Raw genomic sequence first — 121,896 nt, 5'->3', positions numbered from 1 at the left:
CTGATATTATATCATAACTAAAGCATATTATATCTGGGAGCTTGCATTTGAATCATTTGACTACCCGTATCGCCCTTTTCGCGTTCGATTCAGTTTACGTAACTAGTTTGCGTAAATTGACCGAAACGGGTCAAACGTTATCATTTTTATTTCAAAATCCAGAATGTATTTAGTATACCCATATTATACAAGTATTCAAACTTGTCGGGTCTAAATCACATTCTATCCGGTCTTTCGCTTAATCGTGCGTAAACCGTATCATTCTTAAAACTAACCGGTCAAAGCTTAGGCTTAAATAAAAGACCCGTTAGGAATCTAATAGGTTAATTATAAACCTTTGTTCCAGATTAGGAGGCCCAGTAAAAGCTACCACACTTACCGTTTGTGTTACATACTTGCTCAGGTAAATACATTTTGACTTATTTTCCCTATACGGGCTTGGGGTACGGTATTTAAAATACCGCTTGATCGGGCGCACAAGTCCTGCTCCTTATGGGTGTACAGTCTTGAATAGCTTGTGCGACTTCGTTTAAACAGTCTTGTCTTACTTTAGGCTTTGGGGGGTTATTGACCGTGTCCCGGATATCCTTGGCATTATCTTACGAGATGGCCACGACCAGAGCACGGGGTGTAGGCGTACACTCGGCGTGTATAACTCTTTAATGTGGTGTGTCATTTAATTCTTAGCCCGGACAGCAGATCCCGGGCCACCAAAGATACGAGTGCATGTAAATCGTTCACAAGTTTATATTATTTAATTATCCCAAGTTAATAAAAATATTTATGCCTTGTGCAATTAAATCAATTTTCAATCATTTTCAAAATGAGTCAGTTGATTTGTATTTACCAGTGTAAACTGACGTATTTTTCCCAAAAGGTTAAGTGCAGGTACTATACGAAAATAGGCTGGCTGTTTCCTAAGAGCGTCCACTATAGTCTCGCAAGCTTGGACGACAAATATCTGTTGAACTATTTTTATCTTACTTTATTTGATCCGCCTGTGGATCCGTTTCAACTACTGTGATATTTATTATTGCAATTTATTTAAAAGTTGAAATGTATCTATTCTGCTTCCGCTGTGCATTATTATATTGTGTTGATTGTCTATGACGATGTCAACTACGTCACTGTACCCCACACCGGGCCCACCGGTGACACGTGGAAATCGGGGTGTGACAGGCATGGACATGCATCGTGAATAAGTATCGTATAATTATGAATTACAAATAAGGATTCGATGTACAATGAATTCGAACGTATGAACATGTATGAATATGTAGATGGTGAATTTAAAGAAATACGAATTTTATTTATGATCCAAGTCTCGGATTTTACAACGAAAAGACGACTACAATAATACAAGATTTCCAAAAGTAGCATTACAATGCGAGCTTTCTAATTATGGAAAGTATGAAAAAGCAGGGCGTTACAGTCTCCCCTCCTTTAGGAAATTTCGTCCCGAAATTTATTCAAGGGGAAGACCTTGGAGATAAAACATTTTGGCTAAAAGAATCGAGACTTGGGAGTTTTGAAACGTTTAGAAAAGTACGAAATTTTGAAGAACGATAGGATAGGAATTTGTTTGACTAAAATGAGTTGAGGCGTTTAAGCATAGGTAAAACGTGTATGCGTGCGCATAGGCAAAGGAGTTTAAATAAGTTTGAATGTCCCAGAATGGAGAGGTATCTTTAAAATATGATATCCAAGAAGTATAACTTTCGTATAATGCGTTTAGTATTTTGATGAAAAGTGTGGTAGTTTGCATGGGGAGTCTAAAGGATAGTATAAAAATCACATTTTCGTAAAAATTGTTTATTGAGAGTAACGAAAAGATTTGGTACTTTGAATAACGCGTTAAAGGTATACTAAGTACATTTACATAAGAATAAAGAATAGGAAGACGGTTTTAAAGGTAATGAGATAAGTTAGGATTTGAATGTTTAAACAAGCTTGATTGCGAACGGGGTTCAAATGAAAGAAAGGATAATGGAGAATAATAGGAGTATGGGGTGAACAATTGACACTAAATGAATGTAAGTATATGAATGATATAAGTATTAGATAGACGAAAGTAGCATGTTAAAGATGAAGTCTCGTCATTGATAATCGCATATAATGCGTTTGTGAGTTATTTAAAGTTTGTATTAGGTCAAAGGGTCTGCAAAACACTGAATTTCTCATGGCACGTTTTACGACGGTTTGGTAACATGGTGAAACACTTATATATAGGAAGTACCAGCGGCGTATCCACCATGTTTTGACCATGTCACGTCTGTCTCGTATTCGGTGTCAGGTTACGTTTCGTGTCTTACCATACACTGTAGTACACTCTATGGTTCTCATACGCCTATTACTATAATCCCGTGTGCACCCGCGATTATTTTGATCATCGCATGATCTGCATAGCTTGTACTAGTTGTGTATGAATCAGGATATACATAAAAAGAATAAGAATGTGTACGGATAAGAATATAGTATGTAAGCAATTCCATGCTTAAGTATGTATGGGACCCACGCAAGCGAATCCCTCGGATTACGCTCGCGTATAGGTAGGAATGTATGAATCATGAGTATAAGCAAAATTATGAGCATAAGTATAAGTTTAAGTATGAATATACACGTAAGTATGGGTATCAAACGTACGAGTAGTATGAGTATACGTGTAAGCATGAAACGTATAAATATAATTATAAGCATAAAACGCATGAGTACAAGTATGAATATGATTATAAGTATAAGCATAAAATGCGTTGTTATGAATATGAGTGAGAGTGTGAGTACAAATACTAATGATTACGTATATAGTATTAATTGAAACATAACAAAGTTAAGTATGTAAGAGTGCTCAAAAGGTTGAGCATTAAATACGAATGATATAAGTGAAATTGTCGCGATGAAGCGACAAAAACGTGTATGATGATATGCATGTATAGTTGTTTAAACGAAACGTTGAGTTTATTGAATCAAATTTAGATTGAGCTTGGTTTAAAAGGTAGAATATAGTTTGCATATGTAAGAGGATATAAAGTACTTATTGGTCATGCATATCGTATTTTGTAATGAATGGAAATGCTACCTTTGTTTTAAAAGAGTTTACGAAATCCGAAGATGGTCGGTCCCCATAAAGTCTTCTTGCCCACGTGTTTTGGAAAATAGGTGTAGGAAAAGGTCTTCGAAAAAGTAAGTTCGTTTCATCAAAACAAGAAATTTTGGAGTTTTTGTGAATACGTTGATCCTTGGAAAAGGGATTTATCAAAGGTCTTAGTGTTCATTTTAAAGGGTTTTGACAAATGGTTCGTTGATGTTGGAAATATTCTTTGGTAAAACGATCTCATAATATCTATAAGATCCTATAAGTAATTGAGAAAGGTTGGTTTGGTTTCAATTAAGAATGGAAGTCTCTAGTATGACGATATAATGTGAGCAAGTTTTAGTAATTAAGTCGAATATGAAGTTCATGGGCAAGAGTTTTGTTGGACCGATTTAATTGATAGGTAGCATTTCGTAAGGTTTTGGAGTTCGAGTAATAAAACGTTTTAAGACATGATTAAGAATCTCGTGTATATGAGTTGAGTGAAAATAGATTGTAGAATAAGAAGTGCGTTTGATAAACAATGTATTTTGAAATCGGTATGAGTGGGTATTTTGAATAATGATAAACAATTTGGGTATAAAATATGATCGAGTTTGCATAATAAGATATTTTGAAGAGGCGTTTTGGTAACGATCACCTAGGTAAGGGAATCACCCCTAACTCGTTGGTGATGTCGTTTTTTTTAAGAAAAGGGGAGTGGAGTTAATCGTCAAGGTAAGGAAATCACTCCAATCTTAATGATATGTCTCCACTCGTCGTTACAAGGAATATGAATTTAAATTATATGAAATCATGCATATATATAAATGTATGGAAAAGGTTCGATATGTTGTGTGTGTGAAAAGAGAAATCGAAAGTAAACTCGAGTTTGAAAGATTGCATCGTATAAATAAATAATAGAAACACATGTTTGATCAAAATTTGGATGGTTCCAAAACGGAACTTTGACTAACCAAAGTGGTCGAACAGTCTTTTGAATTTGAGGAGCATGCTTTGGCCTAATAGGTAAAATACTCTCGCCGACAAGTCGGTTAACGGTATTTACCCTTCCGGTTACTACATGTCCCAAATCAATCGAAATTTCGAGACTTGGCGGGATTAAAAAAAATATCAAGGAGTGGAACTAGTCGCCAAGGTGCGGGTTTCACCCCTAACTTGACGATTTCGTATCCTAAGTGTGGTTGGTACTCGTCGGGTCAAAATTTAGTTTCGGCATGTTGACAAGGGTCCACTAGAATTTGAAATTTGAGATTTACCATTAAGATGTGGATTTCACTCCTAGCTTAATGGCGATATCTCGTGTAAAAAGAAGAATAGATAGATTGAGAGTCGTTCACCAAATTGTGGGTTTCACGCCTATTTTGGTGAATTCGTCTCATTTGTATAATGCGAGTGTTTACGGATTTAGAATAGTCGAGTAAAATGCATGAGGGAAAGAGTATGTTAAAGGAATAAACAAACAAATTTAAACGCACAATGAAGCATATTAAGAATAGCACATAATGAATGGGACAATAAAACATGTATTAGCACATAATAAAGCAAATATAGCATGCCAAGTATTAACACATAAGCGACATATATGCTTAAAAGATCAAAAGGGAATAAATAAGAACAAATAAGGTAGCATGTAAGTAGTTTCAAGCAAAATATATGAATAAAGCTCTAAAACTATAGACTAGGCTAAAGCATTCCTAGTTTCCCTAATTCCCTATAGTTATGGCTCTGATACCAATCTGTCACACCCCAACCAATGGCGGAAACATCGGGATGAGACGAAGTGTGAAGATTGCTAGAGACATCATAACGCTATTTGTGACAATATTTAATATACCGATTTCATTTCATAAAGTAAATTGTCAACATTACAAGAAATTCAAATACAACAAGTTTAAAGAAGTACAAAACAACATAAGCAAAATTGGTACAACATATTAAACCTAAACGTCTATATGTGTATCTAGGCATCAACGCTACTTCTTTTCATAGCACCGTCATCATCAACCTGTAACATGTTTAAAATACAATTCAATGCAAAAGCAAAGGCGAGTATACAAGTTTGATACGTACATAACAAAAGATAAGTTTTAAACAATTCCTCATAGGAAGCATTCGATTCAAGATAAACAATAAATTTGGCATGTGTCTAACATATCAAACCAATAATGAAACGGAAGATGCTCATGACATAACCACAAGTTTACGGGCGGGTCGTTAATCCTATAGCGCTACATATGTCACGGTTAGGCTCGTACGAAGTTAATGATAAGTTCAACACATAAGTATCACCCAAGTTTAAAGTATCAAGTAATCAAATAAGCATGCGTGTAATAGGAATGTTTATGTATTATGATAAAGTTTGTGTCTAAGTTTATAAATAACATGTTACACCCCAAAAAGTGGTAAACGAAAAAGGGGTCAAGTATACTCACAAGGCTTGCATATGCTTTCCGATTATCCAATTGTTGACGAGTAGAGATTTAGAGTCCGAATGTATAAGGGTTAAAGTTCAAGTATGTTTAGAGTCGAGATTCGGTGTTTAAAACCACATAAAAATAAGATATGAGAATAACATGGAAAATAATCATTTAGTACATATGATGCTTGTTCTTGACACTAGGAAACTCGAAGGAGTTTAGATGTTTTCATGGAACAAGGTTCCATTATAATCGTGACAAGTTATCATAGTCTAGGATGATGTAATCTAGTACCCCGACATATGAACACTAGTTCATCATCAAAGATTCGATTATTCGAATAATATGTTTAGGTTATATAATATATGTCCAATAGTTCAAGCATGAGGTAGAAGATTAAAATCTTCATTTTGGTACCTCTAAATGTCATAGAAATCATGTAGGAGGTAGGAAGATCAAGTCTTCCATTTAGGCACCTCTATGTGTTCACCACTACACTTGATGTAAAAAACAACCAAGGAGGGTCATGAACATACAATAAAGAATAAGAAATATACACATTAACTAAGAGAAATCATCAAATCATGTGAGGATTGTATGTTTGGACAACCCAAGTTGTTCCATAATCACTCATGTATCAAAGACAAAGTTTGACATGACTTGTGGGTTAAAAACCCTAAACAAAACACCAAGTTTATGAGGTTTAATCCTCTGATTTTTAAGTGTCTCAACCTTGTTTTTAAGCCTAACCAACCACTAAAGTGGTGTAAGCATTAGGACATAGGTTTGAGATGAGATAGACTCAAGTTTGGTAAGAAATAACAAGGATTTCATGAAAACAAAAACAATCAGTGGACTTTGGAGCCTTTTTGCCGGAGTTCCAGGGACTTATTTACTGTGAAAAACCCATGGAAACGTAGATAAGGTCAATACAAAGTAGTAGGAAAAAGAATCGAGTGAATCGGATAAGAATTGAGTGAGTTATGCTCATTTTCGTGAAGGGGTGTCAATCTGCTCGAACCCTTGCTTTCAGCTACGGTTTGGAGGATGTTTTGAGAGTTTTTAGTGTTGCAAAAGTGGTAGGGAGGCTGGTTATAAGTGGTATTTATAGGGGGAAAGATTAGGGTTTCAATGGATTGGGCTTTGGAAGTGTTTAGAAGGGGTTACACCTTGAAACTAGCCCACAAAACCCAACTATATGAGGCTGAATTTTGCTGAATTGGGGCTGCCATATTTCTTTATTTTTTTTATTTTTTTAAAACATTATAATGAGTAATTTTGTTAATTAAGTTGTGTAATAATATGCAACAATGTTTCCCCTAACTTGTAACAAGGTGAAATATGAAATAAAACATGATTTAACTAGGTAAAAAGTGTAATGTACAAGTATGTAACATGTTTGTAAGTGACAAGTATATGTCACATATTACATGATTAACCGCTGTATAAATTAGCATATTATTAGGGGTTTTTAGGTATCAACAATTTAAGGATAGGCATGGACATGCATCGTGAATAAGTATCGTATAAGTATGAATTACAAATAAGGATTCGATGTACAATGAATTCGAACGTATGAACATGTATGAATATGTAGATGGTGAATTTAAAGAAATACGAATTTTATTTATGATCCAAGTCTTGGCTTTTACAACGAAAAGACGACTACAATAATACAAGATTTCCAAAAATAGCATTACAAGGCGAGCTTTCTAATTATGGAAAGTATGAAAAAGCAGGGCGTTACATTAATGAAGGGCAAAATGGTCTTTTAACGTTTTATTGTAGCAAATTAAAAAAATCTGACCATTTTACCCTTCATTAAAAAGGAGGAAAAAAACAAAAAAAGTTGGATGTTAACTGAAAAATCTGACCAGATTTTGCTTTTGGATGAAAATGGCAACAAAATTGAAACCACAGGGACCAGATTCAAAAGCTTTGAGTTTTGAACTAAAATGACAAAAGTGGCCAAAACTCAGGGACCATTTGGCAGTTTACTATTTTATATATATTATACTAATACACTTAGTTGCGATGCAGGTCAACGATTTCGCTAATCAGGCGGGTTTCATACCCGAATACCATTCGGGTTTCATGTTTTTTTCATCAAGTTCAGAGTTTTATTTTTCCATCCCTGTAATTTTTTTAAACAACAAATGCCTGAATACCCGAGATCAAAAACTGGACAGAGTCCAGTGGTGTTTACCGTTTCCAAAGAAGTGGGTCAATATGGTTTGGTTCAACCAATGTATTCCTCGACATTCCTTCCATTTGTGGCTAGTGATTAAGAACAAACTGAAGACTCAAGATCGCATGGCTGCATGGGAAGCGGGCAGTGCAACAAATTTAAATCTTTTGTGGTGTCCTCTTTGCAGGTATGACAGAGATTCCAGAGATCATCTTTTCTTTCAATGCTCGTTTTCGGCTAAGGTATGGAACATAGTGAAGAAGATGGTGGACATGGGGAGCGTTTCGGATACATGGAAATATGGAATTCCATTACCATGTGGATGGAACAACACTCAAACTCGAAGAAGCTTAACCACATGGTTTGCAAGCTTGTAGTTGCTGCGTCAACTTATTTCATATGGCAAGAACGAAACAACCGCTTATTCTCTCAAACACGTCGGAGTGCAAACATGATATCCCAAGTGATCATCCGTTCGGTGCGGCTGAGATTGATGGGTTTTCAAGTTGGTAGAAGCCCGAAGCACAAGAAACTCTTGGAGAGATGGAAGATCCCTATGAAGAATGATCCGGGTTAATGATTGTTTAGTTCTATAGCGAATAGTGTGTAGGGGTTGGGACTCGTCTAGCTTGGTCGTTTGTGGTTGTGCGTTTTGTGTCGGGTTCTGGTTGTGTAGTCCTAGGCTTGGTATGCCAAGTCTAGTAGTGTGTGTCTTTCGTTTTTGGCAAACCCTAATTTTATTCTTTCATTTATAAAATTTCACCGGGGTAACCCTTTACCAAAAAAAAACACCCGAGATCACCTTAACAAATAAATCACACTTTCCCTAAAAAAACGGAACATGGTGACCCGACCCAATAGGGGTGTTCAAGATCCGGATTATCCGGTTTTCGGATATCCAAAAATTTCGGATAGTGAATATTAATATCCGAAATTTCGGATATCCGAAATATCGGATATCCAAACGGATGTCGAATTCATAAAAAATTCAAAAAAATCGTTTCGTGCATAGATTAAATGTAAACCAATATTCGATTTTCCAAAATTTCAATGTTAAAAACAACAAACTTTTATAAATCCACATCCAAATCCGATTATTTACTATTTTTTACTATATTTCAAACTCAACATAGTGCTCATATACTATATATATTTCAAAAAAATTATTAGTTTTCGGATATCGGATAATCCGATTACCCGAAATTTTTAAAATCCACATCCGAATTCGAAAATTCAGATAATCCGGTTTTCGGATATTTCGAATACGGATTTTCGGATATTTCGGATTTGGTTTTGGATCCAGATTATTTTGAACACCCCTATGACTCACCCTGCCAGGAGGAAACCACAACTAGGAAAAGTCTCTGGTTCAACCCGAAGTAGAATTTGTTCGATGCAGGACTCCAACTCATAACTCTCATTTAAAAAAAATCTTGGGAGTACCACTCAACCTGAAGGCTCGGTGGTTCCATCCTTGTAATTAGATAGTAAAATATTTTCATATGAGCAAAATCTTTTAAATCTTTATTGCGTTAAATCTTTATATTTTGTAAAGTCTATTACTTTACTTTGTACATAAAAATAGAAACATCATGATATGAATATATTAGGAAATGTATTTACTTATGTTTTAGTCATGCGGATCACTTTAAGTCTTTAACAACCTTTTATTTTTAATATGAGTAAGTAAGCAGAACATATATCAAACCCCACACATTTGTTTTCAGTGAGGAAAACACTCAAAGCTTAAACTTAGTGTATCAACTTTAATCATGATAAAAGAAAGTTTTATTGTTTAAAAGTTTATTAGTCAATGGTTAACTAATATTTTCCGATTAAAATCCCCTTCGTCTTCAAACTTTACAAAACCACCACACCTTCTAGCCACCTTTAACCACAACCACTACCGATCTAGAAAACCTACACACTATCGACTCCAAGCTTGAATACCATACACCATCTCCGACCCACCTCACTCACCCTCTGCCAGTCTACCATCACATACTCCCCCATCCCCATATCCATGGACGCAGGCAACGCAGCATAGTGGGAGCGGGAGGGGGCGCCCCCCCTCCCCCCTCTCAACTTTTCGCTTAGCAGTGTAGAGTATGTAGTTTTTATATAGAATTTTTTGGGTATATATGTTTTCGACCCCTGTTTTATAGGAATTTTTTGGTATACATGTTTTCGACTCCCCGGTCGGAAATCTCAAACTTCGCCACTGCCCATATTCATCACCACTTCATCGACCAAAAACAAATTGTTACCAAAATGAACCTGAATGGAACACAAATATGAAAATAAAAAAGGATGAATATCATTAATGGAAACCACAAACATAAATGACAAAATGTCCTTGTTCAAATAACATTCCTAAAAGCCACAATTCAAAACTAAACAAGCTATGCACACAAGAAAGAATCAATACAAAGCCTTTCTAGGTTTCCTTTCACTAATTACCACAATATCAATAGCTTGTCTGTTTAAATTATTATATTAGGGCTTGTTCATAAACCGATAGAAATCAATTGAACCGCTTAAATCAAGACAAGTCAGCCTTTTTGACCAGTTTTGGTATTTAATGGTTAGCCGGTTTAAATGAAGTTCTTCTTTTTTTTTTTTTGAAAGGTGTGAATTATTCGCGAATGTCGGGAGGTCTAGCATACGTTGTCTTAACCGGGTCCGCGCTAGAGAGCCCCCTCGCACAATAGATCCCCAATTTAAACCCCACTATAGATGCCCAGTTTAAATGAAGTTATTGATAGTAGAAAACCAGAGGTTGGTCTTCCAAAATATATGGTTAATACTCGGACACTCTTATTTTATAAAGTTTGTTTTAAATTATTTTATGAAAAATATAGTAGTTGCAAATACAATGTATCATGGCACAATTCAATGGATGAATTTGATTGAAGTTGATTTGATTGAAATCGATTATAGGATATATTGTCATGCATTTAAGCGTGTAACAATCGCATGTCCCTACATACCCGATAGAAAGTGGGCCAAAACACCATTAACTTTTCTATTTAAATTACATAAAGGAATATACCTCATTTTGAATTTCATTTCAATATTCGTACATTTTATGGTTTGGCTCATTTTGTTAATTCAGTACAAAGGTTTCATTTTTTGTCTGTGAGTCCAAAAATGTTTTACTGTTGCCATTTTAATCTACTTGGTTAACTTCATCCATTTTTTTAGTTAACGGGAAGGGCAATTCGGTCATTTTATATGGCCGAATTGCCCTTCTAGTTAACAGCATTACATATAAAATGACTGAATTGCCATTTGCGTTAACAGAAAAAATGGATGATATGTTGTAGTAGTGCATATCACCCAAAATCATGGCCGAATTGCCCTTCTAGTTAACAAACTTACATATAAAATGACCAAGTTGCCCTTCTCGTTAACAGAAAAAGTAGATGAAATTAACACAGTGGACTAAAATGGCAACGATAAAACCTTTTTGGACCCATAGGCAAAAAATGAAATATTTGAACTAAACTGACAAAATGACCCAAATCATAGGGACTAAAATGACATTTAACTCTATAAAATTGAAGTAGTTTGAGATTTTTAGATCATCTACTTACTACTATACGTCTATACATGTATTACCTAAACACAACAAATACAAAGGTCGGCGGGAATAGTGCCTCCCATTGATTGGAGGAAAGGGGCGACAACGGGAATAGTGGCAGGCACCTGCCTGACACTTCCCTATTGGCCCAATTAATTTATGATTTTATCTTCGCTTTAAAATTATGATTTTGCCGTCCGTTCCAAATTACGTTTTTGGCCCCAGTTAAAAATATATTTACTCTTTTGCCCCCAGCTCAAAATTACGATTTTGCCCTCGGTAGCAAAAATACGATTTGACCCTCAGCCAAAATTACTTTTGCCCCAGTTCAAAATAAAAATATATTTTCCCCCTAGCTAAAAATTACGATTTTACACCAGTTTATTATTTTACACCCACTTTAAAATTACGTTTTTTCGCATCCAGTTTAAAATTACGTTTCCCACCCCCTCCCCCCTAAAAATAAACATATGCTTTTGCCCCCGCTCAAAACTACGATTTTACCCTCATTTCAAAAATACGTTTTCGTCCCCAGTTTAAAATCAAAATATGGTTTTCCCCTGGTTCAAAATTACGATTTTAACATCGGTTCAAAATTATGATTTTGCCGCCAATTCAAAATAAAATATAGTACTGTTTTTTTTTAATTGATTGAGAATTATTCGGCCATCGCCCCGCAACGCGGGCGGGGCATCAACTAGTTTTTATTTATTCTGAACAAGTATTCTTTTTCATTTTTACAAATCTTTTATGCTTCAATTATTTAAATTTATATTCTTGTCTGAGTTGCTTCAAATATTATATTTTTATACTACTATTTTTCGAAGTATTGTAGTTTTATGTATTTCATGTAATATCAGAGTTTATGTATTTTATGTAATATCAGAGTACTTATAGATTGCGATATGGTAACTAATAAAATAAGATATTGATGTAAGTGTCTATATAGTTTGTAGACACGAGGATCATAAGCCATAACCTGTTTTCACAAAAATAAATTGATTTAAGAATTAAAAATGGTTTTGTATATCGGTTCTTTTGGTTTGGCTCAAATTATACGATGTCTAAATAGGTTATTATTATAAAACTTGTTGATTCATAATATGTAAAAAATGGGTGAGCACCACCACCTACTAATCGTATCCGATACCACCACCATCGCCGCGCCACCACCCCCACTGTAGAGGATACTCCTAGCTGGGTTGGTCAAACACGTATTGATCAACAAGAGAGCTTAATCCCTATTCCCATGCTTTCCCATCTTCTCTATGACTCTTATATTCACATACATATCGACTATGTTCATTTTATGCTTATTTGAGCGTTAGAGGGTGGTCACTGGGGCTTCAACCTCAGGCCCAGGCCCTTTCTAACGTATTTTCATTGATATCTACAAATTTAATAAAAAAAGAGTCCATCTCCTTACCGTTGCAATGATCTAAATGATATTAATGGAGTAAATTACAAGTTTTGTCCTTTATGTTTACACCAAATTGCAGGCGCTGTCCTTTAGAACAAAAGTTTACGAGTTTTGTCCTTAATGTTTCAAAATCTTGCACGTTATGTCCTTTAGGCCAAACCCAGTTAGATTTTTTGGTTAAATCTGGTCATGTGCCTTGCACATGAGGGTATTGTTGTCATTTCACCTTCTCAAGGGCTATTGTGTAAAGAACTTTTATTGAGGGACTATTTTGTAACAAACTAAAAAATAAAAGGGTTATCCCTCAATCTCTCCACACATCCTCTCTACCACTTGCCACCCTCACCGGCACCATCTGCCACTGCCCAAGAACTTTTATTGAGGGAGGTAAGTAACGAAAACGTTACCACAAACCGAAGAAAACTACACCTGCTCTTGAAGTGTTTATGCTCTTTAGAGCTATACACCCATTTAACAACAGATAAAGCATGCCTCCATTACCTTTATCACCTAGTCCACCAACAATCTTCAACCACTAATCTTCTGTAAAATGCAATTCTGACTGTTTCATCATTCTAGAAAGCTTCCAGTTCTTCATACTTAACTCAGTTCCACACTTCCACTAAGCCTATCCAACAAACAAATATTATTCACAAATGTATAAAATTCATAAAGAGAAATTGAAAAAAAAAGAAGAAGAATTTAACATTTTTATACCTTTGAACAAGAAACTTTATAGCTTCAGCATCACTAACCTTTCTCTTGGGCCTAACCCACTTCCTATTCTTTTCAATTAACCCATCTTCCAACTCAATATCATCTTCCACAACCCACTTGAACTTATCTCTCTCCTTCTCAATAAACTCACTCAACTCATCTAAAACTTCATACTTTAAGCTCTCCCCATCTAAAAATTCATACTAATCAATATTACTGAAATCAACGAATAACCGTAGCCTAGGGATTTGTGCGAGGGTCGATCTCCCCCACCATTGAAACCATCATACCTGCGAGACCTTGAATCGACATGTAGAACCTTGAATCCCTAGGCCTTGTAATCGATCTGTAAAACTCTGAATCCTTCATCACCATACCTTGAATCTCTTGTCGGAATCTGATGTTGGTTCGTATTCCACCACCTCCACTCAAACAATTGTTGTTTTTGTGAACCAACTCACCTCTGTTTACTGCCTTCATCGTCGGAATACGAGAGAGAGAAATGGGGGACAATAGAGATAGAGGATCGCCGGAGGTGGTGGTGGTCTGTGGTAGATGATGGCGACTGAAGAGAGAGGGGGTCGCCGGAGGTGGTGGTGGTGTCTGTGGTGGATGTTTGCTGAGAGAGATAGAGAGAGAAGAGAGATGTAAAGAGACACCGAAGAGAGCAGGGTTTATAATATCCTTATTTAAATGGGTTTTTAATTTAATTAATATATTTTTTTAATTAAATTGGTAAAATTACAAAAATATCCTTATTTGCCTACTAAAATTACAAAATTATCCTGATCTAACCAAAAAAATTTAACTAGGTTTGGCCTAAAGGACATAACGTGCAAGATTTTGAAACGTTAAGGACAAAACTCGTAAACTTTTGCGCTAAAGGACAGCGCCTGCAATTTGGTGTAAACATAAAGGACAAAACTTGTAATTTACTCGATATTAATGCTATTAGTAAACTAAGGACTTACCCATGGCTTTATAGTCTAGTGGCATCTGTGGGTGGGATAAGGCTTTGGGACGAATAGGTCTTGAGTTCGATTCCCATAATGGGGGTTTTCCCCATATTTATTGGGTTTCCCCCTGAATTGGTGTATAGGCATTATGCCTAGCGAAGATGGATATGATCGGGTGGTTTCGCTCGTGGCACGATGATACTCTAGTGTGCCGTCAGTGATCCAAATTTGCCGTTAAAAAAAGTAAAGTATGGACTTTGACCGACACCATATAATCATGAATGGAACCTATTTTCTCTAAGGGCAGGCGGGGTGGTGCGTGATACCACCCTATCACTCGTTAATCTATCACTCTACACCGCCGCCGCCCCTTTCTATCACTCGTTAATCTATCACTCGTTGAGTGTATAACGCGTTGCAAATCAAAAAATGGAACGTGTGTCTTGTACATTGTGCATTAATATTTGTACATTGGAATCCCTATCACTAGTGATACCACCCCCACTACATTTCTATCACTAGTGATAGAATATTGGGTGCTGACATGGCATGATTTGATTGGGTGCTCCCATCACTAGAATCTATCACTAGTGAACCACCCCTCCTCCCCTAATATGCATGGATTTATCTTTGCATTCATTGGGTCAACCACGTTTTTTGTAGGAGAAAAAACTAATTATAATGGGATATGAGCATTTGCATAAACAATGTCTATATATCATTTAAAGTATTGTTGAAAAGAAAAATAAAACAAACTCTAAAAAGTGTTGTTTTGGGCTTACTTGCATCAGCATAAATCCCAATTACGATTCTATCCATGATTTTTAACTTTCTAACTAGTGGCCCATTTGTATTCTTAAGGCCCACGTGATGGTTTAAATCAACCTTCAGTTCAAACCATAGTAATATCTTAATCTGATTTCTAACTTAAACAGGAGAAGTAAATAATTACATATTGGTTAACTTTGATAAAATAAATTAAAAGATTAAATAAATAGACAAAAGATCAAATACTCTTATCGTCAGTGGCAGATCTAGAAATTTTTCCCACCAGATTTCTTTTGGTAGATTTTCACTAATTCTCATTATTTGTTTTAAATCATACAAAATTTCCACTATTTTTTTCATTTTTTTCCAAACTAAGGGGGTTCCCGAGAATCCCCAAAACACCTCTGGATCCGCCACTGCTTATCGTACATAGCATACGAATGGCATGGAAAGTAAAAAAAATGCGGTAGCATTTTCGTAATTATTCTATTAATAGAGTAACTATCAAATGTAGAGTAATTATGATGCACTTATAGAGTAATTTTGAATGACTAGTTGTTTGATGCACTTCTAGAGTAATTTTGAAATTTATGTTGTTTGATGTACTTATAAAGTAATTTTGAATGACTAGTGGGGAACCCGCGCGTTGCAGCGGAGTCGATAATAAGGGGCTAGAATATAATTCAAACCTTAAAACGACAAAAACCATAAGGAAAGCCTGGCGATCGGTTTCTAAGGGGAGCTTCTTACCATTCAAAATAGATAAATAATGATTAAGGTTGCTACGATCGAGGTACCGCCACCTGATAGTGACGCAGGTGACACTATTTTTAAAGGAAAGATCAAAATATCATAAGCAGATAGTGACCTCGCTCAAGCTGATCCAACCCATTACCCGATCTGCTGGCATGACCAGTTTTCCACCTCGACAAATGCATTATATGAACAAATCAAACATTTATTGTTGAAACAAACCTTTGACTGAATTGTTGCGGAATATTTCCCAAATTTTCATAACATATTTCTAAGACCACGAGATATTGGTTCAATATAGCTAAAGCTATACATTCGAATCAAGCAGACAATAAAAATAAAATTATGTATGAAATTGTATGTTTGAATTTTGATACTCAACAAATAAATAAACCAGACATAACTAAAAAAAGGTATGTTTGGCATTAATATGATTATATATGCATCCTTATACATTGAAGTAGACTATTTTATACAACTGAAACTGATGTTTATAAATTTGTGGGGATCGCGAATATCAGCTCAATAGAGCTCTAATCAATTTGTGACGGGGCCCAGACGTTAACGACAGGTTCCTTCAGGCCCAGATTTAAGTCGTGTAAGAACTTCATTCATATTCCGCCCCATGCCAGGCTGAATACCTACGCCAAAGAGGCAACGCCATGTCAACGCCAACCCGGGGTGGAGCAGCTGGCGTTGAACGGCATCCACCGCCCCAGCCAATGCCCCCACTCCCCGCAGACAAACATGAACCACTTTAGGAAAATAGGAAAAAAAGTGGAAGCATGACTTGCAGTAGGCGCTGCTAACGTCTGAGTTGCGGAACCTACAAGATGGGCATACACTTAGAACACGTTATAGAACAAAATGCATAAATTGTTAGTTGATACATAAATCATCAAATATTGACCTTAAATCCAAAATCATTTTGTATACTCAAGCAAAAAGTAATAAAAAATCTGCAGAAATTTTAAAAATAATCAAATACTGACCTCTTTAAAGTCGTAATCAGAGTACATATTTAGACATGACCTCTTTCGTCATTTTGAAATTTGAAATAAATAAAAAACCACATCAAGAACTATATATGGAAAAGAATCCTCATTACGATGCCCGTTTTAATAAAAATCAACATGTTTGGATGTTTCGTTTAATCAAAAAGAAAAAGAAGCAACTTTGATTGTTTCCAGTTTTAACGTTTTGGCATCGAATATTAACCATCAACCTTCAACAGCTGCTACTATAATCTACAGAGATAATATTAGCCTATTAAGTTAAAAAGTTAAAAAAGCATCTTAAACTATAGTCTACAGAGATAATATTTATAGCTAGGAATGAGCATTTGATACCGGTACCGAATTTCCCGTCACCGACTTTTTGGCGTTTTTGTTACTGGTATTTTCGGTTGAGTACCGGTTTAGTACGGTACCCGTGTTCTACGATTTTTACCTCCAAACACCAATATTGTACCGAACCGAACATTTTTGGTACTATAAGCACCTTGGGACTCGCTTCTCATGCTTAAAACCACGATTTTATGTTCGGGGAATGCTAGAAACGGTCCGACCCGTCAAACCTAACTGTGATAAAACACCAACATGCGCATGAACTTGTAAATGTTCATACTGGGTTACATTTATATAGTGTGAGATCAAAATAAAAAATTTTGTAGGGAGAATATAATATCATATGAGAGGGCCCATTACTGCCAAGATGATTATCAGAATTTCATCATGTATGTTTATATTATAATTAAAATATAAGCATGGAATCCCATGAAACATCATATGATTATTGTTGAAGGGCATGTAGGAGCTATGAAGGTCTCTCGGATTGATTAATGCCTGTTATTTGTAAACTTGTTTTAGACATATACCTTTCCGAATTGCGAAACAAATTGCTGGAGCCTTGTTACTTGATCTCCTAGTTTCTCTTTTCGGACCTGAAATACCAATAATGATTCAATCATTAGAGTGTCTATTTACTCATATATTCAGTTGATTTACTCAATGAGCCAAAAAATAATGAAATCTTAGGAAAATAAAAAGTACATTTGAGATTAATATTAAAAAAAAAACATATGCATGCACATCCTAAAACTTCTTAATCAAGGAAGAGATTAGGTTACCCCAGTGTCCTTGTGGACAGCGATAACCTTTTTGCTGTCCATTTACTCGCGCTTGAGATGAAAGAACCGGTGATGACGATGATTCATTCATCTTCTTCAATCTAGATCACGAATTAAGATGAGAATCTTCAAGATATTAAAATTAAATTTAGTAACAGGTGTATTGTATTAGCAAATGGAAATATCACTATACAATTTTAAGGGACTTAAACTTACATGCTTGTTTACTAATTCAAATGCCAAAGTACCAAAATTGTGTATTGTGATCAGGGCCCGTACCAAAACTGAAATCAAGAAAACATGGGTCAAGCATTCTATCAAACAATTGGTATGCATGACAGAAATATTGTTAATTTCACAAATAGTCAAAAGCAAATCAAATTATTCTTTTTCAAAACATTCAACAGACATGATTTATGTGATTTGAATTGCAAATAATCAGTTTCTAATCATGGTTACAACAAAAATGATTGTGGAAGGCAAAAATAAAACTATGTATTTTATCTAGTTAGAAAACCGGAAATCAAATCGTTAATTAGTGACCAATGGTTACCTTAATCGCGAGTGGTACGAATTGGAAGCAAACTGGGTGTAGAACATGATGCCTAACGGGATTCAACACATAACCAAGAGAGATTTCAGCCATCTGTAGTCTAATAAGTCCGATTCATAAATAAAAACCTTCTTTCGGAAATGTGAAATCATACCAAACACATTAAAAAAGTGTGAGAGTTTTATATAAACGACATCTAAACTCGAGCGCCTTCTAACAGTTCGGATGAGCAATTGGATGAGCAATTGAACTGTAATCAGCAACGTTAAACTCTTACAGTAAGTCAATAACAACTAAAACCTGACATTCTAACAACTATATTTTAACAACCATAACCTATCAGTTCAGTATATGCAAATCAATGTGTACTGAATTACAAATAATATTCGGTACCTTTCAAATTGTAATATTGATTTTCAATATCCAAATCTTGCTCTTCAGCCTCAGGTTCCTACTCTGAGTACTCAAAACCATATTCCCCATATCTGCGTCTAAATATGAACATGCATAAGAACAGAAGCAAGGGGTCTGGAAACGACATAGAGATTCAATGGAACCAAAAACGAATCGACAAAAATGAAATTGATTCAACACCTGAAATCGCCCCATCTCTTTGCCAATCATCTTCTTTCGATTCATATACGAGAATGTCGTTGAGGAGTTGTTGCTACAAAACCTTATATGAACAATTTTCGGACCAGATCCAAAATATCGAAAGAGGAACTCACGGGAACCCTAAAAATATGTTATTCTGTAACCTCCTTAATCTATAATTGAAGACGAAGAGAGGCAGAAGGTCTTGTATATGTGTGTGGGAACCGCAAACGATTCATCGGACGCATTCAATCCCAAAAACGATGGAGGATTTTAGGTGGTTTCAAAGAAAGCTGAAAGGGCTTCTCTTCATGTCTGACGTCTCAGTAACCATGGAATTGAATTCAGCTTTAAAAGCTAGGTAAGCCAGAATTCCAATTATACCCTCAAGCGTCTTAAAACTTTGATGGAATGCCCCTCTAAAAAGGCTTCATTCTCTTGTACATATTGTTGTAAAGTTTGTATACCATGTAAAATTACATTTATGTACATCACTTCTCCTTTTTATAGTACTAGTGGGAACGCCCGCACGTTGCTGCGGGTGCGCCTAAACTAAACACCTTTTACACCCGCCAAAGTCAAGAAACAGTGACAAAGAAAAAGATGTGTCACATAACTTTTAGACTTGAGAATATCATCGAATTAAACCCACATTTGAGTACTAAAAGTTGAATGTGCATATCATCGAATTAAACCCCGACAAAAAAAAAATAGTTAAAAAAAATAATTATAAAAATGCCACTAAAAAGGGTGTTAAGAAAATGTTCGCTCGTTGCTGCAAGTAGTTATGTTTTTTTGACGCATGTTTTGTGGTGGGTTTCAAGTTGCTATGCCATCACATTAAGTAAAAAAGTCTCTTATTCACTGTTTTGAGGTGTACAGTCATATTTAATGTAGCAAGAAAAGTAAAAAATGGCTATAGGGAAAAATAGTCAAACATGATCAATGCTACATGATAAAAAGTCCAAACATTATCAATAGCTGGCACATTATTATTTTACTCAACATGTAACCAAGTCAATCTCTATATACTTTGAATCTATGTTTTGCAGTATAAATACGAAAAAACACAACTGTTCCATCATTTTCATTGGCCTGTTTTGGGAGAAATAAGTCGTTCAGTGTTTATAAGTTTAGTGCTTGAGAAAATATAGAGTTCATTCAAGCAAAATGCACAATTAGCAATAAAAATACCATAAAAACATGATACATAAATTTTGAATTCTTCATATTCTCTCTGCCCAAAAAGGAACAAAGTAACAATTTTTACTCGAGAAATAGTAAAGAATTGAAGATTATTTGCGTCAAATGGTTTCTACCTTCATAGCTCGACGGTCTTTGACAAAAGTTGGCTGAAGTTTGTGTTTGAGGTAGTCAATTTTTTGGCAAAAATACCATTCAGGAGCTCGGGGCTCTATGTTATATTTCTTGCAAAAGTAAACCCATTTTTTTGCAAACTCAGACTCGGTCAGAGCTTTGAAAGTCAACATAGCAGCTCCGTCATCAGAAACATAGCATGAAACCTTGTCAACCGGATAGTCAACTGCAAGTATAGATAGAACAGTGTTTGCTGTCACAAGAGGCGGTTCCTTTAAGGGATCCATAATACTAACAAATATGTCAACAGCAGCTAACTGTGACGGTTCTCCTTCCTGGTCATACCTGTTACAATGATTTTGGACAAGTCCCAACTTGACCCGTATAAAAATACCCATTTGACCCGTACCCAGACCACCGTACCCACCCATTTTATCACTTATACAAGATTGGTTCCTTACCAATCAGCAAACTGCACGGTGCATTGGGTTTAGATTGTAGCAACACCAGCATTGACATCTTTGGGAACGACGTTTCCACAGAACATCAAACAACAAGCCATAAGATTTCCATGCCTAGGATCACATTTAGCCATCATGCTTGCAGGCTCTAAAACTGAACTTGTGATTTTAAGAACGGAAAGCTGCTGATGGCAAGCTTTCTCAACTGGGATCACAGGTGCATATGAAGAAAGCATGAAATGGGTACAATGGTATGGCACAAAATAGTCTGGAACTCTGTAATCTCATCGTTAATGGCTCCATTAAAATGCAGGGATGTATTCAAAGATGAAATGACCTGAGAAATCAATCAGTTCAAGTTGGTATAAGTTACCCTTCAATGTCTACATAAAACAACAGTATTGTAGTTATAATACAAATCTTTATACAAATATAGATTTACTACGGATGAACATCACCCTAGTCAATGAGTTGACCTGATTGGCCTAAAACACAACCCAAGTCAAGTAATAAACACGTAAATGAGTAGAAATTGCCACCTGTAAAAACAGATGGTATACGGATAGTCGAATAGGTAATGTATATGTAGCTTGAGAAAACAAATAGTGACACGATGTATATACCTGAGGAGATGATAGCAGGATTATGTTTTTGAAACTTTCCAAAGTCTTTTGCTGAAAATATAATAACACGAAATGGAATTTTTAAGCGAATAAACTAAAAGAAAGAAATTTGAGAACTAAAAAAGAAAAATTAACCAGAAAATGAACTGTTTAGATTCAAAAGTATAATAGAATGAACCTTGGATAGATTGTAGAAGAAGGTATTCTCGAGATCTATGTCATCAGTGAAAGTCGGCTGATGAATGCAACGGGTGTTTTTAAGCTTCTTCAACAGCCATAATCCAGAATTGAAAAGAGAATTGGAACTGTAGAGATAACCTAAATGTGGGCCCGATACAGAAACGTATGTATGCAGGTACCTATGGTATGGCTCCATGATGCTCTCTGCAAGTTTAAATTACAAGATTATAAATAGAACCTTTAGCATTATAGAAGTGCATATTCGACCTCTTTAACGGCTCAAATGCGTAACTTGAAAAACTTGATTATTATTGAAACTTTTGAAACAGGTCAAACGGGTCGAAAGTGACACGAAATATCCTATATATCATTCAAACGGTTGTACTGAATACGCTTGTGAGCGCATCCCTAAGGCGCACTGCTTCTTCTTGTCCTGCTTGGCCACCTTAAGTGTTTGGCCTCTCACTTTTCCAGCATGATCCAATGATCCGTGAACCTTTCCTATTATCAAATTAAACAATAACAGACTTCACTGACCGGTTAATACAACTACATATTAAAAAACAAACGAAGAGATATAACTAACTAAAAATCAAATGCCAACTACAAAATCCCTAAAGAATCAGCTAAGGTTGATAAAACTAACCAAAAATCAAATAATTCTCATTCTTTATAACTTCAATTTTATGTAACATTTACATAGTTCAATCATATTTGACCAATGTATGCACTTACCAGTCTCTTCATCAGACCGTGATTTCCACCCTTCACACCTATGAGCCGATTCCCATTGTATCCTATAACACATATGTTGTTCGATCTTTCCCCATGGCCGGATCCGAGCGATTAATTATGAACGAACCATACCGTTGGTCGCCTTCAACTGGCAGTGAACCATCAATATGCCGTTTGGATGCAATAAACAGAAGTGTCAATAGTTATTAAACCAGGGAAACAAATTAACAAATAACAAACCTAGACATATTTTAGGGTTTTGTAATCAAATCTACAAAAGCCAATAAACACTCCAAACAATCAAAATCAAATTAATAGAGAAAGAAAAAACCAAACAAATCGAAACACCTAGAGTTACAGGTTACCTGTTTCTGAATCTTCATAGGTGGATCTCAAATAAACTTGAATCTTCGTTTTCACCTTGTAGTTCTGACAACGAACCATAGATTTTTTGAACTCAGCAGTTCCCATGTCATGAGATATGGTCGATTGAGGTAAGAATCGAAAAAACAGGTTAGGGAGAAGATGAGATTCATCGTTGTTGATGGAATCTTTAAGAATCAAAAATCAGGTTATAGGGGAGATGGGAACTGTGGAGTACCTAAAGGTCGCATTGAACGATGGCGATTGATGTTCAACAACGGCCGATGAGTTGTAGGGTGAAATCCCAATTTTAACCCTACGGGCGTCTTAAAAATAAAGCAAAATCCTATTATATTGGCTTGCACTTCATTGTAAATGTTGCTTAATAACTTGTACTTGTATTAAAATTACAATTTGGTACATCACTTCTCCTTTTTAATATATTATAGATTATAGATATGTTGTAGTAGTGCATTAATGATAAACTGATAGAGTAATTATGATGCACTTGTAGAGTAATTTTGAATTGTATGTTTTTTGATGAACTTGTAGAATAATTGTGTCTTGTATGTTATTTTGATGATTAGTAGAGTAATCACGATACACTTTTAGAGTAATTTTGATTTTTTGTGTTGTTTGATGCGTTTGTAGACTAATTTTGAATTTTATGTTGTGTGTTGAATTTGTAGAGTAAATGCGTCTGTTATATTTTTTGACGAACTGGTAGAGTAATTATGATACACTTGTAGAGTAATTTTGAATTGTATGTTGTTCGATGAACTTTGTAAAGTAACTATGTATGTTATGTTATTTTGATGAACTAGTAGAGTAATTATGATACACTTGTAGAGTAATTTTGAATTACTAGTTGTTTGATGCACTTGTAGAGTAATTTTGAATAATATATTATAGTAGTGTATTAAAGATGAACTAGTAGAGTAAATATGATGCATTTGTAGAGTAATTTTAAATGACTAGTTGTTTGATGTACTTGTGGAGTAATATTGAGTGACTAGTTGTTTGATGTACTTGTAAAGTAATTTTGAATGACTAGTTGTTTAATGGACTTGTAAAGTAATTTTGAATTTTATATTGTTTGATGCACTTGTAAAGTAATTTTGATAATTATTATACTAATAGAATAATTACGAAAATGTCACCACATTTTTTTACTTTTCCCTTCCATTCGTACGTTTTATACGTTAAGCGTATTTGTACACTCTAAGTAAATAAGGAGTATGGTGTTCTGTAAGTCTACACTTCAAAAACTTTTTACTTTACTAGCTTGACTTTAACTTTCTTAAATCATAGCACTTAATTTACTAAAATGTTCAAACCAGGGTCATAATAACTTTGACTGTTAGGCCATGCGTAATTGGGCATTATAGGGACGTGAAGAAGCTTGATAACGCCCCCAAAACCGCCCCCTAAACATTATACGAGCATGAAGAGGGAGGGGATTTCTAGTATAATGCCCAATGAAGAGAAAACGTAATGAAAAGTAATCATTGAAAGGGCATTAAAGGGCGTTAACTATTACACATATTTTAAAGCGGCATTATGATGCTGATGTGGCAGAAAATGGCTTTTAGAGGGCATTAACCATTACGGACGGTCTTAAAACAAACCTCTAATTGTGCAATACCGTGTAAAAAGATCCGGACAATGTTTTGTAGCTACATTAATAATACATGGTGTAAAAAAGATCCGGACAATGTTTTGTTAAATATGACCCATTCTTTCTCTTCAAATTGTTGCATTTTGTATTTAGTATTCATTTAACTTCATACACCCATAACATAGAAGTATGAACCTGTTTATCTTTGGGAAAAAATAACCGAAGACAAATAATTTGAGAACGGTTTTAAGAGTTAGGTCTTAGATTCGAAATAATCTTCATCACATAGTGTTTCATGTATGGATCTAACGTATTTGTTACTTGTTCTATTCCAGTTCTTCTTATTTGGTTACTGTGTGAATCAGAATGTTGAGAGTTTCCAAAAGACTGTGTCCGAATCCAGGTAACGAATAGGAAAATATACGTGTAAATGTAAATAGAGTAGAGGTACCACATTTCAACCTCAAAGAATAATCATCATTTTAGATGGATCATAATGTGCAAGTAAATTCCCTTTTCAGTATTATGACATTTGTACTAGTTTCTTAATGTAAAAAATATTTAGCTCGTGGGTTTCCTTTTCTGTTAGGTTTGACACTCAACAGAATGGAGCTTAGTGCTCATGGTTATAACAAGTGCGTAAAACAAAAATGCGCACAAAGCATGACCTTTGTTAGGCATCCGGAAACAAGAATTACCTTTGTAGACAAGAAGTGGAAAGACACACACTATGTTGGGCGAGATAAATGAGCTTGAAGTTAACCCTAGTTCATATCGGAGAATGACTCCATGTTTGTTTGAGTTCTTATTTGCTAAAATAATCGTGATAATTTTTCCATATTATTGATAACAATAGATTTTTCGTTCACACCCTTTTCTTTCTTCAATCTTCATAAGATGTGTTATCTTAAAAAAATGAATTTTCATACATATATACAGGAAGAGAAAAGTCAAGTAGATGAAATATTAACATACAATTGCAAGTGTTCATTCCTAGAGATATATAACGAGCAAATTACTGATGATCTCATTGGCCCTTCATCTACAAATTTGAAAGTAAGTTTATCCTTTAATTTACAAGTATTCTAAAATTATTCTACTAATTTTTGTGCTAACTTTATTTTTTTTTTCAGCTATGGGAGATGTTAAGAAGGATGTTTATGTAAAAATTTGCCCCAAATTTAAGTTTACACCATGGAACTAAACCATACCAAATTTCATCATCGCACCGAAACTGCAACGAACTAAACTGATATCGGCTAAATGTCTGTAGCAACGCATGGGTAATTCCACTATATTGTATTAACTCTAACCCACTTGAATAATGTTATTTACCCTTTCGACTTAGTTATTCTTGTATATGTTTAACATTCTTTACTGTTTCGACCTAGTTATTCTTTTTTATTTTTGTAAGTTAACATACATGCATGGTTCAACGTTTTTAACGGTTTCACCGCAACACATGGGTACTAAATACTAGCTCTTATCATAAAACAAACAGACACCGTGATAAACATTAATTATGTTTAATAACTCAATATCTAACACATTTAAGACAATATATTATCCTTCCTAAAGCATAATGTGTGTGTATATATATGTGTGCATAGTTTTCATTGTGGATTCCACTCTCCACTAACATCTTACGAAATGGGAAGATCACAAGTTTATTTTCTCCTATTCCTTGTGGCATCCATGGCAGTCATACAACTCTCGATTGTAAGTACACAACTAGCTATGGTTAAGTCATTTTAGTTGTATAGATTTTAATTTTAGTTTTATAGTTACTAACACTACATATTATTCCCTATATACGTATCTTAGGCCGGAGGTGAAGGTTCAGTGCCCGTCGAAGGTAAATATTTTTATATAAACTGCACACACGCATATATATATATTGGAAATTAACTTCTTCTTCTTTTTTTTTAGAATGTCCATCTGCATGTTCAGTTAGATGTTCCGCAACACATCATCGAGGACAATGTATGGATGTATGCCAAGACTGTTGTCAAAAGTGTTTATGTGTTCCTTCTGGAACTATTGGAAGCAAGGACGAGTGTCCCTGTTATAGAGATTTGAAAACCAAGTATGGAACACCCAAATGTCCGTAATCATAAACTATTTATTTATTTTATTATTCATGGAATAATCATTAATAAAATATATATTTTTATAACGTCCGTAATAAATAAACAAGTAATATCTATTCGCGATGAATTTCATAATTATTTGTTTTTTTCCCCACAATTCAATAAGATATAACCCGGAACACTTTTGAGCTTTTGGCCAGGGTAATTTCATCAGCAAAATAAAGAATATAATGTGTGGAAATTTAATTCTATTCTTACTAAAGCTTTCCCTCTCCTTAATAAAAAAGTAGAGATCTATGTACTAAGAAACAATAATTTTATTAACTTCTCTCATATCTATATTAATAACTCTAAATAATAATTAGTTTTCAGTTAAAAAAATAATGAAAGTACAAATATACCCACCTACATATACGTTTGTTACACAATACCATCATATTAGATTTGATACAACAATATAGAAAGATTAGTTTCGTTACACACAATAATTTTTGTTTGTTAACACCTTTAGAAAAACATTTGTCGGTTAAAAGACAATAAGTAAGATATGTGATTTATAGAAAACATATAATGGTTTATATGGACGATTACGAATTTCCATTACATTCACTTATTCTTCTTCAACAATGGTTTATAATAATTTTTGTTTTTACTATCTTCTCTCTAATAAATAGAAAACACCTCGCATAATCTTCTTCCTAATATACGTAGGATCATAATCATATATATATATATATATATATATATATATATATATATATTTTTCATTATATTATACTATTAAAGGGGAATGAAGCGGGCTAAATAAAACATCAAATGTTGTTCAAAAAAAATATCAAATTATGATTAGATTTTTTTTACATAAATATACATACACTTTCAAAGAATTTATAATTTAAACTATAGGTAAGAATTACCGATTTCCCAAAGATAGTAAACACCAATATGAAGATCACTAAGTTATAGGTCGAACAAATCTCAACACACCTACAACTTTCACAAATGCATGCCTCAAACATCAACTTCCCGTTTCCAAAATAAACCGGATGTAAAAGTCTACAAAAAATAAATAAACCGGATGTAAAAGTCTAAAAAAGTAAAAAAAAAAAAAAAAAGAAAAAAGAAAGAACCGGATCCCCAAAATAGGAAATACAAATCCACTTTAATCTTCGAAGAACCTAACTCCTTTCATATTCCATATCAAACTTAGAGTAAATTGCGGTTTTGGTCCCTATGGTTTAATAGTTATTGCTATATTTTATAAAATTCGAATGTGTTCTAATTTATATACCAAAGTTTCTATTTTATTGCAGTTTTGATCCACCACACTAACTACATTAAACTTATAGTTAAATCATGCTCACATGTGTTAAAACAACAAGTGCATATAGATATATTTTGATGGTTATTTTAAGCAAGATTGTTATTTGATTAATTCATCCACAACACACATGAAAACAAGTCTCCATTTAAAACAAAATAACCAAGCATTCATTATTTCATATTGTTGTAACATTCATATACACACGTGTCGTCTCTCGAACATATCTAATCATGGAAAACTAAAACCAAAATATTTGGAATGTGTAGCTATAATCTTATAATCATAAGATTAATTGATTCTTTATAAGTTTTTGGGTACAAATTTACTATTGTTCATATATTCATCATTATTTATTGTTGAATCTTTCATACATACACACATACACATGAGAATATAATTTTTAGTAATTATTTCAATGCCTTAATCCAAAAAAAAAAAAAAAGATTTATAACACCACATGAACATAAAGATGTAGACTACAAGGAAATGTTAATAGAATTATTTTACATAAAATACAAGATGTTATGACTTACATGATTAAGGGAACTATATAAATAAATGATTAATTGACTTTGTAAAAACTGATTTCACTAAAATATAAATAGGTCAGTTATTATTTCTTCTTTCGTGTAAACGAAAGATTATTTATAAACATGCATACACATATTTATTTCTGTACAAATAATGTCATCATTTTAGCATTATTTATTGTAACTTTTAACGTAAACCCGAAGACTCTTCTACTTACGAATATACGTACGTACATACATGCATGCATGCATACATACATACAAACATACATCATTTGCCTCGCATATGCCTCTCATATGATCAAGATTTAATTATAAGTTGGATGGAGTTAGTGTGATGGACCAAAACCACAATAAAATAGAAACATCGGTATGTAAATTACAAGATATTTGGATTTTGTAAATATAGCAATAACCACCGCAATTTACTTTAAAACTTAGTTAATTGGTAGAGAGGGTGGGATCGAGTACAGTTAGGTTTTATATAATAATAAAACAAATAACTAGAGTAATTGTTATTATTTTACAACTATGAACTAGAATAATTACACGACAAAAAATGAAGTGAAATCATAATTAATCAAGTTCAAACACATATTGACCTACAAGAAAACAACACATCTATCTTATATATAAAGGGAGTTTAGTAGCCATTTCAAGGGGGCTTTTCTCTCTGTCATCTTATCATAACACTTTCTCTTTAAAATCTTTTCCATGATTATCATTACACTCTCATACTCATATTCATATACATATGGATTATGTTCATCTTATGCTGAACTGAACATCGGAGGGTGGTCCTTGCGCCTCGATTTCTTTTAATTGTGTTTTCATACATGTCTACACGTTCTGTAAAAGGATAGGAGAAGACAAAGTGTAATTGGTTCATCTCCTCACTATTGTAATGATCTAAATAACCTCTTGATGGATACTTGCAGCAACCCAATTAGTGTCGCCACCGGCTCTTAGAGATGCTACTAACCATGAATCAAAACTCTTTTCTTTTATATGCACGATTTATCTGTGCATTCATGTGTCAGGCTAAACTGAGATCTGGCATTTTGCATAAACAATATCTATATATCATTTACAGTATAAAACAAATTATAAAAGTGTTTTTGGTTAAATGGAGGTGGAGTTATAGGGCGGATAATCACAATCTATGGTGTAAAGTTGTGGAAGCGTGTCATTGTAAGTATAATCAAAGGAGCTTCATTCTTCTTAACGGAATATCTTGGGGTGTTGAAAAAACGTCGTGAATCTGATTTCCAAAATGAAAATTAATGGGAAAGGTTTAAATCATCTTATCATGGTAAAGTGGGGAATGGGGCTAATATTCGTTTTTGGATAGATACGTGGGTGGGTGACCTTTCCTTCTTGGAAAGGTGGCCCCATTTATTTGGTTTGGAGTTATATAAATCGTGCAGGGTTGCAGAGAGATTGGATACATGTAATGGAAATGGAGCGTACAGTTGGCATTAGTCTAGGCAGCCTGAGTCAGAAGATGAGCTTAAGGAATGGAAGGAATGCTGCGAGGTACTCAGTTTGGTGAGACTTTCCAACGACAAGGATGCTTGGTATTGGAGTGGTGATAGTAAGAACGATTTCTCAGTGAAGGCGGTCAAATCGGCGTTGATTACAGATAGAGGTAATTTTCAACCTCCAAATTTTGTTTGGTGTAAGTGGGTGCCCATTAAATGTAACATTATAAACTGGAGAGGCAATTTGGATAGGCTTCCTACTAAAATAAATTTAAGAAAAAGGAATATGGACATAACTACATCATTGTGCCCTTTATGCGAAGATATCGAGAATCGGTGGAACATATGTTTACTGCTTGCTCGGTGGCTTTGAGGGTGTGGTCGACTTTCAGTGTTTGGTGCAACATACTGCTTTTTCGAATATAAAGACATCCTTGAAATACACAAATTCAGTAATCATAGTAAGAAGGAGGAGAAGATCATTTACGGGTTGGCTTTGATAGTGTGCTGGTGCATATGGAAAGAAAGGAACGAAGTGGTCTTTAAACAGAAAAGATGTAGCCCACAAGATATCATAGGGGAGATAAAATCTAGAGGTTTCACTTGGGTGAAAAATAGATCTTCTTGTAAATGTATTAGATGGACGAAATGGTGTAAATACCCTATGTACAGTTTGTAATTTCTGTGCCCTTTGCCCATTTGGTTGAGGGTGTTTTGTTTGTTTGGCCTTATGCCCGTTTGGTTGTGCCATTTGCCCATTTGGGTCGGGGGTGTTTTGTTTGTTTGACCTTATGTCCGTTTGGGTCGGAGGTTGTTTAATGAAGTTTAATTTAAAAAAAAAAATTAAACTAGATTTGAGAACTAACTATGGTTCCCATTTTAATTAATGTAACACAAAACTAATCAATTAATGTCATTTGAATTTAATGCATAGGTAACAAACATTAAGAAAAAAAAACAACTAAAATTGAAGCAATTAAGAGTAGAACCCAAGATCTGCTTGCTAATAAAATGACATGGGAACCACCAAACCATGTGCCTCATCTTATCAATTATCAATTCAATACTTATATATTCTAAGATCTATAGCGTAACTTTATTAAAAAAAAAATAATTTTTCGGGCCCCCGGAGGGTTTGGGCCCTGAGCCGTCGCCCATCCCGCACCCCTCCGGGCCGGCCCTGCATATATTCGATTGTAGTCCCAACTCCCAAGTCTCCCAAATACGAATCAACTTTGGATAAGTCTGCATGAGTTTTAACTTATAACTTATGGGCCTATGGCCCATTCGTATTCCTAAGGCCCACATTATACTTCAATCAAACTTTAAAATTCAATCTATAGAGGTTGAACACATCATGTTTTATCAATCAAACTTTAAAATTCAATCTATAGAGGTTGAACACATCATGTTTTATAGGTGAGGACTGAGGATAGAATGGTAAAGAGTATTCACATCAGGTTCTTCGTTTAGTTTTTTTTCTCACAGTTACATGAAAAAAAAAGGTTTTCTACTCTTTATTAGAAACTCTAAAATAGAGATAAGGTTTAAAAAAGTTACACTAATTCTCTAAATATTAAGATCCACTATTCATCTTTAAATATAATTTTATAAGTATATAAAACCGAGAAAAACAACAAAATAAGTGTGAGATAGAGAATATGATGCGAGAGGTTTTTGAAAAATCAACAAAACTAAAGAGAATATTTTTTTTTTGTTATTAAATTGTAGTGTTAGAGATAATAGAAAAGCTACAGTTGTAAGATTTAATTTGATTTTTAACTTAAACTGGATAGCTAAATAATTACAAATTAGTTAACTTTTATATAATAATTTGAAAGATTAAATCAATAAGGAGTTAAATTTCAAGTACTTATGACTTTGTTAGCTCAAACATAGCTTTCTAGAATCATAACACTTGATTTACTAATATGTTTAACCCAATGTTTTAATAACCGGATCTATTGTAAAACAAAACTCCTTAATGGTTCAATACTATATTCCTGCACTTTGTGTGATAAAAATAAAACTATTTTAAAAAGTAAATTGTAGTGATTCTACTTCTGTAAAAAAACCCACAAATATATTGATTTTAATGTGATAATGTTATAGGGATTAGGATCAAATACAAAGGCTTCTAATTGTAACAAGGGTACAAAGGCTTTTAAAAAAACCTACTACAAAAAAAAAAACAAAAAATTAAACATCCACCACCTCCCAAAAACCTAAACCCCCACCCCCACCCACCCCAAATTTTTTTTTTCGCCGAGGGGGTGGGGGTTTATGTTTTTTGGTGGTGGTGGGGTGGGGGTTGGTGTTTAGTTTTTTTAGATTTTTTTTAGGTTGGTTAGTTTTTTTTAGGTTTTTTTTTGGGAGGGAGGGGGGGGGGGGGTTAGGTTTTTGGGTGGTGGTGGGGTGGGGGTTTTAGGTTTTTGGGTGGTGATGAGGTGGGGTGGGGTGGGGGTGGGTGTTTAGGTGGGTGGTGATGTAGTGAGTTTAATTTTAGGTCATTGGACACTTGTTACTCTATAAATCTTTCTTATACTTTTTACAATTAAAAGCATTTGTAGAATAATTTGAACCTTATAAATATGACTAATTTTATTACGTATTATTGCCAACAAAAAAAGAAAAGCACATTACTTAAAACGGGGCAACACTTGTCAATTAAATATATCATCCTTAACAAACAAACGCATTATATTGATGCTAGTGGGAATCATTTAATTTAACTAAATATGAACATAAGTTACAATTCAAGCCTCTCTAGTTTGTACAAAGTACAATTAAATCCTAGTATTCTAAACATCTATTTCACAACCCCAAACTTATTTAAAAGTTAAAACCACTCCTTAACACCATACACACAACTTTAGTTTGATGTTACTAAAAAATACGCCATAAAATAGTTCATGAATGATGAATCACTATACTACGTTTTTATTTTTACCTAAATTTTATTTGAGCAATTCAGCTACTTTTACATGCGAAAGACTTGATCCCTAAAAAATGAAGTTTTCGGTTGGAGAGAAGCTTTGAACAAACTTCAAACAAAAGGAGCTTTATCACGAAGAGGCATAATGACGGTACCTTCAGATTGTATTTGGCGTGCAAGATCAGAGGAATCTTTCGATCATCTTCTTGTCTACTGTAAGTTTGCAAAAGCCATTTGGAAGCCAATCAGTGTATGATGTAACATCCCCATATCAACCAAAAACTCGGTTTTAGAGAAGCTTGAACAATCGAAGACCTTAAACGCTCATAAATCAATAACAAATCTTATTAGAGTGATAACACTCAAATAACCGGTGCATGTGGAAGGCTTGAAACAAGAAAATATTCAACATGTGCACGATTTGGTTTGGTTCGGTTATTAGCATTAACCGTAACCGAAGTCATCGGTTAATCGGTTCGGTTAATTTGTTGGTTTTCGGTTTGGTTAATTTCGGTTAATAGCCAAATCAAACAAGGGCTATTTTTTTTTTTGTTAGAAATATATGTAATGAAGGTATAAACACATGAAATAAATGTATAAATACATGAAATAGAAGTATAAATAAATGAAACGAATGTATAAATACATGAAATGGAGGTATAAATAAATGAAATGAAGGTATAAATACATAAAATAGAGGTATCAATAAATGAAACGGGGGTATAGATACATGAAATGGAGATATAAAAGCTATAAATATAGGAAAGTATAAATGGTTCAGTTCAGTTAACTGATTGTACAAAAAACAACTGATAACCGACTTTCAGTTAATTCAGCAATTTCCTCGATTTTCGGTTCAGTTTTGGTTAACAGTTCGGTTATTGCACACCCTAAAAACCACCACTACCCTAAAGTTGTTAAGAAGTTAATATCATCTACTATTCTATAGATTAAAAATCATACTAATTCTTTTTACGTTGATCGGTCTCTCTACTACTAACAATGTTTTCTGTTTCGTGTTTAGTTTTTTTCGATTGGCATCTTACTAATTCTTGTATAATAAATATCTTAAATATTGTTACAGTAACACTTTCTCTTTACAAATAGAGTAAACTGCCCAGATAGTCCCTGTGGTTTTGCAAAATTTCACCTTTAGTCTCAAACTTTTTAAAATTACGCCCTCCCGTTGTTTCTTCTCCAGCAAAACACCCATCCCCATCTTAATACCTTGTGACAGAAAATATCCACCTCAATTAAACCCCAAATATTTGTCAATCTCTAAAATTTATTACAAATCCACTCACTCATCACAACAATGGACTGATATGTCGATGAAGCAGAGGAGTACCTGGTCAAAGTAGTAATCATCCGAGACTCTGACGTCGAGGATTAGTGGTGCCGACACAACCCCCACCCACCCCCTTTAGTGAATCTAGGGTTTTTTTTCACCTTCCAGATTGCTCAATATCATCCAAATCAAGAAAATTATCGAATTTATGGAGTGAAGTACCTAGGGATCTGCAATTCAGTTCGAGAAATCGCATTATCAAATATTGATTTTTGATATCTTGTTACTTTTTATATTCAGTTCTAGAAATCGCATTGTAGATCAATTAACGAAATGAGGAATGAAACGATAGCTTTCGCATTGGAATCTCGATATCAGTACGGTTGCTTCACTGGTCGGACTTGCTCGTATGAAAATTCACCGCTCAGTTGTTCACATGTCATCTGTTAATCGTTCTGTAGATGGGAGCATGTAAGTTGCTGAATTTAACTGAGAAAACTAACCTCCATCAATTTCAAGGACTATCCGAGTAACAACTAGTAAAACCATATGGAGCAAGAGTGTAATTTTAAAAAGTTAGAGACTAAATGTGAAATTTTACAAAACCACAGGGACTATTCGTGCATTTTACTCTTATAAATATCTTAAATATTGTTATAGTAACACTTTCTAAAATAAAGGGAAGTGAGTGTAGTTAACATATAGTTTAGGGGTTAAACTAAAACACCAATTACTTACACTCAACAAACCCAAAATTGCAGTTAGCCAAGTTGGTACAGTTTTAGAGAGAGAGAAAGGAAAACCCAACGGAATTCTAGAGAGAGAAACAGACGAAAACAGATGAACAACGACGCAACCGAAGCGGATATGGTCAACTTCGTTGACTCTAACCGTCCAGACGACGTCGTAGAACCAGCCGATGCTACGGCAGCGGCGGAATCCGGTGACAAGCAGAGCAAAGTTAGAGGACCGTGGTCGCCGGAAGAAGACGTGATATTAAGCGAACTCGTCGGAAAATTTGGCGCCAGAAACTGGAGCTTAATCGCTCGACGTGTTCCCGGTCGTTCTGGAAAATCGTGTAGGTTACGGTGGTGTAATCAGCTAGATCCTTCCGTTCAACGCAAGCCGTTTACTGGTATGAGACTGTTTTTCAACTGTTTACGACGTCGTAACGGTGTTTTAGTGTTGAGTTTTGTGTGAATTTGTGTTAGTTTCAAGCGGTTAGTTTGTGTTAGTGAATTTGTTGTGATTTTAACTGTTGATGAATGATGATGAATGCTAGTGATTAGTAGGGTTTTGTAGGTGTTTATTTTGACCTAAAGTGATTGTACGGTCTTCTGGTGTCTGTATGTTGTGAATGATTTGTATAAGTAAAGGCTAGTTAGGGCATAAGTTGGTGGATTGAGGTGAGATGATTTTTGTAGTTTGTTTAGTGTGAGAATTCTGGAATTTTGGTGTTGTTTGGGGATTGCTGATCTAAGTCAATGTGTATTGACTTTTGTTCTAATTTGTTAGCTGTCGTGGACATGATAAATGTTACACTACAAATTAGGGGTGTGCATAGTTCGGTTCGGATATTAGCATTAACCATAATTGTAACCAAAGCCATCGGTTAATCGGTTCGGTTAATTTTTTCGGTTTTCAGTTCGGTTCGGTTAATAACCAAATCAAACAACGGTTAATTTTTTTTGCTTAGAAATACATGTAATGGAGGTATAAATACATGAAATGGATGTATAAATAAAGAAATGGAGGTATAAATACGTGAAATGGATGTATTAATAAATGAAATGGAGGTACCAATACATGAAATTGAGGTATAAATAAATGAAATGGAGGGATAAATACATGAAATGAAAGTATAAAACATGAAATGGAGGTATAAAAGCTAGAAATAAATGAAAATATTAATGGTTAGGTTAACCGATGGTACAAAAAATAACCGATAACAGACTTTTGGTTTCGGTTAATTTCGGTTCAGTTTCGTCGGTTTTCGGTTCGGTTTTGGTTAACGGTTCGGTTATTGCTCACCCCTGTTACAAATTCTGTTCTGGTTCAGGTATAATGTCTTTTGATTTTTGTGACTGGAGAAAAAGTTAGCAATCAAATTGTAGGAGTCTTAGAGACTGAAAATTTGTAGGAAATTTTTCATTATTCCTGGTGGTGAGTAAAATGAAGTTACTTGCATTGTTTTTAGACAGTTGTGTTGATGTATTTAACCGGGTTATTGGTAATAAATCTGTTAATCCTTACAGGACATACACTAAACCGACCGATATTTAGACTCAATTTCTAGGCATTACTTGATTAGCTGGGAATTTTTAAGCAAGCTTTGTGTCCTGTTAACATGGAAGCACATATGCTAGAAATTAGAATGCGATACACTGTTTTGTTCCATGCTTTTAGCTAATGTCGTATATTTTTGATACTTTGCTCAGAGAACACACCATCCACCCGATATGCAAATATCGTGTGTTAGAAGGAGAGAAAGCAGCTTTACATGATATTTCTTTTGGATTCGGTAGGTTCTATTGTTGTTACAAGGGAAAATATATGACAGCCACTAAAGTTACCTAAATTCAGTTTCATAGAAATGCGCTGATTGACTCTTGGTGTAACTAGTAGCTGACAGTTCCCCTGGTATTACATGTGTGTTAGGTTTAAAGAATTAGCCTGTCTTCAACCTTTACCTTATAGAGTTTTGTTAGTATTAAATGACTCCCGTGCTTGATACCTATGACTATGAGAATATGAGCGGATTTGAGCGCCACCACCCACCCACACACACCCATATTTTTATTTGGAGTAAATTGTTAAAATTGTCCTTGAGGTTTGGGCATGTTTGCCATTTTCATCCAAAACAACTTTTTTGTACCATATAGTCCTTCATTTTTGGGATTTTTGCCATTTTCATCCAAACGTCTGAGTTTTTTTTTGCCAAAATCGTCCCTGAGATTTGGGATTTTTTGCTATTTTCATCCAAATGTTTGATAGAAAAAATAAAGCAAATTAGATGTTTGGATGAAAATGGCAAAAAAATCCCAAAAGTGATGGAATATATTGTACAATAAAGTTGTTTTGGATGAAAATGGCAAACATGCCCAAACATCAGGGACGATTTTAGCAATTTACTCTTTTATTTGGTAAGACGTATACCTGTGTGCAAGCAGGAATGAAAGAGGCCAAAGAGCTACATAATTCCTTTGGAATGAACGAAGCAAAAAGGAAATAAATTTTCTCAATTAATAACTTGAGAAGTTAAGCAAGTATTTATATTAGTTCACATTCTGCGTTGAATGTTGATAACGTTGTCACAATTTTTATTATGTCGTATGAGGTCAAAAGGGCTCCATCGATACTTTTACCGAATTGCATATGGTGAGATTATAGAATTTGCACTCCCAAGCATAATGTGCTTTTTTGAAATCTAATATTTACGCCTAATGTAAGTATAGTTTATAACCGTTAGGTTCATCACAACTAATTTGAAGGTGGTCTTTGTAGCTATCACTCTTTGATGAGTTATATGATTGTTGAATTAGTAATGAAAATAGGGTCTTATGAACATGTATGCAGGCACATGCACATGTAAACATAAGATAATTGTTGAATTAGTAGTGAAAATAAATAAATCCTGAGTTCACTTTTGACTATTCTGTTTCTACTAATGATCTTTGTTTACTTATATTTTCTACGATCTAGGATTTTATTCTATCAGCACTTTCTTGTTATAGTTGATCTTAAATGAATTCAATTGCTAACTTAAGAAATGAGAAGTTAAGTCTTTAAAGTTTAAATGAGTTCACATGTCACGTTGATATCATGTTCACGTTCCTTATTAGACTATATGAGGCCAAACGGCTCCCTCATTACTTTTTACTAGATTTCTTATGTAGAGTGTGAGATCATAGCACTAGCATTCCCAAGAATTTTGTGTTTTTTGGCATCTTAACTTTGTTTATAATATAATTATAGCTTGTAAATGCTAGCAGGGGCGGACCCAAGCCCAGCCCAAGGTGGGGGGCGCACCCCCGGGGAAAAAAAAATTTAGTGCTAAGTTCCGTCGAAAATCCCGTCCGCACCCCTTGGAATTTTTCGTCCGCACCCCTTGGAATTTTCCAACCGCACCCCTTCAGTAAAAAGTGTTATCAATTTATATTTTAAGATTTTTTTAGTAAACTCTTGTTTTTTTTAAATACTACCTAAATTATATAACTTTTAATACCTAACTAACTAAACCCAAATACTCAATACCTCCTAACTAACTAGCCCATTAACCAAACCCAACAATATTTCAAACTATAATATAATAATTAAAGCCCAAAACTCTTAGAAATTCTCTCCCGCTTTCTCTCTCTCTTGTGTCCCTGCACTGCCAGCGAACAACATCACCCAGCGATAACAGTCTAGCAGCCGGTGACCACCGTAATCAGCCACCATACCACCGTCGTTCAACACCAAATCCAACCGGAATCCGAACACGGGTAAGTTTCTTTGTTATTTTAATGATTTTGGTTGATATTATAGGAGAAAAAGGGTAATAAAGTTGTTAAATAGGTTTGAAATTTTGTGTGTTTTGATGTTGTTTATGGTTGTTTAGATGATTTTTAGGGTGATTACAACTTACATTATAATTTCTAGGGCTTGAATAGTTGGAAATTAAAAGTGAAACATTATCTTATGGAGCGATTAACTTATATTATATAGAGAAAGACTTGTTTAAGAAAGTAGCTTTATATGATGTTTTGGATAGATTTCAAAAAATGAAAACCCATAGGGCGACGTTTTAATTATGTTTGTAATAAGGTTTGACATGTTTTTGATGATTATATAAAATTAGTTTAATGTTCTTTTATTTTACATGACCCGAACTGACCCGATACGAACCGATTTTTTTTACTTACGTACCTAGGGGCCTAAAATTTTTAAAAATGTTCCGCACCCCATGGAAAAATTCCTGGGTCCGCCACTGAATGCTAGGTTCGTCACTTTCAAATTGTAGGTGGTCTTTGTAGATACTAGATATTATTCATTGATGAGTTTTATGATGGCTTGTTGCTGTATAGAGGGTCTCATGAACATGCATGCAGACAAATGCACATGTAAACATGAAACAATCTTTGATCTAATAATAGATCTTTATTTCACTTTTGATCCCACTGTTAACTGTTTCTTCTAATGATCTTTGTTTACTTTTTTTTTTTTTAAAGATTTAGGATCTTATTCTGTCGGCATTTTCTTCACAGTTAAATTCTTGGTAATTCGATTTTTTTATAATGTGACGAACTATATAGTGTTGTTAGCACAGTTTTGCAGATAGTTTTAATGCTATATTTCCACACTAGAATTAAGCCTCTGCGTTGTAGCGGTTGTCATAAAACTGTGTTAAGTAGTAGTAATACTATACCATTGTCAGCGACCACCAACACCGGAAAAGCTCGTAAGAACAAAATAAATAAAAACGGGAAAAAAGTAACGCCGAGCGAAAAGCAGACAAAAAATCTTTGTATCACGCACGCTCGTTGCTGAGAAATTAAACCGAAACGTAAAACATGAATAACTAAGTCCATCCAGGACCCGCGTGTTGGACAAACTTGTCAAACACAGAAAAATAGATGTGGCACGATAGGCGGGTCAAACGGGAAAAAAATATACGAAAAAACGTTGAACCCCACACGCACGTTGTGGTGCGTTAACTCACAAAATTTATAACGAAACGAAAAACTTGGGAAAGATGAAAAGTATGGTGGACCAAAATTGAAAATAAAAAAAATTGAGATTAAATTGCAAAAGATGAAAAACTTTGGGTTAAAAGTAAAAAAATAAAGGGTCTAATTGCAAAATTGAAGTTATTTATTAATTTTAGATAAAATAAGTGATATCTAAATATTGGTTATTAATTAATTAATATTAATATTAAAAGAAATTTATTAAACAAATATAAATAAAATTTATGAGGTTGAAGGAGAGAATGGCATGTGGCATTATTTGGAGTCTTTTATTATAAGTTAGATTTGATCCTTAAAGAGCATTCATTTTTTTTTTCTGTTGAGCAGATGCAGAAGATAGGATTATAATCAAAGCCCACGCAATACACGGTAACAAATGGGCATTAATCGCAAAACTCTTACAAGGTAGAACAGATAACGCAATCAAGAACCACTGGAATTCCACCCTGAGACGCAGACGCATCCATCCGAACGCCGTATACACGTTACCATCCACCACCGAAACCGACATCAACAACCTCGACACCACAAAAGCATCCTCCGAAGACACATTATCAAACGAACACAACCTTAACCCACCAGAAACCGACGACGTCACAACTCATCAGACTCTTACCCGTCCAACCCCACATTTTGGAGCATTTTCCGTTTATACCCCTGCAAACGGTATTCAAAACGGGGCACCGGGGATGGTTGTACCCACGCAGGGACCGTTAGTACAGGCGTGTAAACCCAGAAGCATCGGGTGTAAATTTCTTAAAGGTTATGAAGAGTCTGTGGTTCCGTCAAGCTGTGGTCATGGTTGCTGTTCGGGTTCGGGTTCGGGTTCTCAAACGTCGTTACTGGGTCCGGAGTTTGTTGAATATGAAGAACTTCTTCCGTTGTCAAACGTGGAACTAGCCACTATCGCTTCGGATCTCAACACCGTTGCGTGGATTCAAAGCGGGCTTGAAAATCCTGGATCCGTTTCCCTCCCGGTTGAAGGATTGAGTTGAAATGGTCGGGTATTAGTTTAACTTTCTGGCTATATATATATATATAGGCTTACAAAGATCTGAGTTACTAGCCAAAAATGATCTATAGAGTTTGGTTTTGGTCCGTTATGGTTTACATATATCTGAATAGGGAAATGGTCAACTGCTGTTTTCATGTTATGAGGTGCTTGTAGCTTTTGCCCTATGTTCTTTGTTAAGATTTAGCATGGTACTAGTAGTAAACTAGTAATACAAAAACAGGTCGGTAGGGGTGTAAATGAGCCGAGCAGAGGTTGAGCGCGCCAAAGCTCGAGCTTGACTCCAGCGGCGAAGCTCGAACGAAAAATCAGTGGGAGCTGGACTCTCAAAATCCAAATCTGTGGGGGCCGGACTCTTAAAAATCCAATATTTTACACTAAAAAATCGGAAATTTTCGGTAAAATAACATTACGTGCGAAAAATCGGGAGGGGCTATGACACCCCCGGCCCACCAAGATGCTCTGCCACTGCTTGGCTCGTCAAATAGTTTTCAAGATCGAGCTTGGCTTGTTAATCATTTATTTATTTATTTTTATATACATATATAATTGTTTTGTATATATATTTATATCTCAACATAATATATATTCTGTAGTTATTTTTATTTGTGAATTTAAATTATATATTTAGATAAAATGTAGGCTCATTTAGTCTTGCGGTTCAATTTGGGCTCATGCTCGTGTAAGTTGGTTCAATTTAAGCTTTGGGCTCATGCTCGTGTAAGTTGGTTCAATTTAAGCTTTTAGTGAGCCGATTTCGAATAGCCATGACCGGCCCTGTTCGTATACGCCCCTTGTTGGGATGCTAAATCAAAGGAACATGTTGTGTAGAGAAAAGGGGACACCCACTACCATACACATTGAAGTTTAGGGTAAAGTTCTTGTACAAATAATCTTAACATACTAAACATACAAATTGAAGGAAAACTCAAAAAGACAAGGTGGCATTTTTGTAATTATCAATAACTATCAAAGTTACTCTACAAATATACCTAAAAAAACCTAACCACTCCCCCCATCCCAAAAAAAACCTAAACCCCCCACCCCCCAAAAACCTAAAAAAACCTAACCCCCCCCCCCACCCCCAAAAACCTAAAAAAACCTAACCCCCCCCCCCTCCCCCACCCCCACCCCAAAAACCTAAAAAAAACCTAAACCCCCCCCCCCCCCCCCACCCAAGCTAAAATACTAAAAACTAAACCCCCCAAAAAACCTTAAAAAATCTAAAAAAAACACACAAATTATTTTATTTTATTTTTTTAACATTTTTTATTAAAAAATCGCTACTTTTAGTAGCAGCCAAAAAAAAATTTTTTTTTTTTTTTTTTTGCTAACGAAATGTAGCGATTTTTTAATAAAAAATGTTAAAAAAAAATTTGTGTTTTTTTAGGTATTTTTTGTTGTAACTTTGATAGTTGGTAGTAATTACAAAAATGCCACCTTGTCTTTTTGGGTTTTCCTTCAATTTGTATGTTTAGTATGTTAATATTATTTATATTTGATCTTTTGCCTTGAAGTTTATTGGATCTAAATTTTACCTAACTCGCTCGGATATGGAGATCCAACACATGATTATCTACTAAAAAGTCATTTCTGAAAGAGAAAGACCATCTTATAATTGTTTTTTCATAAAAGAAAGAAAAAGGTTACGTTTCTTTATTTTGGTTTAAAGATTTTTAGCAACTTTTTTTTTTTTTTTTTTTTACTTTCAGAAATGAGACAAATTAGTATCTTCACGTTAATGTGGTAAAATTTGCAACTTTGAAACTGGCTACAAAGTTGATATGGTGAGATCTTTTTTTCTTGATTGATTATTTGACGTTCATTGCTATTTAAAATCACTAATTTTTTTGAACGTCAAGGAATGACGTGTCAACCACAGTGACATCAGGCGCTGTGGCCAAGGTCGACTACTCGACTGCCTCTAGCCCCTTGGCTCTCCCCAGATGCGTGGAAACCCGACCTCCACCTCCCGAAGGCACGACATTGGAATAATCCATAAAACCTCGCCTCCTATCCAAGACGAACCTGTGCCACCCGTATTCGCCCTTCACGTGGATGCCGCAGAAAATCACTAATAATAATATGAAGTAAATATAAAACACCATGTCAACATTTTTAAATAAAAAAGATATCAAACAGTCATAAATAACACATTATCATGTTGACTTAACATTTTGATTTGTTTTCCTGGTCTTAATTTACCGTATAACCCATATAAGACGAAAAACAATCTTTTGATGATCTTGAGTAACAAAATTTTAGTAAATGGTAAATTATTTAAAATACAAACAAAAGGAGATCCCTTGGGGCCCCAGTTCCTGTACGTCCAACCCGCTAGGTTGTATATGGCAGCGATTGTATTAGGGCCACCACTGGAGTGCAACAAGGAGATCCCTTGGGGCCCCTTCTCTTTGCCCTAGCCTTACACCCACTTATTCTTCGTGTCCAGGAGCACTGTAACCTCCCCTTTCATGCTTGGTATTTGGATGATGGCACGATTATTGGTAATGCAATGGAAGTTGCTAAGGCATTGGACATCATCAACACGGAGGGACCATCCCTAGGGCTCCATCTCAATATTAAGAAAACGGAAGTGTACTGGCCATCGTGTGACGGTCTTAAGGTTCAGGACGGAATTTTCCCGAGAGGGATAAGTAGACCTGAGAGGGGGGTTAAGCTCCTTGGGGGGGCGGTTAGCCGAGATTCTGCTTTTATCGGGGAATTAGCAGGGCGGCGGGCATTGAAAGCGGTTGACCTTATGAAACTCTTGCCCTGCCTTCAGGACCCCCAGTGCGAGCTTCTTCTTTTAAGGTCATGCATGGGGGTAGCTAAGTTACTATTTGGGTTGCGGACCTGCCAACCCCACTTGATGGCCAATGCAGTATCCTGTTTTGATGATGGTCTTCGAGAGGCTATCGAAGACATTGTTGTTTGCGGGGGGTCCTACTTCGGTGACCTTCAGTGGCGTTTGGCATCTTTGCCGATGCGTCTGGGGGGTTTGGGCCTCCTCTCAGCTCGGGATGTTAGAGTTTATGCTTTTGTGGCGTCTAGAGCTCAGTCGTGTGTATTGCAAGACCATATCCTTCGGAACAGCGGGGTTGTTAAGCTTGACGTAGACTACCAACAGGCCCTTGAGTACTTAAGTATCTCTCTTCCAGACTTTGATATTAGCGGTTTCTATAATATGGACATCGCCCCCCCAAAGCCACAAAAAACTTTGGCGAATGCCCTATTTGACAAAATCGCTCGGAGTCTGGGAGAAACATTCGATTTGTCTCCCCGCCAGAAGGCGGTGATTGAGTGCTTGAAAGGCCCCCATGCGCAAGATTTTTTGACTGTTATCCCGATCGAGGGGCTGGGGAAATGCATGTCGGCTGTTGAGTATAGGGCTATCCTCAAATACCGGCTGATGATCCCTATGTATTCAGAAGACGAAACCTGCCCAATTTGCCGTAAAGCCTGCATGGATAAATACGGGGAGCATGCTATTCATTGTAAGGAGCTCCCTGGTTTCAAATATCGGCACGACTGGGTGAGAGATGTCTTGGGGGACATCTTGAGGAGAGCGGGGATTTCTGCCAAGAAGGAGGCCCCTGTGAATTTCCTTACAGATCCGATGGAAGGGAGATCTACATTAAGACCAGCGGATCTGCTCGTTTTTGGCTGGGCGGGAGGGAAACATGCTTGTGTGGATCTCACAGGAGTCTCCCCCTTAGCTGGTTTAAGGGAAAGCGGGTTTGTAGCAGGACATGCTATAAGGAAAGCGGAATCTAAAAAGGTGGATAAACACGCTAAAGCATGTGCTGATAACCAACATGCATTTGTCCCCTTCGCCTTCGACACCTTTGGCTCCCTAGCTCCAGAAGCTATCCGTTTGTTGACTAGGGTCCAAAAGGTTGTCCACAGCAGTTGCTCATCAACAGGGGGTAGGGGTTTGTCTTTAATAGGCTAGGGTTTGCTATTCAGAAGGGGGTAGCGGCGCAGCTTGTTGCTCGCTTACCTGCGATATTGATGTAACTCGGCCAATTGTTTATATATAAATAAAAATTTACCATGAAAAAAAAATAATGGTAAAAAAAAAGATTTCAAGGGTTCACGTGGTGCTGGAAGAACAGCTATGGAATATTGAAGTTATGTCTTACCATTCTGACTATTACCATGTGTTTGTGTTGTGTTATGTCACTTCTTCAGATTTCAAACTTTCTGTTACATATAACCCCAAATTAGAAAACATAAAATCAAATTAGAAAACATAAAATCAAAATTGTCTGAGGTTTGTGTATGTTGTCATTTTCATCTAAAACAACTTTTTTTTAACCATGTAATCCTTCACTTTTGGGATTTTTTGTCATTTTCATCTAAACTTCTGACTTTTTTTTTAACCAAAATCGTCCCTGAGATTTGGGATTTTTTGTCATTTTCATCCAAATGTTTGATAGAAAAAATAAAGCAAATTAGATGTTTGGATGAAAATGACAAAAAATCCCAAGCGTGAAGGACTATATTGTACAAAAAAATTGTTTTGGATGAAAATGGCAAACATGCCCAAACTTAGGGGCGATTTTGGCAATTTACTCAACTAAATGTTTTAGTAAGGGTTATGTACAAAATAGATGTGATGAATTTATGAAATATGAATTATCAATCTCATCGGTCCATATAAGTTTTGTTTCTTTCTTTTAGGAGGAAAAAATAATGATTATATAAAAACGATAAACACATGTATTAATTGGGAAATAGAGAATCCGACATATTATAAGCCTTCCGCTTTCCGAAAGGAACATTGATTGAACACCATCACAAAAGTAACATTGATTCATTGCACTCACCTAGATGACCCAACTACCTTATTCATCAACCGAATAATTGAAAGTTAAAACCTATTTAGTATAAATCTAGATACCATAACAATACAGTACTTCAGTTATGTTAAACATGAGATTAAAGGTTAAGGATAAAGGATTAGGGTCTGTTTGGTATGGCGTAATGAAATAGATGAGGAATGAAATGGACAAGGTAATGGAATGGACAAAGGAATGAACTGGATCATTACATTCCATAGTCTTGTTTGGTTACCATGCAGGAAATGAATAAATCATTACCTTATGTTGTTTGGTAGGTAAGTAAAAAAGGAATGAATAAAATCGGCGATGGGTGGTGGCGAGGATCGGTGGCGGCTAGTGGTGGTGGCCGCGATGGGTGGCGGTGGCCGGTGGTGGGTGGCGGTGGTTGGTGGGTGACGGTTGTTAGCGGTGGTGGGGGCGATGGTCGGGGTTGGCGGTGGTCTGCGGTGGCAGGTGGCGGGGATGGTGGTCGATAGTGGTGGTGACGATGGTAGGTGGTGGTCGACGGTAGCGGGCGGTGGCCGCGGAGGATGGTGGTGGTCGGCGGAGGGTGGCGGTAGTGTTCGGGGTGGTGGTGGTCGGTGGTAGTGGCGATGGTGGCTGATGTTGGTCGATGGTGGTCGCGACGACGACGGTGGGTGGTGGTGGTCAACGGTAGTGGGAGGTGGCTCGGAGGACGGTGGGTGGTGGTGGTCAACGGTAGTGGTCGGGGTGGCGGTGGCTGGTGGTGGCGGGAGGCGGCGATGGTGGTCGATGGTGGTGGTGGTGACGACGACGGTCGGTGGTGGTGGTCGACGGTAGCGGGTGGTGGCAGCGGAGGATGGTGGTGGTGGTCGGCGGAGGGTGGCGGTATTGGTCGGGGTAGTGGTGGTTTACGATGGCGGGTGGCAGCGTGGTGGTCGATGGCGGCGGGCGGTGGGCGGCGGGCGGCGGTGGCGGCAGGCGGCGGAGGACGGTGGTGGTGGTCGGCGAAGGTTGGTGGCGGGTGGTGACGACGACAGGTGGTGGTGGTGGCAAATGGTGGAGGTGGTGGCAAATGGTGGAGGTGATGGGCGGTGTTTGTGACGTAGGCTAAGAGAGGGAATGGAATGGAAAAAAAAAACAGGGGGAGTGGATGGAATGAATTTGAGGGAATGGAATGACTTACGTAATGAGTGATTCCATTACGTAATGGAATGGACGAGGGAATGCAATGGATCATTACCATTCTATGTCTTGTTTGGTTACCATGTGAATGGAATGAATTATTATTGTGTATTGTTCGGTAGACAAGAAAAACGGAGTAATAAAATTAGCGGTGAGTGGTTATGGTGGTCGGTGGTAGTGATTGTGAGTGGTTATAGGTGGTGGCGGTGGGTGTCGGCGGCGGCGATGGGTGGTGGTGGTGGCGGCGAGTGGCGGTTCGGCGGTGACGACGAGTGGTGGTGGCGACAAGGTGGCCGTTGGTGGTGGGTGGCAGCAAAGGTGGCGGTTGGTGGCGGCGGCTGCGGTTGGTGGTAACAGTGGTGGTGGCGTCGACGATGGTGGTGGGTGGCGGCGGCGAGTGGCGTTGGTGGTTGGTCGCAGCTGTGGGTGATAACGGTGGCGAGTGGGTGGCGGTGGCGGCGGTGGCTGCCGGGTTAGGTGGTGGCGGGTGGCGGTGATGGCGTCGGTGGTGGGTGGTGGGTGGTGGTGGGTTGTGGCGAAGGTCGTGGATTATGGTGTTGTTGATGAATGGTGCAAGAGGGGATGGAATGGAAAAAAAACATGAGGGGTGGAAGGAATGATTTTGAGGGAATGGAATGGCTTTTGGAATGGGTGATTCCATTACATTGACCAACCAAACACTCTTTTCTTCATTCCCTTGTAATCACTCATTCCATTCCACCTCTCATTCCTGCATACCAAACACTACATTAGTGTTTGTGCAATCCCACAAATGTTTTTAGGATGACTACACCGTAACACCACGACATGCGTTCTACAGAATTTGAACCTCAAACCTTCTACTTGTATGTGTATTGATAAAGCTTTGCTACTCGCATGCTTAATGACAAAGCTTATACAGTAATACATTTTTCAATTCAAGTGTCCATCAAACAAATTCTTTGATTCATTATTAAGGCATTACACTGAGTGTAGTGGATTAACGCGCACATATATACACCTCTGCATGGAAGGGCGCTAAACAACGTTACGGGGGCGCTAAGGGCTTTGGCATGAGTAGTAAAAGGGGCGTTAAGGAGAGAAGCATGGGGGTTTGTGTGGAATTATTTAGCAGCCAATGAAAACCCTCTATTTGGAAAAAAAGGCAGGGACGGGACAACTACACATAGTCTTATCCAAGAAACTCGTATCCAAACATTCTTCCTTCGTAAGGCCATGTGGATTGGAGTTGAGAGTGGGCGTGGGGGTGCCATCTCAGCCCAAGGGACGTGGCACACCGCCAGGGGCGGCGGATCTACATAGTTGCGAGGTGTAGCCCGGGATACTCCTCAACTTTCTTGGCGAAGTGTAATTTTTTCTTGTTTATATCTTCATTTTATATTCTGGGGATACCCCTAAGAAAATGTTAGGATACCCCTGAATGTAGATGGAGATGAGAAATGGAATTTTATGGTTGCCGGAAACAAAATTTCCCGGTGAAAACTTGCAACGGCAGCACAACTTCTTAAACAAGAAGATGAAAGTTATATTTATTAATATAATTAATATAATAAGCATTGGGATAATGAATAAAAAGAAGTCTGCCAAAAGTCAAGTCAAGTCAGAATTCATAATTATTCACATTTCAATTAATATTTAACTAGGTTATAACCCTGTGTATTACACGGGTTGAATAAATAAATTTTTTATACTAAATAATAAAACAATGGAAAATTGGTATTTAATAAACCAACCTTTAACCAGTTGGTAAATAATAATCCAATCTAAAGAATTGGTATATAATAATCCTACCTATCAACATGTTGGTACTCAATGAACTTCCGTTAATTTTTTTTAACTGAAGTTAGTTTTTAAGTTTTATTTATTACACAAACAGTCCCTATAGTTGTAATTTACGAGTTTTAACTATTTTATAAACCTCAAATCGAGGAAAAGGAGGATTTTCGAGTGGTTTTTTTGTTTCATAAAATAGTTAAAACTAGTAAATTACAACTACAGGGACTGTTTGTGTAATCAATAAAACTTAAAAACTAACTTCAGTTAAAAAAAAATTAACGGAAGTTCATTGAGTACCAACATATTGATAGGTAGGATTATTATATACCAATTCTGTAGGTTGGATTATTATTTACCAACTAGTTAAAGGTTGGTTTATTAAATACCAATTTTCCTAAAACAATATATCTTTAAAAACCTCCCTTATTGCACGGGTTGAATAAATATAATTTTATATATTATATAATAAGAAGTTATATCTATAAGAACATATTGTATGAGTTGAATAAATGTAATTTTATATATCAAATAATAAAAAAGTTATAACTAAGTGTAGTGGATTAACGCCCACATATATACACCTCAGCATGGAAGGGCGCTAAACAATGTTACGGGGGCGCTAAGGGTTTGGGCATGAGTAGTAAAAGGGGCATGAAGGAGAGAAGCATGGGGGTATGTGTGGAATTATTTAGCAGCCAATGAAAACCCTCTATGTGGAAGAAGAAAAAAACTGGACAACTACACATAGTCTTATCCAAGAAACTCGTATCCAAACATGTTCTTCCTTCGTAAGGCCATGTGGATTGGAGTTGAGAGTGGGCGTGGGGGTGCCATCTCAGCCCAAGTGGCACACCGTCACCCTTGGGCGTCTGATAGTAGGTGTGGCCACAATCACTGACTTCGTTAAAAAAACTTACCATTGAATATCGAAACATTTATTTTTATAACCGTTGAACGGCTACAATTTTAAAAAAAAAAAGGTTTTTTCTTTTTAAAATTTATAACACTTATCAATATTACCCAATATCATACCATTTTTTTACCTCACATTCTTTTTCAACATCTTTCTTCTTCTCTACCTCTTATACTACAAATAGAACAAGCTACAACTTCTACACCAAATAGAATTAGGTATAAATGGACGTTGGACAAAGAACACACATTGGCTATGACTCGACACTCACACTCACACTCTAAAGATAGCGTTAGAAAAATTAAAAAAATAATAATTAGGTTACTATTACAAATGCTCCACACTCACACTTAACAACTACACCTTTAGCCATTTGAGTGGTTTTCTTGCAGATTGCTTATGGGCAAAAAGTGTGTGTGGAATATTTGTCGCTGGATGAAGATTCCGGTTCTAAGCGAGGGGCTTTCGGTTGCGCAGATTCTGAGTCATGTTCAATCTCAGGTCGGTTCCAAGAGATGGAAACGCGTTGTTCATCTCGTCGCTCTGGGCAGCCTTTGGCGGTTATAGTTAGCTAGAAATAACAAAGAGTTCAATGAGGGTCATGGAGCCGGTGAGGAGGATCGTCGACAACATCAAAGTAGATACCTTTTTGTGGATCAAAAATAGAGTCAGGGGTGTGTCTTTGGATTGGAAAAGCTGGATAAAATTTGATATTTCTTCGATTGTATAATGTCGTTTTTTTTTTTCGCTTGTTTTCTCAGCGTCTTGCTGTTCACTCACTACTACAAAAAGAGGCATTTGCTATGAAGTTTTGCTACGGACTAAAATCGGTCGCAAATTTTGCTACAAATTAGTCACGGACACCCTTTGCTACCATTTTGCTACGAATACTCCGTCGCAAATAAAATATGTAGCAAAATTTGTAGCAAATCCGTAGCAAAACTGATGAAATAAATATAGAAAAAATAACGAAGCAAAAGTCGTAGCAAAATCCGTAACAAAACCAATAAAATAAATATTTAGAAACTAACTAAAAAAACTCAATAAAATCCGTAGCAAAGTGGAGAATATAAGTATTTAAAAAATAATAAAATAAAATGCCTAGCAAAATTCGTAGCAAAATATAGAAAAAAAATCTAAAACCAAACGTAGAAAAACTAGTAGCAACATCCGTAACAAAACTGAGGAGACAAATATAAACTAACATAATGTAGCAAAATTGGTAGCAAACCAATCAAATAAATATTTGAAAATTAACTAAAAAAGTTGGATAAAATTCGTAGCAAAATTGTAGCAAAGTTGACAATATAAATAATTAAAGAATAATTCAATAAAGGGGAATTGGCCTGTAATAATCCCACCTAGACCTTATTGGCCATTAATAATCTCACCTCAGAATATTCCCCCCACTGCTCCCACCTTTCACCTATTTTTCCTACAATGGTCCCCTGTTAAAAAAACTTTACGGAGTTAACTTTTTTCCAAATTGCAAACAAATTTTTTGGGGCTTTTGATCAGAACGATAATACGAGTCCATTGATGTAAAACTTACTTCGAAATGGTGCTCCAAGTGACTTGATTTTGGTTAATTGGAAATTTGAACACCCGAATTGAAGCGCCGTTTTCATCGTTTGGAACACCGTTTTGAGGCAAGCTTTACATCAATGGACTCGTATCGTCGTTCTAATCAAAAGCCCTAAAAAATCTGTTTGTAATTTGGAAAAAAGCTTAACTCCGTTAAGTTTTTTTAACGGGGGACCATTGTAGGAAAAATAGGTGAAAGGTGGGACTGGTGGAGGGAATATTCTGAGGTGGGATTATTAATGGCCAATAAGGTTTAGGTGAGATTATTACAGGCCAATTTCCCTTAAATAAAATGCCTAGCAAAATTTATAGCAAAATCTAGAAAAAAATCTAAAACCAACATGAAAAACTTGTAGCATCATCCGTAGCAAAATCCGTTGCAAAATCGAGAAAAATAGATAGAAACAAACTAATAACACCGTTAGCAAATTCCATAGCAAATTTGACAAAATAAATATTAAAAAAATAAGTCTATAAAACCCGTAACAAAAACCATAGCAAAAATCAAGAAAATAAGTATTGAAAAATAATTAATAAAATATATAGCAAACTAGAGAACATAAATATTAAAATATTTTAATAAGTATACAAATAATTTTATTTTGACTCAGGCTAAGATTTAGGTTTTGTTTAATGACTATAAAGATTAATAGTGACAAATCGTATGTCTTAATAGATTGCCTATTGTGATGTTGTGATCTATTAAGGCCCCATATGACCTACGATTGCCCGTTTTGACCCATTAAGGCCTCATATGGTCCATTAGAACATATATGACCTACTATTGCTCATTATGATCCATTAAGGCCCAGTATGATCCATTAAGACAAATATGACCTATTATTACCCGTTGTGAACCGTTAAGGCTCATTGACGTCCATTAAGACATATATGACCTACTATTGTCTTTTGTGATCCATTAAGGCCCAATATGGTCCATGAAGGCAGATATTCCTTACTATTGCCCGTTGTGATCCAATAAGACCTAATATGGTCACTTGAAACATATATGTTATACTGGTGCCCGTAGTAAACTAATAAGACCCAATATGGTACGTTAAGACATACAATATCTAATATTACCAATAGTAATCCATTAAGGCCCAGCACGGTCCATTAAGACATATATGATTTACTATTGCCTGTTGTCATCCATTAAGGCTCAATACGGTCCATTAAGACATATATTATCTACTGTTGCCCATTGTAGCCCATTAAGGCTTAATATAGTCCGTTAAGACATATACGATCTACGATTGTCCATTATGGTCCATTAAGTCCATTAAAACTACATATGACCTACTATTGCCCGTTGTGATCTATTAAGGCCCAATATTGTCCATTAAGACATATATGACCTACTATTGCATATTGTCATCTATTAAGGCCTAATATGCCACACTAAGACAGATATAACCTACTATTTCCCTTTGTGATCCAGTAAGACCTATATGGTCCATTAAGATATATATGACCTTCCATTGCCCGTAGTAAACTAATAAGGCCCATTATGGAACGTTAAGACATATAATATCTACTATTACCTGTAGTAATCCATTAAGACCCAATATGGTCCATTAACACATATGTGACCTAATATTTCCCGTTGTGATCCATTAAGGGCTAGTATGGTATGTTAAGACATATAATATCTACTATTGCCCATTGTGGCCCATTAAGGCTTAATATGGTCCGTTAAGACATATGTGACCTAATATTGCCCATTGTGATCCATTAAGGCCCAATATGGTATGTTAAGACATATATTATCTACTATTGTCCGTTGTGGCCCATTAAGGCTTAATATGGTCTATGAAGACATATATGATCTACCATTGCCCGTAGTAAACTAATAAGGCCCAATATGGTACGTTAAGACATATAATATCTACTATTACATGTAGTAATCAATTAAGGCCCAATATGGTACATTAAGACATATGTGACCAAATATTGGCCGTTGTGATCCATTAAGGCCCAATATGGCCTGTTAGGACATATACTATCTATTATTGCCTGTTGTGGCCCATTAACGCTTAATATGGCCCGTTAAGACATATATGATCTACCATTTCCTGTAGTAAACTAATGAGGCCCAATATGATACATTAAGACATATAATATCTACTATTACATGTAGTAATCCATTAAGACATATGTGACCTAATATTACCCATTGTGATCCATTAAGGCCCAATATGGTCTGATAAGACATATATGACCTACCATTGCCCGTAGTAAACTAATAAGGCCCAATATGGCCCGTTAAGACATATATGATCTACCATTTCCCGTCATAAACTAATAATGCCCAATATGGTACGTTAAGACATATAATATCTACTGTTACTTGTAGTAATCCATTAAGGCTCAATATGGTCCATTAAGACATATGTGACCTAATATTGCACGTTGTGATCCATTAAGACCCAATATGGTTTGTAAAGACATATACTATCAATTATTGCCCTTTGTGGCCCACTAAAGCTTAATATGGTGCGTTAAGACATATCTGATCTACCATTGCCCGTAGTAAACTAATAAGGCCCATTAAGGTTCCTAGGTGAAATGAAGGATTTCCAAGCCAGAATTGGAGATTACTGAAGACAAGTAGAAGGGAGGCCCAATCCATTACCTTACGGGTCGTGAACAAGAGTGTGAACTATGAGTTATGGGCCTCAAGTTAGTGCACCGAGCTAAAGATTGGGAACTCTAAAGTGAGAAGGCAACACGTGGCAAGTTTACGGGCCATAACCCGGATCTGGTTTACAGGTCGTAACCCACCCAAACCACACTTGGATTATATTTAAGGATGAGACTGTGATCATAATGGAAAATCATATTTTATATCAATCTTGTTTGAATCATACATATACAATATGCAATCAATCATCAAATACGCGTTTATATACAATTATAATACAAGGGTATTTTAGACATTTCATGAGTCAACTAACAACTTATGTCAAGAGGGACCTTATTGATTCATATCGACAACCACAAGGACTTAATTGCTCAATTTGCTAAATAGAGACTCATAGTGCCATTGGGTGTTAACCATAGCGACTCAAATTGTAGTTTACTCTAAAAAACATATTTTTTTTCGTATTGTAAACTATACGAGTGTCGACACCGTATCGGTACCATGACGAGCCAAACCGATTTCGATCAAACAAAATCGGTACCAGTATCGGTATTATCGCAACTGATATTCGTTTTAATGGTATTCGATAAATTTGAAGCACGTGTCGGTATCATTTTGGGCATATCATCCCTTTATATTCCTAATTTTCTGTTTTAGCTGCTAAAGCGAATGTTATTTTCCGAAACTAAACGAACATATACCATCCGAGTTTCCTTCGCGTAGTATGGTGGAAAGCGACTAGTTGTAACTAAATAAATTTTTTGTTAAAACTATTTATTTGTTAAAGAACATAAGACTTTTTTTAGACCGTGGCTTGTTATTGTTCTTATATTTATTTATATCCCTTACTTAACTATAATTACCAAAAAAAAAATGAAAAAGTAAATCAAAATTTCTAATCTAATTTGCCGCCCTCACTACCAAAAAAACTAAAAAAAAAAAATCAAAATTCCTTATCTAATTTGCCGCCCCCATTTCCCGCTCCTACTTTTCCGAAGCAGTTCCGTCAAATCCACACATTTAAACCCCCTCAACCCTCAATATGCAAGATGCAAACCACCTCCGGCCGAACATTTCCATCCGACGACTACCGTCCGACAATGGCAGTGGTTGTTGTTCATAGATTTTAATGCTTCGTTGATGGATTTCTTGATTTGCCATTGAGGTATCAAATTCTTTTTGTTTATTGATTACGTAATAAGTACATCATGTATATACTTTTATTGTACCGATTTTGAATATAGTTTCTGCTGATCTTAGTTCTGTTTAATTCTTGGTCGGGTTAATTTAACTTCAATTGTAAAGTATTATGTTGTTGATAACATACAATTGATTCTTCGTAAATACACAGAAAAAAAAAAAGAAAACACAGAATCTTTCAGTAGTTGATTATAACCCAACTCTCTCTCACACAATTCTTTTTTTTAATTGATTATTATTATTATTTTTTTTGCAGCCATATGCTTTCTTTGTGACCTTACCTATGTGTGGTTAGTACAACATCATCATTGCATTCAAGGAACAAATTTTTAATAGTAAATTGATAATTATTCAAGTGACGTACAATAACTTCCTTTTTCTTTTTATTTTTTGCAAGTGAACCAGGTTTGGCAAGCTTATATTTGCATCTGAAGGCAAAACATGAATTTTGGATCTCATTAAGAATAATTTGTATTGAGTGACTATGATGATCACGAGAAGTTACAAAGAGGTATTCTATTAAACGTTTAATACAATTTATAATTTTACATGATAAGCTCATGTATTTGGTATTAATGTGCTATTAATGATGGTGTGTTAATTTATTAATTATAGGTGCGTTGGATTATCAAACGGTACAGTTGGAGTGGAAAACTAAACATGCTATGTTGGAGAAGATTGAAGACAAATATTCACCAACTTAATATATGTTGAAATTCATTGTAGTATTTGGATAATGTGTATTTTATTGTGTTATAAATTGCTGTTAAAAAAATAGTTAGAGAAATTGATATCTTATTTTATTTGGTTTGGATTTTTTTTCTATGGTATGATTTTTATATTTACTTGAGATTCGAATATAATAATTATGGGAATGAAAATTAAAAAGTAATATAAAATCGGTAACAAAAGTGAACAAATTCTGTAGTCATATCATTGCGAATTCGTATCTAAGTTCTATAGCGGAACTGGTAGCAAAAAAAATGCAAAAGGTAGCAAATTTCCGTAGCCAAACCATAGTAAGTTCTGTAGCAAAAATGGTTGGAAAACGTAGCAATTTTTCGTAGCCAACATTCGTAGCAAAAACTACTTTGTAGCTAAATATCAGTAGCAAAATTTCGTAGCTAAAAACACTCGTAGCTAAAAATCCATAGCAAAATACCGTAGCAAAAAATATCCCTAGCTAAAATTTCATAGCGAAATTCCGTAGCAATCTGTTTCGTAGCAAATCCATGGCTAAAATAGCGACGCCTTTTTGTGTAGCTAAAGTCGTCACAAACATAATTTTCGTAGCTAAAGTTCGTAGCAAATAAATTAGCGACGGGACTTGTAGCTACGAACCAAATCCGTAGCAATTCGGTAGCAAAATGGGTGTTTGCTATGGATTTGCTACGGATTTGGCCGTAGCAAACGCCTATTCCTGTAGTAGTGACTATATTTAAATATAGCTGTTGCCGTTCAAATTTTTTTTTTTTTGAATGATTTTCTCCTACATTTACGTGGCGTTGAGGTACCTCGTCATGTAGAGAACACTCCTTTTCTTTCATATTCATGTATTAAAAAAAATTAAAATCTTGATTTTCTTTAAAACAATAAACTAGATTAGAACCCCGTGTATTACACGGACTTAATAAATGTAAATTTATATACTAAATAATAAAATAATATATCTTTAAAAACTTTGTTTATTACACGGATTGAATACATATAATTTTATATACTAAAAAAATAAAAAAGTTATATCTTTAAAAACCCCGTATATTGTTGTACAGGTTGAATAAATGTAATTTTATACATCAAATAATGGAAAAAAAATACTAAATAATAAATTATTTATACATTTAAAAGCCCCGTGTATTGTACTATTGTACTGGTCGAATAAATCTAATTTTATATATCAAATAATAAAAAAGTTATATTTTTGAAAACCTCATGTATTACACGGGTTGGATAAATGTAATTTTGTATAGTAATTTATAAAAAAAGTTATATCTTTAAAAAACATCGTGTATTACATAGGTTAAATTTATATATCAAATAATAAAAAGTTATATTTTTATATACCTCATGTATTACACATGTTGGATAAATGTAATTTTGTATAGTGAATAATAAAAAAAGTTATATCTTTAAAAAACTCTGTGTATTACACATGTTAAATAAATGTAATTTTAGATAGTAAATAATAAAAAGGTTATATCTTTAAAAAACCTCGTGTAATACACGATTTGAGTTCTGATTAATTTTAGATTTTGATTTCCTGCATTTTCTCTACTATTAAATAACAATAATTTTTTCGCTTCTTAAAATTACATCTTAAGTCATATTTTTTATAAAACATATTAATGATTATAAAGAGTTAAATATATTTAAAACATATTACTGATTATAAAGAATCCTAGACAATTTGAATACGTTGCCTAAATTTGGATGATGAAAGTATAAACGTAAATATATCATGCAACCTATTCCTATATCTAAGGAAATATATTATAAAAATAATATATTAATATTAATAGTATATTTTTTTCTAAATAGGTTATTAATAGTATATATATATATATATATATATCTTAAATAATAATATAATATTAAATTGATATCTATTCGGATATCTCATAATATAACCTTTTCATAAACAATTTTTTAATTTTAATAGGCTAAAAAATAAATGGCTCCAATGAGTGACATGTGTCCAATTAATGGTTTCTTTTATTATATAGTATAGAAGATTATTGGCGTTAATAACTTAATATTGGTACACCCTTCTCCTCTATTTCCTTTTATATATACATAAATAGAGAGAGAGAGAGTGATAAAGTGTGTATTAATAAGATTTGGGGATATGTGAATAAGATTAAATTAATTGGGAAAAAGATCCAACATATTAGAGTTAAATGTCATTTTAGTCTTTATGGTTTAGGTCATTTTGCCAATTTAGCACAAATATGACCCAATTGCCCTTCTCGTTAACAGAAAAAAATGGATGAAGTTAACCCAGTGGACTAAAATGGCAACGGTAAAACCTTTTTGGACTCGCATACGAAAAATGAAACCTTTAGACTAAACTGGTAAAATGGCCCAAAACACAGACTAAAATGACATTTAACTCAACATATTGTAAGCCTTCCACTATTCGGAAGGAACATTGATTGAACACCATAACTAAAGTATCATTGCACTCTCCTACAAGACCAACCACCCTATTCATAACTGTTTTATCATCAACCGAATACATGAAAGTTAAAACCTATACAGTACAAGTTTAAATATCATAACACTATAGTACTTCTGTTATGTTCAAGATGAGATTAAACTCATTAAAGTATAAGGACTGAATATTGATGTGAGTCAGCTAACATACTACCGGTTAGCGTATAAGCATTAGTGTTTGTGTAATTGCACAAATGTTTCACACACACTAGAGGATTTGTAACAAAGAACAATTTGAATTGGAATCAAAGTTGTTGAAGTTTGCTAATAAAGAAAGGGGCAATACCATAAAAAACCAACATACTTTCTTGTTTTGTCTCACAAAAGTTCATCAAGAATTTTTTTGAACAATCAAGTCCCTTCACATGTTAAATTTAAACAAATTATGACAAAACCTTTTTTAAAACTTGCTACATGAAGTTATGTTTCAACCTAAGATATGTATGAAAATTCATAAGTCATTGCTATAGAATCGAAAATAGTTAAAAACGAAAATCGAACAATAAAAAATTAAACTCAAACCAAATAAAATGAATCCGGTTTATAACTATCCCAATAAACCAAGTAAAACGATACTTTATATTTAGTCGAATAAACCTATGAATTCCTTGTATTCGGTTGAAACCGAAAATGAAACAAAATTCGAATGCGGTTTGTGATTCAGTTTTGAAGTACTTAAATTTCGTTTAGTTTGGTTTAACCCAAAAAAATTCAAACCGAATAAAAGGAACCAAATAATCGAATAAATCGAAAAGAATTGATTGACACCTATAATGGTTTCAAGTTGTTTAAATTATTTTTGTCATAATTTTATTCAAATTTAACTTGTGAATGGACTTTAATGTTCAACAAATTGTTGAAGGATTTTTGTGAAACAAAACAGAAAGTAGTTTGGTTTTTCATATGCAAAAAAATTGTTGAGGAACTTTTATAAAAAATGGAAAAACAGAAAGTAGTTTGGTTCTTCATATGCAAAAAAAATTGTTGAGGAACTTTTATAAAAAATGGAAAAGTACGTTGATTTCTTATGATATTTCCCCTAAAGAAAGAGTCGGTACAACCTCAGAAGTTATAAAATCACTCTATGATTCCAAATAATGACACTGACATTGCAGATTGATCAATGTTAAGTATAGAGTAGATATAACGTCACAAGTCACAAAATCACTCTACGATTTGTAACAAAGAATAATTTGATTTTGAAACGTGGTTGTTGAAGTTTGCTTATCAAGAAAGAGTAGGTACAACCTCAGTCCTCACAAGTCTCAAATCTATATACGATTTCAAATAATGACACTGACTTTGCAAATCGTCAAATGTTTGATTGTTCGGAAGATTAATGGTTTAGTTACTCAGGACACTTAAGTGCTCGCATGCTTCGCCTATTAGGATGTTTATTTCCCTGTTCGCATTCAAATGATCAACTAGACGGGATATCTCAGCGCCATGTAATTCTTTGATTCATTATCAAGGAATCATTATGTAGACCAAAGTATTAGACTATGAGCCCACGGGCTTAGTTAGGTTTCTAGGGTTACTCGTAATCCCTATATATTGTAACCTACTCATTCAATAATAATCATTCAGTCTTTCATAATCTTACATGGTATCAGAGCCAGCCTAGGCTCTATACCGTTTCCGCCGCGCCACACACAAATAACCAAACCCTAGCCGTCACCACTTGAGAAAAACCCTAGACAGGGCGGTGTGCCGTCACTGCCGCCGCCGCCCTGTCCAGCCGTTGTTCGTTTTCCGTTTCCGGTTCTTCTTCTTTTTTTTCCCAGTTTAATGTTCAAATAAAGCTTCGTTTTCGGTTCTGGATTCACCAGTGTTCTTACAGTCTCTTACCACAAAGATGATGCTACGGCTCATCCTGTTGATTTCGCATCTCCGTCAAGCCGCCCCTTGTCACCGTGCCGCCGCCGCTTATTAGACTACGGTAGTCTTCACCGCGCCACCTGCAGGATTACGATCCGCCGTCGCGCCGCTACCCGTCGCCGCTGCATTGTTGTATTGGTTGCCTCTTATAGGATTACGAGATCATTCAAAACTGTGTATCGAAGATTATGGATTGAAGATTGCAAGATTATGGAATTTTGACCGAAATCGAAGACAGTTTTTTAGGGTTTATTATTGTTTTTGTTTTTCAGTCTAAGCTTCTAGTTCCATCCGCTACGACTGCGGGGAAGTATTAGACTATGAGCCCACGGGCTTAGTTAGGTTTCTAGGGTTACTCGTAATCCCTATATGTTGTAACCTACTCATTCAATAATAATCATTCAGTCTTTCATAATCTTACAAGTTGTATATGATCAGCTGGGAATTTTTAAGCAAGTTCTGTGTCTTGTTAACATGGACGTGTATGCTAGAAATTGGAACGTGACACAGTTTCGTTCTATGCTTTTAGCTAATGTAGTATTTTCTTTTTAATTCTTTGCTCACGGAATACATTATCACTCGATATGCAAACAACATGCGTTAGAATGATAAATACTCGTGTCTGTTCTTTTCTTGAAGGAGAGTTGGATATATTACCATGAGGTGCTGCAAAAACAGCTATGGAATATTGAGGTTATGTTATGTCCCAACTTTCTGACTATTAGCATGTGTTTGTTTTGTGTTGTGTTATGTCACTTCTTCAGAATTCTAACTTTCAGTTTTATTTCCATTTCTTTCGGTTACATACAACCCCAAATTAGAAATAGATAAAAATAAAATAAATAGAAATAGATAAAAATAAAATAAATATTTTAGTAAGTGTTATGTACAAAATAGATATGATGAAAGAAGAGTAAAATGTTAAAATGTTCTATGTGTTTAAGCTTTTTTGCCATTTCATTCTAAAAATAAAATTTTTTGTATCGCGGTCCCTGAGGTTACATTTTTATTGTCATTTTATCCAATTGACAAACTGGCTTAGAATTTTCTGTCACGTTTTTTTTTCTTTTTATCGTTTTCCTCATTTAAATTAAGGGTATAATCGTCATTTTATGTCATAATATATTTAAATTAAATGAGGAAAACAAAAAAAAAAATTAGAGAAGTTAACAGAAACTTCGAACCCAATTTGCTAACTGGATGAAAATGACAACAAAAATTAAACCTCAAGGACCTAGATAAAAAGAGTTTCATTTTTAGACTGAAGTGGCAAAAGTGACCTAAACTTATGGACCATTTTGGCATTTTACTGATGAAAAGAATGACCAGTCTTATAGTCTTATAAATGTTGGTCAAGTGGTTAAAAGGTCTGCCCTCTCTAGTCAGTGGCGGATCTAGAAAATCCCCCAAACCGTAACGTTTTATAAATAAGCCGTAACGAAATCGGAAAAACCTCAAATTTTTCCAAAATTTACACTAATTTTTCCAAATTTTTCCGCGCCAAGCCGTAGCGGGCGTTGCCCCCGGCATAAGGTAGCTCCGCCCCTATCTCTAGTGGAGATGCATGTTCGATTCCTGCTTGGGCCATTTTTGAGGAACATTTGGGTGAAGAAACGAATCGGGGCTGTAATCCCGGTTTTAAATATAACAACCCTCGGTAAAACCGACATCCTCATAATAATTCTGATACCCTAATATATATTGTAAATATATCAACTGGTCTTTATAAGCACCCTGTATGTGCAAACCGAGCCCTCGACCTAGATTATATTATATAAAACAAATAAAAACAATAAAAGTTAAGTTGAGGCGGGCCGCATAGACCTCACCTCAACCTAACGCGGGCCGCGCGAGTAGTAACCAGAATTCACCAAAACCTTAAGCCCAAGCGGGCCGCGTACATGATGGGTTAAGTCAATGCGGGCCGCGAGTGTCCGGATTTGTGGCATGACCCGGAGCGGCCACGTGTCCAAGTCGTGTCGAACCTATAGGATGACCCGGATCAGCTAAAGCCTAGGCCCTAGGCCAGGCGGGCCGCGTAGACCCAGGCCAAACTTAACGCGGGCCGCGTGGGAGTCCAATTTCAGCAATATAAATAGGAGGCGTCGGGCCTTCAGTCTGATCGTTCAATTTTCGTTCTTTCTCTCTCAATTTTAGTTAGTGGGCATTATACCCGAGTCCAATACCCCCTAAAATAGCGAGGTTCTGCTACGATGTAAGTATTATAACCCCTGGAGACGTATTAGATACGCTGCCCGATTGATCTAGGGTTCCGTAACGGCTGTCGTGGTTCTGCCCGACGTAGTCGTTGGAATGCCGTCTCGGGGAGGGTATTACTAATGTTAAATTGGGTTATTATACTAACACACGTGCATTGTGTAAATTATAGATATTCACCAGGAAATCATAAAGGAAAACCCTAAAATAGCAATGTGAGTTAATCTCCTTTTTGTAAACTGTTTTTACAAAACCTTGAATACTTTTCCATGTAAATGACAGTTATTGAGTATTTGTGAAGAATACAATTATAGTGGGTATGTTGGGGTTTTGTATACAAAATTGGTTACTGGTGTGGTAACATCCCATATGTTGAGTATGACCGTACCACTGATGTTAATTGTGATGTCTTGGATACAAATGTAATTGCGGATGTGCCCTCAATACTGCAAATTGGTTTTTACTCAAACTTGATTAAACTGGGATTCACTCACCAGTATTTCCCACTGACAAAATGTTTTTAAAACGCGTTTCAGGTAACAAAATGTGAAAGCCAAATAGAAGCCAGCTGGACAGCACTGAAGGCTTGGAAAAGTGGCAATAAAGTTACATAAGAATAAAATGGATGTTTTTATTCAAATAAATAGGATGTATTCCTATGAAACGTGTGTATTGAAAACTTGGGTTTTTACCCATATGTTTAATGTTATAAACATGGTGGTTTACTCTGATTAAAATATTTCCTAACTACGATCCTGATGAAAATTTCCGCTGCCAAATTAAATAAATAAATGTGATACCACCGAAACTGGTTCACGGCCGCCCGTTCCCGGGAGATAGGGATCGGGGGCTGTGACAGAAGGTGGTATCAGAGCTATGCCACTGATTCAGCCACAGAAGTGTTCTGCTGACATCAAAATTCAAAGTGTTAGGAAATAAATTATGGAAATACGTGTATAATTGTATTTCTTGCTATGTGTTATCTGACTATTTGTTAGTTTACAGTATGAGTGACCAAGGACCTTCTGACGCCTATCGTCAACTGTCTGATTCGCCTAGGAGCGAAGGCACCTCCTCTTCTCAGCCTGCCCTCTCAGGGTATTCTGCTGACACAGAAGAAGGGATCTTTGTGTTTAAGGCTCAGTCTGAAGAGCCATTTCCTCAGAAAAAGAGGGGATGGTTCAGTAGGGGAGCGCACGAGCGTAGAAAAAGAATGAAAAAGTTGCAGGAACAGCGAGTGTTAGCCGCAGCAAAAAGAGAAACTGATGCTTATAATCAGGATATGCTCAATAGGGGTATCGCTAATATCCATATTTTAGCAACCACTGCTGCTGACCCAAACCTGGAACAAATGCTAGCACCCCAACCACAAAATCCTGATCAACCCATGGAAATAGAAAATCAGATAGAAATGCCTGATTTCAACCCGGAGGAAATACCTAGGGTACCTGCACCTGATCCTTTAGACCCAAACAATTACGACCCCTGGTGGGACGATGTTAGGGACTACGTGCAACAAAACCCAATTCAGGAAAATGTGCCAATACCCAACTTAGAAGCTTACCCAGGGTTAGATCCTCAAGATCCCTACAACATTAGTGATGCATATGTTAGGGAAATTTTAGAAAATCCATACCCGTACCAAGCCCCTATGCCTCCGTATCAGGAACCCATACCTCAGTTTCCAAACCCAGTCCTAGAACCTGCACCCCCAATGAGTGCAGAAAATGTCCAGGAACTTAGGACTTTCGGGGAGGAAATTTTAGAAAGCAGTGATCGTATGCGACAGGTGGGAGAACGCCTCGTATGGAAATACGATGAGCGTAATATGGATTTTTGGATGAATCCATATCAGTGAAGGTGATGGTAGAACCAGTAATAATAATAATAATAAAATAATATATGTGTGTATGTGTTAGAAAAAAAAAAAAAAAAAAAAAACTACGGATGCATACTATTAGTATTGTAGCTTTACATTTCAGTCGGTACTGTAATTTTTATTTTTGTACTGGTGTGTATTGATGCATACTATATAAATATAGTAAAAGTCGCAATGCTCGACGTTTTTGGGTAAACGTGCGTGTTATGTGATTGGATATATTCAAATATTAATTGTGATATTAATATTTGGTAAATGTCTAAAATTCAGATGGCCGACGCGGGAAATCAAGAAAATCTGAATAACGATAACCAGAGTAACATTAACGTGGTTAATGAGAATTCGGACAATAATAACAACGGAAACCAAATGGATAATAGTGCCGTTCAGCATATTGTGGCACAGGGAATTATAGATGCGATGCCATTTATTATTCAAACAGTTCAAGAAGCGAATAATAAAAGTAAGCATAGCAGTAAACGACCAAGTGAACCGGAACACAGCGTGAACAATGGACCCATATTTCAAGCGCCCGTTCCCAAAAGAAGAAGAACCATGCCACATGGTTGTTCTTACAAGGAATTCTGGTCCTGCAAACCAATAGAATTCTCGGGCAATGAAGGACCCATTGCAGCTTTACGCTGGATAGAGAAAACTGAGGCAGTTCTGAAAATAAGCAAGTGTGCTGAAGAAGATAAAATACTGTTTGCTTCAAATCTGTTTAAAAATGCAGCCTTAGAATGGTGGAACACTATCCTTCAATCCCGAGGAAGTGATAGGATTTATAATATGGAATGGGGAGAATTCAAGAACATGGTAGAAAGGAAATTCTGCCCTCCCAATGAAAAAGAACAGATAGCAAATAAGTTTCTGAATCTAAGAATGACCGGGGTAGACAGTAAGGGTTATACTACCACATTCTTTGAATATGCTAGGATAGTACCTACCCTTGCATCACCGGAACCCGTGTTAATCTCCCGTTACATCTGGGGATTAATTGGAGAAATTAGACATGTAGTCAAGGCAGCTAGACCCCAAACTATAGAGGAAGCTGTAGAACTAGCTAATACCTTGACAGATGAGTTAATCCGTACTAGAGAAGAAGACCAGAGGAGAAACCTAACCCAAAGACTTACTCAAGAATTCCGTTCTGGGAATTCCAATCGTAAGAATGTAGGTTCTACCTCTGCACCCTACTGCAAAGCCTGCAGAAAGAAGCATTCTGGAAGATGCTCTACTTACTGTAATTTTTGCAAGGCCCCAGGACACAAGGAAGAGAATTGCAAGAAGAAATCCAGTAATGGAATGTGTTTCAATTGTGGGGAAAAAGGTCACATTAGGACAAACTGTCCGAAATTGGCTCCAGCTGCAACCAACAAAAATCCTAAAAATGCCAGAGCATTCATGCTAACTACAGAGGAAGCCAGGATGATTCCAGACGTCATTGCTGGTACGTTTTTAGTTAATGATATTTTTGCTAAAGTATTATTTGACTCTGGTGCAAACCAAAGTTTTATTAATACTTCGTTTTGCAAACTCCTAAATCAATCATTAACTAAACTACCACAAGAATGTCTAGTGGAAACCGCAAATGGAGAAACTGTTAAAATTTCTGAAATCTTGCAGGGAGCAAGAATAGAAATTTTTAATCAAAAATTTAGGGCAAATCTTTACCCAATGAATCTGGTAGGATTTGATGTAGTGTTAGGAATGGATTGGTTAATAGCCAATAAAGCCAGTATTTTATGTGATCAAAAGACAATTCAATTAAAATCACCAAGAGGTGAAAAGATCTCAATTAAAGGAGATAAACCTTTTAGATCCACTAAATTCATCTCTGTGATGAAAACTGCAAGTTGTATAAGAAAAGGATCTATTGTGTATTTGATTTCTATAATCACTAACACTAAAGGAAAAGAAGTAAAAGATATCCCAGTGGTATCCCAATTTTCAGATATCTTCCCAGAAGAATTGCCAGGACTACCGCCAGACAGGGAAGTTGAATTCAGAATTCATCTGTTACCCGGAACAGCACCGATTGCTAAAGCACCTTACCGTTTAGCACCCGCTGAAATGCAAGAACTGAAGAAACAACTAGACGAGTTGTTGGAAAAGGGATTCATACAGCCAAGCTCATCGCCATGGGGAGCGCCGATTTTGTTTGTTAAAAAGAAGGACGGATCAATGCGTATGTGCATTGACTACCGCGAATTGAACAAAGTCACGATTAAGAATCGGTACCCATTACCGAGGATCGATGATTTGTTTGATCAACTTCAAGGAGCTCGATTTTTCTCTAAAATCGATTTAAGATCAGGATATCATCAATTAAAGGTACAGGAAGAAGATATTCCTAAAACCGCATTTAGAACAAGGTATGGTCATTATGAATTTACTGTCATGCCATTTGGTTTAACCAATGCCCCAGCCGCATTTATGGACATGATGAACCGAATATGTAAGCCATATTTGGATAAATTCATAATTGTCTTTATAGATGATATTCTCATTTATTCTAAAAGTAAAGAAGAGCATGCTAAGCACTTGCACTTACTTTTAAGCCTGTTAAGAAAAGAAAAGCTTTATGCTAAGTTTTCAAAGTGTGAATTTTGGTTAGAACAGGTACAATTTCTCGGACATTTAGTAAATCATGAAGGAATTCATGTAGACCCAGTAAAGATTGAAGCAATCACTAAATGGAAAACCCCAGAATCATCAACTGAAGTTAGAAGTTTCTTAGGATTGGCCGGTTATTATAGAAGATTTATTCGAGATTTTTCTAGAATAGCCATTCCTTTGACTAAGTTAACCTGTAAATCTGTTAAGTTTGAATGGGGACCAAAACAAGAAGAAGCCTTTAGAATCCTTAAGCAAAGATTAACCCATGCACCCATACTAGCATTACCAGAAGGAACTGAAGACTTTGTAGTCTTTTGTGACGCTTCTAAATTAGGTTATGGATGCGTATTAATGCAACGTCAAAAGGTTATAGCTTATGCATCCAGACAGCTTAAGAGTCATGAAGGAAATTATTCAACCCATGATTTGGAATTAGGAGCTATAATTTTTGCCCTTAAGATTTGGAGACATTATCTTTATGGTAGTAAGTTTACCATATTCACAGATCATAAAAGTTTAAGATATGTCTTCAGGCAAAAAGAGTTGAATATGAGACAAAGACGCTGGATGGAATTACTTAGTGATTATGATTGTGATATCCAGTATCACGCAGGAAAAGCCAATGTAGTGGCTGACGCTTTAAGTCGAAAATATTATGAAAAGCCAAGAAGGGTACGTTCTCTTAAATTAAATCTACAAGTAGATTTAAACAATCAGATTAGAAAAGCACAAGAATCAGTAATCAAGGAAGATACTGAAAATTTAAAAGGAATGATTAAGGAATTAGAACAAGGAATGGATGGAATTTGGAGGTTCCATAAAAAGAGAATGTGGATACCTAAATTAGGAAATTTACGTCACCGTATATTAGAAAAAGCCCATAAGTCCAAATATACGATGCACCCAGGAAGTGATAAAATGTACCAGGATTTAAGGAAAAATTTCTGGTGGATAGGAATGAAAAAGGATGTAGCAGCTTATGTTTCTAAATGTTTAACTTGCTTACAAGTTAAAGCTGAACATCAGAAACCCTCAGGTTTATTACAACAATTAGAAATACCAGTTTGGAAATGGGAATGGATAACAATGGATTTTGTTACCAAATTGCCTAAAACAAGGAAAGGTAATGATACAATCTGGGTGATTGTGGATAGATTAACCAAGTCAGCTCATTTCTTACCAATGAAAGAAACTTTTAGTATGGAACAATTAGCCAAGTTATATGTAAATAAAATTGTTTCATTACATGGCATTCCTTTATCAATTGTTTCTGATAGAGATAGCCGTTTTACTTCTCATTTTTGGTCAAGTTTCCAAAGAGCAATGGGAACCAGGGTAAACCTAAGCACCGCTTATCATCCTCAAACAGACGGACAAAGTGAAAGAACAATTCAGACGATGGAAGATATGCTTAGAGCCTGTGTAATTGACTTTGGAGGTAATTGGGACGAACACTTACCTTTGATAGAATTTTCTTATAATAACAGTTATCACACAAGTATCAATGCTGCACCATTCGAAGCACTTTATGGAAGAAAGTGCAGAACCCCAGTCTGTTGGGCGGAAATTGGAGAAAAACAACTATCTGGACCCGAGATAGTACAAGAAACAACCGACAAAATTATTCAAGTCAAGGAACGACTGAAAACTGCACGTGATCGCCAGAAGAGCTACGCTGATAACAGACGCAAACCATTAGAATTTCAAGTGGGAGATAAAGTGTTACTGAAAGTCTCTCCCTGGAAAGGAGTGGTAAGATTCATTAAAAGAGGAAAGCTAAGCCCCAGGTATATTGGACCTTTTGAAATTATTAGAAGAATAGGACCTGTAGCTTATCAGCTACGACTGCCAGAGGAAATGGCAGGAATACATGATGTGTTTCATGTATCCAATCTTAAAAAGTGTCTAGCCGATGAATCACTCGTAGTACCTCTTAAGGATATAGAGATTAATGAGCAACTCAAGTTTGTAGAAAAGCCACTGCAAATTGAAGATAGGAAAATTAAGAATCTCAAGCATAAAAGACTAGTTTTGGTCAAAGTGAGATGGGACTCCAAAAGAGGACCCGAGTATACATGGGAGCTTGAGTCAGAAATGAAAAAGAAATATCCACACTTGTTCCAGTAGATCTCGAGGACGAGCTCTAAAACAAGGTGGGGAGGATATAACAACCCTCGGTAAAACCGACATCCTCATAATAATTCTGATACCCTAATATATATTGTAAATATATCAACTGGTCTTTATAAGCACCCTGTATGTGCAAACCGAGCCCTCGAACTAGATTATATTATATAAAACAAATAAAAACAATAAAAGTTAAGTTGAGGCGGGCCGCATAGACCTCACCTCAACCTAACGCGGGCCGCGCGAGTAGTAACCAGAATTCACCAAAACCTTAAGCCCAAACGGGCCGCGTACATGATGGGTTAAGTCAATGCGGGCCGCGAGTGTCCGGATTTGTGGCATGACCCGGAGCGGCCACGTGTCCAAGTCGTGTCGAACCTATAGGATGACCCGGATCAGCTAAAGCCTAGGCCCTAGGCCAGGCGGGCCGCGTAGACCCAGGCCAAACTTAACGCGGGCCGCGTGGGAGTCCAATTTCAGCAATATAAATAGGAGGCGTCGGGCCTTCAGTCTGATCGTTCAATTTTCGTTCTTTCTCTCTCAATTTTAGTTAGTGGGCATTATACCCGAGTCCAATACCCCCTAAAATAGCGAGGTTCTGCTACGATGTAAGTATTATAACCCCTGGAGACGTATTAGATACGCTGCCCGATTGATCTAGGGTTCCGTAACGGCTGTCGTGGTTCTGCCCGACGTAGTCGTTGGAATGCCGTCTCGGGGAGGGTATTACTAATGTTAAATTGGGTTATTATACTAACACACGTGCATTGTGTAAATTATAGATATTCACCAGGAAATCATAAAGGAAAACCCTAAAATAGCAATGTGAGTTAATCTCCTTTTTGTAAACTGTTTTTACAAAACCTTGAATACTTTTCCATGTAAATGACAGTTATTGAGTATTTGTGAAGAATACAATTATAGTGGGTATGTTGGGGTTTTGTATACAAAATTGGTTACTGGTGTGGTAACATCCCATATGTTGAGTATGACCGTACCACTGATGTTAATTGTGATGTCTTGGATACAAATGTAATTGCGGATGTGCCCTCAATACTGCAAATTGGTTTTTACTCAAACTTGATTAAACTGGGATTCACTCACCAGTATTTCCCACTGACAAAATGTTTTTAAAACGCGTTTCAGGTAACAAAATGTGAAAGCCAAATAGAAGCCAGCTGGACAGCACTGAAGGCTTGGAAAAGTGGCAATAAAGTTACATAAGAATAAAATGGATGTTTTTATTCAAATAAATAGGATGTATTCCTATGAAACGTGTGTATTGAAAACTTGGGTTTTTACCCATATGTTTAATGTTATAAACATGGTGGTTTACTCTGATTAAAATATTTCCTAACTACGATCCTGATGAAAATTTCCGCTGCCAAATTAAATAAATAAATGTGATACCACCGAAACTGGTTCACGGCCGCCCGTTCCCGGGAGATAGGGATCGGGGGCTGTGACATTAAACCTGACGGGGGCGAGAGTTTACGGATTCTATCCGGTTCCCGCGCATCAGGGGGCACGGTCTCATAGCGGTCGATGAGTCGACCTTGGACATAGCCCCAAGCAGGGTAAGTTTACACGTGAGATTTTTTATCGTTAAAAAAAGTTTGTATCTTTTTTTGGGAGAAAAAATAAAATTAATTTAATATGAAAATGATAAACACATGTATTAATTGGGAAAAAGGAATCCGACATTAAATTCATTGATAGAACATCATCACAAAAGTATCATTGCACTCACCTAGAAGACCAACCACAGTATTCATCCAACTGTTTATCATCAACCGAATACATTAAAGTTAAAACGTATATAGTACAAATCTAAATACTCTGTGTAGTGGTTAAACAAAATAATGCCCCTACCATGGGACATTATTTGACACGTGGCAGTCCAGTAAGCAGGGGACGTTATTGCAAAAGTGACGTAGTGGGAATAATGCCTAATAATGCCCCTTCCAATCATTAAACAAAAAAAAAAGCAAACAATTGCTCATTGGCTAGTCAAACCTTCGATCACTCCCATTGGCCCCACTACGGGTGGTCTTATCACACCTTAAAGTTTATTTTCACTTCCTTTTTCACTCTATATCTCTCTATATTTATCTATATACGTATATACATAGAGAGAGAGAGAGAGAAGAGGTGTTATCATAACAAGTATAGTACTTCAGTCATATAAAAGTCATATTAAAGATAAGATTAAAGGATAAGGACTGAATATTGATGCAAGTTAGCTAACATACTATCAATTAGCGTATACGGATTAGTGTTTGTGCAATCCTACGAATGTTTCACGCATGCTTAGAAGATTTGAAACAAAGATTAATTTGAATTTGGATCGAAGATGTTGAAGTTTTCTAATCAAGAAAGAGTCGATACGAACTCACAATCACAAAATCACTCTACGATTTTAAATAATGACATTGACTTTGCATATTGATCAATGTTTACTATACACTCAAATCGTCAAATGTTTGATTATTTGGAAGACATTTAAGTGATCGCCTGTTTACCACCATCTTTTTAAATTTTAACAACAATTCATAGATTTTCTAGGGTAACTACCTCAAATCACAACATGCATTCTACAGGATTTGAACATCCAACCTTTTGATTGGGAGACACACGACCAACCTTTTACTTCCCTGCTCGCATGCTTAATGAAAAAGCTTATATAGTATCAATTTAATTGTACATCAAACAAATTCTTTGATTCATTATCAAGGAGCTACACTAACTGTTGTGGGTTAATGCCCACATACACATCACCATGGAAGGGCGTTAAACACTGTTACGGGGAGCCAAAAAGGGGCGTTAAGGGCGGGCTTGAGCGTGAGTGGTATAACATGCATGAAGTCTTTAGCAACCAATGAAAACCCTCCATTTGAAGTGGGTGCCAAACGACTACACTAGTCTTATCCGAGAAACTCCTATCCAAACATTTTTCCTTCGTATGGCCCTGTGTACACTACCACCCTTGGCGTCTTGGGGGCATGTTTCCACAACCACGAGACTTAGTTCCTTCATAAGGCCATATCATACCATTTATTTTACACCTCAACCTATTTTTTTACTTCACATTCTTTTTCTACACAATTCTTCCTCTTTACCTATCATACTACAAATGGGACAAGCTACAACTTCCACACCGAACAAAATTAGGCATAAACTGACGTCAGAAGAAAAACACGCAATGGCTATGACTTGGATCAAAGTGACGTAAGATGCAAATATCGGTAACAGTTTTTTCCTACCAAAGAGCTTGTAGCCTAGTGGTACCAAGGATTATATTAAGGTGTCGCCCCTCTTGAGTGGTGCGGTGTCGCAACCCACGCCCCCTATCTGTCCCGGGAACGGGCGACCGCGAACTCAGTGTCGGTGGTATCGGTGTTTATCAATTTGGCAGCGGAAATTTCATCAGGACCGTAGATAGGAAATATTTTATCAGAGTAAAACACCATATTTTATATAAATAACCATATTGGGATAAAACCCTAAGTTTTCATTACAAACTGATTTATATGGATAAATCCCATTTTATTGAAATAAAACACCTTCTTTATTTAGGTAACTTTTATAGCCACTTTTCCAAGCCTTCAGTGCTGTCCAGCTGGCTTTTAATTGGCTTTCACATTGTGTTACCTGAAACGCGTTTAAAACATTTTGTCAGTGGGAAATACTGGTAAGTGAATCCCAGTTTAATCAATAAAAGTTTTATTAATTTAAACAGTACTGAGAGCGATTACAATGTTTATATCTACCCAATTACTCATTCAGTACTGTCAATCCTGACTGGTGGGACATATTACACATTGGCTAACTCTTTGTTCAATGGTAACGTGTTCCACATTTTGTATACAAAACCCCAACATACCGGCAGTAATTGTAGACTACAAAGACTCAATCACTGCTAAATTTCATTGTAAAACATTTAAGGTTTTGTAAAAACTGTTTACAAAAAGGAGATTACTCACATTGTTGTCTTAGATTTTCTGTAAGGGTTTTATAATTTACACAAATGCACACGTGTTAGTATAATAACTCATTTTAACATTAGTAACACCCTCCCCGAGACGACATTCCAACGACTACGTCGGGAAGAACCACGACAGCCGTTACGGAACCCTAGATCAATCGGGCAGGGTATCTAATACGTATCCAGGGGTTATGATACTTACAACGGAGCAGAACCTCGTTATTTAGGGGGGGTATTATACCCGAGTATAGTGTACACTACGTAGAAATTGAGAGAGAAAAGAAATTTTGGGACGAATTCGACTGAAGGCCAAGCAACGCAATTTATAGGGCTGTTTCATTGGTCTCTCGCACCCCGCGACGAAGTCAGGGCAGGCTTTCGCGGCCCGCGAGCTAGGGCGTAGGGCCTAGGGTTGCGTAGTCACCGGTATAGCTTCGCCGGGTGTTGTGCCACGTGGCACTCCAGGGTTTCGCCACCCGCACCTCGCTCGCGGCCCGTGTAGACTCAGGCGGAGTCTGTCGCGGCCCGCCAGAGCCTCTATTTTCTTGTTTTTAATTAATTTAAATAAAAATTGAGGTATTCGGGGTCCGTTTTTACGTATGGAGGGTATTTTAGGATATATTGGGATATTTTAATTATTTTTATGGTGTCGAAAAATTTAGGAGGGTGTCGGTTTATTTTAGGATTGTTATATGCGGGTTCTAGTCCCATAGTGGATATTAGTTTAATATTTAGGAGTAGATCTAATGAGTGCGTGGGTTTGTCGTTCTATAAGAAACACTTTTTTTTTTTACTAATGTTTATGTTTTTTTTATATTTAACGGTGTTTAGTTATATTTACCTTAATTTTTTACGAACTACTCGAACACAAACATTGTTTTGAAACCGCGTTCGCGACAAATTTCACGAAAAAATGGGTCATGGGGAATACATGTCAAGTCGTTGTTTCATTTCAAAGTGTAAGAGCATGTGTAGTGGGGCGTTATATGCCCTCATAAAGCCCCTATAAAGCCCCAAACACCACTATGAGGGGCTTTATGAGACAAAAAAGTTGGGTGGCGCCATATATATAACGCCGGTGATGGGGGTTGTTTTCAAAGTTTGGACCAATCAAAATAAAGCAAGGTTTTAATAATTAATTAATAAAAACGAAAATTAATAATTAGGTATTGATGGGTAGGGGCTTTATGACTACGGGCTCTAGTGATATAACGCCCATGTGTGATGTGGCACGACACGTGTCGCATAACACTCCACAAAGGGCTTTATGACTACGGATGACCTAAGGATATGCGTTTAAAGATTGGATGTTCTTACGCAAGCTACAATAGACATTGCTAGTTTCTTTTTATTTAAGTGTTTTGATAGTTTTTTTTTATGCAAGTGTTATGCTATTTTTTATTATATAATTTTGAATGTTCATTTTAATAAAATAATGTTAGAAATAATTAGGTCACTATCACAAAATACCCCACACCCACATGACAGCTACGCCACCTAGTCTGTGAGTGTGGTTTCCTCATATGTTTACGTGGCATTGAAGTATCGTCTAATAGGCAATATTCTTCTATTCACTTGACCGGTACCGATGGTCTAACTATGTTCAATTTTAGTCAAACTCGATATAAGATTATTTCCATCAAATTTTAGAGGTCCATAACCGAAAGTAAAAATGATATAATCAACCATCAAACTCTTTCAATTAAAAAAAGTGATTATGTGCGTGGGTAGGGATATTGTACATTAATTCAGAAGTGTGAGAAGTGTATTATAACACTATATATAATACTATATAACACCATATAAACACCGTATAATACTGTGTAACACCATATAACACTATGTAACACTATATGACACTATATAACAACTAGTAGATAACACCGCGCTTCGCGGCGGGTATGTTTTTATGTTAACAGGATATTACCTGTGTTACATAACGATAATTGGTAAAGAAATAATGTACTAAATATAAAGGGTTGAAAATTGTAGTGGGTTAATTCAATTGTTTTCCAGTTTTGAGACATATTTCCAGCCTAATCCATTACAAAGCGAAATGATTTGCCTGAGAGTTGAGCGGGGATGCTTCTACTATCCTTTTTTGTTAAGGCTCTCGTTGGTTGGAGCAAAGCCAGCCACAAGAATCAGAGACCCCATGCTTTTTCATATAATCTTATACTAGTGGGGAGGCCCGCGCGTTGCCGCGGGTATTTACCGCACGTTGCCCAACGAGTTCACACAGATTATTTTTAAAACCAATTTGTTAACACAACTAATATAACAATTGAGTATAAACAAAGAATTGATAGTGGCACATGAAAGGGAAGATGGGCCTTCAGTTCTGCAATGTGGGACAAAAAAGTTACAAAAACAAATCAAACTTCATTCGTTTTAAACAATGCCTATGTGTGTGTTCGACAATCAAGATTTCATGGATTGTCATGTCTTGAACCAAAGTTCGGTTTCACGGGTTAATATGAAAGACTCGTCCACTTTAAGTTTAACTTGAACCATTTTTCTCCAAAACTCATTTTGTAACTGCAATTGCTAAATTTATCAATAAAAAAGGGCTTTACAGGTAAAAATGTTTGACTTCAAAGGTTGTTGAACCATTGTGCTAAGTTTATGCGAGCCTTCAAAAACAAAAAATAAACACTCTCTTGCTAAAAGACAAATTGAAGATTCTAGTGTAGGCAACAAATCAGTAAAACTAATTAACTTTCAGTAATATTAATAAATAGTTTGACTATTAAGCTGAGAAATAGTGCTGGAAATTTACATTGTGATCCATAAACAAATGACAATATTTTTGTATCAAACTAACCTAGAGACAATCTGGTTTAGTTCTAATGCTACAAGACGATGATGTTATCCTCTGTACTGAAATAAAAAAATACGTATCAATTATTAATCCCAAACATTATTTTTGTACAAAAGTAGAAAAATAAATTGGCAAAATGAGACGTAAGGAACAAACTACGTCATAAGATCTATGATCACAAAGGCATTCCAAAGGCTGTGTAAGAGCATATATGACGGTAAGTTTCTTGACTACGCATAAACCGTTCGCATTACCATCCCAAGAAACACAAGTCGTAACATTCTCTGCATATTGAAATGAGCCAATGCAAAAGTTAAAGAACTCACCAATATTGAGCACTATAAACGCATGTACCTAGTCAAAGAAGGGGGTAGAAACCCGATCTCCTCTTGAATCGGGGCACTGCACAGACGTAAGAAAGTAAGCCTAGGAAACATGAGCTTAAAAACAGAAATGTGCGAATATGTCTTCAACTGTACAGATTTAAACGCGTCACGTACAATCATTATAGCAGAACTATCACTTAACCTTTCCATCTTTCTACACCTTACCTATATTTTGCAGATCACCAATAAAGTGTTTTACAACTTTTTAGTACCACCATATTTTGCAGATCACCAGCAATCATTCTCTAATACCGTATCCACTATATGTAAATAGAATTTTTTTTTTTTGTAAATTAATGAAATGAGGGCCGGGGGAGGAGGGTACTGATTTACCATGAGTCCATGAGTAATCCGCAACAAGAAATGACCCAACAATTCAAACCAAAGCTGAAATGCCCTAATTAAGTACCTGCTTTGACACTCCCTAATTGAGGTCAACTCGACCCGACCCGACCAGACCTAACACATCTTAGCACATTTACTTACCAACCCACCCATTGACATAACTGAATCGAGTACCTGTATGATATAAGCATTACCCTTTGCAACTCCAGAAGCCACAGTGGTAATTCCAGCTTACGCCATAGTTTAGCTTAGCATATACCCGGTTCAACCTGCATCAAGATTTAGCGAAATACCCTTAAAACCCGATATGAATTTAGCAAGATTTCGCTACATTATAAAACCCCATACTACTTCCCAACCACTGCTTGACTCATTTCAAGTTGCCAAAAATGTAAAAAGTTTGAGGACTGCTTAAAACACGTTTCAAGTTGATTCTAACGAACAATAGTCCATGATAAAACAGTTATTCTTTTAATGGTTCACACATACTTATTTATGATGATCATACTACACATGACTTTATCTAAAGGCATAGTTTGGGAGGAAAAATAATTATTTTCTTATAATAAGCAAACTCATTTAAAAGTGATGTGTTCACTCAAATGCATATAAATTCAACTTCATTTACCAAAATATAGCAACATACAGATCTAACAAACCTGATCCGATACTTTATATCCAAAAACGAAAACCACAACAAAGCTTTCGATGCACAAGCTGTCGAGTTTGGTGTCATCTTGCAGAAGAAAATAATTAACGAAAAGAAAACATTATGCACAACTATGGCATCGAAATTTTCTTCATCTTAAGATTGGCCTAATGAACTCAAAACATCCCAAAGACTTGATCCGAGCATGCCCATGACCTGAGAACAATTAAAAATATATCATGCTACGCTATCGGAAAACTAAGCTGGTCACCAGAATGTGATTATAATAGGATAATTACAAATCAAATCACTTTATCTGAACAATGAAACTGAATTTTGTAACTTCAAATAAAAACAATCATATGACGGTTTCATATAACATACACACTAAGAAATATAAATATTACAGTAATTCCAAATAAATTTAGAGGTGTAGATGTAGCTGGAATTAGGGTGGATGCGAAGATAAGCAACGAACCTGTACAAGTTCATCATTAAATAACTGATTCAAACCGTGGAAGATAATCTCTGCGCAGAATCTAAATATCAGAACCAGTCATTTTAGGGTTAGTGAAAGGGTGAAACGGTGACTTTAAAGAGCCCTTTTGTGGTTGCAGATGTGGAATTCGGATGACGCGATCCAGAGGTTTGGAAGGGAAAGAGAAAATGATCCGTCCCTGAGTCCCTGTATCTTGTATCTGCATGTTTATATCTCAAATCATGATTGATTGTTTCCCACCGTTTCACCGTTTCATTTGCGTAGCATTCAATCTTCGGTTTGATTCAGAGGAATGTCGATTAGGTTTCTTTAAGGGCAGCGATGGAAAGGAATTTGAGCATGTGAGTATGGCTGTTCCTTGAATTTACTTTTATACTCTCGCAGCGTCTTAAGATATTCGCCTCTTTACAATTTTAGCCTTACAAAACAAGCTTTTATTAATTGTACATATTGCTTTAAGAGTTGGATGCAATGTAAAATTACATTTACGTACATCACTTCTCCTTTTTATAGTATTATAGATATCCAAGAGTCAACTACAATATACTGCAATAATGTTGAAGGAAGTCATTCAACGTTTTCTTTACGGTGTGATGTTGCTTGTCGATGCCGTTAAGATATTTGTAATCTTGGTCTCTACAAACTCATCAGTCACACTATTACCTGCATACACCAGTTTGTGCAACACAAAATCTTTAGGTAGAACTAGGTTTCACAATGACATATATACACCTTAGTAACTGCTGCACAGGAGGTATAGGTAATTTGTGAAAGTTGTTGGTGTATTATGGCAAAATCTACATTTCCTTTTTCTATTGACCGAAAAATAGTATATATTTACATGTAAATTAATGTCGTTTCATATATTTTCAGTCGTCTGTAAACAAAAAAAAGGCTTTGGCAAGCATATTATATTAGACTATAGCAAATCTGAAAAAAAAGAAGCTTTGGCAAGTATATTTAATAAGATGTCTATAGCAAATCTGAAAACAACCAACCTCGGAGTTTTATTCAATGTGACACTTTGGCGCTAGCCCATCAAAGTAGTCCCTGGTTTGACCTTCGATCTTTGCTTCTTCTTCTTCTCTAAGCAACCAAAGAGATGCAACACCACTTGTTTTACTTTACGCTTACTGTTAAGATTTGTTTTTCTTGGCTTAGCATAGGGGAAATAAAGTACAAGAGTTCTGTAGAAGCCTGGCCAACATTAACGCTTACATTAAAAAGCGTCATTTTATAAAATAGTTAACATGAATAACATTTAATAACAAATCATAAAAAAACATCATTTTTCAAGTGTTAGAAAAACATCAATTTTCAAGTGTTAGCGTGTTGCCTACCTTTTTGTACCGTTCAAATTTTCAAGTGTCAGTAGACCAACATATTCTTAGATTTTGTTTGATTTGAGACTACCCATTCTGATCTAAATGAACATGTATTATCTGAACCAACCCATGTAGTGATTAGTAGAATAGTTAGTGATGACTATCATGGTTGGTCATTATCAAGTCTTAATGATAAGTTGCAGATGCAGCTTGTAGGTGTTATCAAGGAAGAATGAGTAGCTTACACATCCATGATGGCACTTAACTTATTTCGGTAAGCTGACCACTTAACTCTCCACAATATATATACACCATACATGAATAAAAGGGTGAAGAAAGAGTTGTGCAACCTACTGTCACTAATATAATAAAGACAAATTAATTACAGAACACATGATAATTACATTTATTTAATGTTTGTTACAAAAGGGTAAAAAAAGGCCGCAAAAATAAAACGAATTGATTTCAGTTCCCAAAGATTTGAAATATACCAAAACCCTCTAAACACTTGTTTCCTAAATTCAAATATACATATACATTGATTTAGTTCATAATCCCTTTTTCTAAGGATACACTGATTCAATGTTTTAGGTTTGTACTCCTAATATACATAGAACAAACATCTAGTGCCTAGAGTAAAACCTCAAAGTCAAATATGTCAAGACAAATTGTCGAACATTTGGTATGCATTAACAACACCCCAAAAAAAAGGCAAACTTTAAGCACAAGTCATATAGCAAAGAACAAAAAATCTATCAAGACAAATTGTCGAACACTTGGCGTGCATTAACTAAAACCCAAAAAACAGGCAAACTTTATGCACATATCATATAACAAAGAAAAAAACTACAGATTACGATATTGAAATTAAGCGTAGAACCACATCACTAACCTGAACAAACGAAAGCGCAGAAGAAGCAGTGGCCAAAACCACCGTAGGCTACCACCGGAACACAAATAGACTATCGGAGAAAAAAGAGCGCCAATTGGACGACCAGATCAAAGAAATCGTCAAAGGGAAACCTGGAGACGCAATTTGTGACCTAGAATTCATTGTGTCTGGAAACCTAGAAGGATGATGAGAGTGGTGGAGGCTGGGTGTTTTCAACCGTGAGAGTGGTGGGATACTGAGATCAAGTCTTAAGACTGGCATCTGCCAGTCATTAGAAACCTAGAAACCTGAACTGTTGTTAAGACCTTTCGTCTTTTGTTATTATATAAATATATAACACTATACATCTATCATAGACATGCTATCAGACAAAGTATAGTGTTATATTTGTTATATAGTGTTATATGGTGTTACATATTGTTATACGGTGTTTATATGGTGTTATATAATGTTATATATAGTGTTATAATACACTTCTCACACTTCTGGATTAATGTACATAAACATGTTCTGATCTTTTTAGCTACATATCAATATATCTTATCTTATATAGAGGGTAAAATAAAATGAATTATCAACCACACTACGTAATAACTTCGGTGTCCACACATTTCGTATGTTTCAAAAGTCAAACAAAAACAAAAGAAAAATGTAACCTTTGTATGTCGACAGTCAACTTATTAGTAATATAATATCCCCTGAGGATATATTTAGTGAAACCTTATCATTAAGAAGCCATAGAACGACAAAATTGATATAAGACTTTTACATCTGCTTGAATTTTGTTAATATCTTTGTAGACGTATCACGTATAATAACATCTTTATTAAAAATTTAAGAGTAAACTTCCATTTTGGTCCTTATGGTTTTGTCGTTTTAACGGTTTTGTCCCAATTTTTTTAAAAATAGCCATTTTACTCCCTGATCTATGAAGCCCATCACAATTTCACCCCCCAAAACGGTGTCCATTTTAAACGTTAAATACTGTCATTTTTCAGTCTAGGTTTTGGTCTAGTTATGGTCATAATTGCCCATTGTGTGTTATGCACGTCACAGTTTTTAACGTTTAAAATGGATGCCATTTGGGACAGGGAGTGAAATCGTGATGAGCTTCATAGATCAGGGATTAAAATGGCTATTTTTAAAGGATTGGGGCAAAACCGTTAAAACGATCAAACTACAAGATTACTCAAAATTTAATATCTTTGTAGACGTACAATAACATCTTTATTAAAATTATAATTGAAGATATTATTCTCTGTACTGTATATTAAGTTAAAACACTATGTTTTTTAACGGCGAACGATTTCACTAACAAAATTGAAGGGTTCTGATTATTTTGTGTAATTAACTGAGTTAAGATTATTATCGGCTAAAAAGAGCCAATTCGGATTATTAAAATCTAACTTGCCTTTTTTAAATATCTTCATAACGGAACCATTATCAAATCAATCACTTTATCAGTTTACAAGTTGGTTGGATCAGTTTTAGTATCAATGGGTGATGGTTTATTGACAAAGGGAAAACCTTTCGATTTGAAAGGGAGATGTTTTGTGTTCAAGTTCTACAGATGACACATCAAGAGAAATTTGCCTTGGATCCGTTTTAGTAACATAACATTACCAAAAATCAAGTTTTAAAAGGTTAGGGTGTAAGGGGCGCTCCTCTCTTAGGGGAGTGACCTCTCTTACCCACAACCAATCAGCACGCGTCACGTCAACTCCCCTCTTAACTCCCTTCACACCCTCAATTTGATGGCGACACTCCTCTCTTAGCACCATCTTCTCTCTCTCCTCATCATCTTCTCTCTCTCTCTCAGCATCTTCTCTCTCTCTCCTCTCTTTTTGTGCGGTGAACACCCACCGATCCACCCTCCCCGCAAACACTCCCCAAGGGGTCGACGGCGGTGTTCCCGCTCGAGGACTCGCCTCACCGAACCCCTCCCCGCTAAGCACCCGTTTCACCAACATATATCTAGTTTTAGGAACATCACCAAAAATCAATTATTTAAAAGGTTAAAACATATTATGGCCGGCCCTGGAGGTGGGCGGGGAGGACCACCGGCCAGGGCCCGATATTTCGAGGGGCACGTTTTTTTGTGAAAAAACCTGATATGTATATGTAAAATATTTTTTTAATAGAGTACACCCATACAAACACCAACATAGACCCCCTTACAAAACTATTCTTATGGTTTAGATTAATTATTAACCCCTTTGGCATTAGATTTAGACCTTTAGTGAGCCCAATAAACAATTTCATTAAGGCCTAAGGGCACATTTTTTCGAGCTTGAACAGGGTACACGAATTCTCAGGGCCGGCATATATCTAGTTTTAGGAAATACAAAGGAATCAAGTATATTATTATAGTGGATGTTACCTTAACAAGAATACAACAATATAAAAATAACAATAAACCAAAACTGTACAAGTCAAAAAATTAATAAGAATAGTCACAAGCAATTAAATCTTTATCTTCCCCCTCTCTATTCCCGTGCTGTATGTGCTACTATTTATTTTTTTCATAGATTCATCAGTTTTTTCAAGCTTTCTCTCTTCCCAACCATGGCTATAGCCTGATATATTCAATTATTCTGCAAAAAAAAAAAAAAAAAAAAAAAAAAAAAAAAAAGACCCACAAGGAGAAAGAGAAAGAGAGATCAAGAAAGCATTCATGGTCTCACTTTCACTAACAATTCTTTACATGAAACACACCTTCTCCTCTCTTGATCTCCAAAGATGGAAACTTTATCAAAAACCCATCTCAGTTTAGAATCCGGTGGTGGTGATGGTGGCTCCGGCGGTGGTGGGTGTGGTGGTGGTGGTGGTGATGATCATGGTGGTTCAAGATTATCAGATGCTAGTGTAGGGGTGGTGTTGGAGGGTGATGATGATGAGGTGGTTGAGGGGGGGAGGGGATCTTGTGTGTCAGAGTTTTCTGTGGTGGATCTTGAAAGTGGTGGTGGTGGTGGTGGGGTCCATGGGGGTGAGTGTGTTAAGGTACATTTGTCAAGTGTTGAGAGGGATTGTAGGATTTGTCATATGAGTCTTGATATAAGTAGTCAAGAGTGTGAGAATGGGGTGCCCATTGAGTTGGGTTGTTCTTGTAAAGATGATTTGGCTGCTGCTCATAAACATTGTGCTGAAGCTTGGTTCAAGATCAAGGGTAACAAGTAAGTTATATTAAGTGCCCATGTTTCAAGCTTCAATTTTTATCATTTTGTTCATATGGGTATGTGCATATTTCAATCTTTCTTGATCAAAACTTATGTTTCAAGACAAAAAGTAAAAAAAAATCATCCTTTTTTTGTTGGTAGATCAAGATTCATATGCAATTATGCATCCCCCTTTGTTATTGATTTGGGTTTTTGTTGAAATGTAAGTTTTCTTTAGTTGTATTCTTCCCATTTTGAGGTCTTTCATGATCAAAACTTATGTTTCAAGAGCAAAAAGTACAAAAAAAATAATATTTATGTTGATAAATCAATACTTTCATATGCATCTTCCTTTGTTATTACTTATTAATTTGGATTTTTGTTCTTTGTTAAAATGTAGTTTTCTTTAGTTGCATTCTTCCCATTTTGAGGTCTTTCATGAGAAAACTTATGGTTTCAAGAGTAAAAGTGTAAAAAAAATTATCTTTTTTTTTTTGTTGATAAATCAAGATTCATAATTTCATATGCATCTCCCTTTGTTATTAATTTGGGTTTTTGTTCTTTGTTGAAATGTAAGTTTTCTTTAGTTTCATTCTTCCCATTTTGAGGTCTTTTATGATCAAAACTTATGTTTCAAGAGCAACAAAAAAAAGTTGATAAATCAAGATTTATAACTTCATATGTATCTCCCTTTGTTATTAATTTGGGTTTTTGTTCTTTGATAAAATGTAAGTTTTCTTTAGTTGAATTCTTCCCATTTTGATGTTCTTAATTTGGGTTTTTGTTCTTTGTTAAAATGTAAGTTCTCTTTAGTTGAATTCTTCCCATTTTAATGTTCTTGATTGTTGGGATTTAGTTGACCTTTATGTGCATAAAACTTACCTCTAACAAGTAACAAGTAACAACCCTTTTTTCCATTTAAATTATTGAGGTAACTAAGAGTTAGTGGTGCAAATGAGCTGAGCCGAGCCGAGCCGAGCCTGAGCTCGACCAGGCTCGAGCTCGAGCTCGATTAATTTATGAGAGCTCGGCTCGATTCGAGCTATGTTTTCAAAGCTCGAGCTCGGCTTGTTTATTATCTATTAATTGATATATTAAATAAAAATAATATAAATAATAGACTTTTTAGGCTCGCGCGCTCGATAAGTGAAGCTCGGGTTCGGGCTCGTTTACTAAATAAGCTTATTTTTAGGTTCGAGGTCGGCTTGTAAACAAGTTTAAATAAGCTCGGCTCGACTTGGCTCATTTACACTAAGGCTCGATAAGGCTCAACGAACCTAACGAGCTTCACATTCGAGGCTTGAGCTCGGGCTCGATAAACAAACGAGCTTTATTTTAGGCTCAAGCTCGGCTCGGGCTCGATAAGGCTCGACTCGTTTCGAGCTTTTTCTCGAGCGGATCTCGAGTAGCTTGCAAGCCGCTCGGCTCGTTTGCACCCCTACTAAGAGTTAAAAATGCGTATTTATAAACAGTAAAGAAAAGTCATGATACAATAAAGAATCAATAGTGACACATCTTAATGAAAAAAAAATATCTAAAATGACTGAATACATGAGATAGGGAATCATACTTTAAAGAGGGAAAGCAGGGAATAATTTAGAAAAATAAAGTTGAAAAAAAAGCAGTTTACATGAATGAAAAAGATGCTAATAGCGAAAAAGAAGTCGGCAACTAATAATTCTATGTGTGTTATATGTATGGAAAACATTGAATTGGTTTGTTATTAGTCTTTAAATCGTGTTGGAATTTGCTTTCATCCTTCCCTTTTCGATGTCTTTCGGTGTATCAAGTGGACTTTTGAGTCAAATCAACATAAGAACTTTTAAAAGCTTAAAGATACACTATCTTGTTTTGCTTGCCTATACGACACGACATCATATTCTTGTATTTATCCTTAACGACAACATCTTTTCTAGTGTCGGGTTCCTGGTTTCGTGGGTGAAGTCACCCCCATCGATCTTTTTTATGGTTGGTATTATGTGTCATGTAATCTTGAAAGTTTTTACAACACTTGTGAATGCAATCTTGAAAGTTTTTACATTGAGTTAATTACTGTTTTTGTCCCTGTGGTTTGTCAAAAATCACTATTTCAGTCCATTAGTTTAAAAATTGCGATTTCAGTCCCGGTGGTTTGACTTTCGTAACCATTTCAGTCCACCTCGTAACCATTTCACTCCATGTACTTACAGATTAAATGGATTGAAATGATTACGAAAGTGAAACCATAGGGACTGAAATGGTTACGAAAGTGAAACCACAGGGACTAAAATCGCAATTTTTAAACTAATGGATTGAAATAGTGATTTTTGACAAACCACAGGGACGAAAACAGTAATTAACTCTTTTACATTCTTGTCACTACTTTATCTTTGAACTTAAGTAGATATGTTCGACGTGTACAATGAGATCGAAATGAGAACGCTAACTTGTTTCTATTGTAGTTAGTTGTTTACATGTTTGGAGTTAGTTTCTATGAAGTTTGTCAAAATGTTGGATAATTTCAAAGTTAGTCAAATGATCACTTTTTAAACAAGAAAATTTAACTCTCATAGTGTACTTGAGTCTTGATATTCTTGTTATTAACTTCACAATGTTTTAGTTTGTATCTTACTAATTAAATACTATTAAATACTTAATTAGGAATTCCACACGCAAATAAAAAGACGAGTAAAGTACAAGGGTCCCTGTGGTTAACTAAAATTTTGAAATTAGTCCCTAGTTTTTCAAAAGCACACGGATGCAGTGGCGAAGCTTGAAATTTTTTTAGGGGGGGGGGGGGTCGAAAACGTATATACCCAAAAAATTCTATAGAACCGGGGGGTCGAAAACATATATACCCAAAAATTTCTATACGAAAACTACATATATAACACTACTGGCCGAAAAGTTCGGGGGGCGGGCGCCCCTCCCGGCCCCTTCAAAGCATCGCCCCTGCACGGATGGTCCCTGTGGTTTACACTTTGTAACATATTTAGTCCCCAACTTTTGTCAAAAGTACAGGCAAGGTCCCAGTGGTTTGCACTTTGTAATGCATTTAGTCCCCAACGTTTAGTGACTAAATGCGTTTAAAAGTGCATACCACATGGACCATACTTTTGAAAAACTAGGGACTAAATCCAAAATTTTGATCAACCACACGGACCATCCGTGTACTTTACTCTAAAAAAAGAACCATGATCTACAATTGATCATCTTGCAATGGCCCGCCTAACCTAGATCGAGTATAAACCGTGCTATACAAATATACTCCTTTTACAATTCAGATTCTAATTGCACATAATGTTATACTAATTTGATTTGTTTCCACCTAAATCTCAGAACATGCGAGATCTGTGGATCAATTGCACATAACGTTGCTGGTGTACACGAGGCTGAACTAATGGAACAATGGAACGAAGCTAATGACGCCATGTCATCAGCTACTGCACCTGGTGGGACCACAACTGCCGCATCAGATAACCGTAGCTTCTGGCAAGGCCATCGGTTCCTCAACTTCTTGCTAGCTTGTATGGTCTTTGCTTTTGTCATCTCTTGGTTGTTCCATTTTAACGTCCCTTCGTGAGAACAACATGATTATATCGAAGGAACGACGTTCAATGAGCTATTTAATGAATCTTTGTTGTTTGTTACCAATGCATCTGTCTTTGTAGCATGAAGAAATCAAAACTAATCTTTCTTGTTTTTGTTTTTGTTTTGAGTTAATTATTGTTTTCATCCTTGTGGTTTGTCAAAAATCACTATTTCAGACCATTACTTTAAAAATTGCGATTTCAGTCCCTGTGGTTTCACTTTCGTAACCATTTCAGTCCCTGTCGTTTCACTTTCGTAACCATTTCAATCCATTATTCTGTTAAGTACAGGGACTGAAATGGTTACGAGGTGGACTGAAATGGTTACGAAAGTGAAACCACAGGACTGAAATCGCAAATTTTAAACTAATGGACTGAAATAGTGATTTTTGACAAACCACATGGACGAAAACAGTAATTAACTCTTTTGTTTTTGTTATTGTTTGTGAAGTGTAGCATTCATGTGGTTCATTAGAGGCTTTAACATGTTAAGATGTGTATGACATATTGTTAAAGAAGATAAACTTGGGATAAAGAGATCATGTATGCTTTTCCCCTTTTGGATCTTTTATGGGTCATGGGCTTGTCAAGGAGCATGTGGGTTTCTTACTTTTTCAAGCCCATTGTCCCTTTGACCTTAACTTACACTCCCATGGGGGTTTGTTGGATGGTCTTCTTGGGCTTTTATTATTGTGTTTTGTTGATTAGAGATTTAGAGGTAGAGGTGCAAAAAATGAGTATTAAACCATACCCGAAAAACTAGAAACGGGTTGTTAAAAAACCCGGGTATTACGTTCCATACTTGATCCTACTCGTTGAGTATATATTCGGTCCATACCCTATGATTTAAAGCAGGGTTCAACCCGGGTATACCTGATCATACCTCTCCAAAACCTTGTTCCATACCCGACATGGGTATTGAAATGCCTGGTTTTTGACTTTGTTGACCAAGGAACCGGTTTCATTCTGAAACCGGGTATGCCCAATGCCTGATTTGTGCACCTCTAATTTAGAGGTGACAATTTAAATTCAATAATATAAAAAAATAGTCACTTCAAGTAAAGGTGCATAAATTGGTCTTTGGGTTCATATTGATTCTGTTTATGTCAAAGAAAGTCAGAATCGGTTTTTGCTCAAACTGGTTTATAAGGAGGAAAGGGTCAAGTATGTTTGAAACTGGTTTTTATCTGGTTCGGTTTGGTTGAATCCGGATTCAACGGAGGAGTTCTCAAACTTGTTACAAACTGGTGGTTCAGTTCGGTCTCATACTGGTTTCTCATAAACCAACTTCAAGGTGTATTTTATCAATTGCATGTAAAACGAATAAAATAGAAAAAACCAGAAGGTGAGATGTATCAAATAATTCAAAGGGAAAATGTTCTAAAATGTAATCAAACATCTATTAAAAAATCAAATTGTTATTATTGTGTCAGCAGACCAACCGGATATGCTAAATTGTGATGCAACATAACTAAAATAACATGCTAGATTATATAGATATAATAATTAATATAATTTAAGATGGATCAGATCACTCATTCTACAAACCCTTGAGTTCATAGCAAAATTAAAGAAACGTTAAATTTTTTTTTTCCAAACTATCACGATCCAACAATATATATATATATATATATATATATATATATATATATATATTTTTGTTATTTATTGTGAAACTCTTTTTTTATGTTTTTAAAAAGAAGATTAAGATTAAGATTAAGAGTGAGAAAAATGAGTTTTTAAAAAACACCTATTTTGATAAATATTTTTCAAATCACTCATTTTGCTAAATAAGTTTTCCACCCACACTAGTTTGGGAAAAAACTCAACCCTTGAGGCACATGTTTAGCCACCAAGTACGACGAATCATTTTTCAACACCTTAATTTACCATATATATATATAAATAATTGAATTAATTATCAGGTAGAGGATCCTGTAAAAAGTGCTCAAAGTGTGAGAAGTGTGAGCAGTGTATTATAACACCATATAAACACCGTATAACAATATGTAACACCATATAATACCATATAACACTATGTAACACTATATATCATTATATAACAAATATAACAGTATAGGTTGTCTGATAGCATGTCTATGATAGATGTATAGTGTTATATTTGTTATATAATGTTATATAGTGTTACATAGTGTTATATGGTATTATATGCTGTTACATATTGTTATACGGTGTTTATATGGTGTTATATAGTATTATATATAATGTTATAATACACTTCTCACACTTTAGGCCCTTTTTACACTATCATTACCCTTAATTATCATTGTCCACTATTATAAAGTAATGTAATGAGAGTCCATTCGAGTTCTTACTAAAAAAAGGTTGTAATTTCAAACAACTTAACCCGTTCACTAGTACCCCTCTTGGCTAACCGAATCCGCCTTGCCTACCCTTGAGAGTGGTGGCGGTGTTCTGGCGTGGGTTCGAAGCCACAAAAGTAGGGGTGTTCAAAACCGGATATTCGAAAATTTCGGATACGGATTCGGATAGTGAATCGGATATCCGAAAATATCCGAAAATTTTGAAAATCACTATCCGAATCCGAAAAATTCGGATATCCGAAATTTCGGATATCCGATTTTTTGGATATTTCGGATTCGGATTTCGGATATTTCCGATCGGATTTTCAGATACGGATAGTTTTGAACACCAGAAGCCTACGTGGAGTGCCCCGGGTGGTCTTATAATTCTATGGGATATATTCGGCATTTATTTGAAATAATTGAGGTGATGATATTTTATTCACTAATTTTGGAACGAATAAACATAAATATGAAGAGGCGATTCATGTGGTCATGAAGTTTTGGACGGTAGCTTAAACCCCCTTCCTACCTGAATCGACAAAATATCCTGAGAACGTGGGCTACATGACGGATCGGATCGGCTTATTAAACCCATGCAAACCGCCAAACTAATTGCCGGTTGCACCACCATTAACCACCATATAAGACAAGACCAGATTATACGAATGTCTTCTCACCCACCCCTATTCAAATGTAATATTTAAAATTTTGAGATTCTAAACATTGATAGAATTCATAGAAGTAATATGGACACAAAAGAAAATGTTTTAAAAAATCACACGTAAGGGAAGTTTTATTTTTAAGAAAAACTAGTATTTATACCCGCCGCGCGTTGCGGCGGCGTACCCGACTCATTCCGAACTAAACTTACGTTGAAACATAGGGTAACGGGAACTTATACCATCGAATAAAAACAGATTCTATTTTAGCTCAACAATTTCTACATAAAACGTATTCTAACTCGAAACGTAGATAGGTGGTTGCATCAAAATTTACATCAAAAGTTGAACCGAATAAAAGATAAAGAAAACGTACCAGTCAATCGTTGCAGCTGGTTTAAACACAAACTAACTTGAGTTAAATACCATCGAATCGAAACATATTATTCCAAGTCAAAATGTCTTCCATCTTTGTAAATTGCGGCAGCAAGTTACAATGCCAAAGGTTGATTGATTTTGGTGCTGTTTATGTGTATGTGTAACAAACAATGTGTAGCAAACTGGGTTCAAAATGAACAATAACACAATTTTGTAAACCACTTACTTCTGTTATCCAACGACTAACAATACAAACATGTATGCATATAAGTCCATTGAACATGTACAAAGCTTAATATGCAGGCGTATACATTACCTTACCTGGATTCTAGTAAGTTCACATTACCTAAAGGTAATTGTGTTGGATATATCAGAAACCTCTCCCGGGTTATGAGCCCCATTGTCTCAACATCTGAGATTATGCTATAACCAATCCTACACGCCAAAAGTAAAGACAAATATAACCAAATCAGACCCATACACAATTAATTAGGGGATATTAACTTACTTTAAGTGATATAATATTCATAAGCTATTCTAAAAGTAATAATTTAGTAGGAACATGACATTCAGTAGATAGAAACTCAAATTAATAAACAATCATATGGTAAACACCTAAGGTGTTAGGGCTGTGGATAGTGAACGGCTGTGTATGGTTGGGAAATTCTCGGCGCCGATTGTTCAGTTCTTTATCTTAAATCTGAGATGAATACTAACCAAATGTACAACATTTACATGTGCATGTGCTCAAATAGTTGAATCATTATACACATACGTACACAATTCAATTCAAAGATTTTCTTATATCAAAATTCTAAACACATAAAAATTGAAATTTAACCTGGGCTTGCTGGAAAGAGGCCATAGCCTGTGGATTAAGGGAGGCGGCGACGTCGGTGGTGAGAGTACCCATGATACCACCGATGGCGGCACCCTAGGCGGCGCTAGTGAGGGTGACGATAGCGGCTTCAACGGGTAAAGATTGTTTGGCGAGCCAACCCTTGAAACCATTCTCAAACTCTTTGTACTTGGTTTGCAACTGTTTGATTGGGTCGTTGTTGATGAAATCCTGTGATGTATGAACCATCAATTCTCCTTGCTTTCCTGCCACCATTGTTGGTGCGAAGCGAGGAATCCGAAGCTTGGATTAGGTTTAGATAGAAGAGAGAAGAGAATTAGGGCAGTTTTGTAATTTGGTTGGTTGAGTGAGGGCAGATATAGTAATTTTGTCAATGCACCGACATTTCATTATAAGATTATATAAATATGTGACCCTCTCAAATAGAGATTACACCTAGGTATGTAAATGAATCGAATGAACAAGAACGGGACATGATTGTGTTTGTTTAGTATTAATTGAGCAAACGATCAAACATGAATAACTAAATGGATGATGTGTTTTTGTCCGTGTTAGTTCGTTAAGAAAATGAACGTGCGTGTGATTGTTGGTTAAGAAACTGAACGTCTTCGTGTTTGTTTATGTTTGTTCGTTAATATCCACACCAAGATTCGTATATATATCATACTTTTAAATTATAACGGAAACAAATAATGTTTTGAGTTAAAGAATGCTACATCAGATTCCTTAAACCTTAGGCTATAGGGTGTGGGGGTCATGATTGAGACATGATTTGCCACCTAAGAACATGAATGGAATGCTACACCACCCCCTTGGTTGATCCATCATGGTTTGCACGGATTAAACCATGGCAACCATGGTTCTGCTTTCCATTTTTCAACAAATTATTTCCTTTTTCTTTAAATAAAAATAAATTTAAATAAATAAAGGGCTAGTGGTTTGGATTATGACCACACTCATAGGGTAGTGGTTTTGGATGGTGGATTAGATATGAGTTACATGGCACTGACGTGGAGTGTCATGGTGGTCATGAGAGTCATGACCACACCATATAGAAAATAAACAATGGAAATTTAAATATATCAATTATTTAACTATTTCCTTAAAATTACAAGGATAAGGAATGAGAAATGAGATTTTTTTTTTTTGAAAATAAACAATTTTTTTTTATAGAATAACATTTCTTAGTTAAACTATAAAGATAAAAATAAACAACCTAGTATATAGTATCAATGTTGTTAGCACAATTAGTAAAATTAAAGTAAATAGTTTTCTTTTAATTAAACAAAAAGCATGAAAAAGACAATGCCAATTTATTATTCATAATGACAAAATTAATCATTCTTTACTTAAAGAAAAATATATCATAATGCATGTTAACTATTTAACAACAAGTACTATAATAATAAGAAGTATTAAATGTTCAAAGATGGAATTATTGCATAACAAAAACATAAATATAGAGAGAAGAAGAGTGGGCGTGCGCACACGACATAACAGAAAGAGGTGGCATGTTACTCATGTCTCATGGTCGGTTGGTCGTTCCCTCTATATCTTCCTTAAAGAACCCAACACACACTTCATTCACCATCTCACACTTCTTCAATCCTCTATCCCTAAAGTCTAATCTAACAACAACAACAATGAGGACTTTGTGCCCGAACTTAGACAACGAAGACGGGCTCGAAACCGTGCTCGAAGTACCGGTACCGGAGGAAGGTTTTGATGAGGTCAAGATCAACCACAATGTCACCTCTTGGCAGACCATGAAGTCTTGGATGAAACCTCATTCCACCGATCAAAAACGCACGTTTTCGGACTTTGGTGGCCGCAATGCGGAAATTCAGCTATTGCTTGGAGTCGTTGGTGCTCCTCTTGTTCCTCTTCCGGTCTCTTCTGCACACCCTGGCGTTGTTAATTCGAATATCCATGATCACCATATTGTAAGTCCAGATTCGTGATTATACTTGCTTAAGGGTATTTTAGTCATTTTACATTTGTTTAAAACGGTGGAAAACCAAAATCATGTGAATATCTGTGTAATTAATTTATATATTGGTTAAAATTTAATATAATTAATTATCTTTGTATATATATCTTGCTAGCTAGCTCGCTTTCATATATAAAATTCTCTATTATATAAAAAAAGAAGGAAATAACATATATGATTTGATTAGATATATTTTTTTTTTTTGTAATTATGTAACTTCTTTGAGTAATATATTAATGATATATAGTAAGTTACAAGATTTTATGGGATTTTAATAATTGTACAATAATTTTGGTATATTTTCATCAAGTTGATCAAGTATTAATCTAAATTTGATTTATATAGGAGTCTTCAATGGCTAAATACATCGTACAACAATATATAGCAGCGGCCGGAGGAGAAAACGCTTTGAATTCAGTCGATAGCATGTACGCCGTAGGGAAGGTGAAGATGGTGGCGTCAGAGTTCAACGCCGGGGACGAAATAACCTTGAACTGTGGTGTTGGCAAAGCATTGAAGCCCAAGAGCGTGAAAAACGGTGGCGGTGAGATGGGTGGGTTTGTGTTATGGCAAAAAAAGCCAGACCTCTGGTCTTTAGAATTGGTTGTTTCCGGCTACAAGATCAGCGCAGGTAGTGATGGGCAGGTGGCGTGGCGACAGACACCATGGCACCATTCCCATGCATCTAGAGGCCCTCCTAGACCTCTTCGTCGAGCCTTACAGGTACCAGTTTAGCCAACCTTTACACTTGTATTGATTTGATTGTTTGTTTTCACGGACACATAGTACTCTTTACGCTTTTTGAGTCAGCTAAATTTTAGCAAACTTAGCCGGTTTAGCTTATTTTGCGTTTTCTAACCGTAGCGAACTTAGTTGGTTTAGCTTATTTGGCGTTTTCTGACCGGTTGATTTTGGATATGTTTATTTTTTGGGTGGGCTAAAAGTCAATGTAGTCAAAATGCCTGTTTTTTTTTTTTTTTTTTTTTTTTTTTATATATATAATTTTAGCATAAGTAAACTCAAAGTGGGTCCCATCTCAATCAACCAAAGTGACCAGCCATAATCTTAAGTGGATCACCCACGTATTCAAAATTTCAAAAGTCTTAGCTGCCACTTGTATAAAAAACATTAAAAAATTTTGTTAACTAAAGTCAAATTTTGACTTTGACAGGGTCTTGATCCAAAGTCAACAGCTAATTTATTTACAAATTCAATCTGCATTGGAGAGAAGACCATAAAGGGAGAAGACTGCTTTGTGTTAAAGCTAGAAGCAGAGCTTTCAACTCTAAAAGTAAGAAGCACTAACAATGTGCAAATAATGAAACACACAATTTGGGGGTATTTTAGTCAAAGAACAGGCCTTTTGCACCAACTTAAAGACTCCCATTTAATCAGAATAAAAACCCCTGGAAGTGATAGTATCTTTTGGGAGACAACCATGGAGTCACTAATCCAAGATTACCGCACCATCGATGGCGTTAACATTGCGCACGGTGGTCAAACAACCGTCTCGTTGTATAGATTTGGTGAGGACTCCGAAGGCGATTCAGAAACGAAAATGGAGGAGGTTTGGACAATCGAGGAAGTGGATTTTAACATAAAAGGTCTTTCGATGGAATGTTTTATGCCGCCGAGTGATTTGAAAATAGAGGAGGATCAACCGATGGCTCGCACCAAGAGTGGTGACAAGTTTGTTGGAAGTGTGAGATTACCGGTTAAGAGCTGGGGAAATTGCGCGAGATTTGGTGTTTCGAAGGTTGTTGCGATTGATTCCAATGGTTTCGGGGAGGTGTGACATTATGTTTTGTTTTGTATTATGTCATGTTGTGTACATATAACGTTGTACAAATTTGTATAATATTTGTAGGTAGTGAAACGAATCGTTTGAGCTCAATGTGCTCTTAAGATGATCTTATAGAGGATGTTTGTAGGATTTTTCCTATCTTAAAGTGTTTAGTTACTCAAGTATGATATTAATATTGTTGATTAATGATTACCGTAAAAATGTCATTTATGCCTGTGTGACATTTAAGGCTGCTTTGTTGGGCCCGGCCATTAGAAAATTCAACATTTGCAAGCAGTGGCAGACCCATAAATTATTTTTCGGGGTGCAAACGTGTCAAACACTTTATCATGGGTTAAGTTTAAATTCATATGTTAGAACCAAAATTTATGAAAACTGAAATTGATTACACAATATAAAACTTAACTTCCTAACTAAACGTGTAAATGGCTAAAAAATTCACATATTTCTTAAACATAGGAAACAAATAAAAATTGTCAAAATTAGAGAAAAAAACGTATATAGTTTACAAGTTTACACAAATCACACATGGCATGTAACGGGTTAAATACAAAGTTTTCTAAAAATAAGAAGAATATCAAACGGATTCCGATTGACCTCATTTAAGCGGCATTGGAATAGTCTCATCGAACTCTACGATATGAGATTTTAGGTTTTTGTTTTTAGATGTTTAGCTTGTAGACTTTAGACTTTTTGTTTACATCATTGTGTCTTTTCTATTTATAATCGTATCTTTTCTATATTTGCGTCATTGTGCCTTTTTGTGTCTCATTTGTGTCTTTTTTATTCGACATTGTGTTATTTTGTAATTTATTGCGTTATTGTACATTTTTTTATTTTTATAAACTTTTATAGAATAACTTTATCTGCATCTAACAACTCTAGACTCAAAACAAATTATTTTTTAAGTTGGCCATTTTCAAGCTCGTTTAAGATTTAGTCATAAAAGAATATGTAAAAAATGTCATAGAGGTGCACAAAGCGAGTTTTTTTTAATACCTGGGTACATGTATGATTGGGTTTTGATTTTTCGGGTATTGGTTATACTCGGGCGGGTTTGAGTCCGTGTATTGGCCAGAAAAACTATACCCTGTGTACCCGAGTTTGGGTAGGGTTCGGGTTTTCAATACCCGGGTATTAGAATACCCTATTTCTGGGTCCGGGTAGGGTTCGAGTATTGGTCGGGTAGGGTTCGGGTATTGGTCTAGTATGGTTCGGGTATAGATAAGGTTTTTTCGATTATTTTTAGCATAAAACATAGAAATATAATGAAAAACTTTATTTATACGTATTGTATGCCTTGAAATTTGCCCAAAAAAAGTCTCATGCAAGCTGTAAAAGTAAAAAAAAAAAACTGTTGTACACAACGAGTCCGGATAATACGAAAACCTGGGTACAAACTGGGTATGAAAAAACCCGAGTTCGGGTATTGATTCGCATCAAGTAATGGGCAATATTGCCATTCTCATTAACTTCCAAGTCCCAAATGCAGTGGAAATATCAAATATCTGTTGACAGGTATACTCTAAAATAACCACCCAAAGGATAACGTTCTCTTCAACCTCCCAATTCAATTCAATCCAATAACCCACAACCCACCACCACCATCATGTTCTCTTACACTCTAAACCCACCACCACCACCCACCACCCATTTCCTCCACACCCCCTTCCTCTCACCACCCCTCACCACCCTAACCCCCCACCACAAACCCACCAAACTCCACCGCACCACCACCTCCGCCATCATCATCCCCTCCTCCTCAAACCCACCACCCAAACCCAACCCACAACAACAACAACAACTACAAAAACTCTACCAACCCTTTCGCCCACCCCCCTCCCAATCCCCTATCCCACCCAAATACCGCAATCTCGACACCCCCGCCCGCCTCGATGTTCTTACTAACCGTCTTGGCGTCTGGTATGAGTATGCTCCACTCATACCACCGCTTATTCAAGACGGGTTTGACCCCTCTACACTTGAAGAGATTACTGGGATAAGTGGTGCTGAGCAGAATATACTTGTGGTGGGTGCTCAGGTTCGCGAGTCGTTGGTTCAGTCGGATGTGGATTCTGAGATACTTGAGTTTTTTGATAAGGGTGGTGCTGAGTTGTTGTATGAGATTCGGTTGTTGACGAATAATCAGCGGGCGGATGTCGCCAAGTATATGTTGGAGAATAAGTTTGAGCCGAGTGATGCGCAGGAGCTCGCGAGGGCGATTAAGGTATTGTGTATTATTGATCAACTGTTATTGATATAATGATATTTGAAAATGAGTTTGAAACAAATGATGCATAGGGACTCGATAGGGCGATCTGGTATTGTGTATTATTGATCTAACTATTTATAGGAGTACGATCGAGATAATTACAATGATAACTAATCGAATTATATATATGGGAAAAATTCAGAGAATAGTAACCAAGTTTTAAAAGTGTTCTAAATAGGTCACTGGTGTCGTTTTTGTCACAATTAGATAACTTAACATTCAAATCGAGCCATGTCTTTTTTTCCACGTGTCAAGAAAAAAATGGAGCATAAGATGCTGGGGTCGAATTATTTTAATATATGAAATTATATTTATTAAAAATAAAAACCATTTAATTACATTAAAAATTAAAAAAACAAGTTACAATCCATGTCATCCCTCGACGTTAGCAACTTAGCATCAAATAAAAGAGAAAAAAGAAATAAAAATCCACATCACCACGGTTACCTATGAAATGGATGAAAAAACCTTAATTTTAATGAAGAATGAACGTTGAGTGACCTGGAACACTTTTGAAACTTGAGTTACCTAATTGGAACACTTTTGAAGCTTGGTTACTATTCTAAAAAGATACCCCTATATATATTTGTTAGTTATGGTAGACATTGTTATGATTTCCCTCGAATATAAGTTTGAACAAAATGATGCTGAGATCATAGTTGTTAACAGCGAACAAACGATAGCGACAAGCTACCTACCTATATGCTACATAACTATAGCGATGAAATAGTGGGTGTTATTTTATGTTGAGTAAATGTCAATTTACGTCCATGTGGTTTACACCAAAACGAAGGAACAACCCTCATTTGAAAAAAAACGCAACAATCAAGTTCGTGTGTTTGTCGATTGCGTTCAATAACGTTCCTCGTTATATTTTCCCGGTTTAAATATTGTGAAAAGACTAAATTACCCTCAAAATTTTCGTGACCATTTCGGTCCCTGTTGTAAAATTTCTTAAATCCCATCTCCATTTGGAGATTCATTTGACCCGTTTGAAGACCATCTGCTTTCTCTATCAATCTGTCTTTAATACTCTTGCATTCCTTCATTTAAGGTTGCTTGCTCGTAGTTTGATCTTTCTCGAGATTGCTGTGCGTATGTTAAAGATTCCGTCTTTTGATTCTGGATATTAACCTATTTACAGTTTCTTGAATCTTGATCTCTTATCACTTTCTTTCAATAGCGAGCGTAGCGATCGCTACAGTGTGCTACGTAGCATATAGGTCTAGGCTCGTTATTAGGGTTGTAGCGATAGATAGCGATAATAACACCAATTTATTTATTTTTTTTAAATATAAATAACAATTAAATATAGCTATAAAATAGCTGGATTTTAGATTTTTGTTAAATATACATGTAAAATAGCATATATACTAGGGTATTTTGATATAATATACATATAATTTTTTTTTTAAAATTTTTTTCTAGTGTATCGCTATTCGCTATGTAGCATATAGATACCTTATCGCTATTTGTCGCTATTCGCCACTAACAACTATGAATCTCGCTATTTCCACGCTATGAAAACGCCAAAATCGGATTGTGACCCGCGATCGCATCGCCATGTTAAACGCTGTAGTGAGCGCTATGCTCGCTACTAATAACACTGGCTCCGAAACTAGATAGGGGAACTAATGTATTGTGTATAATTGATCAAACTATTGATAGGAGTGTCTTAATTATGATAGATCTAAATTATATAATTCTAACCGATATATTCTCTCTAATAGGATTACCCTCGTCGACGAGGTGATCGTGGGTGGGAGCGCTTCGATTACACACTTCCTGCCGACTGTTTGGCGTTTATGTACTACAGACAAGCACTTGAGTATCGGGAATCCGAGTTGAGGTTATCCGCATTGGAAAAGGCTTTGTCTGTGGCGGTTTCAGACCGAGCAAAAGAATGGATTACAAAGGAATTGGAGGGAAAGATCAACGAGGGAGAAGGTCAAGGAAGAGGCGGGGGTGTAATCGACGGAGTTAAAGTCCCGGTGGTGAGATTAAACCTGGGTGAGATCGCGGAGGCGACAGCTGTGGCGGTCTTCCCGGTTTGTAGTTCCGAGGATAAGAGTAAAGGGGTGGAGGAGGCGCCGTGGGAGTATCGGGGTAAAGGGGGTTTCGGCATTGTGGAGGCGGATAAAGGGTGGAAGAGATGGGTGGTGTTGCCGGCGTGGGCCCCGGTAATGGGGGTGAAGGAAGGGGGAGTGGCGGTGGCGTTTTCGGACGGTCGGGCTTTGCCGTGGAGGGTGAATCGGAGGTATAAGGAGGAGTCGATATTGGTGGTGGCGGATCGTGGGCGGAACGAGGTTACCGAAGACGATGGATTCTTTTTGATATCGAGTGAAGATGAGTTGAAGCTTGAGAGAGGAGCTACATTGAAGGAGAAAGGATGTACGGAATGTCTTGGAAGTGTGGTTATTGTTGTTAGGCCACCAAGAGAAAGTAATGATGATATTTCTCCAGAGGAGTGGGATTAGAACATTAGCAGATTCTGATGATTGATTTTGTTTTTTTAAGGTTGTTCATGTCGTTGGAATGGTCGGGAGATTAGTGTGTATTGTGTTGCACTTGAATCTATGTCAGATTCACTTCAACACATGCATTATAATGTTATTGTTTACAAACACTTTTAGCAAAATGCCTTGCAATATTATTCACTTCAACCAGTATAGGTTAAAGGTATTATAGAATCTGTAGATTTATCAACTTAGGGTGTCATGAAGTTCAAATTTCATTCTTAATGTATTTGTTGTACAATTGAATTGGGATATATTCAATGGGATCATAGTCTAGTGATATTTTAGGGGTGGGATAAGGCTTTGCGATCATGAGATCCTGAGTTCGATTCCCACAATATATGAGCATTGTTGCCTAGTGGAGATGGATATGATCGAGTGGTTCTGTTGGTGGCACAATGATACTCCAGTTGATGGACATTAAGTAATCCAAATTTGCCGTTAAAAAAAAAAGAGAATAGTGAGGTGGACTATGATGTAAGCCTACAATAGTGTTGGGCTTGTTTGTTAGGCCCAATAGACCGATTGGCAAGCATTTCTTTTTAATAATTGTGTAACTGCCTAAAAGCATACGAAAATAAGTTTGATCATTTCAAAATAATTTTTTTTTTTTTTTTTGAATAGCAAGACGGGACTTTCTTTTATTCAGCAAACACAAACAAAACATAAATCATAGCAAGGTGCTATGATACAATAGTACAGTACAGACATAATAAAAAAGAGAACATGCAGAGGAGAAAAATAAAACAGTTATAAACTACATTCACCAAGAGAAGTAGAGCCATTTCTCCCATGATTCCAGCCACACCTTTGATTTTTGTTTCATCCAGTAGTATGATTCTTCCTTTATCTCTTCTATCATTCTGTAAACTTCTCCTTCTCTTGCTCTAAATATTTTCTCATTCCGGTTTTTCCAAATAACCCAGGCAGTTAGCAGGAAAATTGCATGTACCACTTTTTTCTTCACCTTTGGCCAGTTACAATCATTTAGCGAGCTGAAGACATCGCCTAACGTGTTTGGTTTAGTAACCGCTGTCATTTTGACCCATCTGCAGATCTGTTCCCATACTCTTTCCGCCACTATACATTTAACGAGAACGTGATCAGGTGTTTCTTCCTCGCTATCACACAGTTTGCACATGTTGTTCGGTACTGGGACGCCTCTTTCCCTTAACTTCGTGGCTGTCGGGATCTTGCCTTTTAATGCCCTCCACACAAACATGCTGCATTTTTGTGCTGCCCAATTGTTCCAGAAGAAATCGTCCGCTATTTCGTTTAAATTAATTGATCTATCCAGCGTGCTTCTCACTTCTTTTACCGAAAACTCTTGATTGCCTCCTCCATTCCAAATCCAATTGTCGCTATTCTCCGAGAGCCTAACTTGATTCAGAATACCTATCAAGTCTTCCGTTTGTTGTCTTTCACTATTAGTACTTGGTAATCTTAACCATTCCCAGTTCCATAGGACACCTCCATTAATCTGTGTATAGTACTCCTGAACTTTAGCTCGTTTGTTCTTTACCATTTGATACACAAGAGGGAATTTCTCCTTTAAAGGTATATCTTCACACCATACATCGATCCAAAATAAAGTTTTGTCGCCCATGCCTATTTTGCTAATGAGACTTCTTTCAATATTCACACCCCTTTTAGACAAGTCTTTCTTAGTTTCAACAATTGTTTTCCAAATCCCAGCCTGATCTTTTCTAATCGGAACCATAGCGATTATTCTCTTATTTTTGTGAATGGCCTTTATTACTTTCACCCATAAGTGGTGTGGCTCCATCTTTAGACGCCACCACCACTTAACTAATAGAGCTAAATTGAGGTCTCTAATGCTGCCTACTCCAAGTCCACCGAATTTTTTGGCTGCAACAATTTTCTCCCACTTGACCCACCTCATCTTATTATTCGAACTGCATCCACCCCATAGGAATTTCCTACGTATACCTTCTAATACCTTTATAACAGCAATCGGACATTTATACACAGAAAAGTAATAGTTTGGGAGGCTGCCAAGGACAGCTTTTATCAAAACCACACGCCCAGCGAAGGATAGTAGTTTCGATTTCCAGTTTGATAGTCTTCTATTGAAAGTGTCGATAACTTCTTTCCAATTATGGATGCGATTCATATTTGCACCGACTCTTAGTCCCAAGTACGTGAATGGGAAGCTTCCCGCCTTGAAACCAAGAGTTCCGGCCATCGTTTTGACCTCTTCCTCATCCACACCAACTCCAAAAAGCAAGCTTTTTTTTAGACTTATTTTCAGCCCGGAGACAAGATAGAAGCATCTTAAAATTCTTTTCAGGTTTAGTATATTGTTTTCCCCCCATTCGCCGACAAAAATTGAATCGTCCGCAAACAATAAATGAGTTAATACTAGAGTATCCCCCGATAATTTCACCCCCGCAAATATACCTTCAGTTTTGGCCCTTGTCATCATAACGTGTAAAGCTTCCATAGCTATGATAAATAGAAATGGTGAAAGCGGGTCTCCTTGCCTAAGGCCTCTTTTATATTGGAACTCACCCGTCGGTGCCCCGTTTATAAGTATCGATCCTCTCCCGGTAAACAAAATTCCCATTACCCAATTCTTCCACTTTGGTGGGAATCCCATATGCGTTAAAATGGAAATCAAGAATTTCCAATTCAACGAATCATATGCTTTTTCAATATCCGCCTTGAATACAAAAATCTCTTTTTTGACCTTCTTCGCCCAACCCACAATTTCGTTTATTATTAATGGACCGTCTATTATATTTCTCCCAGAGATGAAGGCTGATTGGGAGTTAGAGACTACACTATTTATCACTTTCTTCAACCGATTTGCCAAAACTTTAGATATTATCTTGTTTACCACCCCCACTAACGAAATAGGTCGGAAATCGGAAAAAGTCATTGGGTCGGTTACCTTGGGGATGAGTGCTATAAAGGATGAACTACATGTGTGGTGTACGGATCCGTGAATAAAGAACTGCAACATCATCTCCATGATTCCTGGTTTCAGCTCCTCCCAATAATTTTTTATGAGTGAAAATGTTATCCCGTCGGGTCCTGGAGCTTTATCTCCCCCACACTCCCAAATTGCACTCCTGACTTCGTCTTCCTTGAACATTTCTATGAGACCGTTCTTTTCTCCTTCTGTTAGTTTGCTAAAGCCATCCATCCCTATTCTCGGTCTCGACGGTATTGGTTCTTCAAACTTTTCTTTAAAGGCTGATCTGAATTTCTCTTTAATGATTAGTGCCTCCGATATCCAACTACCATCTATCCACAAACCGTTAACCCTGTTACGTACCTTGTGACTATTCACGAGTGTATGAAAAAATCTCGTGTTTTCGTCACCCAACTCAATCCACTTTAGCCTTGATCTCTGCATCAAATCTTTTGTTCTCGCCTTTTGCCATTCCTTTATAACTCTTTTGTATCCTTGCCACAATTCTATCTCTTGTTCCGTTAGGCTTCTTTTTTCTGCTTCTGTCTCTAGTTCTTGTACCTTTTCTGTGGCTGTAGCTATCAGTTCCTCTTCTTTCTCCTTTTCTTTGATACGCCATTTTTTTAATTCTTCTCTAATTGCTTTGAACTTTACAGCCAAGCACTCATCTTTAAACGCAGATTCACAACTTATCTCCAGCCCTTTTCTGACCGCAGCATCATATCCCAGCACGTCTGCCCAACTATTAAAAACACGAAATGGGATTGGACCGAAATTGTTTGCAGTTGTAATTAATACAACTGGACTATGATCCGACACGTCTCTGTTTAAAGCAGTTAGCTTAGCTTCCGGCCATCTTGTCATGAATTCGTCACATACAAATATTCTATCGATTTTACTTAGATTCTTCCCATCGCTGGACATAAATGTATATCTCTTCCCTCCCATGTTATATTCTTGTAGTCCCGCACTGCTTATAAAATTGTTAAAACAAAGTGCTCCCCCAGCATCAAATTGTGAATTAAACCTGTCTTCAGGACAACGTACCTCATTGAAGTCTCCTAGAATTATCCATTTACCATGGATTGACTGTTTTAGTGCCAATATCTCGTTCCACAGTTGTCTCCTACTACTCTGAATCGTCGGAGCATAAACATTTACTATGGTTGTATCCACCTGATCCCCTGTTACACGTCCATTCACTAAAATGAAGTTCTGGCTCACTACTTCAGAGTGTTTTCTGAATACCCCGGGATTCCATATCGACAGCAACCCACCTGACCTACCTTCTGCATCTACTTTAATGTAATCAAAAGTAGAGTTATCCCAAAATCTTTTAATCACCCTTTCGGGTAAATCTCTGAATTGAGTTTCTTGAATCGCCACAAAACATAATCCGTATTTTGACAGCAGCCCCTTCACTGCCTTCGCTTTCCCCAACCCCCCTGCACCTTTTATATTAAAGGTTCCTACATTCATTGATTACCTGCTTCCTCCTGTTCGTCTTCAATCGTCTTTCTGATCAGGTCCTGTTTCCCATCAAAATCGACACCTATACTTGTACCAACTTCTGTTGTTTGTCTTACTTCTTCATCGATTTCTTCCACAGAAAGAGGTATCAAAACTTCTCCACTTTCTCTGACCTGCGTGTCTTGTACTAAAGTGTCACCAGAATCCGATTCCTCCTCCCAATCGGAGTTAAACCCGTCGTCTGGAACCGTAGCTTCATTGCTTTCGTTAAACAGGTCTTCTATTATCTCCTGGATTCTCACATCTTTTTTAGTTTTCTTCTTGATCTTCAAAGGGAATTTATGACGTGGTTGGAATCTAGATTTGTCTGGCACCTCAACATTTAAATCTGGAAGCTTCCCTTTATTTATTTTCGAATTGGGCCTTAATTTTTGGGCTCTAGCAGAAGCTAGGCTATTACGTTTTCTTTTCCTCTGTTTGGTATTGTTTGGCCCAAACTGCTCCCCTGTGATCGGCCCAATGTAGTGAGGTCCATTATCATTAGTCTGACCGGCCCCACTTTTTTGTGCCTGCTCCGCCGTTTTATTTATAAACCCTCCTATTACCTCGTACTCGCCAATATTTTCATTAAATGCTTCATCAATACCCAACGACTTTTTTTTGGGACCAAGATTTTCATTAATATCATTCCACGCTGACTTTTCCTCCTCCCTATGACACCCAGGCTTTACAACTTCTTCCACCTGTGGCTGTTCCTCTTCCGCCGCTTCCTTCTCCGGTAATGTCTGAACTGTCACCTTATCCACCACCATTTTTTCCGGCGACTTATTAGGGGTTTCATCTTGATCGTTCGTCCATTGATTATTGTTGCTTTGGTTCTCTGGGTCCGCCTTAAACATAATTCTTCTTTTAATTATACAATCTGGAATCCATGATTCCTCCATCTCCGACACCCAAACTTTGAACTTTTGGTTCTTCCAATCCACCGGAATTGATTCTTTGATACTAGATCCATGGTCAACTAGTACCCCAACTATGTCAAACTGTAGGTTTAAATCATATTTGTCTGCTTCCGATTGTTGGACAATTCTCCCGTATCTTTCCGCGATCATATTCATCACCTCTTTCATCCATAATTGAATGGGGACTCCCTTTATCATCAGCCATGCAATACGTTGATAAGGTATTATTTGACCTTCCCATACGTTTACCTTGCAAAACCATTTTTTCAGAATCACCTTTTTATCGTTCACAAACATCTCCATATCCTTCTGTTCATCAAACGTTATAATAACACTCAATCCTCCGATGTACCGCATGATCCCTTTCTCCAGTTTTAGCTCGTCTGCGCACTTATCCGCTTCCCTCAATTTCTTTATACTTTGATATTCACACACCACCGCTTTGTTCTTCCAATCTTTGTAAGCTTCCGACTCGTTTGCAAATCTCATGGTGTTATCCTCTTCAATTACTTTCCCTTTTCCTTTTACCATGTCTGCATAAGAAACACCTTTTTCAATTCCTATATTGCTTCCTTCAATACGATTATCTAGGTTTATCGGTTTTTTCTCCTCCTTCCTGGCCCAGGTCTGTTGCCTCCTATCTGCTGATTTTTTCACCACTTTCACAAACCTAGCCACTTTTGCTTTAATCCTCCAGCCATAAAATTCGGCTTGGCATAAAACCTTTGCCATTTTTTCTCCATCCTTTACTTTAACAAACCTTAGGAATCCGAAACGGTTACCCCACTTATCCTTCTTCCTTGCAATATATGCATCCACCAAGTGCCCATAGTTTCTACACTCCAGCCAAAGTTCTCCTTCCGTAACTTGAGGATGAATATTTGAGACATAGAATGTTGTGGCGTCCTCACTTCTGTAAGAAACCGGATCCCGGATCGACATAGCCCTACCTTCTCCAAGAAACCAAAAGAGCAGAGATACCACAGCCGATAGAGGTGTTAATGGGATTCGAACCAATCTAGCTCAACTATACACAGATAGCCGCGACCAGTATCAGACCCACTAAGCCCTCCGGAAGGCCGGGAAAACTCTGAGGGAAAGGAGAAGAAGAAACGAATACCGGAAATGAGAGAGAAAGGAAAACCGACTCGAAAGCGAGGGGAGAATTACCAGCCGAGATATGGAGAATAGTACAACCGGATCGAAACAAAGCCTTCTCCGGGACCCTTCACAATATTCCGGCGAAGCAGAGACTCCGACGCTTCACTCACTTAAGCTGTTAAGACTTTTTTCAAAATAATTACACTGTCCGAATAATGATTTAGTTAGGCTATGTGTTGTAGTGGATAAAAGGTGAAAAAGGTAGAGCCATTTAGCCATTAGCCGATTTATTCGAAAACAGACTTGTATGCAAAATTAAGTAGTTTTTCGAGTACCCGTACCAATTTCATATTGAACCAACCCGTTACCTTCATAAGACCAAGCGTAATGGGTGTTTTTTGCCCTCAATCCCGCCCCAAAACGCCGGCAAGGCCGCCCCCGTGGTCGTGTTATGGCGTTTTCTTTCGAAAAAAATCGGGCAGCGTGTTTTTAATCACGCCGGAGAAGAAGGGCTTTGGCCAATGAGTGTGCTCATGTTCTTTGTTTGGCCAATAACATTTTTTTATGGTTTTTTATTTAAATTCTATTTACACCCCTTTTAACATAATGCCCCACATCCCCATTACATCCATTTTAGAAAACGCCCCGTAATGCCCCATTGCTGATTAGGCTGCCACATGGTGCAAAACGCCCAAAGGTGGGGTGTTAACCACTACACATGGTCCAATTGACTTTATTCGGTTTGTGTTTTTAGTCTTATCCGGTTCCGGGTTCGAACGAATAAAATCAGTGCCAATTTCAGTAGTTTGAGAACCTGTAGTAGCGTATAAATTTAAAAAGTAAAACAAACCAAGCCCCATGCGAAAATGACTGACTAAACCCCTAAGGTTCTTAGGTCCATGGTGTGAAATAACGCCCCAAGAGGCTTTGTCATGCCACCTAAGACTAAGACCACCCGTAGTGGGGGAAATTTTAGGCGTTTTATGCTAATACCAGTATACCACACCCTCCACGCCCAAAAACCACCCCTTGGGCATTTTTACAAAAAAATATCACAGGCGTTCTTAAATCCACGCCTCTTGCTCAATTTGTTGAGGAATCACATTTAGTCTTCTTTTTTTTTTTTTGTCCAATAGCTTTTTCTTGTTGGTTTTTTTATTTTATTCTTTACACCCTTTTTTACCCCACAATGCTCACATCTCCACTACACTCATTTTAGAAAAACGCCACATAATACCCCATTGCTGACTGGACTGCCACATGACGCAAAATGCCCAAGGATGAGGTGTCTTCCACTACGCATGGTCTAAGCGTCATGTAGGCAACAAGCATGGGACTTTATTGTTAAGCGCCATGCAGTGAGATAAAGTCATAAAGCCCATGATCATTATGATGGCGGTTTGCGGGTGGTGATGCGGTGGGTCTCTCCTTTTCTTCTCTTCTTGTGCCCGCTAAGGGCTTGACCGACTACATCATAGTGCCCCTCTTTAGTGCTAGCGGAATCCAAGCTGTACGAGAGCGTAGCCTTGGTGTCCACAACAATAGTACAAGTTTCCACATTCCTAGTATTACTTTCCTAGAAACGAGTAATATTTCATACCAAGTTTTGAGATACCTCGTACGAGATCTAGATTCAAGTTGCATATATTGTAGGAACCTTTCGCGTAAATAAAATAAAATAAACAAATTTTATTAACTCATTACAATACAGAAATGTCACACCCCGATTTCCACGTGTCTCACCGGTGGGCCCGGTGGGGGATTACCGTGACGATGTTGGCAACAATATAGTCAAACCACACAATTATATAAATGCACAGCGGAAGCTTAAAGATAAATATATACTTCAACCTCTGGTTGTAATATCAAATGTATTACAGAAGTCGAATATATCCACAGCGGATCAAAATAATAATAAAATATTGTTCATTCAGATACGGCATCGAGTTTGCGAGACTATTCGTGATGCTTAGGAAGCTAATACCAGCCCATTTCGTATAGTACCTACACTTAATCTTTTTGGGGAAAATACGTCAGTTTACACTGGTAAATACATTCAACTGACACATTTGAAAATGTTTATTAAAATTGATTTGAATGCACAAGGCACAAACTCTTTTATAACTTGGGAAAATTATTAAAATCTTGTGAACGTTTTACATGTTCTTTTATGCGTTCAGTAGCCCGGGTCGTGCCGGGTTAAAGATTTATAGACACACCACATTGCGTAAAACCGTAGTATAAAAACCAACGGCTACGTCTTTTAAATTTAATGTCGACAATATATACCGGGTGTACGCCTACACCGGGATGTCGATGGTCGTGGCCATTTCGTAAAATGATGCCAAGGATATCCGGGACAACGGTCATTAAACCCCCCAAAGGCTTTTAAGAAACAAAACTGTTTAAATGAGCCGATCATATTATTTAATTAACCACCTAAGCGATGGAAGAATATAATGCTCAATCAAGCGGTATTAATATACCGTAACCCAAGCCCATATAGGGGAAATAAGTTAAAGTATTTACCTTTGCAAGTATATTTCCTTAATTTGGATTAAATCACCGATAGCTTTTACTGGGGCTCCTAATCTGGAACGAAGGTTTTAATTAACCTCTTAGAATCCTAACGAGTCGTTATAATGGCCGTAGCCTAGACCGGTTGGTTCCGATATGTGAATATGGTTTAATCGCGTGAAAAGGCGAAAACCGAGAATAGAGTGCGATTCTGACCCAACAAGTTCAGAGACTTGTTTTATATGGGTTCATGGTTCACACTCTGGATTTTGGGGTCCAGATAATATAATTTGACCCGTATCGGCTAATTTATGAAAACTAGTTTCATAAGCCGAACCGTGCGCGCAATAGGCGAAACGGTTAACCATGAGAGTCGTACGCTTATTTCCTAAGTCAATATGCCTTAAAGAGGTTGTGGTATCAGTAGGATACCTTCCGTGATGCCCGTAACGAGTTTTAGTTAATATTACGCCCCGTAGGGGCTTTTCGGTCATTTTAAAGACTTTTAAAGAGCTTTTCGAGTTCTACAGGAAATCTGAGTTTCCCGTACAGCTTATAAAGCTTAAAATACTTTATTTATTATTTGGAATCAGTAGCAACTGGAATCGGGTCAAAAGACCTTGTAGAACTCATGTTTTGGCCGAAAAGGGCATATTCGGTATTTACCGAACCGTGGCCATAACCGCAGGTTATGAGCGAGGTAAAAATTATTAAAAATCTTTAAAATTCCCAAAATATTATTTTAATACAGTGGGTAAAAGTTTTGGTGTCGAAATCTTGGTTTAGATAGGCGTTATGCTAATTGCGCCGTTTATTACTAAAGTTTACTTTAGTTGCGCTTTTTAGCATAACTCTCATTCTAGACCTCGGATTGACGTGAAACTTTAAGGACATGCTTATAATTTAATAAGCAAGGTTCTGGTCCGTTCACGCGTCCGAAATACTCGTTTTATTTTCAAAATGGCGTTACGGTCAACTTTTTGGCGATTAACGGAAATGCGCAAAAGACTCGGATAACTCATGAACCGATCACAGAGGTTTATACCATCATGTAACCTGGTCCTAAGAGAGTCCTAAGGTATATCTATACCTCACTAAAACGGGTCAGAACTGAAGTCAATGCAAAAGTCAAACTTTTGCGACATTCGGCTCCGAACCGGGTCAATATAGTAAACGGTCGATTCAAACGAGCGCAAACAGGTTTATATACTTAATATCATGTTTTATAAGTGTCAAAACAGGTTTCATAACATATACATTACAGATTATGTATAAAACGGCAAAATAGCTTTCTGTTGACTTTTTAAGTGCGCGTTTGACTCGATATTTGACATAGTTAGATTGGTGATCAGGGGGAACCCTTTTAGAGGTTTATTACCCACATAAATACCAACTCAAAACCACTTTTGATTCTTCATAAGACTGAACCATTTGCATGTTATTGTAATGACAACCGTTAGTTACGACGGTTGTGTTTATAAGCTATAACTATGGAAATGCAAGACCATATTGATTGTGAACGACTTACAGAAGTTATTTCTTGTTTATAGAGCAGAGATGGATGCTTGGGAGCTCCTTAGAATGATCAGAGAAGTTGATTTGTGTTGTGTGAATGTTATGAGCCAAATGTGGCTATTTATAGTGAAATTTGGGCTCTAGGATTATTACAACTCATGCTACACTGAGTATGGATGATGGGCAGGTGCCCCTAAGTGGTATGGGTCGAGTAGGGGGCGCCCATGCCTCATTGATTGAGGTTTTGATCATTCACAAGCTCAAAAGGCAAGTAGTTACTAACTTTCTGCATCTGGGCGTTTTACGCGGCCCGCATGGGAGTCCCATGAATGTTTAATGCGGGTCGCCTGATATTCAAATATCAGGCGCGTATTTTAGGAGGCTCGCGGCCCGCCTCAACTTATCCCTAACCTTCACGCGGGTCGTGAGAGGTTATAAATTCAGAAATTTTAAATCTTTTGTCATGATTGCGAAATCCTGGTAATTAATAACGAAATCTTTCGTAATGATTTACCTGACCTTTCGGGTTTGAAGGGGTAACTTTGCGGTTTGGCCCTCGGTTATTTACCGATAGGGGCCTCGTGTTATTTACCCGCATTATTAAGTCCCTGGTTAGTTTATTAATTATTCAGAAAGCCTTAACTTTCATTATTGACGCTTTTAGCCCTTCTCCTACGAATTCGATCGTAACTTTCTCGTTTCATAACGAAACTTCGCGAAATTTATATATTATATTTTAGTGAGTGTATAATACCGTTACAAAGCCTTGGGAACGTTAAAGGGTCACTCAGAGGTATAATTAAACATGTTGACACAGTTAACCCCTGTAGCTTGTAATCTCTCACTTTCTTTCGTGTTTCGCTTTCGTACGATCTATGATACATTCGTTTGAAGGTTCAAGCATTATTTAGGGTTACTATACAGTATATTTACCCTTGTTGACATTTATAACCCTCGAATTTATATACTTTCAAGGTTTGTCAAAATTAGTCCTTTATTTAATATCAATGCCACGTGTAAACAAATGACACGTGTTAACACATTATTGGACACAAAAATTCGAGGTGTTACATCCTCACCCCCTTAAAATAAATCTCGACCCCAGATTTACTCAAATAAATAGGGGTACTTTTCTTTCATTATGTCTTCGACTTCCCACGTATATTCGGGACCTCTACGAGCATCCCATTTGACCTTTACAATCGGTACGTGCTTTCTTCGAAGTTTCTTCACCTGTCGATCTTCAATCGACAAAGGTTTTTCTATAAACTTTAAGCTCTCATCTATATGCACATCTGTGTGTGGAATCACCAATGATTCATCGGCGAAGCACTTTTTGAGATTGCAGATGTGGAACACATTGTGAATTCCATTGAGCTCTTCAGGCAAGTTCAACTTATAGGCGACTGACCCGACCAGTTCAACGACCTCAAAAGGTCCTATGTATCTCGGACTCAGTTTGCCTTTCTTGCCGAAACGCATCACCCCCTTCCAGGGTGATACCTTAAGCAACACTTTTTCACCTACTTCGAAGTGAAGATCCTTACGTTTTGGATCAGCGTAGCTTTTCTGCCTATCACGGGCAGCCTTGAGACGTTCCCGGATCTGGACAATCTTGTCCGTTGTCTGGAAAACAATCTCTGGTCCCGATAATTGGACCTCTCCTACCTCCGCCCAACAAACAGGCGATCTGCATTTCCTACCATATAATGCCTCGAAAGGTGCAGCCTTTATGCTGGTGTGGTAGCTATTATTGTAGGAGAATTCGATCAGGGGTAGATTCTTATCCCAGTTACCACCTAAATCGATCGCACATGCACGAAGCATGTCTTCTAGCGTTTGAATGGTACGCTCACTCTGACCGTCCGTCTGTGGATGGTAAGCCGTACTAAAGTTCAACCGCGTGCCCAAAGATTGCTGGAAACTCTTCCAGAAGTGAGACGTGTATCTAGTATCCCGGTCGGAGATAATAGACACAGGTATGCCGTGTAAGGCCACAATCTTATCAACATAAAGTTGGGCTAACATATCGGAGCTATACGTCTCCTTGATGGGTAGAAAATGAGCTGATTTAGTCAGCCTATCGACTATGACCCATATTGTATCGTTTCCTTTCCTGGTTTTGGGTAAATTGGTTATGAAATCCATAGTTACGCATTCCCACTTCCACTCGGGAAGTTCAGGCTGTTGTAGCAAGCCAGACGGCTTTTGGTGCTCGGCTTTGACTTGAGCACAAGTCAAGCACTTTGCTACATGGGCGGCTACAGACTTTTTCAAGCCTATCCACCAATAATTTGCCTTTAAGTCTTGGTACATTTTGTCTGCACCAGGATGGACTGAGTATTTGGAACTATGGGCTTCCTGGAGGATAACATCTCGTAGTCCTCCATAAATCGGAACCCATATTCGTCCGTTTAATCTAAGGATTCCATCCTTGCTAAGAGTCAACTGCTCCTTAGTTACTCCTAACTTTTCATTAGGATAATTAGCTTCCAACACAGCCTCTCGCTGTGCAGCCAAAATCCTTTCGATTAAATTGTTCTTGACCTCAATGCTCTTGGCATTGATTCGAATAGGTTTTACCCTTTCTTTCCTGCTTAGGGCATCAGAGACCACATTCGCTTTGCCGGGATGGTACCTGATCTCGCAATCATAGTCATTCAAGGTTTCCATCCAACGGCGTTGCCTCATGTTCAACTCTTTCTGGTTGAACAGGTGCTGGAGGCTTTTGTGATCGGAATAAATCACAAATTTAATACCATAAAGGTAATGCCTCCACAATTTTAGTGCAAATACAATGGCACCCAGCTCCAGATCATGGGTGGTGTAATTCTTTTCATGCACCTTTAATTGCCGTGAAGCGTAGGCAATAACCTTGCCCTTCTGCATAAGCACACACCCCATGCCTGTGCGTGATGCATCGCAGTAAACTACGAATTCTTCTGTACCCTCAGGTAAGGTCAACACAGGTGCGTTGCTCAGCTTTTGCTTCAGGATTTCGAAGGACTCTTGCTGCCTTGGGCCCCAAATAAACTTCTCTTTCTTCTTGGTCAGGGAGGTTAAGGGCGCAGCAATCCTTGAAAATTTTTTAATAAACCTCCGGTAGTATCCTGCTAATCCCAGGAAACTACGGATTTCGGTAGGTGTCTTTGGCTCTTGCCAGTTCATAACTGCCTCTACCTTAGCGAGATCTACTTGGATACCACGCTCACTCACAACGTGACCTAAAAATTGAACCTCTCGTAGCCAGAATTCACATTTCGAGAATTTGGCGTAGAGTTTCTCACGCTGTAGTAATTCGAGAATGCAACGGAGGTGCTTCTCGTGGTCAGCTTGGTTCTTGGAATATATAAGGATATCGTCGATGAAGACTATGACAAATTTGTCCAAATACGGCTTGCAGACGCGATTCATGAGATCCATGAACGCAGCCGGTGCATTTGTGAGCCCAAAAGGCATCACTAGGAACTCGTAATGACCATAGCGAGTCCTAAATGCTGTCTTATGTACGTCCTCATCTCTGACCCTTAGCTGATGATAACCCGACCTCAAGTCGATCTTCGAGAAATAGCTCGCTCCTTGCAGCTGATCGAACAGATCGTCGATCCTTGGCAAAGGATATCTATTCTTTATGGTAACTTTGTTCAGCTCACGGTAATCAATGCACAACCGCATTGATCCGTCCTTCTTCTTTACAAACAGGACAGGAGCTCCCCAGGGAGATGAACTAGGTCTGATAAAACCTTTCACCAGCAGTTCATCCAACTGGGTCCTCAGTTCTTTCATTTCCGTCGGAGCTAATCTGTAAGGTGCTCTTGCTATCGGAGCCGCTCCAGGAATGATGTCTATTCTGAACTCCACTTGTCTATCTGGTGGCAAACCAGGTAGTTCTTCAGGAAAAACCTCGGGATATTCAGAAATGACAGGAAGATCCTCGATCTTCGGCTTAGGTTCTTCTATTATCACCTGAGCCATGTAAATTACACAGCCTCTGTTCAAACACCTAGAAGCTTTGAGCATAGATACGTCCTCGGGCAATCCGAACTGTGTATCTCCTCGAATGGTAAGCGAATCACCACTCGGAGTCTTTACTACTATATGCCTTTTGCCGCAAATGATTTGGGCCTGATTACGGGATAACCAGTCCATGCCTAGGACTATGTCGAAACCCGCTAGTTTGAAGGGAAGTAGAGATAGAGGAAAAGAATGGTTCCTAATGGACATTTCACATCCGTCTAGAACAGTTGAGACGGTTTCTATTGTGCCGTCTGCTAACTCTACTTCGTATTTCATATCAAGGGTTTTGATAGGCATATTTAGTAGTTGGCAAAATTTCTGGTCTACAAAGGATTTATCGGCGCCAGAGTCGAATAGTACTCTTGCAAATATATTATTTACGAGAAAAGTACCTGTAAGCACATTGTCGTTCTGTACTGCTTCCTTTGCATCCATGCGAAAAACTCTCGCATTTGACTTCTTTGTCTCTTCCGCCTTCTTGGCATACTTAGGGCAGTTACTCTTGATGTGCCCCTTTTCATTACAACCATAGCAGGTTGCATCCTTGATCTTTTTGCACTCCACAGTCTTATGATCCTTGGACTTGCATAGTCCACAGGAAGGAGTCTTTGATTGCGACTGTGAGTTCGATGCAAATCTGCATTTCCCAGAGTGGGGTTTCTTGCAGATTTTGCAGTTGGGCCTTTCACCAGCTTGCCCATCTTTCTTTATCTCAGCCCCTTTCTTGCCGTCACCGTTTCCACGGTGCTTCTTTCCAGATCTTCGTGAGGTATCATCCTCACGTTTTCTCTTCTCAGCCTCCTTGTTCCTAAGTGTCCTCAGACGGACAGCGTCTAAGGTGAGAGACAAGGAGAGGTCAGTAACTGACCTGAAGGTCGTCGGCCGAGAGGCCTTTACGCTAGCCTTTATTGCAGGCTCTAATCCCCCAATGAAACGGGCGATTCTTCTGGGTTCTGGTGTCACAAGGTATGGGACCAGGCGAGACATTGTATTGAAGCTCGTCAAATATGCCTGGCAGTCCAGGTTCGTCATCACCAGTGACACAAAGTCAGCCTCGATCTTCTCAACCTCATGCTGAGGGCAGTAGTTTTCCTTAATGAGAGCAATAAATTCCTCCCACGTCATTTTATACAAAGCAGACTTACCAGATGCCTGCACCAACGCCCTCCACCACGCCAGGGCCTCGCCTTTAAATGACTGGGACACATACTTCACCACATCCCTCTCTGCACACCCGCTGATGTCCACAATAGTGTCCATCTCATCTAGCCAGGTGATACAATCCACAACACCTTTCTCCCCTGTAAATTCCCGGGGCTTACAAGATACAAAGTATTTGTAGGTGCAACCCTTAGCATTTGATGCATCAGTATATTCTCTATCGCGATGAACGCTGTTCTCAGTGGACGAGTGTTTGTCGTCATCTTTCTTGGGTTGAGAGGGTGGTTTGGAGTGTGTCTTTGGTTTAGAGGGTGGTTTTGATACGGTTCTGCCTTGGGACTCAGTATATTGACGATCAAGAGCTGCCTGAACAGCATTGTCAATCAGAGCCTTTAGCTGTGCGCCTGTCAGATGCACTGGCGCATTGTCGTAGTCATCTTCATTTGTATGGCTGTTCTCTCCATTGGGATCCGCCATTGTAACTTGAATCTGCTACAGAAGATAACAAAATTTTATTTAGGAGATTATTATATAATTGTCTTTTATGACAATTTGTCAACCATGGTAACAGAGACCATATTTGGTTAACTTTTTACTTCATTACATATTAGGATTTGAATATATCCTATTTCAGCTATATCAATAATATTGGCGGCATAAAGCCTAATCACGAGGATATTTTATAATATTAGCCGAGATTCCAGAGAATCAAAGGCATAGAGGTTTGAACCGTAGTTCTCTTACCCCTTTCTGGCAGGGAGTCATAGACCACCACTGTCTTTTGTCTTTATAAGACAATTATTATGGCCCATAGGCACTACACCTCTAATGGATGTTTCAATATGGTTGGCCCGTAGGCACTACATCACTAATGGATGTTTTAATAAGATTGGCCCGTAGGCACTACACCACTAATGGATGTTTTAATAAGATTGGCCCGTAGGCATTACATCACTAATGGATGTTTTAATATGGTTGGCCCGTAGGCACTACATCACTAATGGATGTTTTAATATGGTTGGCCCGTAGGCACTACATCACTAATGGATGTTTTAATATGATTGGCCAGTAGGCACTACATCGCTAATGGATGTTTTAATAAGATTGGCCCGTAGGCACTACATCACTAATGGATGTTTTAATAAGATTGGCTCGTAGGCACTACATCACTAATGGATGTTTTAATAAGATTGATCACCTGCATAGGTGATTTAACCCACGATTTATAAACCATTTAGTTGGGCTTTGAAATCCTTAAAGGATTATTGTATAAGAATGACGCGCGTGATTTTAGCGAATCACATCTGCCATGATTGTTAACATGCTTGCAGCGGTTAACAAGGAATCTGAATCTTTTAATTAAGTCCTACCATCTTGACCGGATCTTAAAAGACACCAGGCTAGGTTTCACTCGCAAGATTCTTTATTTAGGCAGATCAATTTAAAAGGATTGGTTTTGATTTATTTCATACATATTAAAACAAAACTCATAACACACATTCCATATTCTTAAATACAATTTACATATTGCCCTAAACGGGTCTTTCAAATAGTATATACCTCCATAGAGGTATAAAATAAGTGACAAGTCCACGCAGGGACTAACATAAGATAGGTGTCCATGCAAGGACTAAAAGATATGTCCACGTAGGGACTGAAATACGATAAGTGTCCACGCAGGGACTTATTTCAAAGTAGAAATTACATTAGTACAACTATTAAGGGCTAGTGGTCACGTTTCTTCTTTTTGCCCTTTAGTAGGTTCGCCAAGCCTTTGAGAAATCCTCGGTGGCTCTTTTTCTCTTCTTCGAACTCTCTCTCCACACGATCTAGTCGATGGAGTATCTCTTCCTGTTCAGGAGGAGAGAAACGTGGTTGTGGCGCTTGTTGCGGAACTGGAGGTCTGGGAGGTATTGGATACCCATGAGCTGAGTAGTCCGGTGGTCCCATGTTCCCATGAGCTCCGTTGGGGTAGCGCGCATTATATCTAGCCGACACCACATATGGGTCGCGCTCGTAATTATAGTTGTATTGTGCTTGTGACGGTTCGAACGGGTTGTAAGCCGTTGGACCCGTGTAAGCAGGTATGGGTTGGTCATACCCAAATGGTGGCGAATTAGGTGCAGCTGGTGCGGAGTTCGCCTCCTGTATAGGACTTGAAGGTCCTTCTTCTTGTAGTGGCGGATAGTGGCTACTACTAGAATGTCGAGGAGTGCTGAAGTGGATACCCCCTCCTCCTCGTGTAGACATACGAGCATTTGTCCTCCTACGCCTTGGCAGATCAGGTATTACTGGTTGCGCCGGTGGCGGAGGTGGTGGCGTAACTGCCACAAAGCGTGAATCCTCAGAGGGATCCTGTGGATGTCGCGGTTGTTGAGATGTCTGTTGAGGTGGCGTGTAGTACCACTCATGTCGGTCAAACAACGCTTGGAAACTGTCTGGCCCCTGATAGGGTGTGCCATGGAAGGATGACCCATCAGAGACTTCTATCGGGTGCGTGGGCGTACCACGAGCAGGTTCAGTTGGATCAGTATCTTCATCCATGTGGTCTTCGGAGAAGTGATCTTGTGGCCCTAATGGAACAAAGCCTGAAGGTTCCTGTATGTAGTCAGCCGGATTAAACTGACCTATGAAGTATGGAGTAGGGTCGTCGTAATTTCGGTGCGATACCGAGCGTTGTAGAAGTATGAAGGAAGGTTGTGGGTTGTTGGGATCATTCTCTGAGTTTGGCCCAAAGGAGTGCCGATAAGATGGCGTCGAGCTGTGCGAGGTGGAATGCCTTGCGGGTTCGTAGAGATCTCTTCGTCGTTGTGGTTCTTCGCTCCTTGTCATTGAAAGATGTCTTGTACCTGATGGTCCAGCTTCGTTGTCGTGATGTGTCACGACATCTCCTCTGCCTCTTCTTCCCCTTCCTCTTCCTCGGAATATAACAGGTGGCATTTTCCTGCTTTATAAAACTTTAAATTCCAATAATAAAAGAAAAAGACAAAATTGGAATAACAATTCGAATTTGTCCTAAGTTCTTGTCTAGACTCAAGTATGTGCAATTGTGTCATTGAGATTAAACACAATAGGATAGTGTTTAATTCTGTCACACCCCCAAATTCCTCCTGCAGAGTAACATCCGCTTGAGGGCGTGACTGACCAGGATCCAGCCACCAATTATACTAAGCATTGGTTAATAGTAAAGTAATTGCTATCTAAAGTAGTTAGCAACATCGTAGTTTAAGTTCGACCATAAGTTTAAACAAAACAGCGGAAGCATAAACCAAAAGGTTTTAAAAGATAGTTCATGGTTCAAGATAAGTAAAACCCAACACACGGGTTTTGACGAACACTACACATCCCCAAGCAGCAGCTCCTCAGTCACTGGTTACCTGCAAAGCATGCAGTAAGGGGTCAACAATAATGCTGAGTGAGTTCACTAGTTGTCCAGTTTTAATTACCAAAAACTTGTTTCACCAGTTAATTTATCCATTTATAAATGCCATGGGGAGCTACCCCAAAAGTTAGCGACTAAACTGTTTTTCCAATACCGAACACTAGGTAACCGTTTGCGTTTCCGCAGGATGCCCCGATGTCAATGTTCTATCATCATTGACGGATGCCTGAGTACATTAGTTCACGACCGATCCCAAACCATGGCACGGTGTGAGGTTGGTAAAACCTAAATAGCGCTATTAACTAATAACCCGTTCGCCTGGCCCCGGCGACTAATCGGTATCATGTAGTAGGGACTTGAGTGATAGAGTTTCGTTTAGTGCCGTTAGTTGCAATCCGTATAAACAGTAATTAACTAAAGGTTCCCAATAACAAGGGAAGAAAAGTAAGTTGTATCCCTCGTAGGGGATAGTGTTGTTTGTAGTTCCGTTTCCCAAACCACCGGGAACGCATGCTTTAGGTTGTGAACTCACCTTGGGTTGCTCGGTAGGTTAAATACCCGGTCAAACACGTTGGTCACCACGTCCTAGCATGGTTACCAAATATATCAAGTTGGGGTACAAGTAATCACATATAGCAAACACGTAAAGACACACTTAGCAAGCATACAATCAAATAGTTGGGTTATTGGGCCTGTTCTAACATTCACAACAGTATCAAGCAGTCCAGTCAACAGATAGTCCAACAAGTCTTTTGGCCCAAAAACAGCCCAGTCGAGACAAGGGCGGTTTCGACTCGAGGATGCACGGTTTCGAGTCGTAACCAGGGGTTCCGACTCGCATCCTCGGTTTCGGTTCATCATGCTTGGTCTAGAGTCGCAACCAAGGAATGCCGACTCGCAACCCTGGTTTCGGTTCATCATGCTTGGTCTCGAGTGTGCTGCTTGCGAGTCGTAACCGGGAGATCTCGAAGGATCACGTTCTGGTCTCGAGTCGCAACCAAGGGTTCCGACTCGCAACCACTGTTACGTGCACCTGAATCCTTCTAGAACCTGTCCAATGTACTAACCAATAGAATGCTGTGATCGTGATTTGGTGTACTAACCAATAGGAATTCACTAACATGTTTTGTTGTCTCATTACCAAGCAAAATGGATCAAACAAGCATATTCAAATATTTTTCATGATCTTCAAGTTGTTCTTCATATAAACTCAAGTCATATTCATGTTTGCATAACATTTTTCCGGATTTTTTAGCATAAATCACTATCATAATCATGAACAACAAATCAACCACTTGAACATACTTATCTAATGGTTTCGAGTTATCACATAACATCCCAAAAATCAACTCTAAACTAAACCGATTCACATGGTGTCACACATATGCAAACCGGTTTTCATGAACATCACAAGTCAATGGTTTGCATCATATTTAGCCACAAAATGTCATGAACACATTAGCAACTTATCCGAAACTAAAATATGTTAGCCGATTATCCATTTCACACACATTTGATTCACACAAAACAACATCATCAAGCATACAACTACACTAGTTAAATCATGTCATTCATGCTATCATTTAACAACAACAAACATCATAAAGACACTAACCGGTTGATGAGGTTCAAGGGTGAGTATGAAACTTCTAACGGGTGTGTGTGCGTTGATCCGAGAGCTCCTAGTGGTCACCGATTTGATCCGAGAAGAAGGAGATGAGAGGAGGTGATCTTGGTTTGCTAGGGTTTTAGTGAGGGAGAAGTAGGGAGTGTAGGAGTGAAATGAGGGGGAGTGTAAAGGAGAAAAATGTGAGGGTTTTGGGTTTTTATACCCTTTACAAAACCGGTACACCCCTAGTGGGTTTCTCCAATCCTGTTGTGAGTGGGGCTCAACGGCCCAACCGGCCCAACTGTTCACCCGGTCTCGAGTTGGGTTTCGTGGTCTCGGCCCACTACACACACGCGTATCTATATATATATATATTTATATCATACATACATACAACACATTATCGGCACATAACACAAAAGAAATCACCACTTTCATTTTATAACACATATACACGCAAAGTTACATCAAAAGGTTTCCCGGGAAAATCCGAAGTGTCACATTATCCCCAAGTTTTAAGAACTTTCGTCCCGAAAGTTAAGGCAGTCACTGTCAAGCTAGTATAAGTGAGAGTGTTTCAACGGGGTGTCACATCATCCCCCCGTTAGTTTGGAATTTCGTCCCGAAATTCGGTTGTAGCTTCAGTGCTGGGGTTTTCGTTTGGGAACAACTGGGGATACTTGTGCTTCATCTGGTCTTCCCGCTCCCAGGTAAACTCTGGGCCACGTCGCGAGTTCCAACGGACTCGTACGAGAGGTATCTGGCTACGTTTGAGGACTTTGATCTCTCGATCTGTGATCTCAATCGGTTCCTCAGTAAAGTGTAGCTGTTCATCAATAGTTAGTTCCTTGAAGGGAATTACGAGCGTTTCATCTGATAGACACTTCTTCAGATTAGATACATGAAAAACGTTGTGTACCGCACTCAGTTCTTCAGGCAGGTTCAATCTATAAGCAACCTTACCGATTTTCTCGGTAATTTCGAATGGTCCGATATATCGCGGATTAAGCTTGCCCCGTTTACCAAAGCGAACCACACCCTTCCAGGGTGAGACTTTAAGTAGAACCCGGTCACCGACCTGGAATTCTAGTGGTTTCCTACGCTTATCAGCGTAACTCTTCTGACGGTCACGAGCTGCCGCCATGCGTTGTCTGATCTGGGCAATCTTTTCCGTTGTATCTACCACCATCTCTGGGCCCGTGATTTGACTATCACCGATTTCTGCCCAGCAAAGAGGTGACCGGCATTTACGACCGTACAATGCCTCAAAAGTTGCTGCCTGAATACTAGTGTGGTAGCTGTTGTTGTAGGAGAACTCTACTAGCGGTAGATGCTTCTCCCAATTCTTGCCAAAATCGATCACACATGCTCTAAGCATGTCTTCTAGGGTTTGGATGGTGCGTTCGGACTGTCCATCCGTTTGCGGGTGATAAGCGGTGCTCATGTCCAAACGTGAGCCAAAGGATTTGTGCATAGCTTGCCACAATTCCGAAGTAAAACGAGCGTCTCGGTCGGAAATAATTGAGGTTGGCACCCCCTGCCTCGAAACTACTTCCTTTAAGTAAATCTCCACCAAGGTAGAAAACTTGTCTGTTTCCTTAATAGCCAGAAAGTGCGCGGACTTGGTCAATCGATCTACTATTACCCAAATAGTATCATTTCCGCGTTGAGACCTAGGTAGCCCTGTAACAAAATCCATGGAAATTTGCTCCCATTTCCATTTCGGGATTTCTGGTTGTTGAAGTAGGCCTGCTGGCTTCTGGTACTCTGTCTTGACTCTTGCGCAAGTCAAACATTTGCTGACATATGTTGCTATGTGGGCCTTCATGCCAGGCCACCAGTATGTAGTCCTCAAGTCGTGGTACATCTTATCCGAGCCAGGATGTACTGAGT

At 37.1% G+C, this 121,896-nt stretch overlaps 7 protein-coding genes and 5 long non-coding RNA genes across 13 annotated transcripts; 7 read left to right on the top strand and 5 right to left on the bottom strand.

Annotated features, from left to right (window-relative positions):
• Nucleotides 1–16,281: 16,281 nt before the first annotated feature.
• On the bottom strand, nucleotides 16,282–19,502 carry LOC110868876. 2 transcript variants are annotated; one of them, XR_002552848.2, is made up of 8 exons: nucleotides 19,172–19,502; nucleotides 18,971–19,068; nucleotides 18,732–18,827; nucleotides 18,578–18,629; nucleotides 18,241–18,308; nucleotides 18,025–18,125; nucleotides 17,773–17,838; nucleotides 16,282–16,722 (listed from the first exon to the last, which is right to left on the bottom strand). It is a non-coding gene; the product is annotated as an uncharacterized LOC110868876 (long non-coding RNA). The 2 variants fall into 2 exon arrangements; XR_004862918.1 differs by having other exon boundaries at nucleotides 16,282–17,838.
• Nucleotides 19,503–21,425: 1,923 nt separating this feature from the next.
• LOC110868877 (protein FAM135B-like) lies at nucleotides 21,426–22,035 on the bottom strand. Its single transcript, XM_022118144.2, has 3 exons — nucleotides 21,751–22,035; nucleotides 21,573–21,623; nucleotides 21,426–21,488 (listed from the first exon to the last, which is right to left on the bottom strand). The coding sequence occupies exons 1-3, from the start codon at nucleotides 21,946–21,948 to the stop codon at nucleotides 21,435–21,437; spliced, it is 303 nt and encodes a 100-aa protein (XP_021973836.1). The 5' UTR covers nucleotides 21,949–22,035; the 3' UTR covers nucleotides 21,426–21,434.
• A 180-nt stretch (nucleotides 22,036–22,215) lies between these two features.
• LOC118480480 lies at nucleotides 22,216–23,018 on the bottom strand. Its single transcript, XR_004862917.1, has 3 exons — nucleotides 22,853–23,018; nucleotides 22,488–22,635; nucleotides 22,216–22,253 (listed from the first exon to the last, which is right to left on the bottom strand). It is a non-coding gene; the product is annotated as an uncharacterized LOC118480480 (long non-coding RNA).
• Nucleotides 23,019–26,084: 3,066 nt separating this feature from the next.
• On the top strand, nucleotides 26,085–26,641 carry LOC110868878 (peamaclein). The gene is made up of 3 exons (XM_022118145.1): nucleotides 26,085–26,187; nucleotides 26,293–26,323; nucleotides 26,398–26,641. Exons 1-3 carry the CDS (start codon nucleotides 26,119–26,121, stop codon nucleotides 26,577–26,579), a joined length of 282 nt encoding a protein of 93 aa, XP_021973837.1. The 5' UTR covers nucleotides 26,085–26,118; the 3' UTR covers nucleotides 26,580–26,641.
• An 8,219-nt stretch (nucleotides 26,642–34,860) lies between these two features.
• LOC110868879 (transcription factor MYB1) lies at nucleotides 34,861–40,999 on the top strand. Its single transcript, XM_022118146.2, has 2 exons — nucleotides 34,861–35,251; nucleotides 40,173–40,999. Exons 1-2 carry the CDS (start codon nucleotides 34,957–34,959, stop codon nucleotides 40,838–40,840), a joined length of 963 nt encoding a protein of 320 aa, XP_021973838.1. The 5' UTR covers nucleotides 34,861–34,956; the 3' UTR covers nucleotides 40,841–40,999.
• Nucleotides 41,000–46,297: 5,298 nt separating this feature from the next.
• Nucleotides 46,298–46,769, top strand: LOC118480295 (protein FAM98B-like). The gene is made up of 2 exons (XM_035975069.1): nucleotides 46,298–46,501; nucleotides 46,596–46,769. The coding sequence occupies exons 1-2, from the start codon at nucleotides 46,298–46,300 to the stop codon at nucleotides 46,767–46,769; spliced, it is 378 nt and encodes a 125-aa protein (XP_035830962.1).
• An 8,016-nt stretch (nucleotides 46,770–54,785) lies between these two features.
• On the top strand, nucleotides 54,786–55,781 carry LOC110867405. Its single transcript, XR_002551578.2, has 4 exons — nucleotides 54,786–54,932; nucleotides 55,224–55,257; nucleotides 55,365–55,478; nucleotides 55,583–55,781. It is a non-coding gene; the product is annotated as an uncharacterized LOC110867405 (long non-coding RNA).
• A 19,866-nt stretch (nucleotides 55,782–75,647) lies between these two features.
• LOC110868880 lies at nucleotides 75,648–80,070 on the bottom strand. The gene is made up of 5 exons (XR_002552851.2): nucleotides 79,803–80,070; nucleotides 78,584–78,782; nucleotides 77,565–78,248; nucleotides 77,097–77,302; nucleotides 75,648–76,706 (listed from the first exon to the last, which is right to left on the bottom strand). It is a non-coding gene; the product is annotated as an uncharacterized LOC110868880 (long non-coding RNA).
• Nucleotides 80,071–82,240: 2,170 nt separating this feature from the next.
• On the top strand, nucleotides 82,241–86,645 carry LOC110868881. The gene is made up of 2 exons (XM_022118147.2): nucleotides 82,241–82,975; nucleotides 86,276–86,645. Exons 1-2 carry the CDS (start codon nucleotides 82,542–82,544, stop codon nucleotides 86,517–86,519), a joined length of 678 nt encoding a protein of 225 aa, XP_021973839.1. The 5' UTR covers nucleotides 82,241–82,541; the 3' UTR covers nucleotides 86,520–86,645.
• A 3,418-nt stretch (nucleotides 86,646–90,063) lies between these two features.
• Nucleotides 90,064–91,062, bottom strand: LOC110867406. The gene is made up of 2 exons (XR_002551579.2): nucleotides 90,732–91,062; nucleotides 90,064–90,325 (listed from the first exon to the last, which is right to left on the bottom strand). It is a non-coding gene; the product is annotated as an uncharacterized LOC110867406 (long non-coding RNA).
• A 1,225-nt stretch (nucleotides 91,063–92,287) lies between these two features.
• On the top strand, nucleotides 92,288–94,712 carry LOC110868882. Its single transcript, XM_022118148.2, has 3 exons — nucleotides 92,288–92,692; nucleotides 93,085–93,462; nucleotides 93,911–94,712. Exons 1-3 carry the CDS (start codon nucleotides 92,393–92,395, stop codon nucleotides 94,532–94,534), a joined length of 1,302 nt encoding a protein of 433 aa, XP_021973840.2. The 5' UTR covers nucleotides 92,288–92,392; the 3' UTR covers nucleotides 94,535–94,712.
• Nucleotides 94,713–96,030: 1,318 nt separating this feature from the next.
• On the top strand, nucleotides 96,031–99,505 carry LOC110868883 (rubisco accumulation factor 1.1, chloroplastic). The gene is made up of 2 exons (XM_022118149.2): nucleotides 96,031–96,770; nucleotides 98,546–99,505. The coding sequence occupies exons 1-2, from the start codon at nucleotides 96,153–96,155 to the stop codon at nucleotides 99,290–99,292; spliced, it is 1,365 nt and encodes a 454-aa protein (XP_021973841.1). The 5' UTR covers nucleotides 96,031–96,152; the 3' UTR covers nucleotides 99,293–99,505.
• Nucleotides 99,506–121,896: the final 22,391 nt, after the last annotated feature.

The sequence above is a fragment of the Helianthus annuus genome, chromosome 7, assembly GCF_002127325.2.
Source record: "Helianthus annuus cultivar XRQ/B chromosome 7, HanXRQr2.0-SUNRISE, whole genome shotgun sequence".
NCBI lineage: Eukaryota > Viridiplantae > Streptophyta > Magnoliopsida > Asterales > Asteraceae > Helianthus > Helianthus annuus.
Note: the sequence above shows the minus strand (reverse complement) of the source record. Positions and strands in the feature narration are given on the sequence as shown.

Coding starts and splice junctions, on each gene's coding strand:
- LOC110868877 (XM_022118144.2), bottom strand. CDS start 21,948: ATGGAGCCATACCATAGGTACCTGCATACATACGTTTCTGTATCGGGC. Junction 21,624..21,750: donor TCTTCTACAATCTATCCAAG/GTTCATTCTATT, acceptor TTATATTTTCAG/CAAAAGACTTTGGAAAGTTT. Junction 21,489..21,572: donor TCCTGCTATCATCTCCTCAG/GTATATACATCG, acceptor CTGTTTTTACAG/GTGGCAATTTCTACTCATTT.
- LOC110868878 (XM_022118145.1), top strand. CDS start 26,119: ATGGGAAGATCACAAGTTTATTTTCTCCTATTCCTTGTGGCATCCATG. Junction 26,188..26,292: donor CAGTCATACAACTCTCGATT/GTAAGTACACAA, acceptor TACGTATCTTAG/GCCGGAGGTGAAGGTTCAGT. Junction 26,324..26,397: donor AGGTTCAGTGCCCGTCGAAG/GTAAATATTTTT, acceptor CTTTTTTTTTAG/AATGTCCATCTGCATGTTCA.
- LOC110868879 (XM_022118146.2), top strand. CDS start 34,957: ATGAACAACGACGCAACCGAAGCGGATATGGTCAACTTCGTTGACTCT. Junction 35,252..40,172: donor TCAACGCAAGCCGTTTACTG/GTATGAGACTGT, acceptor TCTGTTGAGCAG/ATGCAGAAGATAGGATTATA.
- LOC118480295 (XM_035975069.1), top strand. CDS start 46,298: ATGGTGGCTGATGTTGGTCGATGGTGGTCGCGACGACGACGGTGGGTG. Junction 46,502..46,595: donor GTCGGTGGTGGTGGTCGACG/GTAGCGGGTGGT, acceptor GGCGGGTGGCAG/CGTGGTGGTCGATGGCGGCG.
- LOC110868881 (XM_022118147.2), top strand. CDS start 82,542: ATGGAAACTTTATCAAAAACCCATCTCAGTTTAGAATCCGGTGGTGGT. Junction 82,976..86,275: donor TTCAAGATCAAGGGTAACAA/GTAAGTTATATT, acceptor CCTAAATCTCAG/AACATGCGAGATCTGTGGAT.
- LOC110868882 (XM_022118148.2), top strand. CDS start 92,393: ATGAGGACTTTGTGCCCGAACTTAGACAACGAAGACGGGCTCGAAACC. Junction 92,693..93,084: donor ATATCCATGATCACCATATT/GTAAGTCCAGAT, acceptor TGATTTATATAG/GAGTCTTCAATGGCTAAATA. Junction 93,463..93,910: donor CTCTTCGTCGAGCCTTACAG/GTACCAGTTTAG, acceptor TGACTTTGACAG/GGTCTTGATCCAAAGTCAAC.
- LOC110868883 (XM_022118149.2), top strand. CDS start 96,153: ATGTTCTCTTACACTCTAAACCCACCACCACCACCCACCACCCATTTC. Junction 96,771..98,545: donor AGCTCGCGAGGGCGATTAAG/GTATTGTGTATT, acceptor TCTCTCTAATAG/GATTACCCTCGTCGACGAGG.